The sequence below is a fragment of the Pleurodeles waltl genome, chromosome 5, assembly GCF_031143425.1.
Source record: "Pleurodeles waltl isolate 20211129_DDA chromosome 5, aPleWal1.hap1.20221129, whole genome shotgun sequence".
Classification (NCBI taxonomy): domain Eukaryota; kingdom Metazoa; phylum Chordata; class Amphibia; order Caudata; family Salamandridae; genus Pleurodeles; species Pleurodeles waltl.
The window spans coordinates 583,227,146-583,371,324 of NC_090444.1; positions in this window are offsets into that span (position 1 = coordinate 583,227,146).

Consider the following 144,179-nt stretch of genomic DNA (forward strand, 5'->3'; position numbering starts at 1 on the left):
GTTAGCAGTAGGATAAGATGTTAACAATGAGGGATACTGCCCACGCATTTCTATTTAAATACTGATCTGGTTTCAGTTACTATGCTTTACTTTGTTGTGCTTTAAGAATACACCATGAAGAAATAATAATTTTTCAATCAGACAGGCTACGCTGCGCTTAACCATATTTTACATGAATCCAATAGCAAGATAGAATGAGTTACACAAAGGGTGATTAATACAAAAATTTAGAAAAGTTTATTTCAACATCCTATAAGGGATGCACCTTGTAGTAGAACATATTAATGAAAAAATTATAGGTTATAGAAAAATGTAAAAAAACTACGTGTCCCACAATGCAACCGCACAGCTATCTGAAAAGGAACTATATAAATGTGGTGAAAGGAGATTTTTTTTACCTGTGATCAAGACCTGTTTAAGGTTGAAACGCGTTGGGTGGTGTAAGCACTGATTTTAAATGAAAATAAAAGGCTGGAATAAGTATCTTCCTGCGATGACTCACTTTGTTGAAAGAAATTAATAGGAGTTTGGGTCGCTAACTCCTTCATCGGCACCGGCAGGACGAGCGCGCGATTTTCAACACAGCCATTTGGTGATTTATATATATATATATATATATATATATGTATATATATATATATATATACTACTGACATTTGCCAGTAGGTAGCCTTAGTAAGGATCTAGGGCCAGATGTAGGAAGCCTTTTGCATGTCGCAAACTGAGAAAAACGCAGTTTGCGGCATGCAAAAGGCCGAACGCGATGCACAGCCTCAAATTGCGAGTCGGTACCGACTCGCAATTTGAGGATGCAACTCGCAAATAGGAAGGGGTGTTCCCCTCCTATTTGCGACCGCATCGCCATGCTGAGTTGCTTTGTGACCGCGAATGCGATCGCAAACCAACTCGCAGTTACCACCCACTTGAAGTGGGTGGTAACGCATTCGCAAACGGAAAGGGGTCCCCATGGGACCCCTTCCCCTTTGTGAATGTCGCCGAAAATATTTTTTCAGAGCAGGCAGTGGTCTGAAAAATTGAAACCAAATGGTTTCATTATTATTTTGAATTGCAACTCGTTTTCCTTTAAGGAAAACGGGCTGCAATTAAAAAAAATAAATAACTGCTTTATTAAAAAAAGCAGTGACAGACATGGAGGTCTGCTGTCTCCAGCAGGCCACCATCCCTGTGAGTGAAGGGACTCGCTATGGGGTTACAATTTGCGACCCAGCTCATTAATATTCATGAGGTGGGTCTTTGCGACCCCATAGCAAGTCGCAGAAGGTGTCTGAGACACCTTTCTGCATGCACTTTTGCGAGTTGCAATTTGCGAGTCGGTATGACTCGCAATTTGCAATTCGCAAAATTTTGTTTTGCTACATCTGGCCCCTAGTTTCCATAGGAAAAGCGTTTTTTGTTTTGCTAATAACTTTGGCACTGCTTTACAAATGTTCACAACATTTTTTAAAATGTAATTTTCCAATTAATTATCCTATAGGGTCTCTTGACACGCCAACAGGCTGAACGGCCTAATGGAATTACAGTAAATTTGTCAGGAAGCTAGATCTTGGTGCATAATTTGTACTTTTTGTGTTTGGTTTTGGTGTAAATCTGTTTCTGAGATATTAAAGGTAAAAAAATATATCTATCTAGGGACTATGAGGATCTACAGATCCAACTGTCCCTGTGCTTATATCTGATTGGCTGCCAACATTTCAAACAGGAAGTGATGGCAGCAATTATCAGACATGGCTTCAGCCGAGTCCTAAAAAAAGGCAAAAAAAGAAAAGGGGCCAGGGTAGGAATATCCTGAGCCCCTTGTCTTGGTCAAGGGGTTATGCGGTACCCCTACCGGGGCACAAAAGCAGTTTTGTGAATTTCACAGAATTTTGTTATTAAAAAAGAAGGATGGTCATCTGTGTTTGCTTTTAATTTTGCTCCTGGATGGGCCAGGTCCTGGTGCAATGTGCTCATTTAAAAAAAAATGGAGGTGGATGCATGGGGCCCCCGAGGGATTAATGAAGCCTAGGGACCACCACTTCCCAAGAGTTGTATTCCTCATTGTTGGGGGGCCCGGGGACCACCACCTTCCTGGGACTACAGTGCTATAATAATGTGGGGGGGACCTCATGGACCCCCTAGGCCCCAAGCACCACAACCTCCCTGGGGCTAAAACACATGGTGGGAGGTGTGCGCAGACCACCCTGGGCCCGACACCACCACTTCCCGGGCCACAATAAGGAAATAAAGCAGGGGTTCATGTGGTAACTGTGGCCCCAGGAACACCACCTCCCCGGGGGTGCTACGCAAACTAGATGGGAGGTGCACTGATCTCCCAGGATTCATTCTGGCACAATGCTAATTTCACAGAAATAAAACCTCAACAGGAAACATTTACATATATAAACAAAGCAAATGCTCAAGTTGAAGCTCAACTTCAAATTTCTTGCACATGGTAAAGGCAAAGCAAATATTTTTTCTCTGAAAAGCTACGTGTAAACCTTGACGGAGGTGTTTGCATTCACACCGGACACAGCAGAATGCAGTGTGTGGCACTGTGATTGGGAGGTTATGGGAGGCTGGCCACAAGGCCTTGCCGTGCATGGCTGTGGTTGGATTAAAACATAGTAATTAAAATTACTTTATATTAACAAACCATAAAAATCAATGGAAAAACATAGGTTACAGGGACGTTATAGTTAAGAAAGAGAATTAAAAACAAACATAGAAATTCACAGAAGAAACCAAAGGTTACATGGACGCCTGTGCTAGCAGTGAACTGGAAAAAACCCACAGCCCCATCCCTTCCACAATGGCACCCCTGTGTGTGGTGGGCACTAACAATGGAGAGAATGGCAGATGTCCTGACAGTCACACACACATATTTTGAATTCAAATGAGGCCCACTTGTACAGTTCCTCTCTAAAGGTCTCCCACTTACAAATTGGGCCACGTGCACAAGAGCACTCCACCTTTTCAGAATGAAGGCAGCCCCCCCACCCGCCCCTTCTTCTTCCCATCCAGTTACTAAAATCTCATCTCAGCTACACTTCTCATGGCCCCTCTTCATCAGCTCCTTACAGCACATACTCTTTCCCAGATTTGAATGTTTGAAAGTTTGTTAAATGGTGGGGAGGGAGAATGGTGGGGTTAAACCCGGCATTTCATTAAGCCTTGGGTTTTGTGAAATTGTACTGAGATAGCCAATGTTGTTACTCCGGTGGTATTATACCGTATCCAGTTGCAGCATCCATTTTCTGTATCAGCAATTCACTTCACAGGATCACAGTTACGGAATCTCCAAGATTTTTTTCATGCCTGTTAAAACTCAATAAAACCACATTGACCAAAAAAACTGATGTTACCATTTTTGCTCCCTGACACTGAAGGGAACTACTTTGTTTGTGGATGTACTCCTTGGGAAAGGGCAGCATGTCATAAGTACTAGTGAAATCTGCCAATGTCTACTCTAGGCTGATGCTTTGCCCCTTAATGCATGCTGGATTATGTTGAAGAAAAACATAAATAGCGCATCAACAAACTAATAGATGAAGTCTAGCTGAAAAGCCTTCAAATAAGTATGCTGTACACAAACTTTCAGTAAACTCAAAAGGTCTTGGCTAACACAGAACTAGAAAAGCCAGTTGGTCTGGAACTGGCTGCTAGCCTATTGACTCTGAGAAGGAAGGTGCCAAAGGGGTGACTACTGGGAACTCCAACTCCAATCGTCATTGATTAAATTTTATCCGGAAACATGGAGTTCCCGTCCCTCACTTGGCTCAAGAGATTGGACCTTTGAGGTAGATAGAAATTAATCAAGAACTGCAAATCAACAATTTATCAACATTTAAAATTATTTACATTACACGAAAGTCAATAATGAGAGTGGGATTACATTTTGAAATCCTTTTTAAGATGTTTTTTAATTGAGCTCTTTTATTAGCAAATCATCAAATTCTTAATATAATTACAAAACAAAGCATGAATCTCATCCCTGTTCTAAGCTAATTGAGAGTGAAAAGAAAAAATCACCAGAACCCATAAAAAGCTTTGGCCTCAAGAGGTGAAAGCATAACTACTGTAAAATAACTTTGCAGAAAGAAAGGTTGAAGAAACTCAGTTGTGTCTCAAATTGCGTAGATTCAAAACAGAATTAAAGTAGCTCCCATAGTGAATCTGAGATTCATCAGCAAACATCTTTACAGATTAATGATTATTACTTTTTAATGAGTAAAAATGCTTCCATGAAAGTAAGCAAGAGAGAAGGCAAAAATGAAAGAAAAAATACAAGAAAGGATTAAACAAATCAAGTAAGAAAGACAGGGTTACAAAGCTAGACTGAGCACACTGATTAACTTACATTCAGAGTTTATGGGAGCTAAAGGCAAGCAGGAAAAAAGAAAGAAGGAATAAAGAAGAAGAAAGGGAAAATAAAGAAGGAGGAAGAAGAAAGAAAGAAGGGAAATGAAGGATAGAAAGAAAAAGAAAAAAGAAAGAAGAAAAGAAAGGAAGATGAAAAAAGAAGGAAAAAAGGAAAAAAGAAGGAAAGAAAGAATATAAGAAAAAAGACAAGTGAAATAAACAAAGATGGAAGGAATGAAAGTGATTAAGAAAGAACGAAGAAAGGAAAGAAGGCAGCAGATGGAACCTGATAAAACTAGAATGTGTCCTGTAGTTGCATTCAAAGTGTCCTGCTGTTACATTAGGCTCTAAACTCAAAGACAGCAATGAAGCAAATATACATTAAAATCAAAAATATTGACACTGAAGGGAACCACCTTGAGAAAGAGCAAAATGTAGCCCCTCAAAGTGTGTTCAACCATTGGTTGAAGTAGGGTGAACCATTGCCCCAGGGCCCCATGCTGTATGCTGTAGTGGGTGAAAGCAAAAGCGTGAATGACACAACAATAGATTAAAGGATGAAGCAAGGCTGCTAGAAGCACATTTAATTAAGTAGATTACCCAGACTAATAGATGAAGTCAGGCTGAAAACACATATAAATAAATATGTTTTATACATAATTTTAGTAAAATCAAATGGTCTTGGCTAGCGTCAGACGTAAAAACCAGCACAGTTAATCAGACAAAAGAGTATAAAAAGACCAAACTGTTCTAAACACTTGAATGGCTTTCCAAACCATTTTGCTTGTGAAAGGTTTTCATACTGAATCACATAGACTACTTTAAAATGAGACTGACATGCATTTAACATCAAAGGCCTTATTGTGAGTGTTCCCCCAGAGTTACTGGCACAAGACGTACTGTTAGCTCCGGGTTGGGAATTACCAGCTTTTAACAAGTACAACTCTGATCTTCAGATCAGGGATCGAGGGAATCAGTAATTCAAGTATTAGTCCTGTGGTATTTTCGCATTTGTTTTTGGCATTTCACCTTCAGACTACATCTTGTATCTGCTTTCTATTAGGTAGAATCTCTAGGTGAAATACAAGAGGTTTGCAGAGTTACTGCAGATCTTGGCCCATATTTATACTTTTTCAGCGCCACATTCGCGGCCCTTTTTGATGCAAAAACGGTGCAAACTTACAAAATACAATTGTATTTTGCACGTTTGCGCCGCTTTTGCGTCACAAAATGCCGCAAATGAGGCGCTAAAAAAGTATAACTATGGGCCCTCATAATTCTGGTGAGGCTGCTAACCACTATTAACAGCACTATCAAAGTTAAAAGCCTTCTCAGAGTGAGGGTCTGAGAAGATATTTTAAGTTATGTTTTCCATTTAATTCTGTTTCCGAGGGTTTTCTTTTGTAGAGCATTTTTGTTGCTGTCTTAGAAATTCCAAAAAATTGTATATGCTTTGTGTGTTGTTTCTGTTTTGCTTCTGCTTTCTAGATCTCTTTTTTAAATTATGTTGTGAGACCATGTTAATCAGGTTTCAGCTATATGCTCTATCTTTAACATGATATAACATTTCCTTCCTGGGAAGCATAGCAGCCAGCAATAGTATAAGATGCCCAAAGAAACACTCATGAAATTTTGTCCACCTTTACAAACTGAATTTTAGAATGGAATGATGTGTATCTCACCGTCCTAAGAACATTTATTCCTTTGATGCACTGTCAAACTTTGATTTGTGCATCACATTTTGTGATGGATTAACATACCACTCAGACTAAAGAGAGAGCTGGAATGAAATGTAGCTTGTGATCACCAAAAACATTTGATGGAAAGTAGACGTCAAATGTATGGTTGCTGTACCTTTTGTCCCTAGTGTCTAACACACGTAAAAGGAAGACATATACCATGTTTCATGACCTCACCCACCAGTCCCAGATGTTTCAATGGCATCCGACTAAATTTCAGGTTTGTCAGAAAAGTTTTTCATCTGAAAGACAACAAAGTCACTTTTCATATTGGGACTTAGAAACCTTTTGACTTACCTACTTAGAGGCCCTTGTGAGGACAATGTACTTTGTATATCCAATCACACTCCATCACCTCAACTACATAATCCTTCTATGATAATGTACAGGGAAAATGAAGAAAATGTTTTTAACTCAAAAATATTTATTACATATATGAATGTTATTCAATTTATCGATTTATATAAATATAGAACCAAATAGAAAATGCTACACATTATGAACTTAATTTTGAAATACATCTTTGTTGGAATAGAAAGGTCCTCTGCATGGTAAGAGATGTGTACCCCTGCTTTGAGTGCATAACTGTACTGTTGTCTGTATCCCTAATGCACAGATTATGACATAGGCCTCTCTCACGGATTGCTGACTTGTTGGACCAGGACGGGTGCTCAAAGCACAACCCTCATAGGCTACTGCCTTCACCAGGCATTAACCAGCATGAGTGTGGTGGTGGTAGCAGACCGTGTAGTGATCAGTAATAGTGAACAGGACCTTTTTTCCCTACAGGCTCATTGACCTTTCTAAAAGTTCAGCTGCTATGTACTTAACCTCACCATTGGCCTACATCATGTATAAGTTGAGTGCTGCATTGCATAAGAATGGTGACTCTGCATTAGTTGCACATGTACCTGGGAAAAGTACAGTACAATGATGGAACAGTACATGGGCTGGGTGTATGTATACCTGAAAGGAATACAGTTTATGAGAGATGTAGTGCTGTGCAGTGTGTGCGCTGGGGTTGCATGTGCTGGTTGCATGTGCTGGGTGTTTCTGTGTAGTACAATACATGAAGGGTGAAGAGTTGTACAGTGCGCACACTGAAGGAAGAGGTGGGAAGACCTGAGAAGCTGGGCCAGAAAATCACTGAGATCCAGCTGGGGATGTCCTCCTAGCACGGGTTGGATGCCCGTCAGACCATGACTCACCTAATGGCCCCCATTCTGGTGATGGTCTATGCAGACCTTGATAGGCATTTGAGGACAGCAGAGCAACCACAAGGAGGGGGAGTACAGGGCATATTCCTGCCTGTCAGATTACCTAGTGAATGTGTTAGGTTATGACAGCTTCCCTTGACAATTAGGGATGAACCCTGTGTCAAACAAAAGATGAGTGATTGTGTAGACATGGCATGTGTTGTATACTGATGTGCCTTGCCTATTGGCCCAGGGACCTAGGATGCAACTGTGTACAACCCACAAACCACTTGCTCTCCAGGGATGACATATGGCTGTGTACAGTAATCAATCAAGCACTGTTTGTTGTTGTAGCGTGTGTAAATGCTTTGCAACAGACCACTACTCCTTAGTGTTACAGGCCAAAGGTATGGAAGTGATGGATCGCTGTCCTCAGCCATGTGTCTGGGTAAATTAGTACATTGGCTTCTGCCACCCAGAGGCTAGTTGTCTTCAGCGTATGATGGGTGCTGGTGCCTCACTGCAGTCTGTAATGTAAAGGTGGCCATCACACATGTGACAGAGCCTACATTGTACTTTGGTGCAGCTATGAATCAATACTTTCCCTTGGTAAGTGGGGAATGTCCATTGACATGATTTTTGTGCCATCACTATTGCCCACATTCCTTGTGCCTGTACGTCAGCATGTGTCCTTTTATCTTTTGGAAAACATTTGTAAGCTAGTGTTTCATGCGTGGTCTATCTGTGTTGATGGGATGATGTCTGTATTACTGCACATAAATGTGCATGGCAAACTTTGTGTGGAACAAGTCATTTACAATGTGGTACATTTCATGTTGTGCCACAGACAGGAGTGTGTCACCATTTTGTTATTGGCTGACACATCCCATCATGTGTTATAGCATGTCATTTGGCATGTACAATTGCAATAGCATCGAGGGACCTGACAGATAGGCCTAGAGTATTGAGCCACAATGTGCATTTCTATGCCCTTGTAGTGGCAACATGTGGCAAAATGCACCACAAATATGTAATGGGAAAGGTTTGTGACCTGACTGTCAGCACGCATCATGGAGTGACTTGCAGTTATGTTGAAATCATGTGTGTTTGACTACAATCATTCATCCACAGACAGACATCTGGGTTTGTATGACCATAATGGAGACAATGATGTAGCTTCCAGTTGGGTACATGCTGATGCCTTCAGCAAGTACTTGCAAATCGCTGGGCCTCTCCAACATCCAAAGGACTAATGGCATTTACTGATGCACTCAGAGTATTTAATTGTAAGGGGTGCCAGACATTAGTGGTGATTAACTTGAGACTTGCTAATTCATTGTGTTGTGGATTTTGGGGACATCTGTCCCTGATATATTGAACATGATGCCTACAGAGTCCCTTTCCATGCCACATGTGTGGCCTCACTAAGCAACATTAGTACTACCTCCATGACTCTACTGGGACAAATATCACTTGGTAAAGTGTGCATTCTTGATATATTTGCAGTGTGACATGAGTACTTCAATGTCATCTCTACATGCTATTGTACTTTTATTATCAACATGACATGATCTTGGAGAATCATTTCATATTGTTGGGTCATTATGTATGTAAATAATAGATGTGTGCATGACCTTGTATGGGATGTGTGGAAATGTAATTTGGCATTGGCCTATTATTGTATGACAACAGGTAACTGCTCCATGAGCCAAACAGGAGGGCTGCTCCATGGGCCAAAGTTTTGAGGGTGATAGGTCTCCTATTTGTTGAATGGTTAGTGAGGTTGCACAACTGCAGCTATGCAATTGTATTTGTCTGAGAGCCTGAATTTCCTGTGGGCAACTGTTGCCAGTTCAGATGGAATGCATGAATATTCACTTGTATGGGCCTCTTAGGTGGAGGTTTTTGGTGGGGCCTACTTGATATCATGTTTGCTAATCAGAGCTGTTGTTCAAGGGTGATCATGGACATGTAATGCCCCTATTTCTCTTTGTATTTGCAGCATCAGCACCAGTAAGTGAAGCAGACACGCTCAGCCCAGTGAGAAAGCATCTTGCCACAGGTCCTCAGGTCAAGACACCATGGACACAGAGGGACCCAGTGGTCCGCGGGGTGAGGGAAGTGCCACGGGGGAGACTGGAACATCCTCTTACTTTTTGGATTTGTCCTTCAGTTGACACTCCCTAGTGGTGGTGGATCCACCGGGGCATCCCCCTGTACCATCTTTGTCTGCCACCCCAATTCTATCACCACCCTCTCTGTTGCTCCCCACCTGGGTGGCCATGCCCACTCACCAAAGTGGGTGGGTGTTTCCTATGCACCAGGCTCCTCCAACCTAGCCCCTGTTACCCCTGGAGCCCTCATTGAGGAGACTTTTGACCTCCTGAAAAGTATCTTTGTAGGTCAATCAGCCATTGTGAATGCCATCCAGGGATTGGCAACCCAACTCCAGCAAACAAATGCATTCCAGGAAGGCATTAATGGTGCAATGTCCGGCTTCCAAACATCTTTTCAGGCTCTGGTCTCCACACTGATGGCAGCTAGTCAACCCCATCTTCCGTCACTTCTCCACCTCCCTCTTTTCAAACCGAATCCCCCTTTCCCCTACCTTTCCAAACACCCACCTCAACACACAAGAGCAGCACACACAGACACAAGCACCACAAAACAAACTGGCACACAAGCAAACAACAGACACCCACAGACACGACATCAGTCCCCACTTCCCCAGACATCCCCACCACCCCAGCATAACACACACAACATCAAGCATACCCACAGGCACCACCACAACAATCAGTGACATACCCACCAAACCCAGCATACCTACAGAACCACCCAAACAGACACCCAGACATCTACCACAAGCACCATACCTACAGACATCACCCACACAGACATGCAGACATTCACCACATCCAGCATACCAGCAGACACCACCCCAACAGACACATCAAGCATTCCATCCCCCAGCACCTCCACCTCCCAGCCCCCCCAAGACACACAAATGCACTGACTCAAGGCATAAAACAGACACCACTTGAACACATGCATACATCCCAGAAGCACGCACCACCGACATCCATACCAACACAGTAGACAACCACTCCCTCGAGCTCCAAATCCTCACCCCTTTCTGCTGCCCATCCTCGTGTCCCATGGAAACTTTTTTATGTTGGACCTTGACCTTTCCCCCGTTCCCTCCAACCCTGCCCTGAACCAAGAGCCCCCACCCACCTCCCAACCTCTCCCTTCCACCTCTAAGCCCTCCCCTGCACCCCTACAAGCACCCCCTTTCCCCCACAAGAAGTAGCCCATCCCTCCCAAGAAGCCTTCATCCCTTCCAAACCCAAGACCAAATCCCCCTCACACATCTGACCCCACCAAAGATGATCACTGAGATGCCTGCCTGCTCACTTTATGCCCCTTCCTGTGGATGTTCCCTGGCAGTTAGAAATCAAGTGATGGCACCATGATGTGCCTGTGTCAAAGCTTATGGACTGGTCAATGGCCTTGGACTATTGAAAGTTAGTTGATAATAAACCCAAATAGTTGTTTTTGGGGGGTATGCATTTGCCCTGCATTTCCTTTTCTACATTGGTGTTGTTTCTTAGTGACTTGTATTGTTTGCCTACAGTTGTGTAGGTCTATCTGTGTTGATGGGATGATGTCTGTATTCCTGCACATAAATGTGCATGGCAAACTTTGTGTGGAACAAGTAATTTACAATGTGGTACATTTCATGTTGTGCCACAGACAGGAGTGTGTCACCATTGTTTATTGGCTGACACATCCCATCATGTGTTATAGCATGTCATTTGGCATGTACAATTGCAATAGCATTGAGGGACCTGACAGGTAGGCCTAGAGTATTGAGCCACAATGTGCATTTCTATGCCCTTGTAGTGGCAACATGTGGCAAAATGCACCACAAATATGTAATGGGAAAGGATTGTGACCTGACTGTCAGCACGCATCATGGAGTGACTTGCAGTTATGTTGAAATCATGTGTGTTTGACTACAATCATTCATCCACAGACAGACATCTGGGTTTGTATGACCATAATGGAGACAATGATGTAGCTTCCAGTTGGGTACATGCTGATGCCTTCAGCAAGTACTTGCAAATTGCTGGGCCTCTCCAACATCCAAAGGACTAATGGCATTTACTGATGCACTCAGAGTATTTAATTGTAAGGGGTGCCAGACATTAGTGGTAATTAACTTGAGACTTGCTAATTCATTGTGTTGTGGATTTTGGGGACATCTGTCCCTGATATATTGCACATGATGCCTACAGAGTCCCTTTCCATGCCACATGTGTGGCCTCACTAAGCAACATTAGTACTACCTCCATGACTCTATTGGGAAAAATATCACTTGGTAAAGTGTGCATTCTTGATATATTTGCAGAGTGACATGAGTACTTCAATGTCATCTCTACATGCTATTGTACTTTTATTATCAACATGACATGATCTTGGAGAATCATTTCATATTGTTGGGTCATTATGTATGTAAATAATAGATGTGTGCATGACCTTGTATGGGATGTGTGGAAATGTAATTTGGCATTGGCCTATTATTGTATGACAACAGGTAACTGCTCCATGAGCCAAACAGGAGGCCTGCACCATGGGCCAAAGTTTTGAGGGTGATAGGTCTCCTATTTGTTGAATGGTTAGTGAGGTTGCACAACTGCAGCTATGCAATTGTATTTGTCTGAGAGCCTGAATTTCCTGTGGGCAACTGTTGACAGTTCAGATGGAATGCATGAATATGGTATTCACTTGTATGAGCCTCTTAGGTGGAGGTTTTTGGTGGGGCCTACTTGATATCATGTTTGCTAATCAGAGCTGTTGTTCAAGGGTGATCATGGACATGTAATGCCCCTATTTCTCTTTGTATTTGCAGCATCAGCACCAGCAAGTGAAGCAGACACGCTCAGCCCAGTGAGAAAGCATCTTGCCACAGGTCCTCAGGTCAAGACACCATGGACACAGAGGCCCGTATTTATACTCCGTTTGCGCCGAATTTGCGTCGTTTTTTTCGACGCAAATTCGGCGCAAAACTAACGCCATATTTATACTTTGGCGTTAGACGCGTCTAGCGCCAAAGTATGAAGAAAGAGCGTCATTGTTTTGCGTGAACGCCTTCCTTGCGTTAATGAGATCCAAGGAAGGCGTTCCCGTCTAAAAAAATGACGGCGACACAAATGCGTCGTATTTATACTCCCGGGCAAAAATCACGCCCGGGAGGTGGCGGGTCAAAAAAACCCGCATTTGCACCTGAATTTAACGCTTGGGTCAGGGTAGGCGTTAAGGGACCTGTGGGCTCAGAATGAGCCCACAGGTGCCCTCCCCTGCCCCCAGGGACCACCCCAGGAGGACACCCAAGGATGGAGGGACCCATCCCAGTGAAGTACAGGTAAGTTCAGGTAGCATAATTTTTTTTATTTTTTTATTTTTTTTGTGGCATAGGGGGGCCTTATTTGTGCCCCCCTACATGCCACTATGCCCAATGACCGTGCCCAGGGGACACAAGTCCCCTGGGCATGGCCATTGGGCAAGGGGGCATGACTCCTGTCTTTACTAAGACAGGAGTCATGAAATGGCGTCTGGGCGTCGAAAAAATGGCGCAAATCGGGTTAAGACGATTTTTTAGCGTCAACCTGACTTGCGCCATTTTAAGACGCCCTAACGTCATTTTTTCCCAACGCCGGCGCTGCCTGGTCTACGTGGTTTTTTTCCACGCACACCAGGCAGCGCCGGTCTGATTGCGCCGTCTAACGCCATTCCATAAATACGGCGCCCGCATGGCGCTTCAGAATGGCGTTAGACGGCGCAAAATTTTTTGACGCTAAACTGCGTTAGCGCAGTTTAGCGTCAAAAAGTATAAATATGGGCCAGAGGGACCCAGTGGTCCGCGGGTTGAGGGAAGTGCCACGGGGAGACTGGAACATCCTCTTAATTTTTGGATTCGTCCTTCAGTTGACACTCCCTAGTGGTGGTGGATCCACCGGGGCATCCCCCTGTACCATCTTTGTCTGCCACCCCTATTCTATCACCACCCTCCGTGTTGCTCCCCACCTGGGTGGCCATGCCCACTCACCAAAGTGGGTGGGTGTCTCCTATGCACCAGGCTCCTCCAACCTAGCCCCTGTTACCCCTGGAGCCCTCATTGAGGAGACTTTTGACCTCCTGAGAAGTATCTTTGTAGGTCAATCAGCCTATTGTGAATGCCATCCAGGGATTGGCAACCCAACTCCAGCAAACAAATGCATTCCATGAAGGCATTAATGTTGGAATGTCCGGCTTCCAAACATCTTTTCAGGCTCTGGTCTCCACACTGATGGCAGCTAGTCAACCCCATCTTCTGTCACTTCTCCACCTCCCTCTTTTCAAACCAAATCCCCACTTCCCCTACCTTTCCAAATACCCATTTCAACACACAAGAGCAGCACACACAGGCACAAGCACCACAAAACAAACTGGCACACAAGCAAACAACAGACACCCACAGACACAACATCAGTCCCCACTTCCCCAGACATCTCCACCACCCCCAGCATAACACACACAACATCAAGCATGCCCACAGGCACCACCACAACAATCAGCGACATACCCGCCAAACCCAGCATACCTGCAGAACCACCCAAACAGACACCCAGACATCTACCACAAGCACCATACCTACAGACACCACCCACACAGACATGCAGACATCAACCACATACAGCATACCAGCAGACACCACCCCAACAGACACATCAAGCATTCCATCCCCCAGCACCTCCACCTCCCAGCCCCCCCAAGACACACAAATGCACTGACTCACGCATAAAACAGACACCACTTGAACACATGCATACATCCCAGTAGCACGCACCACCGACATCCATACCAACACAGCAGACAACCACTCCCTCGAGCTCCAAATCCTCACCCCTTTCTGCTGCCCATCCTTGTGTCCCATGGAAACTTTTTTATGTTGGACCTTGACCTTTCCCCCATTCCCTCCAACCCTGCCCTGAACCCAAGAGCCCCCACTCACCTCCCAACCTCTCCTTTCCACCTCTAAGCCCTCCCCTGCACCCCTGCAAGCACCCCCTTTTCCCCCACAAGAAGTAGCCCATCCCTCCCAAGAAGCCTTCCACCGCTTCCAAACCCAAGACCAAATCCCCCTCACACATCTGACCCCACCAAAGATGATCACTGAGATGCCTGCCTGCTCACTTTATGCCCTTTCCTGTGGATGTTCCCTGGCAGTTAGAAATCAAGTGATGGCACCATGATGTGCCTGTGTCAAAGCTTATGGACTGGTCAATGGCCTTGGACTATTGAAAGTTAGTTGATAATAAACCCAAATAGTTGTTTTTGGGGGTATGCACTTGCCCTGCATTTCCTTTTCTACATTGGTGTTGTTTCTTAGTGACTTGTATTGTTTGCCTACAGTTGTGTAGGTTTCAATCTGTTTGCTGAACCATTTGCTGTTGTTTGCAGCGTCTGACTTTGTGGGCAGTGCTGGTGTCCCCCAATGCAAGGATATGTGTTGACTGTATGGATAAGTGGGTGTAACTGCAATGATGGTGTCATGGCATTGTATTCTGTTTGGTATGGTAAGTATTTAATCTTGTGTTGTCCAGTGTGAGCATGTATGGTGTTAGATTTGTCACCCTAATATGGATTATGGATTCATCTAATGTGTGGCAGCTTGAGTTTTGTTTGTGCAGACATGAATTGTGTTTAGTTGTTCTAGCTTTGTTTGCATCTCCCATGCAGTAGGAGTTGTATGTGCTTTGTTGACTTGCACTTCCACATTGTCCAAATAGGCATATCAGTTAGGTTTAGTATTATTTGTCCCAGAGACCTTCGTACATTGCCTTTTGTCCTTTCCAAAAAGGTGACATCATGTTAAAAAGTTCGGCCCTTGAGTAAGTGATTTGTTTTTGGACCAAGATGAGATTCACTTTGTAATATTCTTTGAGTTTTATGCCATATTACATACCTAGTATATTTTACCCCTTTTAAAAGATCCACATTTTCTGTGGGTCAAACAGATTTTTTACAAAGGTTAATTTCTAAGTGAAACTTTTATGTTACTGCTCGTTTTATATCTGGTGCTGTGAGTAAAGGGCTGTTAATTTGTGCTTTTATTGTTTATTATTCAAATGAAATAAAGATGTTTGATGATAATGATGATTTCAATAAAACAGTAGTCTTGGATGTTTTCTAGAGGGAGGCGATGAATTCCGCTCCACTGGCAGCAATCGTGAACTTTTGCCCACTCCGCTCTCTGTACAGGGCGCAGAATTCCAAAAAACTCCATGGAGCAGCGCAGAGTGGAGTCTTTCCTCTCTTGCAGCTCGACAACGTTAGGTTGGCCAGCACAAGGGGGAAAAATCACTCACTAGACCACCTCCTAGTAAGATTTTTCACTGTGGGCGGTTGTGACAAGTCACTACTGCTCACATTAAGAAACCTGCCTCTCACATTGAGGAAGCTTCCGCTTGAGTCGAAAATCTACTCAATTGGCAGAAAGAAGCCGCACCCTCTTTTGTTGAGCTTTGTGCCAGTCACACTGATTTTACGGCATGGGGCAAACTCCTGGGTCTAAAAATTAGTGTGGCACATCTTACCACACTCCGCTGCTCGCAGAACTCCATGGACTGTGGCAGAGTTTTTCTTTGCTGAGTTCCGTGTAGCAGAACTCTACAAACTCTGCTCAGGCCTAATGTTTTCACCTGTTCCGAGGAGCCCAAAATATCAATGCTGCTGTTTCCCCCAACCCACCACCAGATAAATTCCTCTTTAGCTTGTCGAAATTTTGTCAGGAAAAACCTATGTGTTTGGAAATTAATTTAAAGGTCAAATCAGACTTCCTGTGGGGTTTTTAATAATGTCCGTACCGTGGAAAGCGTTCCTTAAAATTTAAGAAAACAGTAATATTTTTGTTGCCACTTGTGATGATATTTGGGATAGATGGATTGTCCGCATATGAAAACTGAAGGTGGGAGGAGGGGTTTGTGTATTAATTCTTAAAATAGTTCCTATAAGTTGCTCACTTCAGGAATCCATACTCCTGACTTTCCTTCTTACTGAATTACAGGTTCAGGCAGGAGATAGCAAAGTAGTATAATTATATTGGGTTTCGAGTGTACTTTGGAACTAAATGATTTCCTCATGCTCCTTTTTTTGCAGACTTAGGTTTTGTAGTTGATTGCTACTCTCAACCGCCCACACAGTCTTATAAATCAAGTCTTGGTTTTGTTTTACTAACTAGTGCACAGGGCAAAACTAAAATTGTTTTCATAGCAGAAGAAAAGTATTTAGTAAACATGGAAATTTGTTTTTCTAATATTTAATAGGGAACATTAGCAATAAAAGCTAATTGCAGATGCAGGAATAGTGTATTTTCTCACAGGTGGCGCACAAACGTAGGCAAGGTTTATCAAACCTTTCTTTAATGGTAAGAAGGGGAGCCGAGCCATGCTACCACGATAAAGTAAGGATTCCAATAATCTCATGTTTTTAGAGGAGTATTGAGCAGCTAATGGAATTTTTAGAACTGAACACCTGTGCAGCTTCATGGAACATTAATTTGTTCAGCCTTGCATTTGAATATTGGATTGTGATAAGAAGCGCACACGTTGTATATAAGGAATATTCCTTGCTGCAAAGAGTTCAGACACATAGCAACCCCAGCAATCCAAATAAAGTATTTGGATACTCTTTCAAATCTTTGCTTTTTCTTCAAAAAGGTAAGGAAGTGTGCAGCACAGTACAGGAGTTCTTTTGAAGTCCGAGAAACGCCAGTGGGTGGCTATTTTAAGATGCGAGCTAAATGTTATAAAGAACATGCTGTGCAAAGGGATTTTGGTGTGGAAAAAAAGCAGTATTAAATTATTAACATGTTCAGCATACTGCACGTGCATTCAAAGGGTAGAATGAACCTAAAGATTGTTATAAAATATTAAAAGATGAACGTCCAAGCCTGATTCACGAAGTAATTTCAGTGAGTTGATGAATTGTACTCGAGACTTATGAGTGACTTCCTCACGAATTTACAGGAGTGAAACATGCATATGTAAAAAGTGAATTTCCAGGAGTGAAACATGATATATAGATATATATCAACTAATTGAACATTCTAGATGTAAACAGCCACGTTTTAAGTTGTTTTCTGAAACAGACTATGCTGATCTTTGAAGTGCTGATGCATTTTGTTCCAGAGTTTGCAGGTGGCTGATGCAAAGCTTCTGCCACCCCAAGATACTTTATTCATTTTCGGAATCTTTACTAATCTTAATGAAACTGAACAGAGGATTCGCCCAGGAGTTTACCAACCAAATTTAGTTTTGAGGTACTTGGTGCCTGAACATGAAGAGCTGTTTGAGCCATGTATAATTGCAGTTATCGAGTCAGAGAGCATTAGGACAATGATCTTCCTTAGAGATCTCAGTAAGAAGGAGCAAGAAGAAGTACGTTTCTTGATCCGTTCAGAAAAAGTCATATTTATGTCAAAAATTACACCGAGATTCCTGACGTTATGGTCCTCAGGTGTCTGAATTGAGTTTGAGACAATTTTGTTTCATCCAGCTAGCTACTGCATTCATACAGTTGTTAAAATACTTGGCGGTGCCATCAACATCCGTTAACATAGATACCACAATTTTGTGTATCATCTACATATGAAATTGTAGAAAATCAGAAGGAGCAGATCAATCTGGCCAGAGGAACAACAAAGGCATTAAAAAGGGTATGGTTAAAACTGTGTTACTTACGGTATCCAAGGCTGTGGATAGAAACAATAAAACCACTGAAACCTTTCCTTCATTGTCAGCAATTGATCTTATTTCTTCAGCAGCAGCTATCAAAGCAGACTCTGTACTATGATTCTTCCTGAACCCATATTGCATGCCGTCTAGTACTTCGTTTTCAACTAGGAAGTTTAATAGCTGGAAGGTTAAATATCTTCCAGGAATTTTAGCTGTCAATGGTAGGCGTGAAATCAGGTGATAACTTTTTGCCTGTTTGGGGTCCACAGAAAATTTCTTCAACAATGGATAGAGAGATTCCTTTTTCCGGCCTTAGGAAACTGACCCTTTTAAATTATGTCGTTTAGTAGATTGGTAAGAACGACTGCTACTCTGACAGCTATCTCCTGCAAGATCATGTGGGAGGTAGGGATCAGAGGGAGCACCAGACATAGTGATTTCAATAAATGTATTTGCATCCCTTTTTTCAAAATGGAAGATTCGTTGAAATGCCTCTTCCGGGTTCCCAGGTATTCAGTATTGGACGTGACCTAGATAGCATTGCAACTGACATCAAATCCACAATATTCTTCCTCTACCGTAATATGAAAAAAGTCGCCAATTTGCCACATAACATTTGACTAGGAATCATGCTTTTTGTGGTAGAAGGATTAGAGAGAGTCTTGTCAGTCTTAAATAGTTCCCTAGAGGAATTTTTGGTTTAGGTGATCTTCCCTGTAAAATATAATTTTTTCTGAAATGATTGCGTTTTATATTCAATGATATATTGTTTATACTTATTTGCTTCATCAAAGGTGTTATTTTTATCCACTTCTTCTCCTGCCTCCAACATTCCTGTTTTAATAATCTTAATTTGGGTGAGAACCAAGGAGCAGTTGGTTGAGTTCTATGATTTTTAAAACTTTTGAGGGGACTAACTTCAAGGCTGCCTCGTTGATCCAATTAAAATTACTAGCTGTATGCCAAACTGGATCATTTATTGAAGAGGTTTGCGATTCATCTAAAATAGCAGTGAATTTATCTATGTTAATTTTATTCCAGGCTCGACACTTAATAACGTGAGGTTATATCTCCTGCCATAAATGGAGAATTAAATCCTAGAGTGAATATGATAGTGTTTTGATCTGACCAGATAAGCGGAAGCACCACCTCTAACTGCAAATCTTGGTTTCTGGGAAAGATGCCATCTAACGTATGCCCTGCAGAATGCGTGGTGGTACTGGCCATTTGTTTGCAATCAAAGCAGCTTAAGTTCGCAATGAGCTGTTTGGACAAGTCTTCCAGGTGAAAAATAAAGTAAATAGTAAACTTTGAAAGCTGCATAGATGCTTCCAGGAAGTCACAAAGATGTTTCAGAAAGTTAGCTCGAGGACCTGGTGGTATTTATACAAGGAATCCATTGAAAGTATGACTATTTGAAATGCGGCATTAAAAAAAAAGCTTCACAATTTAAATCTATTAGTGTCTCAGATTTTATATCCAGCATGCTCAAGATAAACAACTATCAATCTTCCACTGAGTTTTTGATAAAAAGTTGGGGCCTGAGGCCATGTCTGCCCAGGTTTCAGTAAGAAAGGCTCTATCTGGCGTATGTGAGTCAAGGAATTCTAAGAAATCATATTTATGCTTAATTACAGATCAGGTATTAATCAGAACACAGTTAATTTTAGTACCTCCAAGGGGAAGAGAGAGTATTTAGCTTCATAACAGAAGAAATGATTTAAGAAGCGGTTTTGGTATGCATGACATTTGACAGCCTACACAGTGGTAATGATCTAATCTGATGCAAAAACCAAATGCATTACATAAGTTATTACTACCAGTGTGAAGAAACTACCTGTAGGAGAAATGGTCTCTAGTGTATGTATGGGTGGAAATAGAACCAGGGGTTTGGGTTTAGAGTCATGGCCCTATCCGGGTGCCTCAAAGGTGCAGACAGGCTTACATTTGGGGCACCGGTGCAACCTGCTGCACGCGTCTGGTACGCATCCATTCATCGGCCTGACTTTTAATGGAGGTTGGGCACATCGGCAGTGTCAGCACTGAGCCACTGACCTGCATTCCTCAACAGCCGCAGCAAAATGGCCAAAAGAGAGGAAAAAAACACAGTCTAAGAGAGCTCTAAGAGGCTCAGCACAGTACATAATAAGCATGCAAACAGTGCAGATGATGAAATGCAGCAACAATAAAAGTCCATTAAACATTTTAAAACATGCCCCCACATATTAGGAATGGTAAAACAGAATGCTAAAAAATTTTTTGTGGTAAAATCAGAAATAAAACAGTTGGTTTAAAAACTTACAAATCTGCTACAAGAAGTGTGTGTCTCTCTTTGGCAGACCGAAGCGTCTGCCCATCGCCCGACTTTTGGGGTTTGCAGGAAAGGTTTGATCAGGGGCGGCTCCTCCTTTAGGGCAGAGAAGGGTAGTTCCCTCCCCCCCAGCAGTGGCAGCTGCAAAACCGTTACAAGAAAGCAGTAATAAACAATGTTTATTATCGTTTTCTTGTAAAGGAGCGAGGCCACAAGGGTGACGAGTAGTGAAGGGGAGTGCATAGCACTCCCCTTTAGTGCACATGTATGTTTGGCTGGCCTACTCGGGCGGGCCAAACACACATGCACAGTAGGCTCTCTCCAGGCTGCAACACAGTTGCTGGGCTGGAGAAAGCATACACAGGCTCCCAGTCTGCCTGGGAGAGCACAGGCTGGGTGCTAGCAGCCAATCCTAACACTGCTCTGAGTAGCATCAGGATTGGCCGCAGGACAGGCTGAGAGCCTGTGCCTGCAGCAGAGAAGCAGATGGAGCAGTGCAGCGGCATGACAATTTTGTTCATATATACTGGCTTGCGCCTCAGTAATGGGTACCACACTATCTTTATTCAAGTATCATTTTCCCTGTAATAAAAGTGAAGCTTTATTGCCTTTTAATATTTTAACTGGTGGAATAAATCTGGATTCTCCTTTCAAAAATCCATTTGGTTTCCTAATCAAAAAACAATCATTTCCTTTTACATGGTTTTCATGCACATTTTTCCTTTCATTGTAATACTTTTTCTGCTTAGTTTGTTGAGCAAACACTTTCTCCCTTATTCGAGCATTACATAACTTTCTGATCTCGTTTTTTCTCATTGGAAATTGTTTCTAGCTATCCTGGAATAAGTTTAGATCTGGCCTCTCTACCTCGCAAACATTTGAAAGGAGAAACATCAGTAGTGGTATATGGAGTTGTTAGATAAGACCACACCTTATCTTGCAAAAATATGAGAACATTAATATTAGCCGAAATGGCAGTATGAATTCCCTCCTTGAGGATACGATTTGCTCTCTCTACTAATCCATTTGAAGATGGACTATAAAGTGCAACTTGCAAATGTTTTATATTTAAACTTGTCATAATATTATTCATTTCTCTAGATACAAAATGCATTCTATTATCTGTGACAATGTATCGCGGATCGCCTTCAATTAGAAATATTTTTTTACAGAATTGTATGGCAGATTTAGTATTAGGTGAATCTACAAAATCAAAATAAATCCATTTTAAAAAATAGTCAACTAAAACAATCAACTATTTTTGTTCCCTGGGCAAAAGTTGAAATGGACCAGTGAAATCCATCGCAACCTTAACCCAAGGAGCTTCAGGAAATTGTACAGGAAAAAGAGGTTTGTTGGTAGTTTTCCTATGTTTATCCGAAACAATGCATTGAGGACATTGCTCAATGGATTACTGGACACTTCTATAAGTATCTGGCCACCAAAATGCTGTTTCAATTTTTTGCAAGTTGCAGATATGCCCATGTGTCCATCAAATGCTAAAGTGATCAAACGTTTTCTTAATTCATAGGGAGGAATGATTTTGCTGTTGCGGACACAGATTTGGTTCTCACAGGATAACTCTGATGCAACTTGAACATAACATTTCAGTTTGCCCAGCAAGGATTTTGCTGGAGGCCACCCACGATTGATATAGTGAAATGCTTTTTTGAGTATCTCATCTTTTCCAGTGGCGCTCAACCTTTCCTCTTCAAAAATTACTCCTTTGCAATTAGAAATAACATCAATGAAAGCAACAACGCATTCATTACCTTCAACTAAGAATTCAACACTTTTAAACACAGGTAAGTGAGATAAACAGTCTGCTCGGAAATTTTTCCCTCCTTGAATGTACTTGATTTGAAAATAATACTCTTGTAGTTTGGATAATAATCTGACTAATCTTGCCGAAGCTGTACCCAAACCATTCCCACTAAGGGTTTATGGTCGGTAAAAAGTGAAAATTAAGTTCCCCAAATATAGGTTTGAATTTGTCAATTGCCCAGGCACAAGCTAACGTTTCTCGCTCAATCGTGCTATTCTTTGTTTCTGCGTCACTCAAAGTTCTGGAAGTGAAAACTATGGTGGTCTCAATACCTCCACTCTATTGACCAAAGACAGCTACCAACCCTTTTAAGCTAGCATCTACAGAGATGAACGATTTGTTCTGTGGTTGATATGGTTGTAGATTAGTAGCATTAATGACAAGCTCATTGACATCTTCAAAAGCTAGATTAGCTTGAGCAGACCATTCACATTTTACACTTTTTTTAAGTAAAGCTCTCATGGGCTGGACCAACATGGCATAACCAGGAACAAAACATGCATAGTATTCCCAGAGACCTAAAAATGATTTAAGTGATTCTTTGTCTGTTGGTGGAGGTGCCTTTTTTGATAGCTTCTACATTACAGCTTTTTGGTTTAATACCTTTGTCAGAAATGGTGTGACCAAGGGTTTCCACCTTCTGTGCCATGATCTTACACTTGTTCAATTTTAAAGTCATGCCACAATCCTGTAAGATCTTGAAAACTTTCTCAAGAATGATATAATGCTCATCTGTAGATTCTGTGAAAACCAAAATGTCATCCTGAAAAGCCTGGATCTGAAGCTCCAAGCTGCACAATGTATCCACAAGTTTCTGGAAAACACTTGCGCAGAGGCTAGACGAAAAGGCAATCTTAGATACCTATACACCCCATACAGTATCACAAAAGCAGTCAGATTCGTCGCATCTGATTTGAGATCAATTTGATGGTGAGCGGAAAGATGATCCAATGTAGAAAAGTACTTAGCATTTCCAACATTGGCCAACATCTCAAGAATGCATGGTAAAGGATAGCAATCTACTAGAATGTTTTAATTTAGTGACCTGAGGTCAACTCACAATCTAAAATCCCCTGAATGTTTTTTTGTGGGCACAATGGGAGAAAAACATTCAGACCAGCCTGTAGATGTAATGAAACCCTCAAGAACTAATTTGTCAGAAGGTCTTTCAATTCATGCCTAACACTCAATGGTACAGACCTAACTTTGTGTATAATCGGTATGGCGTCTTTTTTTAGTACAATGTATCCACAAGTTTCTGGAAAACACTTGCGCAGAGGCTAGACGAAAAGGCAATCTTAGATACCTATACACCCCATACAGTATCACAAAAGCAGTCAGATTCGTCGCATCTGATTTGAGATCAATTTGATGGTGAGCGGAAAGATGATCCAATGTAGAAAAGTACTTAGCATTTCCAACATTGGCCAACATCTCAAGAATGCATGGTAAAGGATAGCAATCTACTAGAATGTTTTAATTTAGTGACCTGAGGTCAACTCACAATCTAAAATCCCCTGAATGTTTTTTTGTGGGCACAATGGGAGAAAAACATTCAGACCAGCCTGTAGATGTAATGAAACCCTCAAGAACTAATTTGTCAGAAGGTCTTTCAATTCATGCCTAACACTCAATGGTACAGACCTAACTTTGTGTATAATCGGTATGGCGTCTTTTTTTAGTACAATGTATCCACAAGTTTCTGGAAAACACTTGCGCAGAGGCTAGACGAAAAGGCAATCTTAGATACCTATACACCCCATACAGTATCACAAAAGCAGTCAGATTCGGCGCATCTGATTTGAGATCAATTTGATGGTGAGCGGAAAGATGATCCAATGTAGAAAAGTACTTAGCATTTCCAACATTGGCCAACATCTCAAGAATGCATGGTAAAGGATGGCAATCTACTAGAATGTTTTAATTTAGTGACCTGAGGTCAACTCACAATCTAAAATCCCCTGAATGTTTTTTTGTGGGCACAATGGGAGAAAAACATTCAGACCAGCCTGTAGATGTAATGACACCCTCAAGAACTAATTTGTCAGAAGGTCTTTCAATTCATGCCTAACACTCAATGGTACAGACCTAACTTTGTGTATAATCGGTATGGTGTCTTTTTTTAGTTTGATAGCATGTTCAAAACCTTTTACAGTTCCAATGTAATCATTAAAAGGTTTTGGGTAATTGCTTATCAACCTTTGTATCTGGTTATCCCCATGAAAAACATTACATATATGAGATTCCCCCAAAGGAATGGGATCTGTATGACCGGGACGTTGATGAACGCCCAGAATAGGCAAATCCTTCCACCCTATAATATCACGATCTCATATATTTTTTTTAAATAACTCTACCTAAGCATTCAAGTGTTGAAGAGAAATACTCTAAAAGATCCACATCTTGCTCACCATATGCCTTAGGATTTATGTCAGCTGGTATGAGAACCATGTTGTCTGGCCACAAACTGTAAAAGGTGGTATCTGCTAAAATGGTGACTGGAACTGCAGAATCCGCCATAACAGTGATCACCCTACCATCAATAGTTGCCTGACCATAAGGACCTTTAATCTCCTTATGTTTTTGATAAATTGAACTGTGGGAACTTCAGTTGCAACAGTTAGTAATACATTTCACAGCACACTCTTGAACCTCATTCTTGTTAATATTCACATTACTGATCTGTACTCTATCCATATTAACACCTGTACTGATACATACCCCTTGAAAATGCCCAATCTTGCGACACCGTATACATCTTTTGCCAAGTGCAGGACATGAAGAAGAATTACCTTAATGATTCTCCAAACCACATCTAAAACACATAGTAATATTTTCTTCAATCTGGTATTCCCGGTAACCCTCCTGGTTACTTCAGTGTGCCCCATTTGGATTGCTCAAAACTTGTGTTGTTATAATTGATCTTACAATGGCTTTGGCAATGTCCATTGTCTCAGAAAGCGTGGGATTCCTACAAGTTAGAAGACGTTGTTGTACTTTCTTGGAATAACAACTGAATACGAATTGGTTCCGGATATATGTCTCCACGCAGTTCTCAAACTCACACTTAGATGCCAAAACTCTTAAAGTTGGGACACATTCTTCAACCGACTCATCAGAAGCCTGTTTGCATCTGAAATAATTGTATCTCTCCAATAAAACACTCAGTTCCTCCGAATACTGCTTGCTCAACCTGGCCTTGGCTTCTATGAAACATTCCAGGAAAGTCCTTCATCAATTGGCACAAGAACAGCTGGCAAATTATCAAAAACTCTCTGTCCAGCAGTTCCTAAGTGGTTAAATAACAATGCCACTTTCCTAGATGGAAAATAATCCATAGCATCTATGGCTGTCAAATAATTCTCAAAAATGCGTAGCCATTCTCTCCACTTGATATCAGGTTTGCCTGCCCCTTTGTGAAAAAAGGAGGTGGCTTTACTGCTCCTTTAATTGTGGCCATGATGTTTATAGAAAAACAAACCCAAACAAAATGTCTCACCTGTGACTGATGTGTTTGACGTTTGGGTTGCAAGGAAAACACCCTTGGCGTGAAGTCTGTGAAGTTCAAATAACCCTGAGGATACACTGTGCTGAAAAGCGATCTTACAATATGTCCGCTACGTGTTTCCCCTTCTCATACGTGTTCTCAAAGGCTACCACTGAACGCAGAGAAAACAATCGGCACCACGCAAGCACGGAGTTCCAGCCAGCGTAGGGTATAGAGAGAGAAGCGTCCCAGACAGAGCGTATTGTTTGGATAAGGAAATGGAATGAGGAAGTTCCTGTCCAACATAGCATGCCGAAAAGGAGCGTGACAATAGAAAGAGCGTGTTGCTCAGATACGGGGATGGAACAGAAAATTCAAAGATAATCCTTTTCAACGTTCCCATACATTTAAAAATTGAAAAGAAACATCGAAGATAGTCACAAAATCTCACCTTTGTAGAGTATATATGAAGAACATAAACTGAGAGTTGGTGAAATCCTCGCTTCACAATTGGCAAAATAAAAATATGACGTTGGGTTCCAACAAGATAAAATGACAAAATAACCCCACTCCTGGTACCAAAAAAGGTAACAAATGCAGGGGCTAAGAGAAATTCCTTTACTGAACAAACAAAACCAGGAAACCTTGCGATGAGCGTAGATATTTATTCCAGTTCTGGTAAATACAGGAACCCACGACCAAAGAAGCATCCGGTGGACAGGCAAACCGCTGGACACTGCCCCAGGATTCTACTTGTCCACTCTTAGACCTGACAGCCTTAGGGTGGTCACCCCTAACTTTATGCCTGCCTCCCTCCACTTTTTAGATGCTGTTTTTGCTGGTTTCAAGACTCTGTGCACTTTACCACTGCTAAACAGTGCTAAAGTGCATATGCTCTCTCCCTTTAAACATGGTAATATTGGATCATACCCAATTGGATTATTTAATGTACTTATAAGTCCCTAGTAAAGTGCACTATGCGTGCCCAGGGCCTGTAGATTAAATGCTACTAGTGGGCCTGCAGCACTGATTTTGACACCCACTTCTGTATCTCCTTAACCTTCTCTCAGGCCTGCCATTGCAAGGCCTGTGTGTGCAGTTTTACTGCCAATTCAACCTGGCATTTAAAAGTACTTGCCAAGCCTAAAACTCCCCTATTTCTACATATAGGTCACCCCTAAGGTATGCCCTAGGTAACCCATAGAGCAGGGTGCTGTGTAGGCAAAAGGCAGGGCATGTACCTGTGTAGTTTACATGTCCTGGCAGTGTAAAACTCCTAACTTCATTTTTACACTGCTGTGAGGCCTGCTCCCTTCATAGGATAACATTGGGGCTGCCCTCATATATTGTTTGAGTGGTAGCTGCTGATCTGAAAGGAGTAGGAAGGTCATATTTAGTATGGCCAGAATGGTGATACAAAATCCTGCTGACTGGTGAAGTTGGATTTAATATTAGTATTTTAGAAATGCCACTTTTAGAAAGTGAGCATTTCTCTGCACTTAAATCCTTCTGTGCCTTACAATCCACATCTGGCTGGGTTTAGTTGACAGCTCCGTTGTGCATTCACTCAGACACACCCCAAACACAGGATACTCAGCCTCACTTGCATACATCTGCATTTTGAATGGGTCTTCCTGGGGTGGGAGGGTGGAGGGCCTGACATTTGCATGTCAAAGGACAGTAGCCTGCCCTAACACAAAGGACTGCCACGCCCCCTACTGGGACCCTGCCAGACAGGATTGAACTGAAAGGGGACCATGTGCACTTCTAAGCCACTCTTTGAAGTCTCCCCCACTTCAAAGGTACATTTGGGTATTTAAACAGGGCCTCTGCCGCTCCCCACTCAGACACTTACTGGAGAAGAAACCTGAACCAGAACCTGCATCTCACCAAGAAGAACTGCCTGGTTGCCCAAAGGCCTCACCTGTCTGCTTTCTGTGAAGGACTGCTGCCTTGCTGTTGCCCTGCTGCCTTGCTGCTATCTGGCTGTGGTGAAGAAGTGCTCTGCAAGGGCTTGGATAGAGCTTGCCTCCTGTTCCCTGAAGTCTCAGGACCAAAAAGACTTCATTTCTACCAGAAGGACTCCTTGTGCAGTGAAATTCGTCACACAGCCTGCCAGAAACGATGCACAGCCTGCACCGCAGGGAGAATTTCACTACACGCCGAACCAGAACGACGCAGCCCGACTTCCAAAGAGGAATCAACGCAGCACCTGCTGTGTGGTAGAAAATTAAACGCAATACCCATGGAATTGACGCAGCTCCTGTGACTTCATCCTGCCAGCACAGGAAATCCACGCATCGTCCCTGGGGCATCTGAAAACCCAGCAACCCGAAGAGGATCCACGACCGAGCACCGGGAATTGACGCACAGCCGTCCCTGTGTAAAAACTAAACGAAGTGTCGCCATGTGCGGACCGAGAAATCGACGCACACTCCTTTGTTTCCCCGCATCTCCTCCTCTGCGGTTCTTTGCAGAGGTTTTTCACGCGAACCAGGTACTTTCTGCTTGAAAGTGACTTTGTTTGTTTTTAAAAGACTTAAGACACTTTGGCCCATATTTATACTTTTTGACGCAAAACTGCGCTAACGCAGTTTTGCGTCCAAAAAATTAGCGCCGGCTAACGCCATTCTGAAGCGCCATGCGGGCGCCGTATTTATTGAATGACGTTAGCCGGCGTTAGCCGCCGGCGCCGTCTGGTGTGCGTTAAAAAAAACGACGTACACCAAGCAGCGCCGGCGTAGGGGGATATGGAGCTTGGGCGTCAAGAAATGGGGCAAGTCAGGTTGAGGCAATTTTTTCGCCTCAACCCGATTTGCGCCATTTTTTTTCACTCCCAACCCCCATAGAAATGACTCCTGTCTTAGCAAAGACAGGAGTCATGCCCCCTTGCCCAATGGCCATGCCCAGGGGACTTCTGTCCCCTGGGCATGGTCATTGGGCATAGTGGCATGTAGGGGGGCACAAATCAGGCCCCCCTATGCCACAATTTTTTTTTTTTAAAAACACTTACCGGAACTTACCTTAATGTCCCTGGGATGGGTCCCTCCAGCCTTGGGTGTCCTCCTGGGGTGGGAAAGGGTGACAGGGGGTGTCCCTGGGGGCATGGGAGGGCACCTCTGGGCTCCTTCAGAGCCCACAGGTCCCTTAACGCCTGCCTTTTGCAGGCGCTAAAAAACGGCGCAAAAGCGGCCGTACGTCATTTTTTTGGACCCGCCCACTCCCAGGCGTGAATTTTGCCCAGGAGTATAAATCCGACGCACATGCCTCGGAGTTGATTTTTTAGACGGGAACGCCTACCTTGCATATAATTAACGCAAAGTAGATGTCCACGCTAAAAAATGACGCAAACTCCATGGACTTTGGCGCTAGACACGTCTAACGCCAAAGTATAAATATGGAGTTAGTTTTGCGTCGGAATTGCGTAAAAAAAAACGATGCAATTCCGGCGCAAACGGAGTATAAATATGCCCCTTTATATCACTTTTACAGTGATATCTCAACATATACTTATTGCATTTTAATCGTTTTGACCTGCATTTATCCAGATAAATATTATGTATTTTTCTAAACACTGTGTGGTATATTTTTGTGGTGCTATACTGTGTTGTTGTATGATTTATTGCACAAATACTTTACACATTGGCTTCTAAGTTAAGCCTGACTGCTCAGCGTCAACCTACCAGAGAGTGGGCACAGGATAATTTGGATTGTGTGTGACTTACCCTGACTAGAGTGAGGGTCCTTGCTTGGATAGGGGGTAACCTGACTGCCAAACAAAGACTCATTTCTAACATCCTCCAAATGTTACAAAGAACATGGTGACGCCATAAGCAGAGAGCAAAGACAACAAGAACAGACTAAACAGCTAGAGAATACTACAACCGCACTTTAGGGGAAATCCTAATTACTTCAAATTCAGGAAGCTTCTAAAGGTTGAAATAGTCTTGAGGTCATTAGCTTTGTTAGAGAGCAGACATTATTCATAAAAATGTGTCACTAAAACATGATGTGTAGTAACTTGTATTGAAAGGCCTAGCTGAAAAACATGTGCTAGAAAAATAAACGTGTGGCTTGCTTTGCAAAGTGATTGCCATGGTGTCAGCTACAATGAAGTTTGATGTAAAAAATAAATAAATGCTAATGAAAATAAACTTAGTTTAATCATAATTACATGTACTGACAAAAGGAGATTACTAATATGTATACAAAAACTAATAGTTTGAAATGATTTGGAAATGTTTTATTCTTTCTGTTTTGCATTAGTTAAAAGACTCATGTTTTAGAAATTTACCAGCAACACAATGTTTAATTGTGTGCTGACTTTATATATATTGTTTCTTAAACATCCTGTGTGACTTGCACAGTCAAACATTCTGTCTTATGCTCATGTTTCATTTCTTGTACTTTCCCTGAGTTAATAGTTGTAACATTTCATAATAGGCCTTAGTTTTTGTCAAGAAGCAACATGTCATGTTTCTATGTAGTGTTAAATGTAATTTGTGTATGGAAACTGCTAATGGGAGAGAAGAATGGAAAGGCAACATGAATCAACCCTGGTTAATGGATCAAAGAAACGTTGCATCTGAGGTGGAGACAAAGCCTGATTGGATGTGCACTAACCCACCTCATAGTCTTGTCCAATAGAAGCTTAGCTAGTTTCTTTTGGGACTTTAATATAGCAAAGCTATAGGTGATGTAAATTTGTTCTCCATTTTCTGAACTTCCTTTTAGTTCTGCATTTTTTGAAATTCTGTTCAGATTCTATTTAGTTTTTGTTTTTGATTCTAACAGTTCAGTTATACTAGGTCCAACTTTACTGAACTGTTTCCCCTTCATGTCCTGATGCTGATTAATGAAGACCTGATGTTCCTGTGCTGTACTGATGAAGACACTGCTAGCTGATGACCCATTTAGGAGAGGTATCACCAATGTGCATTTGTTTTCCTTTGGAGATTTTCTCTTTAAAAAATCCCACCGCTTATTTTGTTTAGCGCCATGGTTAGATGTTTTCCAAATTAATTTTTGCCTTATTTTTATTTTTGCATAAAGCTCACACATGCATTACGAATTAGAGTTATGGTTAGGAATGCCTGATCTAATATTTGATTTGGTATGTATATTCCTTGATTGTAATCAATTCAAGTGCACAAACTAAATGTGTGCTGTTGCTATTATTCACTTAATTCTGTTGTTCTTTTGGAGTGTTTGATCCCTTGAGTCAGACACATGGCATTAATACAGCAGCCTTCAGAACATTAGAACAGTACCTGCTGGCCTCTACTGGAGGGAGTTGCTGATCCCCAAGAAGTGCCTCCCACATCCTCGACGCTCGGTGAGGCATAAGTTGAACTACTCCGTGAAGAAAAGGAGAAATCCCGTAGCTTTGTGCTCTTCCTGACTGCAAACAGGAGTGAAGTTGGGAAGTCGGGCAGTCCCTCCAATGTCTTGCCACACTAGCTGACCCCGATCACGAAGCTCTGATGAACCTGTCTCTTAACTCTAAAGCTACAGCTGGTGGTGTTTGGTAAAACAAGAAAACAAGATCTGCACTTCATGCTACACCATTGATGCCCTCAGTGACCACCAATGCAAACTCCAGCAACAACTGTCCATAATGCCCAACAGGAGCTTTGTGCTTCAGTGACGGCCATCTGTGGTGCCCGACCTGCTCTTTGCGATATAATAACGCTCCTCCGTGACTCTTCCTACCCCTCTCTGCCTTTTCCACCGTGAACTCAACTCTTCACTCTGGACTTTAGAATGCAACTTTTCCAACTTGACTAATCTGGTCTCTGTATCAGGTCCATGCTCCATTGCAATCAGCCTGAACTTTTGACTTTCACCTGGTCTTGCATGACCAGATAACAGCGAGCAGCCCTTTGTGCTTCTAAGCACTTATACTTGCCTTAAAACTTTGAAATTGAATATCTCCGGTTTTCCTTATGGGATTTTTTGTCATTTTGGTTTCAAATAATTTATTAAATGTTACATTATTTTTGCTACATTGGTGTGGTATGTTTGTTGTTTTGGGTTTTCATGTTCTTACATGTTCAGTGCTTCATAAATACTTTATACATTCCTCCATTAAAAATCTGGGAGTTGTCTGACCTTTGAGGCTCAAGCTAAATCAGTAGTAGATACCTGTTTTGGGTTCTTGAGAAGCCTCATAACCATTCTGGGCCTTTTTGATTCTAGTACCCAACATACTATCATTCAGGCAGTAATTCTGTCCCAGTTAGACTATTGTAACTTCTTGTACCTAGGCACCAAGAAGTCAGTTGTCAGAAGACTCCAGCTTGCCTAAAATGAGGCAGCCAGGCTGCTTTTTCATCTCCCAAAGTTTTGATCTGTTTCTGGTCTTCTTCACAAACTACATTGGCCTCAAGTAGAAAAGCGCATCTATTTTAAGACCTTATCTATCATTCATAAGATCTTGTGATCCCAGGAAGCCCCATTTTCTCCTATCTCCTATCTTGCTACTGTCCTTTCCCTCTTCTTTGCCCAGCCGAACTCTATCTGGCTACTGTCGCATGAGTCAGGAGAGCCAGAGCTGGAGGCCCCTTCTTCCATGCCAAACCCCCTGCTCTTTGGAATTTGTTACCCTTTCCGATAGGAATACTGAGAAACATTTGCACCTCAGAAAATCCCTGAAGTCATGACTTTCTTACATCTAGCAGCTGTCTTTGTTCTGATAGGCCGACAGCTGCAGTTTATCTATCTTCAAGGTCTAGCGCTGGGAAGCGCTGTTGCTGGGGTAGTTATGAACTTTATACTTCTGTGCCAGAAGTGCAAGACAGTAGGATAGGTGGAAAAGAAGAGATTAGGGGCTAGGACTATTTGAAACCTGTCACCAAAACCAAACGGAAGAGCAAGGGCACAATGTGCTCTTTCAAAAAATTCAATAGCTCCGATCAGGGACATTCCATGTAAGTAATGTTCATCTAAAGTCATCTAAAGTCACTGGCTACAGAGAGATTTGACACTTTCTGTCTATACTTGTTTCTATAGCGTGTTTTTTGGAAATAATTCAGGTGAGGTCTGTCAGGCAGCAAGAGCTGTCTGTAGTTAGTCTTAACAAGTAAAACCTGTATGGCTGATTGAAAAGAATGTAGAAACTATAATTGCTAATGGATTCTTACTGGGACTCCCAACTCGTCCATTGTTAAATTATTATTTTGCATTTTTGTTATGTCCCCTGATGTCCTCCAATAGCAATACAAATTGCAGCCCTTGTATTTTATTTTGAAGATTCATTCATACATAAACATGAAAAATGGAACCTCGCTGGATTGACTAAGCATCGGGTATTATTAGAGGGTAAAATGCCATTCAAAATAGGACATGTATGTGTTGTATATTGGATGTAAATATAGCATTATTACTTTTGGAAGATGGAATACTTACAGATCTATGAGGTCATTTTTAATTTTAAGTCATAATTTATTTCAGGATTGCTTTTGATACTCATCGTTAAAGCATTTGATTGAACTAGTAGATTTAACTGGGGGTTGTCTGTTAAGTCAATTACAGATGCCGACTTTCTTTGCGTTTATGGGTTTGTAGGAAAATTGATTTATTCTATTTATTGGATAACAATATGTGTTATTATTCTTTGCCCACACAACAAGACACAATTCGAAACATTTTGACATGCCTTGTTCATTTTTTTATTACAGATGATTGTCATTGCAGTATGTCACATAAATAGTTAATGTGCACATCTGATATGTGGTATAGTGACTGTAAACATGCTTTAACAAAGTCATGCAGCGTTGCTGTTTGATATCAATTATTTTCATGAGAGAAATTAGCAACTTAATGAAGTAATACAAAAAGGTATGTACACAATTTAATATAATCTGTCATCTAATTAACATTAAAAATGGCTGCCTATTTTGTAAAGTATTTTTCTTGCAACAATAATATTTAACATTTACTTCACATTTGCGCGCAGGTTGATTTTGTGTGATAGGTTTCTGGTCATTTGATGTAGTGAATGTTCAAACCATAACCAATTAATTCTTATATTTGTTTTGTGACTCCTGTAACTTATGGAGACTTTTTTTATATTAAACATTTATTACATTAACACAGCATTAATGTACTGACACATAAATGCTATTTGTAGAGAGGAATTATGGTTGAACATGTATAGATTAACTATGGCTAATATAGGCCTGAATTTTAAAATGGCTAATGCTATTTGCCATTTTCTTTTGTGATGCATGAAAATTTTATTTGTAGGCATCATCTAATTGATAAACGCAACATTCATTTTCCCATGTGAAGCAATCTTTTATTTTCTTTGTGATTCTGGACTATAGTCTATGGATGTTATCCTGCTATAGATAGAGGAAGTATGAAGGAGCCAGAGAGAAGCCTATATTGTAAGAAACCTTGAAAACCTAATGACCATAACCGTCCCGATTTATGTATTGGTAGTATGTATATCCCATCACAACGTTGACAGATTATACATACCGCCAATATGAAGTTCCACCCACCTGATTTAATTGTGAGCAGACCTTCAATTTGGCCACCACTGAGACTACTCTGTCTCTGGTGTGGCCAAGCTTCTCAGACAGCCCTGAGGAGTCAGAGATGTCAGAGAAATGGCTCCATTTCCGTTCGCCCAATTTAGATGGACGGACATGTAGTCATTTTTACTGATACTTACCACCAGGAGAAAACCTGGCAGTAAAGAACAGCAAAATGGGTTTAGTGTTCCCACTTCCGCCAGGGAAGTAGACTCCAATGCAAGGGGAGCATTTTATTTTTTCTTTAAAAAAAAAAGAAATTCTGTTTTCAGAAAAATAAAAAAATATATTGTTTCTACAGTGCTGTGTCCTTCCAACGCAGCCCTGCAGCAAAGAGTAAAATGCATTGACGGGAACCGCTGTGACGGAAGTTCCTGCCAATGCCTTTTTAAATGACCACCTGCATGCGGGTCATTTATATATTAGGTGGGCAGCCTCTCCACCATGGGGATGGAGTAACTTACCCCACACCCTTGGAAGCATGACGGGTCGCGTGTCCAGATATAAATCTGGGGCATAGTTGTATTATTTTGCTTTAACCTGATTGGACAGGCTTATAAGAACTGTGTGCAGATTTGTTAAATGTTAGCGCTAGTATATTTTCAGCTCAGATGATGAGTATAGAGCAGGATAAATAAGTAGATCTTATAGTACTCTCTCAAAGAGAGAAAGGCTTCTCTTTGCTCCTCCCATTGAGATGACTAATTGATGGCCAGTCCTCTGATTTATTCGATTTTGACTTAATTTGAATTGCATATTATTTGATGTATTCATATTTTGATTAATAATGAATACTGATTTGATTTTTGATTTCTGTAAATCATTCTTTTTTATTAAAGTATGTCATGGTTTGAAACCAAAATAATCTCTGTCTTTCTTGTGGAGCCTAATGTACTTCACATGTATTGAATGTATTGATGTTTTGACCAGGCTCAGCTGCAAAGCACAAACATTACCATGAAAGGCACTAACAAATCATAAAACAACGGAGACAGATACATTTAAATGGAATTCTGTTGTTGTTAAAATATGAAGCATCATTTGGTGAGCAACCAAGATGTAAGAAAAGACCCACAATCTTTAGAAATAATGAGCACCATGGTGCAAGGGTGTCTATGTTGGTCCTATGCAGCACATAGGGCACTAGAGCAAGGAAAGAACAAGTATGTGGCAAAGAATGTTAAATATAGTGCATTCCAACCCTCCTTCTGTCAAGCAACACTATCAGGAATCCCCAAAGTGCCTCCTGCGTTATCTGTCAGCATCACCAGAGATTAGGGTTCTCTGTTCTTGATTAAACCTTCGTGTTTATAAGTAAACATAATGTGCTGTGTTACACAATTGGTTTTATCAATGCTTGTTTACCAATGATTATTTGCTAATGTGAGCAGGTGTAGACATGTGCTTCTAATTGGGTGTGGTGTAGACATGTGCTTCTAATTGGGTGTGGTGACTCAGCCACATGTGGAAACTCAACTGCTTTCCTGATTGGCTATACATAGAAGAGTGAACCATGCCTCCCTGCTTGGCTTTGTTTTGCTTCCTGATCTCAGCATCTGATTTGGCATTCCAGCCCCTGCTGTCATCCTTATATTCAGGACTTTTGAGGCAATTCTTTTCTTTGTTCCTGTACCAGCTGACACCAGGCATTCCTCCAGCACTCCGGAAAAGACTGCAGCTAAGTGACTAGTATTCTCCAGGGAGTTTGTTCTTTGAGTGCCGCGCTTTCCTAGAACAGCTGGTGTATTTCAGACCTCGTATTTTGGCAGAGTGCTTATCTTGAAGAGACAAATGCATTTCTGACCAACATTGTACATTATTATTGTAGTTACTTGCCTAAATGTGCTTCTGGAAATCTGCTTAAGCTCAAGTACTACAAAAAGTGACACTGCAATTTTAAAAGAGCAGTTACGTGACTTTTCTTTCTCTAATAGCATAACTCTTGGATTTAAATTGTGTCATTCATGCCTGTGCTTCAGGTTTGAGGAATTTGCTTTTGAAGGGTTTTTCACACACACAGTGAAACCAAACTAAACTGTGCCACCCTAACTGTTTAAACTCACAGTGGTCATTCGTATTTCTTGGATTGTTTTTGTTCCTTTTAGTTTAACCCTATGCATGCAGGAAAGTTAATTCATGCCCTTGATTGTCTTTCTTGTACATGATAAGTGCAATCACAGTTCTAATTGTAGTGTGCAACAGTGAATCTCTGTGAAGCCAGCCCTACTGTCACAGTACTTATTGTTATGGTACTCAGTTTGGGTTTTTGGTAATGCAGTGTTAGTAACTGTGCCAACAGTTATTATTATCCAAGAAAAGTGCTGGAGCATTCCTGTGTTCTTCTACCACTCCTGTGCCCATATCAGAAAGAGAGATTCAGTTTCAAGGAAGTTGAGTGCACTAACTCTACTATAACTCTGTCAACAACGACCTGCCCCCCGAAGATACAGGGTGCGTGGCTGGACCGGCAAGACGTGGCAGTGTTTTGTCTCTTTCTCTTCCACTCCCCCTTTCCTTTTGGGACACCTGCTGGGGTTTCTGTGTCCACTAGGAAGTGCCAAGAGGTGTTACAGGAGGTCGGGGGCATACCATTTCCCCTGAAGACATCCTGCTTTTTAGGTGAGTGGCCCGTCTCGACAAACACAGCTTAGCAAGGTATCTTGCTGTTCTGCATTGCATGACACCTAGATAAATCTGCAACTCAGTGTGCCAAAGTAGCTTTAAAGGGTTTGCACATCGCAAATCCTACCCCTAAAAACACAGTTTCCACATGTGTGTCTAAGAAATGTGATATTTAGTTACAAAAAGTAATTCATAACAACTTTGTCAAGATTTTGACCATATAACCAAGAGTAAAACATAAGCCACTCAACAATAAAAATAAACAAAACATGAAAGGATGTTAAAATATGCACATATTTTAGCTATAACTTCTGACGTTCATTCTTGTGGGCCTTAAGATCTTAGCAGCGGCAAACAACAGTTGAAGTTCCAAAGAAAATTTCGAATTTTACCTTAAACACAGTGCGTAGTAATATGAGAGAACCGTGAAATCAACATTAATGGACTCCAAAACCTCTGAATTAAAAACTGAAACTCTGGTGATCCTTGCTAAAAAGCAAAGCTTCTCTTATTTCTAGTCGGCAAAAAAAAACAAGTTAAAAAGATATATTGAGGATTCATGTGGAGGCCTGCCTCTATCAGAGCAACTCTTAAATCATACAAAAACTTGAGGTTGTAGTCCTGCCCTTCTGTTGCCACACTGTGTTTCCTGGCAGTCCCGGTATCTTATAGTGTGAAATTAGCTCACTGAACTTATGTCTGTTACAGCTGCTGCAGGCCAATACATCTTTATTCTTCATGTTTGTTGCATTTGTTTAAATTGCAGGGTTTATGCCTGTTTACTCCCGCCCTTCATGGCACCAGCATGTTTATTTAAGAGTTTGAGAGAAGCTGAGGAGCTGTGCTGCCCTGATGACTTTCACCTGGCTTCAGCTTTTGTGGGTTTCCTTAGGGCGTGTTGGAGGAAATGAGCACTGGTCAGACTTCTGATGCTAGGTGGCCTGCTCCTTCACAGAGCAACCAGCACCCAACCAGGGCCCCCCATGGGTCAGGCAGGGTCTTTGCCAGTACCCTAAATACCCCAACTTCCAGGAGAGAGAGGTTACACCAACATCTTAGGTGGTTCCCTGGGATGGCCCAACTGCATTTGGGTTCACTGGAAATATTTAGAAAACGGCTGAATGTGATTATGATTTTTTTGACCTGGCAGCTGCACAGATATGAGGTTCTTGACACAGAGGACACATATAGCAAGTCTATATTTCTAGCATTACAAAGGTGGGGATGATTAAATACTGGCCTCTTGGTCATGCTCAGTATTTATGCACCTAATAAATCACAGATTAAACTGGAGAATCTAACACCATGTTAACTTGTGGTAGTTAATATTTCAGAAATCATGACAGAGAATTTAAAGTGTATAGTTAAAAAAATCTTGAATAGATCCAGCTTCTGGCTTCAAAGCATGGCTGTTGAGAGAACCACAGCTAAACTGTGAGATTAGTTGAAGGGCTGGATCGTAACAGATTGATAACCTGAAAACATCATATTGTTATCAGTTATCTTGAATAGTCAGAATTCACAAAACCATCCATGACCCAGCTGTGCCAGTATCCTTGACATTTCTTGACGTGTCAAATCATAAAAGCTTGATTTTACACAGTAATGTGTAACTTTCCTTTTTTTGGCATGCAGAAACTACAAGTTAATAGTAAGTTTACGACTACGGAGACTGCAGTCAGGGTGGAAAATTCCCTAAAAAGATAGGACAGGTCAAATACCAAAAAATAGTAAACTGTGTAAAGTGTAAGTTTACTTCTATGAATCAAGCTTATGAGTTTTAGAGCATAATTCGCCTTTCAGAAGAACTCTTTGGGTACTGATACTAAGGCTAGGGTTGAGGTACAGCGAATGAAAGTGAAAGATTGGAGGCATATTCATCTATCAGAGAGCTGGTCAAATGGTTGTGTTTTAAATTTGTACTTGTGGCTGCCACAACTGGCTTGGAGCAGTTGTAAATACAAGGCTTTGGTACAAACATTGGGAGAACCATCCAAAGCAAAAACCTGTATGGAAGAGCCAGAACATGATATCTTTGATGGTGTGTGCTATACGCCTGTTTTGAATTCCTGGGTGATGACCTAAGTTCTAAACTTTAGAGTGAGGTCCCTAAGTTGAAAGACCAGTTTTAAGGTGTGACCTCTCAAACAGTAGGCATGGGGATACACATACATTTTAAGATCCACACCCTGTAAGCATAGGAAGAAGGCAGACATGTTGGAATTGGGTGATGTCAGAATTTTCATTCATGACACTTTGCAAGAACTATTCATCCCATTGGAATAGCCACTGTACTTGGCATTCAGGGGTAGGGCAATGTAGTGTATGAGCTAAGCTTGTTCTCTACAGAGAAGGACCCAGGGTAATATGTTGAACAGTCTTCTGTGTGAAGATTGCAGTCTTTTTCAGAGTGATGCTGAAGTTGGGTGTGGTGGGGAATTGTGGATAAAGTGGCCCAAGATCATGCCCTTGGAATGCATTGATCATACCTGCAACGTAGAGTTATCCTATGTTGCATGTATTTGTGGAGCATGCTATCCCACATGAGGGTATCCTGACACTATTCAGGTGGTAGAGTCTAGTCTACCTACAGCGGGGGAGTTACTCAAAGAGCCAAGTCTTTAGACTTTCACTGAACTTGAGAATAAGGAGGATGCTCTGATGTCAGGAGGTAGGTAATTCCATGCTTTTGGAGAAATGTCAGAGAAAGACTGGTCTCTAGCTTTGTTTATGTGCATGTGTGGGATGTGTTTGAGTAGCAGTCTGGGAGAGGAAAGATGTCTGTGTGGTTGGTAAAAAGAGATGTCACTGTTCAGGTAAGTGGGGCCAAGGTTCTGTAGTGACTTGAATGTATGTGTAAGGAGATTGAAATTAGCATATTTGTATCAAGGGAGTCAGTGGAGCTTCTTAGGTGTGTTCTGATGTGGGTTCTGTGTGGAAGGGTAAGTATCAGTCTTGCAGCTGTGTTCTCAATGGTTTGCAGCCTTCTGGTTAGTTTTTTTAGAATCCAGTGTAGAAGGAGTCTAGTTTGATGATGACATGGGTGTGGGTAGCAGTCTTCTTGGTGTGGTTAAGGAGCCACCTGAAGATCTTCCTTAACATCTTCATGGTGTCGAAATATAATGCTGTGATGGCGTTGACTTGGATATTCATGCCCATTTTGCTTTCTCTGAGGATCCTGAGGTTTCTGCTGTGGATGCTGAGTGAGGATATGGATCCCAGTTCTGCTGGCCACCAAATCGAGTTCTGAGGTGAGATGCTGTTGCAGAAGATTACTGGCTCAACTAAGAATGAAATTGCCATTGCTGTTCTTTCTAAATAAGCATTACTATTCAATCACACTCATGCCTCAGATAACAATGTCCAATATCAGTTTTGACACTTCACATGCTGTGGCATTGAGCCTTTCCATTTTGATAACCTTGTCTCCAAAACCCTCTCCTGTATATGAGAGGAAAGGTGGGGCATGAATCAAAATGGCATAATAAACTCAAATTTTCCAATGTACTGACAGGTTGAAATTATGGTCCACACATCTAAGTGCCTATGTAGGAATAGGATCCACATTGGATAGGTTTAATGCTTAGAATATAGGGGCATGTTTACAAGCCCCATAGCGCCACCGGAGCATCACTTTTTGTGGCATTCTGGTGGCGCTTGCATTATATATTTACAAGGCAGCACTAAGCCACTTTTTGTGGCTTAACGCTGCCTTGTAAATATGACCCCAATGCAATTTTCTGTGGCAGAGGGGCGTGCAATGGGTGTTGCTGTGGGTGTTCCATCACAACACCCATTGATTTTGATGCTGCCCCAGATTTACAAGAATCTGTAAATCTGTGGCAGTGCCAAAAACTAACACCACCCCAGGGGTGGCGTTAGCATGGCCAATGAGGAGAAATGCTTTAATTTCTCCTTGTTTTTGCTTTTTCTATGTGTGCTACATTCTACAATTGTCGCCCCAAGTGCCCCGGGTATGCCCAGATGTTGGTCCATGGCTCACTGTGCCACTGGATTCAGGCTAGCCTGGCTGATGAAGGGTGATACCCCAAAACTGGTACCAGGATGTTAGTTTCTGGTCCAGACAAGTCCTAGCCTGGCAGTTCAGGCTGGACTGATCCCATGGGGAGCATGGTCAGGACTGATTTGCATATGGCTGGGTCCAAACTGGGGTGGCATGCTGGGCAAAGAAATTATGGATTTAGGCCCATATCTCTGACTGGGGATTTCACATTGTTCATCATTCCATCCATCATCTGTTCTTTTTGCATTTGTCGCCCTAAGTGGGCCTGGTATGCCCAGATATGGGTCCCAGACTCGCTGTGCCACTGGATTCATGCTAACCTGAATGATGAGGGGTGATACCCCAAAACCGTTCGCAGGATGCTTCTTTCCAGTCCAAGGAGAACCTGACCTGCAGGCTCTGGCTAGACTGTTCCTATGGGGAGCAGGGTCAAGTCTGACTTGCATATGGTTGGGTCCAAACTGGGGTGGCATGTTGGGCAAAACATAATGGATTTAGGCCCAGATCTCTGACTGGGAGTAAATGTTTGACATTGTCCAGCATTCCGTCCATCGTCTGTTTTCTTTTTTTTTTTCATTTGTTTCCCTAAGTGTGCTGGGTATGCCCAGGTGTGGGTCCTGAGCTCACTGTGTCACTGGATTCAAATTAGCCCGGCTGATGAGGGGTGATACCTCAAAACCAGTCGCAGGATGTTTGATTTCAGTCCAGGCAGGACCTGGCCTGGCAGTATGGGCTGTACTGTTCCCACGGTGAGCAGGGTCAACACTGATTTGCATATGGCTGGGTCCATCTGTGGTGGCATGATGGGCAAACAAACAATGGATTTAGGCCCAGATCACTGACTGGGGGTAAATGCTTGACATTGTTCGGCATTCCAGTTATCATCTGTTCTTTTTGCATTTTTCTCTTTGGTTCACTTGTTTAATAATGAGTAATTGAAATTGATTCCTGAGATTAGCAAAGAAGCAGCAAGGGAACTGTAAAACCTAAGATGACCCAAAATTATTACTAATATATATCAGAGGTTAGGTTGGGAAGAAAAGGCCCTGAAAAGGCATGGTTTTGGGCTAAAGTTTGTACCAAAGTAAAAAGAGTCATTTGCAGGGTTTTCAGGAAATGGTGAATAGCTTGAATAGGGCCCCTATGTCTATAATAGGTTCTAATGTAGCGAAACCAGTGTGGATTGATTCTATAACCAAGCAGTTTATTTATTCAAAAGAGATAAAGGTGGAAGTATCCAAATTGGAGATGCATTGGGTGAATCAGACAGCCAAGACAGCCTGTGTGGACGCCTTTGCGTCCCAGAAGCCTTATTTACTGAAGATCAGATTAGGAGTCTAATGATTAAATCAGGAAAGCAGAGGCACCGGGCCCAAATGGAATACCAAATGCCCTGTATAAAACAAACCCGTGATTTTGAGCAGAAAAACTGTTGTTAGATTTTAATAGTGCTCTTGAACTTTAAACTATTCTGAATTTGTGGAAGGGCTCGATAATTACGCCCATTTTTAAGGGAGGAAATATTCACTGTCCGAAAACTTTTGTTTGGTCACTCTAACCAATACTGAGGCAAAGCACTTTGCAGGACTTCTTTTAACTGATCTTCTAACCTCGGCAACAGAAAACCATATTATTCCTGCAAATCAGTCAGGTTTTGTTTAAGGGGCTGGGATGGCAGCCAATATTTTATCTTTGTCAATTATTATTGATAAGCACAGACTGATAAATCTACCTCTCTATTTGTCTTTGGTGGATTTTAAGTCAGTGTGTGACTATGTACAGCATACCCATCTTTGGAAAAAGTTAGGGGCATATTTATACTCTCTTTGCGCTGAATGTGCGTCAAAATGTTTGACGCACAATCGGCGCAAACACTGCCCCATATTTATACTTTGACGTCCGACCCCGCGGGCGTCAAAGTTCCACCATGTGCGTCATTTTTTAGAAGGGGGAACCAGCCTTGCGTTAATTATATGCAAGGTAGGCGTTCCCTTCCAAAAAATGACTTTAAGGCCTGTGCGCCTTATTTATACTGTGACGTCATTTTGACGCACAGGAGGGGGCAGGCCTTAAAAAACGGCGCCCAGCCTGATGGGCGCCGTTTTTTAACGCCTGGGTCAGGGAAGGCGTTAAGGGACCTGGGGGCTCAGAAGGAGCCCAGAGGTGCCCTCCCATGCCCCCAGGGACACCCCCTGCCACCCTTGCCCACCCCAGGAGGACACCCAAGGATGGAGGGACCCATCCCAGGGAAGGAAAGGTAAGTTCAGGTAAGTATTTTTTTCGTAATTTTTTTGTGGCATAGGGGGGCCTGATTTGTGCCCCCCTACATGCCACTATGACCAATGACCATGCCCAGGGGACATAAGTCCCCTGGGCATGGCCATTGGGCAAGGTGGCATGACTCCTGTCTTTGCTAAGACAGGAGTCATTTCAATGGGGGTTGGGCGTAAAAAAAAATGGCGCAAATCGGGTTGAGGCCAAAATTTTACCTCAGACCTGACTTGCCCCATTTTTTGACGCCCAAGCTCCATTTTCCCCTACGCCGGCGCTGCCTGGTGTGAGTCATTTTTTTTGACGCACACCAGTCAGCTGCGCCGGCTAACGTCATTCAATAAATAAGGCGCCCGCATGGCGCTTTGGAATGGCGTTAGCCGGCGTTAAAAATTTTGACGCACAACTGCGTTGCCGCAGTTGTGCGTCAAAAAGTATAAATATGGGCCTTAGACTCTTGGGGCATTCCTGCTCGCTTTTTAAGAACAATACAGATGTAAATACAGGTATCTGGATGAGGGTGATGATTGGAGATTGTAATTTCTTATACAGGAAAGGAAACACTAATCAAGGCCTAAAACAAGGTTGGTTGCTTGCGCCATTTTTGTTTAGCCTCTTTTCATCAGATTTGTCTCCAGCCTTGGATGAAGTAAACCAAATCCTCTGAAGTTGGGAGGTATGTTCATCTCAAACCTCCTATATGCAGATGACGTGATTCTTTTAAGTTGAACAAAAATAGGTCTGCAACGGCTTACTGACAGACTGTTTGAGTATACAGAGGTTTTTTAAATGATAATAAACGAGAAAAAAACAAAAGTCATGGAAATAAGTAAAATGGTACAGAGAACATATAAATGGTACCTGCAAGGGCAAGAGCTAAAACGGGTTACATTCTATAGGTATCTGGGATTCCTATTTGATGGAAAGGACTCTTTTTGGGACCAAAATCAAGACATAAAGAGAAAAGGAAATTCACTAATGCTTGCTTTCAACACATTGCAGAGATCACTGGATGATCCTAGCTACCGGCCTGTGTTACAAGTGATTGCAGCCAAATTAGTGCATGGTATAAGTTATGGAAGTGAAGCACTACAAGGAAGAGATGTGAAGATTTTGAATGGGATCATTGCGAAAATGCTCAGGTCTCTCTTCCATCTCCCACGTAACACCTCCCAAGCACAGATAAGGCTTCAGTTTGGGTAGCTGAATCAAAATATTGCAAGAAAAGGAAGTAATATTAAAGGTTTGAAGAATTTGCAGTTAAGCACTGGAAACCGGCTTTGTCAAGCACTTTGGGAAGAAGTTAGGATGAATACATCCGCACCATTCAAGCAGCATCTGGATCAGGCATTGGACCATTTGGGTGTTCGACCACTCTGGGAAAGCAGCATTCCTTATGATGCTTTCAAAAAAGCTATGGCCCTCAAAATGAAGATTTTTTTAAAATAACAGATAAGGGGTCCTTTTCAGCTAGGTCCCACCCATGGATGGTTATGAATGAGTGTAAAATCCTTAAATCTCAGCCCTACCTGGACACTGGGTAGACAAGAAAGGAAAATGATTTATTTATTAGACATCATTTTGGTCTCATACCAGGTGTGGCCCATGAGATACCCTGGCAACGAGACTCAAACAAGATTTTGTGTAGGATGTGTAGGATGGGTAGTCTCGGGAAAGAAACTATAACCCATATGATCTGTCTCTGTATAGGTCGGCTAAATGAGAGAAAGGCCATTCTTAAGGTAGCTTTCAATTCGAGAGGTATTCGTTTCTGTAGACAAGCAGGGATCGCTAGTTTTAAAACAAAAAACACAATTTTAAACTCTAAGGTCACAAAATGTTTTCAGTTGGTTTTGAAAAAGCTGCATATGTTAAGTGCTTTAAACTCAGTATGGCCCGCTGATACAAGAAAAGAGTAAGAAAACCCTTAGGTGCATATTTTTAATGTAGTAAAATAGGTTGTGGGTAAGTAACTTGAGTATTATATTTTGAAAGCATTTTATTATAGAGATTGAGTAATTAGTATTTAAGCATGTTGGCCCTTTCCTAGTCGTGTAACATAGCTTGTGCAAAATGCAGTATGTTTACATGTATTAAGAGCAAAAAGGCACACGTATTTAAATACTTTAATCTAGGCACAGTGGCAATTTTTTAGCCATTGTGTTGTAGGTTGTGCAAATATGTTTGAATTTGATTGTATACCATGGCCCAAATTTAAGAAGCTCTAGCGACACGTTAGCATCATTTTTTTGATGCTAACGTGATGTTAGGCTTCAAAAAGCACTTTGCCATGTGTGCAAAGTGGCACAATGCATGCATGCATTGAGCCACTTTGAAACCCTATGCGCCACATTATGCCTGTGCCATTCATAATGTATGCAAGGGGGTGTTCCGCTATTAGGGGGGCCAAAAACATTTTGGCTGTAGTCCTGCAAAGTACATTAATAGTGTCAGAAATGTTGGCGCTATTGCCCCTACCCTGCACAATGGTACTCCGTACCTTAAATATGGTACACACATGGAGGCTGTAGGGGGGCGCTAAGGAATGCTAGAAAAGTGGTGCTGCATTAAATGCAGCTCCACTTTTCTTAAATATGCCCCTATGTGTTTTAATATAAATTTTAATATCAATGTAATGGTTTAAATTATCTATGCACCTCTAGGAGGTGTGGCCTAGCCGGTGAACAAGATGGCCGCACAGCATTGAAGCTCTGGTGGAGCTCGCCCTAAATCCTGCCATAATGGGGCCAATTTACATCCTACTTCATCGGGGCAGTGATCCAACACCAGAGTGGTCACTGGCGTGCCATGGGATGACTGCTGCAGTGAGGCAGGATGTGCTGCCAAGGACCGCTGTGAGGTAGCGGGTGGCCTGACCTCACCTTGGAGGCCCTGTGGGTGACAAGGGCTGTGGGTGAGCCTGAGGTGCTGGGGCCATGGGGACCTTATGTCACCTATTGGCCTGTCCAGGCTACAAGCTGTCGCCCCGCTCCAGAAGCTTTCACAGCCTGCCCGACACCTGCATCGGGATTCAGCACTCATGGCGTAGTTTCTGTTCCACTGCAAGGCCTAGTTGCCACTAAATCCTATTTGGCTGAACCCAGAGCTCTTCTGAGCTGAGGAGACTAACAGCTGATCCCAGCACTGGGGTTACCCAGCGGACTATCCTCCCCAGCCTTATCTTCCACCTTGAGATACATCAGCAACATCCATGGAGGACGAACGCATGCACCCTTTGACTGTTCCTTCTTCCCTGCCGGCGACCCAACCACTGGGACCTGGGGCTGCAGCACCTGAAGGGCACCTCTTAGGGATCAGGAACTCACTCCAGCAGGGGCCAGCAGTGCTCAGGCAGATTCTGTTGCATACTCAGGAAACAGTTTAGCTGAGGAGATGCAAGGAGGCCTCTGGAGCTTGCTATGTCCCTGTAGCTCAGAACAGAGTCAGCTAACCCTTGGAGTCAGTTCAGCCTGAGATGAAGATTGCAAGCCCAATCTTCCTCCTGAGGAAGTAAGCTTTCTCATTCAGACACTGAAATAGATTTGACAAATATAATTATTTTGCTGACTTTTTTTATTTGTACTCTTTAATCAATATAGACTCAGGTTTTATGTTCACACTCTTTCTTTAGAATTAATTTCTTCATAATAATATCCAACTCTGGTGTGATCTATTTCCCACTGACAGGATTGGAACAGATAAAGTTTCCTCACTTTTTAGAAAAAACTTCTTATAATGACTAATAACTTTCTAAAAGTATTATTTTGAGGATAATGACTTAAAAACCGACTTTATCATTTAGGGGGCAATCTTTGGACACCAAACTCAATATTCCTATCTGCTCTCAATTGAAAGTTATCAATAATAAGATAAACCAATGTTTATCCTATGAGAGAGTTGCTTACTACCAAGACATGTAAAAGTTAAAAGTACATGTTCAACTTTTTACATACACTGCACCCTGCCCTATGAGCTGTTTAGGGCCTACCATAGGGATGACTCGTAGGTACTAAAATGGAAGGTTTAGGAAATGGCCAAAGGTTTATTTTGTTAGGTCCAATGACAGTTTAAAACTGCACATGCAGGTTGCAATGGCACACCTGGAACATTTTTTAAATGCTACTTAAGTGAGTGGCACAATAAGTGCTGCATGTCCACTAGTAGCATTTAATTTATAGGCGGGTGCATGTAGTACCACTTTACTAGAGACTGACAAGTAAATTTAATGTGCCAATGAGGTGTAACCAATTTTACCATGTCTTAATGATTGAGGGACACACTTTAGAACTGGTTAGCGAGGAGTTTCAAAGATGGTTCACACTTACACACCTGTTTGAACAATAAGGTTTATGTTGAGTATACTAGCAGAGTCTGATATTTTTGGTGTGCAAGACAAGGTATGCTGGCAAACTCAGCAAGCAAAAGGTAAGTACTTCCCCGGGTAGAGTTCATGTTAGAGTCGCTGAGATGATTCTGCATAGCCTGTCTCATTGCCATATGGCACATTTCATCTCTAACCTTTTACCTTTTTGAAACATTATTATGTGATCTTAAACCTTTAGCAGGAAATAGTTGCATGATACCACTTTCACTTATTTTCTTTATTTGCAGGACTGCATTCCTAGAACAATAATAATAAACAAGACACAGCTATCAATTAGGTATTAGTGTCATTTTAATTACTATGGCATAATTTGAGTTTTTCGGTAAACCTGCATCACTCTAGTGAAGGTTGAATTACCAAATGTATTGCCATGATGCCACATATTGTAACCCATTCTCCCATTCAGGGAAAATCAGACCCCTGGGACTGTGAGATGAATTGAAACAACAGGAAAGCATGAACATCTAGCTGCAGCAGCTCAAGTGGATTTTCTACTCGAGTGGACAGAAAATCAAATCAAGTTAAAGTGAATTTTCAAATTGAATTGAGTATTTTTTTAGAGTGACAGACACTTTGTATAACAGGAAAGAAGTGCGATAGAGACTGGGATGCTCCTGTACGTATAGTAGAAACTTTCTTTTCCTGTCATGAGGACTCCATCCTTTGCTGTGCTGAGCCCTTGACACTTTTGATTTGGGTTTTGGAGACAAAGCATCACTCTCTGTCTTTATCTGCAACCCCTACTGTTTCTACACCATAGGAATCCTAACTGTTATGGATAAATTTATTAAGTTCAATGCACCACTTCGGAAAAGAGTTTGTTGCTTGAGTAAGGGCATACACCAGTAGTTTTTGGATCCTTATGATTTGTTTAATTTTGTATCTTTTTTTGATGGATGGCCTGGACTTTGTACTGGAGTAAAGGGGCCCATGTGGGATTAACTTTTTTTTAAGGACAATTAGAAATGTTTGCACTTTTGTGATGGGGGTAGGGTTAAATAAAAAAATACATTTTCTCTATCTTTTGTTTAGGTTTACTTTCTTCTTAATGTTATACTATTTTTCTTACCATTTTATTGTGATGTTGCTTTACTGTTTGGGGCCCAGTCTGCCCTGCACTAGGTCTTGGGTGCATTTTTGATGTATGTAATTATGTTTCACTTTCTTACTTTTGCTGTACTATAGGCTTTTGAAAAACATGTAGTGGCTTATTTTTAAGCCCTGTGTGCCTCCGGTGGGCCACTTTTTGTGAATCACCAGTGGCGCATAGGGCAGGCACATATCTACAAGGCCACACAAAGCTACTTTGGGTGGCTTTTCATGTCCTTCTAGATATGGTGTAAGGCAATGCATCACAGGTCGCTGCGTTGCCTTTCACTGCATCAAGGAGGCAGTCCATGTTTTGTATGCATTCACAGGTTTATACAAATATGTAAACCTGAAAATGTGTCAAAATCTCATGCCTCCCCAGTGGAGGTGTAACAAGGAGAAATATTTTTATTTCTTCTTGTTTTTCCTCTTTCTATGTGTGCTGCATTCTGTAGCACACATCGAAAGAGAAAAAAGCCTCCAAGATTCTTTTTGTGCAGGAAGGTGTCCCTTCCTGCACAGAAACCATCCTGTCTGTGAATCAGGCATCCTTGCACCATGGTGCAAGGATGCCTACATCGGGGCTAGGCAGCCCATTGTGGTCAGTGTAGGGGAAGAGGACAGAAATGTACTGTATCTTGTAGATACAGTGCATTCTTATCCTTCCGCTGTGGCTCACTTGCTGTGCTACTTTGCGCCATGGTCTTGTAAATATGCCCATAGGGTGCTGTGGATGGTTGTGGATTAAATGGACAAAGTAGGCTATTTTGTTTTTTGTCTGCATGCGCCTGTTGCTCATGATATATCTTTGTAATCCTTTCCCTGCAATGATTCAATATGTTTTTTTCTGAGTGGATAGGATGCACCAGGCAGTACAGGGCAATTGTCTTCTTTTTTCCTCCATGACCTTTCTTTGCTGACCATGCAGTGTTTGCCATTTTGTGTAGCAAGTGTGTATATTTGCCATAGGCTGGCATGTGTACTTTGTTCTCCATGCCCTTTCTTTGCTGCCCATGTGGTGGTGGGCATTTTGTGTAGCTAATGTTTGTGTGTGTGTATCTGTGTGGTCATAGTTGCCATTTTATCTTTGCTCTCTTTGCCACCTTCTTTGCTAGTCATGTGGCAACCACCATTTTGTGCAGCAATGTTGGTGTGTGTGCCATATTGTCTTTGTCTTCCATGCCTTCTTCTTCAGTGGCTTACTGGTGAATTACGTAGCTTCCACCATTTTGTTCAGCCAATGTGTGCTTCAGTCCCTTTATTCCACTTGTAAAAGCTAGTTCCTATGACCATGGATAGCTGGGACCTATGACATTTTTGTTAATTTTTTTCTGGTATATTTATGTGTGCTTGAAGATGATTGTAGTACAATGTTTTGTGTGTTTTTAATCATTTTTTCATTTGTTTTTGTGCCTGTCTCTCATAGAGTCCCCTTGGGCCCTGGGGCATGGTGGGAAATCAGCAATCATTTACTATATTTTTCAATTATTTTTGCCATGCCCCCTGTCTCCCTTTGGCTTTGTATACCATCAGTAATTATTTGATGTAGTTTTGCCTGCCTCTCATAGAGTTCTCATGGTCCCTGGTTGCCCACCAGCAATTATTCAATGTATTTTTTTTCTGCGTCCTCCTGCCTTCCATGGTGGCCCCATGGGGTGTGGTGGGTCATCAGCAATGTCTTAATGAAATTTTCCCTGCATCTTGTGCCTTCTATAGGGCTCCCATTCCCACTATGGCTCTTGAGGGACACAAACTAACATTTTCTGTGTAATGTTGTGAAAAAATAGTTTATGTATTTTTTAGTACACTACTGTTAAGTATTTGGGATGATAATGAAGATGATGACTTCCCTTGTGTTACACTGGCTAGATTCTTGATATTGACCAATTTCACTGATGTTTTTGTTTCTTTGCCTGCAGGTGCTGCAGACAACATCACATACGGTACTGAAGTTACTAAAGGAATCAGCTGACAGTGACAATAGAGTCTTCATCTGCCAAGTGTTTCTACTCCTAGTTCTAAGTGCTAATTGCTAGTACTAAGAAGATGGCCCTAAACAAGGGCTTTCCTGACAAGAAAGTGTCCAGTGTAGAGAAGAAGAAGCATGTTGCCAGTGGCAATCCTGGCATCAAGACCTCAACCGTGTGACATACCTGCTACAGCCTCTTCGGGGCATAAACAGACTGAGATTCCAGCATCAACAGCACCACGACCACCAAAACCTAAGGTCATGCCTCTCAACACTGCAGTGACTGCAGTTATGGAGAGCAGTGACTCTGAATTGGAATTATCCTATCCACGAGCTGCATCATTGCAGGAAAGTGAACAGGAACTGCAGCTAGCAAAAGACCTTCTTGACATAGGAGCAGAACAGAAGGTTGAGGTTTTTGCTGAGCAAGATATTGTTGAGAAGACTGCTCTTCCCCCATCAGGTTCACAGTCTCCAGCAAGGAGAATAAAGAGTTCTCCCCTATCTGGACATGGATTGAACCCTGGCCAAGAGACAAGGAAAAAGGAAGATTCCTCAAAGCCTTGCAAGTGAAGGTAGTGGTGATGATGACGATGTCAGTGATTATCAGTGTGGAGAGTGGCACAGAGACTGTAGGTACAGTAGGAACAGCTGAGTAAGTGGTGAGGCCTTTCAAGGCCCATCTTTTCTATCCCACAATCAGGTGTTTGTCCTGTACACAGGTTTCACAGACCACTGGATATTTCTACAGTTGCATGTCAGGTGATTCATATGTAATTGCTAAGCACATCCCACCATCACCTGGATGGCCAGTGGTGAATGGACTTCCATTGCATGTCAAGCAGACCTATTTAGACCTTTGGGTTCCTTGCACTCATACTGCACTTTATTCCTCGAGCCTCACAGAGGAGCAGACAGAAGATACTTAAACAGCCGCTATGACCATACGCTGGTTACTCCACCACTTACTTTTACATGGGGCACAAAGGTATCCATGTAAGGAGGTTCTATATAATTGCACCATTGGTGTTGAGCACTTGGGGCTTTATTTTCAGGTGTCCCTTATTTGTTTCTTACTGATGAGAACCCATATTAGTTAGAGGGTCGAAACGTAAACGGCTGAGTTTTAACAAACCTAATATTGTGACCCTTTGAATCTATTTATCAACTTGGGTAGTTTTGGACATATTTCAGAAACCTTCCCTTTTGGTCACTGAAATGTATAAATGTGTATTTCTTCTATAATGTACAGGTTCTACGTCTTTTGCAATATTCACATTTATATATGAACTTCATGTAAATTTATTTGTCTGGAAATTGATTATAGTATTTGACTTCATTTTTGTAATTTGTAATTGAGGCTGCCTCCCCGGTCTATCTTCCTACTACTGTGAATATAATGCGATTGTGCCTGTTTATCATTCGATACTCACTTATTATCTGATATGAACCACTGTTTTTCAAACTAATGTGAAAGCTAGGTGAGCACAATGGTAACGGAAGCCAAATGTCCTTTTTGGAAAAGCAACACACAGTCATTTGGGAAGAACACCTTAAAAGCATAGCTGCAGGTGGTGAGCGAGAGTCAGCAGATGAAGTGATAGAGGAAGGCAGCCAGCGGGAGGAGAAAGAAGAGGATGGCATCAGCAGCATCAGACAATGCAAGTCTCCAAGCCTCTTTCATAGTATATAATTGTTAATATTGGAGTAATCAATGTCGATGCACACAGCAATACATTCATATACACAAACAAAGTCTCATCAGCATTATTAGATTCCCCAATCGTGAACTCTCCATCAACCCTGGCATGTAGGCAAGAAGTCAGGCAGGCTCTGAAACCTAGGCCTGAGGTTACTGACTGACAGGTCACAGATGGGGTAACACCTAGCTGGCAGAAAAATTAACAAACAAGAAAACCTAGATCAGATCTCACAGATAAGTGCAAAGACACCACAATGGTCCCCAGAGATTGGCCCCAATTAAACACACATGGCAGGAGGGGTGCGTGCATTCCCAAAACACCATAAAGTTAGCTTCCACATGTAGATGGGAACACTTAGCCAATCGAACACAGCACACACAGCACACACAGCACACACAGCACCCACGCGTCCCTCAGGCCAGACATCAGGACACGTACTCACTGGCCCACATTGTGTCCATGCATGTCTGAGGCCAACCTGCATTCATTATCTGGAACTGCATTTATGACTACATGGCAACTGTGTGCATATTTACCAAGAATGGAATGTTTTTATTGCTTTATGGTATTTAGAGAAATGTATAAAAACCTACTGCAAACAAATGTACATCGAGAGACAGTCCTCAGACCTCAGTTCTGTAACAACTTTCCCAGACATAGGTGGTCATTCTGACCTCGGCGGTAAAAGGCGCCTACCGCCGGTCAGAAATCCTCCATAATCCCGCCGCGGTCGCGGAAACCCGCCACGGTCATTCTGACCCGCAGAAGGCAAACCTCCGAAAATCCGACCGCCACAACAGACCGCCAGACCAGCGGTCGGCGGAAAGGTGGAGGTGACCAAACCTCCACCGCCACGCCAACAGAAATACGCCCATGCCATTACGACCCACGAATCCACGCGGCGGTCATTCAAACGCGGTATTCCATTGGCGGGACACACCGGCGCGGTCAGAATACACACAAACGAACAAAACTCACCCACATTGGACGATTTGAATCCCACACACCTGATACACATACACACACCACTCCCACACACACAATACAATATAAAACACCCACCCACATCACCCACAAACCCCTACGCTTAAAAATTCGTAAAGAAGACAAGAGCGAGACACCAGCATCCAAAACATAACAGCCACAGCCACTCAACACCATCACCCACACACTATCCACACACAAAACAACACACACCACCACACTCAACTCACTTAAATACACATACTCCACCCCACACATCATACACACCACCCCATGGCACCCCAAAGACAACCCCGCTTCACAGACGAAGAACTCAGGGTTATGGTGGAGGAAATCGTTCGTGTAGAGCCCCAGCTGTTCGGCACACAGATACAATACACCAGCATTGCCCGGAGGACGGAGCTATGGCAGAGGATTGTCGACAGGGTGAACGCAGTGGGACAGCACCCCAGAAATCGGGAAGACATCAGGAAGCGATGGAACGACCTACGGGGGAAGGTGCGTTCCATGGTATCCAGGCACAACATCGCCGTGCAGAAGACTGGCGGAGGACCCCCACCTCAACCCCCACAATTCACATCATGGGAGGAGGAAGTCTTGAACATCCTGCATCCTGACGGCCTCGCAGGAGTCGGCGGAGGAATGGATACTGGTAAGTTGAAGCTTCAATACTGCTTCCCCCCCACCTGCATGCCAAATCAGACCCCAACCCTCACCCCCATCCTCGAACCCCACCCTCACCCCCACCCCCATCCTCACCCCCACTCTCACCCCCACCACCATCCTCACCCCCACCACCATCCTCACCCCCACCCCCAGCACACCTATTCCCCGCCAATGTCTCACCATCACAACCCACACATCCCAAAACCTAGGCCTGCATGCGTCCACTAAGCATGGACACCCATCACCAAAGCATGCCCAATGCATATACACATCCCCCCCACAAGCCACCCTCACCAAAGCCCCCACACACGAATGCCAGCACTTGGGGACACGGGAACCCACAGATACACCCATATGCCACACATTGAAACTATAACCATACCTCTATACCCCTGCAGGACTCGACCGTCAACACACCGCGGCGGAGGGGCCAGAATTATCCACACCCCCCACCCAAGAGGCCGTCAGCGATGACAGCAGCTCTGTCGATCTGGACACCGATGACCAGCCCGAACCATCGGGGACCTCTGGACAGTCGGTTCCCCTCACACAGGCACAGGCCACTATAGACCCTAACCCCTCTGGGAACACCAGCACAGCTCCCACCCAGCGGGCCCATGCCTCTGTCTCCAGGGCGCGTCAATCTGCGGTGTGTCTACCACTACAGGGCACCCAGGATAACCCACCACCCCAACAACAACAGGGACCTGGGGGCAGTGGTAGTGGGCACACCGGCCAGGGGGCAGAGGCCCAGGGAAACAGGGCAACTCGGCGGGCAGCTGTGCGACAGGGGGGGGAGGAGAGGCCCAGGGAACCCACTCTCCACGAGGTCCTCACCACCATCATGGGAGCATACAACCGCTCCCAGGAGACGATGGCGACGGTACTGGCCCGGTTCCAGGAGATCCAGGTGCTGCAGAAGGAACACTATCGGGGGTACAGGGAGGACATCAGAGCCATCAACACCACCCTGGTTACCATGGTAGGGCTGCTGCAGGACCTCGTAAACAGCAGGGCGGACACTGAACAACACCCAAGGGCCCCTGCCACTAGCCTGGACCAAGAACAGCCATCCACCTCCGCCGGCGCTAGTGGACAGGAGGCCCCCGCACAGCAGCAGCCCACCAGACCCCCACCTCCTGCAGGAGAAGAACCACCCCGCAAGAGGGCCCTGAGATCTCGCAAGACAGAGTAGGATGTCAAGACCCCCGCCAGCAATGGATACCACCTGATGTCATCCCACTGTCCCACATTGTCACCCTGTCCATCCTCGAACTGCCCATGCTCCATCTCTCCACAGGCCTCTGGACAATGCACCTGTGTGACTGTTACTCTGGACTCTGCCATGGACATTCCTTCACCATAGCCCCCACCCACTTGAAACCACCCATCCCATTTTGAGCACTTCAATAAACACCTATTTTGCACCAAAATATCAGGAGTCTGGCTGTGATTTCAATAGATTGTAATTGACATGACAGTGCAAATATGTCCTTGTACATGGTGAAGTCAACAAACAGCTGCCACAAAGCTGTAGTCCATGGGGAAACGAAGCACAGGACTCGTAGTGGGGACCCCAGATCTGAAATAGGGAGGGAAAAGCCAAAACTCAGTCATCATACACTGGGGCAAATAGACAGGCAGCAGAGATGCTGCAGAGTAGTTAACATTTACTAAATTATCTTTGAAATGTTACCTGTGTCCTATTGGAAGTACTGTTCAATGATTCTGTCCCTGTTGTCTGTTTCAGCCCCGTCGTCTTCCTCCTCGTCACTCTCCTCAGGTTCCACCGCTGCCACAACACCACCGTCTCGACCATCCTCCTGCAGGAAAGGCACCTGGCGGCGCAAAGCCAGGTTGTGAAGCATGCAGCAGGCCACGATGATGTGACACACCTTCTTAGGTGAGTACATTAGGGATCCACCGGTCATATGCAGGCAGCGAAACCTGGCCTTTAGGAGGCCAAAGGTGCGTTCGATCACCCTCCTAGTACGCCCATGGGCCTCATTGTACCGTTCCTCTGCCCTGGTCCGGGGATTCCTTACTGGGGTCAGTAGCCACGCCAGGTTGGGGTACCCAGAGTCCCCCACTAGCCATACACGGTGTCTCTGTAGCTGTTCCATCACGTAAGGGATGCTGCTATTCCTGAGGATGTAGGCGTCATGCACTGACCCTGGGAATTTGGCATTTACATGCGAGATGTACTGGTCAGCCAAACACACCACCTGGATGTTCATTGAATGGTAACTTTTTCTGTTCCTGTACACCTGCTCCCTGTCTCTTGGGGGAACCAAAGCCACATGGGTCCCATCAATGGCACCAATTACGTTGGGAATATGTCCAAGGGCGTAGAAATCACCCTTCACTGTAGCCAATTCGCCCACCTCAGGGAAAATGATGTAGTTCCTCACGGATTTCATCAGGGCAGACAACACTCTGGATAACACCTTTGAAAACATGGGCTGAGACATCCCGGAAGCAATTCCCACGGTTGTCTGAAATGACCCACTTGCCAAGAAATGTAGTACTGACATGACCTGCACCAGAGGGGGAATCCCTGTGGGTTGGCGGATGGGGGACATCAGGTCGGGCTCCAGCTGGGCACACAGTTCATGGATAGTGGCACGGTTAAGACGGTAGGTCAGGATAATGTGGCGTTCTTCCATTGTCGACAGGTCCACCAGCGGTCGGTACACGGGAGGATTCATCCGTCTCCTCGCCCAACCCAGCGGACGGTGCCTAGGAAGGACAACATGGAGCACACAGTCAGGCAACCCACAGGTACGTACTCACAGCTAGCACAGTATACGATTCTCTATGCAGTGAATGGCGTCTCTGAGTGGCTATGCAAGGCCTAGGCCTGTGTGACGCAGTTGAAATTGAGCCATGTGGGCCCTGGAAATGGCGGCTGCCTGACCTGTGAAGTGTGACAATGGGATGTGAGGTCAATGCGCTGGCGTGGCACACCGCGGCGGGCGGCGGGCGAAGACCGCGGCGCGAAGCCGCATTGGTGAACATTGAAGCCTATGGGTTTCAGGAGCCAATGGCGAAGGGCGCCGGCGGTGGCGGGACGCACCGCCGCGGTACGCACCGCCGCGGACGTGACCGCCATTTTCTATCTACTTATCCACTTGCGACTTGAACTTTCACAGGAGAGGACCTATACTGCAAGTGTTGCTGTGACCTCGGTCTGGAAGGGACAATGGCTGCTGCGACTGGGGAAAGGGCCCCTGCCTTCACTGGAGAGGAGTTGGAGAAACTTGTGGATGGGGTCCTCCCCCAGTATGCGCTACTCTACGGTCCTCCAGACCAACAAGTGAGTTTAATTCAATCTGGATTTGGGGCCACTGGCTGGCTTGGGGGCCTGGCGGGGATGGGGGGCATGTTGGGGCTGGCGGGGGGCCTGGCGGGGGGCCTGGCGGGGATGGGGGGCATGTTGGGCCTGGCGGGGGGCCTGGCGGGGATGGGGGGCATGTTGGGCATGGCGGGGGGCCTGGCGGGGATGGGGGGCATGTTGGGCATGGCGGGGGGCCTGGCGGGGGGCCTGGCGGGGATGGGGGGCATGTTGGGCATGGCGGGGGGCCTGGCGGGGATGGGGGGCATGTTGGGCATGGCGGGGGGCCTGGCGGGGGGCCTGGCGGGGATGGGGGGCATGTTGGGCATGGCGGGGGGCCTGGCGGGGATGGGGGGCATGTTGGGCATGGCGGGGGGCCTGGCGGGGGGCCTGGCGGGGATGGGGGGCATGTTGGGCATGGCGGGGGGCCTGGCGGGGGGCCTGGCGGGGGGCCTGGCGGGGATAGGGGGCATGTTGGGCATGGCGGGGGGCCTGGCGGGGGGCCTGGCGGGGATGGGGGGCATGTTGGGCATGGCGGGGGGCCTGGCGGGGGGCCTGGCGGGGATGGGGGGCATGTTGGGCATGGCGGGGGGCATGGCGGGGGGCCTGGCGGGGATGGGGGGCATGTTGGGCATGGCGGGGGGCCTGGCGGGGGGCCTGGCGGGGATGGGGGGCATGTTGGGCATGGCGGGGGGCCTGGCGGGGATGGGGGGCGTTGGGCCACTGGAAAGGAAAATGCTGAGAAACTTGAACGTGGTATTTCTCCCTCCCTGTACGTGTCACATAGGTCCGCGCCCATGAGAAGATCGGGATTTGGCGTGCCATCGCCAAGGAAGTCCGGGCCCTGGGGGTCCACCATCGACGGGGCACCCACTGCCGCAAGAGGTGGGAGGACATCCGCCGCGGGACCAAGAAGACCGCCGAGTCTCTGCTGGGGATGGCCTCCCAACGTAGGCGGGGTGCCTGCCGTCAACTGAGCCCCCTGATGTTCCGGATCCTGGCGGTGGCCTACCCTGAATTGGATGGGCGCGTGAGGGCAGCACAGCAGACACAAGGGGGTGAGTACAAGCATTATCTACTCTGTTGTCGCGCAGTGGAGGTGTCTGGGTGGGGGAGGAGGGCTGTGGGTCCCCCTAGGCCAGGGCGATATCTGTAGGCTGGGCACCCCCGTAAGCCCCTGTGTCCCCAGCCACCACCCTCAGTAGTTTGTCAGTACAGCCATCCCTGGGCCGTGTCATCCATGGGTGCAGTTGTCAACTCTAGGCGTGTAGGCCATGTTCCACGGAATGCGTAGCGTACCCCAAGTGCGCAACTTAGTGCAGGGGGCATCTGTGTCTGTCATGTCCGCTAACTGTACCGGAGATCCATGTACTCAATATCCCTTTATTTCTCTCTCCCCCCCCCTTTTTGTTTGTCTTTCTGTGCTTGTGTGCATCAGCATCATCAGGCGGAGGAGAAGTGGCATCGGGGCAGGAGGGAGCTGCATCTCACATGGCCCAGGAGGGCCATGCCACAGAGTCAGACTGGACCAGTGAGACGGAGGGCGAGGGGAGCTCCACGACGGGGACGACTGGAGCCTGCAGCGACACGGACACGTCCTCGGAAGGGGGCTCCCTTGCGGGGGTGGCACCATCCGTGCCCCCCGCCATTACAGGTACAGCCGCCACCCAGCGCACCATCTCCGCCCTCCCAGCAGCCCCTCCGCGTTCGCCCCGTGCCCGCTCTGCCAGGAAGCCGGGCATCTCCTTCGCCCCAGGCACCTCAGGCCCTGCCCCTGTTACCCCCGCTGCCCTCAGTGAGGAGGTCATTGACCTCCTCCGAACGCTCATTGTTGGGCAGACTACCCTTTTGAATGCCATCCAGGGGGTGGAGAGGGAGGTTCATCGCAGCAATGCGTACCTGGAGGGCATTCATTCGGGTCAGGCTGCCCATCAGCGATCGTTCCAGGCTCTGGCCTCAGCACTGACGGCAGCCATTGTCCCTGTCTCCTGCCTGCCTCTACTAACTCCCTCCTCCCAGTCTCCTGTTCCTCTGCCTGTCCCACCCACACCATCAGACCAGCCTGCACACACCTCAACACCCAAGAGAAGCTCATCCAAACATAAGCACCACAGATCACGCAGACATTCACACACGCAACATTCCGATGCAGACATGCCAACAGTCACTACCACCTCTGTGACCCCCACCTCCTCGTCTCCCTCCTCCCTCCCTGTGACGTCTACACTCACACCTCCATTCACCTCACCATCAGCCAGTGTTTCCATCACCAGCACACCCTCCACTCCAGTCCGCACACGTGCAGTCACCACCCCCACTGCCATTTACACGTCCCCTGTGTCCTCTCCCACTGTGTCTGTCACCCCCTCTTCCACACCACACAAACGCAGCCACCCACCCACCCAACAGCCATCCACCTCACGACAGCCTATCCCTCCTGCACCTGCACCCAAAGACAGCAAACGTGACTCACCTACAACCACATCCTCTCCCTCCACTCCCATTCCCACTGTACCTACCACTCTCCATTGTCCCAAGAAGCTCTTCCTCGCCACTACTAACTTCTTTCCTGACCCTGAGCCCCCCCCTCCTTCTCGTCGGGGTAAGAAGAGCACCTCAGCCACCACCAGCCCTGCAGCCCCCTTGACAAGGGTGCAGGGGTATTGGAGCCCGCCAGCCCGCATGTCTGGATCTTCGCCCAGCAGCAAGGGGACAGCCATTCCACCCCCTGGGAAGAGGAGCAGAAGGCGGAAGGGGCGCCGCAGGAGCCCGCCTTCTACATCCCCCCCGGACACCACCCAGAGACAGTCACCAGCCACAGCTCCAAAGGGAGGAAAGGGCCACAGGCCGACGACTAAGGAGGGCAAGGGCAGCAAGTTGGAGAGGTCAGGCAGCAGGCCTGCTGCCCAGGAGGAGCCCACAACCCCCATAGCCGCTGCCCCGGGAGGAACTGGCACAGCTGCCCCGGGAGAGCCCACCAGCCCCATAGCCGCTGCCCAGGGAGGACCCAGCCCAGCTGGCCAGGAGGGCCCCACCACCCACAGCCCAGGTGGGCAGTGAAGGAGCACCATCCCCGCTGCCCAGGAGGGCACCACCAGGCATTTAGCAGTTGGCCATAGACCGTCCGCCGTCTCAAGAACCGCTGAACTGGGCCCTTCAAGGCAAGAACCGCTGAACTGGGCCCTTCAAGGCAAGAACCGCTAAACTGGGCCCTTCAAGGCAAGAACCGCTGAACTGGGCCCCTCCGTCTCAAGAACCGCTGAACTGGGCCCCGCCGTCTCAAGAACCGCTGAACTGGGCCCTTCAAGGCAAGAACCGCTGAACTGGGCCCTTCAAGGCAAGAACCGCTGAACTGGGCCCCGCCGTCTCAAGAACCGCTGAACTGGGCCCTTCAAGGCAAGAACCGCTGAACTGGGCCCTTCAAGGCAAGAACCGCTGAACTGGGCCCCGCCGTCTCAAGAACCGCTGAACTGGGCCCCGCCGTCTCAAGAACCGCTGAACTGGGCCCTTCAAGGCAAGAACCGCTGAACTGGGCCCTTCAAGGCAAGAACCGCTGAACTGGGCCCCGCCGTCTCAAGAACCGCTGAACTGGGCCCCGCCGTCTCAAGAACCGCTGAACTGGGCCCCGCCGTCTCAAGAACCGCTGAACTGGGCCCTTCAAGGCAAGAACCGCTGAACTGGGCCCTTCAAGGCAAGAACTGCTGAACTGGGCCCCGCCGTCTCAAGAACCGCTGAACTGGGCCCCGCCGTCTCAAGAACCGCTGAACTGGGCCCTTCAAGGCAAGAACCGCTGAACTGGGCCCTTCAAGGCAAGAACCGCTGAACTGGGCCCCGCCGTCTCAAGAACCGCTGAACTGGGCCCTTCAAGGCAAGAACCGCTGAACTGGGCCCTTCAAGGCAAGAACCGCTGAACTGGGCCCCGCCGTCTCAAGAACCGCTGAACTGGGCCCCGCCGTCTCAAGAACCGCTGAACTGGGCCCTTCAAGGCAAGAACCGCTGAACTCGGCCCTTCAAGGCAAGAACCGCTGAACTGGGCCCCGCCGTCTCAAGAACCGCTGAACTGGGCCCCGCCGTCTCAAGAACCGCTGAACTGGGCCCCGCCGTCTCAAGAACCGCTGAACTGGGCCCTTCAAGGCAAGAACCGCTGAACTGGGCCCTTCAAGGCAAGAACCGCTGAACTGGGCCCCGCCGTCTCAAGAACCGCTGAACTGGGCCCCGCCGTCTCAAGAACCGCTGAACTGGGCCCTTCAAGGCAAGAACCCCTGAACTGCGCCCTTCAAGGCAAGAACCGCTGAACTGGGCCCTTCAAGGCAAGAACCGCTGAACTGGGCCCCGCCGTCTCAAGAACCGCTGAACTGGGCCCTTCAGGGCAAGAACCGCTGGCCCTTTGGCAGACGTGGCAGGGCAGGATCTATCTCGGGCAGGGCTGCAGGATGTCCTCTGGCCAACTTGCCTCCTCCAGTGGCAGTGGGGTCTGTTATGGACTGTATGGACTGTGGCTTTGCTCTCCCCAGGATGGCCCAGTGGGCAGGCCACCCACTGTATGGACTGTTTGGACTGTGGCTTTGCTCTCCCCAGGATGGCCCAGTGGGCAGGCCACCCACTGTATGGACTGTATGGACTGTGGCTTTGCTCTCCCCAGGATGGCCCAGTGGGCAGGCCACCCACTGTATGGACTGTATGGACTGTGGCTTTGCTCTCCCCAGGATGGCCCAGTGGGCAGGCCACCCACTGTATGGACTGTATGGACTGTGGCTTTGCTCTCCCCAGGATGGCCCAGTGGGCAGGCCACCCACTGTATGGACTGTATGGACTGTGGCTTTGCTCTCCCCAGGATGGCCCAGTGGGCAGGCCACCCACTGTATGGACTGTTTGGACTGTGGCTTTGCTCTCCCCAGGATGGCCCAGTGGGCAGGCCACCCACTGTATGGACTGTATGGACTGTGGCTTTGCTCTCCCCAGGATGGCCCAGTGGGCAGGCCACCCACTGTATGGACTGTATGGACTGTGGCTTTGCTCTCCCCAGGATGGCCCAGTGGGCAGGCCACCCACTGTATGGACTGTATGGACTGTGGCTTTGCTCTCCCCAGGATGGCCCAGTGGGCAGGCCACCCACTGTATGGACTGTATGGACTGTGGCTTTGCTCTCCCCAGGATGGCCCAGTGGGCAGGCCACCCATGGAGTCCCCTCGTGAATCTGGCGTTGTGTACTTAAGTGGCTGAGGTGCCCCCCCTTCCCTTCCCCCTGAGGTGCCTGTCCTATTTTCTTTCTGATGCCCCTGCAGTGTTCTCTCTGTGGAGTTCTTGTCGTGGGACTGGGCCTTGCCCCTTTGCACAGGACCCCTGTGATCCACGGACAGTGGTTGGACTACATTTAGTAGCTGTATATATTTTGTACATAGTTTATTTATTTTTTGGGATTAATGGCGTACATATTTCAATATATCTGCCCGTTTATGATCTCTTCTTTTGGTCTTTGCATTATTTCGGAGGGGGGTGGTTTGTGGGTTGTGACAGTGATCTGTGGGAATGCATTGATGTGTGTGTTGTAGTGGGTGTGGGTGGGTGGGTGTGTGCCAGTAATCTTTTCCCTCCCCTGTGTCGTAGGTGCAGTACTCACCGATGTCTTCCGCGCCGCCGGGCGTGCTCCTGGTATATGAGGAGGAATAGGAGTGCGGGGATGACCTGTAACTCTGGCTCCATACTGCCGGAATCTCGCGTGGAGTGCGTAGAGGTGAGCGTTTTCCCGTTCGTAGTCTGTTTCCGCCGTGTTCTTATCGGCGGTGCTCCCGCCCCGGAAAAGGTGGCAGATTGGTGGGTCGTAATAGGGTGGGCGGTACTTTGTCTGCCGCCGGGCTGTTGGCGGGAACCGCCGCGCTGTTTGTTTGTACCGCTGTGGCGGTCGGAGTGTTAAGATGGCGGGCTGTGTCGGCGGTTCCCGCCAGGGTCAGAATTGCATATTTTAGACCGCCGGCCTGTTGGCGGCTTGGCCGCCGCTTTATCACCGACCGCCAGGGTCAGAATGAGGGCCATAATGTTCAATGAAACACACTGTTCCTGTTTTGTCAGACGCCTCTTGTCTTTTGTTTTATAGGGTAAATCCACATTTGAGCAATATAATCTTCACCTGCAGGAACCTCTGCATGGCACAAGGCACAGCGGGATACAGCAAGTCCCACCCCAAAGCTCCCAGGCAGCCTACCTGCTAATGTTGCCTGTAGGTCACATGTTGTAGTAGTACCACAAAAAAATATGCCTGCTAATAAGGCTATGTTTACCAAAGATGTGCCACACCACCAGAACGGGAAGCTGGCTAAAATGTTAGAGCTCCTCCATTTTTCTTTTCTGTCGGGGTGGGCTTCCTTGAGTTTGTGGAGGCTTTCTGTCCAAATTGGAAGATTCCCAGCCGGAGCTATTCTGCCAAAGTAGCCCTGCCAGGGCTGCATCAAGAAGTCCTGTAATTGGCTAGCAATGCTATGAAGCAGAGTGCTCTATACTATCCACCTCACAATAGATATGTGGACCAGTTGTCAAGCAACAGATTACATGTGCATCACTGCACACTGGGTCTTTTTCCAGAGAATTAGGCAACGGCTGGCTACTTGCCTCACTGTGGATGATTCTTGTCAGGGTATTTGGCAGCATGCAACAGATGGTATGTTTGCCATTGAGAAATCACATACATTTGAATTACTGTGAAAATGTCAAAGCACTGTGTTTGGTGCATTGTGTCAATCTAATTGTGCAAAACTTTCTTAAAAACGAAGAGGTGGTCAGCAACATACTGATCATCTGTCAAAGAATATGCGCTCTTTTTAGTCATTCACACAAAGCCCGGAAGCAGTTGAGGATCCTTCAGTGTGCTAATGAACTACCTGTAAGAGCCATCATACAAGAGGTACCAAATGTTGGAAATAAATAATCTATATGCTGGAACACCTCCTTTAGCAATGTAAAAGTATCAATGATGAAAGGAGAGGGAATGCAACTGCTAAAACCATGACAACGGAGTTGTGAAATGGGGGCTACCGGAGCCCTTCATACAAGTGCTTCTTCCTTTCAAGATTATGACATGGAAAGTTAGCAAAGAAGATAGTACTATAAGCCAAGCAATCCCGTTGTTGCATTTGCTACAGGACCAGTTGAAAAAGGTGGAACTCATTTTCACCAGTGTCAGTGAAGAAGCAGCTTCTTTGGTGGATAGCGTAAGCCTTCGCTTGAACACTAATCAAAGGATGAAAGAGATTGTGTACTCCAAAGACTACATCTGTACCACAATACTGGATCCATGATACAAAAATTTGCTGGTTACCTTAATTCCTTTAAATGAAATAGGTGCCATAGTTTACAAAGTTTGGATCATCAGTGAAGCAACTGACCTACAAGGAAAACAACAACAAATTAATGGCTGGGGACGAAGTTCTGAAGGGCAATCTTCAGACTCCATACAGAGAAGTTCTGTTGGTTATAGTACCATCCTCAGCTAAAACAAATCAAACAGCAAAAAGTTCACAACCAACTTCTGCAATGGGTTGATTCCATTCAACAGGATTTAAGTCAAGTGCAAAGGCACAGAAAGTGTCAGAATCAGTGCAATTCAGAAGATGGTCAAAGACTGTCTGGATTACCCAACAGAGGTGAATCTGGACCAAAGCTCATTGATCTATTGACATGGCAAGAGAGCACAGCGTTCAGAGCTCAGTTTGTTTGTAATAAAGTATTTCGAATGTCTGGTAGCCACTATTTATTCAGAGTATGTTTTTAGTATAGCTGGTACCGTTAGCACAGTCAGAAGGACCTGTCTCTCACCTCAAAATGTAGAGAGATTGGTGATGATTAAAATGAACATAGGAGAAACAACAAAGGAGGGGCAAAAAAATGGGATATTCGGAGAGTAACTCCTGGTCCCGTGTGTAAGGTTCCCAATAGACAGTAAATCAAAAAAGATTACACACGGTTCCACCTAGTACTGTGGGTTTCTTTCAAGTAAATAGTTCGGTCAGTAGCTGAGAACCGAAACTTTTCGAAGCAAGAGCCCTCACTCACCATCCGGTGACATGCTTCATCATAGGGCCAGCAATGATGAATTTTAACAGCTGGCTCTCCGCTTCTTCGGGATGACATCCCGGTGAGATATAGGAGCTTCTTAGTGAATTATTTACTATTATATTTAATATGCTGTATAACTAGATCAGTGAAGTACCAATCTTCTCAATGAAAGTTTTTCTTATGTTCCCTCTTTTGTATATATATAGATCAGAGTTGATTTTTTTAGCCTGGACTCCCCCGATGTGGCCCTACCATGAATTTTTGGAGGGTAAGCAATGTGGATGTTTATCTGCCTAATTGGCCTCCGCACATTTCCTTTCTCTAGAAACTTTCATATACCACTTGGCACCTGAGTGATTTTGCACTTCGATTTGGGGTTGCACAACGTAATTTACTGTGAATATGTCTCCTATATGAACTATGTTGTGCTAATCGTGGTTTCTTTCTTTCTATATTCCCTTAGGTTTTTGACTTTCATATTTGTGGACATTTTCACGATTTAAAGGATTAGGTATGTTATTAGGTCCTGATGAATCGCATAAGGTAATTCTTCTGTAACAAGCGAGAAACATGTTGACCAACTACATAGAGTGACACAGGGGACCCTGTGTGCTCTGTCTCTTGTATACTATTTTCCTCTAAGAGACATTACAACTACTATTATACCTACCTATATCTCTATGGGGTTCGTGGACATTATCCCACTAACTCCCCGGGTTTTGGTTTTTAATCTTGCCAGAGGCATAAGCACGAGAATTAAAATTATTAGTTGTTACCTCTAGGCATTTTTAATTTTTCTATATACCAATCCTTCACTTCATTGTTTTCGACCGGCTTTCTCGATTCTCAAAAGATCTCTGGCAAAGAGCCCCCCTGCGGGGCCCGTCAGGCATTGCAGCGCCGGCCTGACGAGGAGCTGGCCCTATGATAAAGCATGTCACCGGATGGTGAGTGAGGGCTCTTGCTTCGAAAAGTTTCGGTTCTCAGCTACTGACCGAACTATTTACTTGAAAGAAACCCACAGTACTAGGTGGAACCGTGTGTAATCTTTTTTGATTTACTAAAATGAACATACACTTCATTCCAGAGGATAGTGCTTCTGAATGAACAGAAGATGACCAGGACAATTAAACTGCCATCTTACGTTTTGTCAGTGGTTATCCTCTGGATGACCCCCCTGAGTTTGAGGACAAACTGTACTATCCAGACTAATACATCAGAAGTTAAATAGGAGGACTGCTTAAAAACTATGGGGGTCATTACGATCTTGGCAGCCGGTGGAACACTGGCGGTAACACCGCCAACAGGCTGGCGGTGCTCCGCCAGTGTATTATGACCGTGGCACATTAGCCACAGGCATAGCGCCGGTCCCTCCACTAAACCGCCAGGCTTCCGCCAGGTGGTCATAATCCCCAGGGAAGTGCTACAAGCAAGGCTGGCCTGGCTTATAGTGGATACCTGATGGTACTTACACCTTGTGCCAGGTCCAGTTATCCCTTATTAGTAGATTAGTAGCGTTCTAGCCTCTTAGGCTGATAGAGGTAGCTATAGCAGAGCAGCTTAGGCTGAACTAGGAGACATGCAAAGCTCCTACTATACCACTTATATCATATAGCACTGCATCATAGGAATCACAATACTCATAGTTATTAAAAAATAAAGGTACTTTATTTTAGTAACAATATGCCAAAAGTATTTCAGAGGATATACTCCTTTAGGAGGTAAGTAAAATACACAAAATATACACACAAACCAAAAATCAGGTAAGTAAAAACACTTAGAAAAGTAGTGCAAACACTAGAACACAATAGACTGCAATAGGAGACAATAGGCCTAGGGGCAACACAAACCATATACTCCAAAAGTGCAATGTGAACCACGAATGGACCGCAGGCCTAGTGTAGTGTGTAGAGGGTCACTAGGAGTGTAAGAAAACACAAAGGGTGTCCAAGATACCCCACCCCAAGACCCTGAAAAGTAGGAGTAAAGTTACCCTACTACCCCAGAAAGACAGTAAAGTCGAGATAGGGGATTCTGCAATGGCAACAACTGACTGCAAAGCACTGAAGACAGATTCCTGGACCTGAGGACCTGCAAAGGAAGGGGACGAAGTCCAAGTGTTACGCAAGTGTCCGGGGGGGCCAGGAGCCCACTAAACCCCAGATGAAGGTGCAAAAGGGCTGCCTCTGGGTGGAAGAAGCCGAAGATTCTTCAACAATGGAAGGTGCCAGGAACTTCTCCTTTGGTCAGAAGATGTCCCACAGCGTGCTGGAGGATGCAGAGTTGTTGTCACACAGGAAGACTGTAAACAAGCCTTGCTAGCTGCAAGAGTCGCAGTTGAAGGTTATGGGTGCTGCTAGGGCCCAGGAAGGGCCAGGAGGTCGCATCTTGGAGCAGGAGACAGAGGTGGCACTCAGCAACGCAGGCAGGCAGCACCCGCAGAAGTACTTGAACAGGCGTTCAAGATATCTGAGCACAGTGGTCATCTCAACACAACAAAAGAAGGTCCCACAAAGCCGGAGGTGAACTCAGTGAGTTGGAAAAATGCAGGGCGGAGTGCTGGGGACCTGGGCTGTGTTGTGCACAAAGGAAGTCTTGCAAAAGTGCACAGAAGCCCTAGCAGCTGCAGATCATGCAGTACACAGGATTACTGTCTGGCGTGGGGAGGCAAGTACTTACCTCCACAAAATCTGGACAGAAGGACCACTGGTCTATCGGGGTCACTTAGATCCAGCTCCTGTGTTCCAGGGACCACGCTTATCAAGATGAGAGGGGACCCAGAGGACCAGTGATGCAAAAGTTTGGTGCCTGCGTTAGCAGGGGGAAGATTCCGTCGACCCACGGGAGATTTCTTCTTGGCTTCCAGTGCAGGGTGAAGGCAGACAGCCCTCAGAGCATGCACCACCAGGAAACAGTTTAGAAAGCCATCAGGTTTAGGCTCTACAATGTTGCTGGTAGTCTTCTTGCTACTTTATTGTGGTTTGGCAGGCGTCCTGGAGCAGTCAGCGGTCGATCCTTGGCAGAAGTCAAAGAGAGGAGTGCAGAGGAACTCTGGTGAGCTCTTGCATTCATTATCTGACGAGAAACCCACAGAGACTCTAAATAGCCCTCAGAGGAGGATTGACTACCTAACCAGGTAAGATCCTATCAGAAGGGGTCTCTGGCATCACCTGCTGGCACTGGGCACTCAGAGGTCTCCATTGTGCCCTCACACCTCTGCATTCAAGATGGCAGAGGTCTGGGACACACTGGAGGAACTCTGGGCACCACCCCTGGCCTATATATACATAGATATACAAACAGCATGGGGCTTACTTACATAGAGAGCATTTGGAAATACTTAACTGAAATAGAGTGGTCCCGTGTGCATTGCGCAGATAGTCTATAAAAGTGGACAAAGCAGTTATTGTTCCGGGCTGGCTGGGGAGTGAGATCAGAGAAAGAGTAATTTAATTTTCAGTTCAACTGTTGACTTTTAAACTACAAAATGGTGACAATCTGCTCAAATAGAAAGCCTCTATTTCCTAAAAAAAGAAATTGAAGAATAAGATGTCTTCAATGAGATTGAAAACTGAGACTGCCTTATTTGTGTATCTCTTTCTTGGAGAAGGCAGAGACATGGGTGGTCATTCCGACCTTGGCGGTCTTTTCAATAGACCGCCGAGGGACCGCCGTATGGAAGACCGCCAGTGCTGGCGGTCTTCCGCACGGGCCATTATGACCGTTGGCAGCGCTCTGCCCGTTTCCGGGCGAAGAGCCGCCAACAGCCATACTGGCGGCAGGTGGGGAAGTGGCGGTAGCTCCACCTCCACCGCCACGCCAACAGAACACCGCCCAGCGAATCACGTCCTGTGATTCGCTGTGGCGGTGTTCTGTAGGCGTGGCGGTGTCGGCAGAGCTGCCCCCATGGGTCCCGTTCCCTCCCGGAGGATCACCGGAACAGGTAAGGTGATCGTCCGTTAGGGAAGGGGGGTGGGGGGATGTTGTGAGTTGTGTGCGCGCATGGGGGTGTGCGTGTGTGTATGTTGAGGGGGAGTGTGAGTGCGTGCATGAATGCGGGGGGTGTGTGTATGTGCATGAGTGCGTGCATGAATGCAGGGGGGTGTGTGTATGTGCATGAGTGCATGCATGAATGTGTGCGTGTATGTGTGTATGTGTGTGTATATGTTGGGGATCGGGGTGGGGAGGGGAGTCCTGCAACCTTTTGGGGGTGGCAGGGGTGATGGGGGGGTAGGGGAGGGAGTCAGGGTGGGGGTTGGGGGTGGGGGAGACCCCTATCAGTGCCAGGGAAGGGATTCCCTGGCACTGATAGTGCTTACCGCCATGGATTTCATGGCGGTCCCAAACCGCATGAAATCCATGGCGGTAAGCCGGGGTCAGGCGGGTTGGAATACCGCCGGCGGTATGTGACGACCGTCAGGCTGGTGACCCAGGTCTCCAGCCCGGCGGTCGTTACCGCCTTGGCGGTCGGAACGGTGAAGCGGCGGCTGGCCATGGCAGTAACCGCCATGGTCAGAATTCATGAAAAAAGACCACCAGCCTGTTGGCGGTATTACCGCCGCTTCACCGCCGACCGCCACGGTCGGAATGACCGCCATAGTGACACTACACACTTGGAACATGTATCTACTTGCACTAATGAGCATTATCAAATAAAAGATTTGTCATGCTGTTGTGGATGGGAGTGTCTGGTAAGCTACATTTGATAATGTATTGTTTGCTGGATCATTCTGCATCATTGCTTGCCTTTCACACAGTTGGGTATATACTTGTGCAGAGAACAGCCTCTGTCATCACTGTGTTGGCAGCACTTTCTCTTTAACTGTGTGTGTGAGGCTAATCTTTCTAATGCAAAGACAGATACTCACGATAAACAAAAATCTTTGCTTTAATCAAACAAAAATGAAATAAATAAAAGTCTCATCATCTCCTCCCACAACATGCCTGCCCCCTCACACAAACCCAACATACTCTAAATGTGCTTGTTCCTAACTGTCCTTCCCATCCTCTTCTCTCACAACAAACCCACCCCCTCACCTAAACCCAATATACCCCAACTGTTCTTCCCACAGTTCCTCTCCACAACAAGTCCCACCCCTCAGAAAAAATAGGCCTCACTACCATTCATCTGGTGCATGAGTTGCTGCTGGTCCCAAATTTGGTTCAGCCAGGCCCTTGCACGTTTCTTCTAATAGAATGGTAGGGAGGATGATGCAAATATAGGAGCATGGATAAGTTATAAAAGGATCGCTAAGTGAGCCTGGAAGAAAAGGAGAAATACCTTAACAAATGCAGTAGTTGTCACTGAGAAAGGAAAGTGACTTACCAATGGGTCAGAAAAGCTCAGAAAAACATGAACAATGATGGGGTAGAAGGTAATGGAAAGGACATATGGTGGTATGTATCCTGACATTCTATGCTATTATGAGTCATGACATCATTGAACCTTGTATGACATGGTATCCTGTTGGGGTCCATGATAATCATCTCTAGTCTGTACTATTGACTGTTCGCTCATGCTAGCGTGCCTGGTCCTTAGTAAGTAAACCTACAAGGGGATGCGTATAGGTTGATGAACGTTTTGAATTGCATGGAGTATCCTAGTCATGCAGTGACTACTGAAATGGTAGCTAACATCAATAATCAAGGAACATTCTATGAAAACAAACCTAGACCATAAATATCCAGAATAACCACTACTCAGGAAAGAGTTAACAATTTTTATTCCCTATTGATTACAATTCTAGTTAATTCAATCTTTATTGATCAATCTTTATTAATTCATTAAGAAGCAGACATTATTCTTAAACATATGCAACAATGCGAAACCATAAGCTAAGAATACCAGCATTAACAATGTTATACAGCAATTGAATTTGTGAGTCATTTGTCACTGTCAGCGTCACCTCTAACAGCCTACCTAACCAAGATTAGCATCAGCATGTGGGTCTTCATGCAAAAACAATTTAGAAAACATTAATTTTGGAAAACATCTACCTAAGAGAGTGTCTCTATAAACAGCGCAGTTGGTACCTAGAAGAAAAGGCCCAAAAGTCATCAGTCACGTTTTCATAGCTACCTACCTGATGGATCAGCAACAAGTCAGTCTTCGTCGTCAGGTCATCAATCAGTCAGCTACAATCAGGCTCACAAAGTACGGACCCAATATCAGCACCTCGGACAGCGTCTCCTGACGTCATCAATTGTCTCCTCGCAGTTCTGAGTTCTTGCCCCTTGTCATGACTTTTTATTAGGGTCTCCCAGTCCATCCCCCTAGTTGCTAATTGGTTAGTCGGTTGACAGATATGACTCTAACCTATAGTTTTTGGTTACCAAATCTCTCAATTTGTGTATAACTTGAGTCCCATAAAACAGATTGGTTCTTCATGCGATGAGGACATCATGAGGCTCTTCAGGTATCGAAATTGTTGCATATGTCTCTTCAGTCAGTGCCTTTATTGTTCAAGTCCTGGGAAAGTATACTTAGCATACACTACACATCATTGTATCAAATTGCCTTCATCATCAACTGTCCGTTGGTACATTGCAGAAAGTTCTAGCTAAGCGGCTTGAAATCTGAGCGGTTCAAGGTCTCCGTCCCCGGTTACCAGTCCTTTGCAAGGCGTTCAAATTCTCCATGTTCAGAGCGAGCAGGGCCCAGTGAAACTAGGCCTCTGGTTCAGCTAACTTAAGAATATGAATTAATAGAAAACATAGGTTATACATTTCATTATGACATATTAGTACATTTTTCTCATTTATTTTCATTATTTTGCATCCTTTATGTTATTTTAGTACGCATGGTGATCATACCCCATGGGCACATTTCTTTACAAACACATTATTTTCTACTATTAATTTCTCTACGCATTTTTCATTAGTAAATACACATATAAGTAATTAATAATTTCTTAATTAACAATATAGCTCCAATACTCACTAAAGCCTTCTGTCAACCTACATAGTGTGTGAATATTATATTTAGGCCTGTGTTCCTGTGTACATTACCAACAATCTTCTGTCAACACAAGACATGTAAAAGTGAAACGAGAGAAAGCTTACTAAAAAGGCATGGAAAAAAGTGACTAACAGGAGGAAGTTTGCAGCTGAAACTGGGGGAATATAAACGAAAACACAGGTGGCAGGTTTGCGCAATTAAAGCAGACTCGAAAACAGAAAGGCGGAAGTTAGATATAATACTGAAGGCCCTATCAGACACTAGTTTAAAGGCAAACAATATTCAACATAGTTTACCAGCAGCTCTAGCAGGAATGGTAGTAGTGGAGCCTGCTTTGGCCCTATGGGGCAAGTTGGTGCTGGAGATGGTGGACTGTCCGGAGATGAGGAAAAATAGCAGCAGGTACTCCTAAATAAAGGGGGCATTTCAGAGGCCTGCTATAGGATTTTATTTGTGGACATAAAAAAAAGCTTTCCAAGTGTGCTGTATGGCTCTGTCATGTTGACAGAGCCGAACAGCAAAAGTGCAATGCATTAACAGGAACCGTCATTACAGCAGTTCCTGCCAATGCTAGAAATGGCTGCTGCTCCCCTAGTCAGGGATTCACCCTTTCACTGCCAAACCTGACCACTGCACTTAGACATTATAAGTCACCCCTCTGGTAGGCCCTTCAGCTCAAGGGCAGGGTGCATGTCTCTAAGTGTGAGGGTACCCTTGCATGAGAAGGGTACCACTACAGACCCTGGGCCAATTCCTGGACTTTGTAAGTACAGGAAGGCCATCTTATGGAATGTAGTGGACACTAGTCAACACAAGTGGTCCAACTACATAATGGTCACTCGAAACCTAGGCATGTTTGGTATCAAACATGGTGAAATCATGCAACTACACTGATTCCAGTATTAGTTGCATGAGACCATGAGTCTCGGGGTTCCCCAGGGGATCCCCCAGTTCTGCGTGTGCAGACTAATGGGGTCCGGCTGCCAGCCTGTGCTGCTGCTGACCGCAGACACGATTTTGCCCTCCTGCTGATGAGCCAGGTTCAGGCCGGAGGAGGAGCAGAAAAAATAATTTCCTGGAAGGGAAAGGTGTGACCATCTTTCCCTGAGTATTGGGTGTCTAAGTTTTGGAGCGGGTTGGCCTCTGAGTGCCACCAGACTGCTTTGAAAGGCACATTTGTTGTCCTCCTTGCATAATCCGCTTTGCACCAGTTCAGGACCCCCCCCCCCCCAGTTCCTGCTCTGGCACACAACTACACAAAGGACAGGGGAGTGAACACCCCCCTGTCCAGCCGCTCTCCTAGGGCGGTCCCCAGAGCTCTGCCAGGTAGCCACTTCATTCTGCCATCTTGGAAATAAGAGTTTCAGAGGCCCCTGGGAGCATATGGTTGGTTAGGCCAGATAGGGGATGTCCCTGACCCCCTCTGATAGCTGGGTTACTGTAGAGAGCGGCCAACCCCCTTTTAGAGTTTTTTAAGGGCTCCCTCATGGGTGGGTACTCAGTTTCTTCAAGCAAGACTCTACAAGGAGCTCTCTGCAAGACATCTGCTGCCCCTGGCCTCTGGAACTGCTGCTAGTCTTCTTCTGGAACCGAACAAGTGTGCTTATGGTGGGAAGGATGAGACTACAACATTGTTTCTGTGGATCCTGCAAGAATTCTGCAAAATCCAAAGCTGTACATCTTCCAGGGTCACAAGGACTCTGTTTGTACCAGGGAGCAGGAGGGAATCTCCTTTGGAGTGAAGGAGTCACTCCCCTGCAACCGGAGGCACCTTAAGGCATGGTCGACAGGTTGGTGGGGACTGCTGTCTCTGGACATTCAAAGATCCTTCACAAGTGGTGAGTCTATGGCCTCCTGTGGGTCTTGCTTGTCTTTTATCCAAGTTAGGATACTCTAGGCCCCTGCTCCTGCCACTGATCTGACACCCCTGTGCACTGCAATTGTTGCAGTTGCCAAGGCTTGTTGACTTTTCCTGCAGGGGATATTCTGCTTCCAAGAACTCCTGGCCCCCAGCACTCTGCAAACCAAAAGATCAGCTCCTGACCTGCAGGTCCTGTGGTGTGGGACTTCTGTTTTGCTGGACTGGTAAGGCCTCCTTGTGACTCCCTGTATCCAGGACCTGGGTCACTCGTGGGGGCACTATCAACTTCTGTTGGCCTTCTTGTGTGCTGAGAACCAGCTCTGACTCACCCACCTAGGTAGAGTCTCCTGGGCCTTTCTGGTCCCCACAACTTTGCAAACTTCTTTTCTGCTCCTATTTGCAGTTGCCAGTGCTTGTTGGTGACCTGACTGGTCACTGACCCTCCTGCAATCCAGCAACCATTGAGGGACAGGTCGTGGGTGACTCCTGGGATCTTCATTGACTCGTGGACCCCACAACTTGACTTCTTTTTCCACTGACTTGCAGGAACTTCATCTTCAGGAGGGAGGGCATTGTCATCTGCACCACCTGGGCACCTCCTTGGGTGCTGGACTCTGTCCCCTACCTTTGCTGGTCCTCCTTATCCGGAATCTGTCATTGAGTTCTACTGGATGGGTTGTGACAGCAGCTGGACAATGAAGCATCTGCGATCTTCAGGGAGAGTCCCTTCTCCCCTCTGCATCCGGGACTCCTGTCTTCTGTGTATTGTGGGGTAAGAGCACTCTCCATCCATCCTCTTGCCTGCTGGTTTTCTCAGGGTCCACTGAGAAGGGTCCTGAATTCCACAAACTCCAGCCACTACTCTCTGTGTTAGCCTATGGGATATTGTGTGGGTAAACGACTTACTCCTGGTTGCTGGGGTCACCTACTGTACTTACTTCTGGTGTTCCTAACTATCCCCAGTCAACCACCACACTTACCTTGGCTGGAGTCCCACTTTCCACTCTTAAGTATATGGTTTGGCCCTCCACTAGGGCCCCCCTGTATATATCTATGCTAATTGTGCTGGGTATTTATGTGTATAATTTTATGTAATATCTTCAAAGGGAGATATACCAATGTTCGTTTAGCACTAGTGCTGTAATAAAGTCTCCTTTATTATTGTGTGGTTCTTTCCTGTGACTAAGTTATTGGCTTTCTACTGTGGTATTGTAAGTGCTTTACATTTCTCCTAGATAAGCTTTAGCTGCTGGCCTCAGCTACTCCTAGAGAGCTTCTGCTATCTAGACACCTATTCACTGTCACCAAGGGTTCCCTGGACTCAGTATAGGGTGCCACACCTGAGGTGTACACCATAAACTAAGCCAGTCTCCTACATCTTTGTTTCCTCATTCTCCAAGGTACTGTGCCTGGGGTCTGTGCGATTCCGTGACCTACTTGCACTCCCTCGCAAGTGGCGGCAGACTATTGAGAACAGCTCCGTGAAGACGTTTGTCATCGCCCCAGTTGCAGTTATGGTGTTTCTAAGTGCTTCTAAGTGCTTTACTGAGATTTAATATTTGAAAATTCATATCTTTGCTTGTGTGTGTTGGATTTTTATTGTTTTGGTCTTGTTTCATTCAGATAAATAATGGCTATTTTTCTAAACTGGTGTGGAGTACTTTTGTCGGTTTTCACTGTGCTACTCTGTGTGTGCGTACAACTACTTTACACATTGTATCTGAGATAAGCCTGACTGCTGATGTCAAGCTATCAAGGAGGTGAGCAGGGTTTATCTTAGCCATGTGGCTCCCTTTCCCTGATTAGAGTGAGGGTCCCTATTTGGACAACCACTGCCAACAAGAGACCCCATTTCCAACACTGCTGATCAGCGGTGAGGATTAGACTTGTATTTGTACTTTATACAGTGATTGGTGTACACTACTCCCATATCACAGACTATTGTAACACAACATACTGGTATGACTTTTCTTTTTTTGCAACTTTGAGTTTGATTCAGAATCATGTTTCAGTCTTGTGAGCCATCAATTGGAGCTGTAGAGTTGGTGTTTTGATCAGGCGAGGTTGAAAACCTATTTGGTACCTCAGCTCAATATGTTCTGCAAGGAGCTCAAATGTCCTATTCAAGGCCTTACCTAAAAGGAAAAGCTGCGAAAGGTGCTGAGAGCCTGGTTGGCAGCAAAGAAGTCTGATGAGGACATGGGGAGGAGAATGCTATTTTGGAGGGAGAGGAGCAAACCCTGCAGGATGATTTGATGGAGAATAAGGATCTGCCTGGGAGGGGGACACATTTTAAGGCAAGCAATAGTGTTTCATACCCCAGAGGAGCTGGTGGACAGACGGAAGGCTCCAAATGAAGCTGGAGAAGTTTAAGCTGAATCATGAGATGGAGCTTCAGTTGGAACTAACTAGGTTCAAACAAGGGGCATAGAAAGAGAAAAACACCATGGAGAAAGAGAAAATCAACATAGTGAAAGGGACAATTGCCATAGAGGAGAAGAAAATGCTTTTAGCTCAATAGCTGAACTTGAAGGTGCTGAATCTAAAAATCAGATCCCGCACAGATGGTGGCAACAGTACTACAGTGAGGTCTGAGGGGAAGGTGCATGTACCCAAGGATGTGGTAAAATATTTTGTTGTAGGGGATGACATACAGCAGTGGTTCAGGGGTTATGAGGTTGCACTGAGGATGCACACGGCCTCTGAGAGAGACTGGGGTCAGGCCTATGAAAGTATCTTCCAGTGGAAGGAGGGATACCTTGTTGGACTTAGAAGAAGGAGATCAGATGAGGTACCCTGCCATGAAGGATGTAGTGACCAGGAGGTATGGTCTCACCCCAGAGAGTTACAGGGTAAAGTTTTTAGAGGGTACCAAACTTGGGTCTCAAACTTGGGCAGTGTATAGCACTGGATGGTTGGGTGAAGAGTAGTGAGGTAACAGACTAGTAGGGCTGTACAATCTGATTGTATGGAAGCACTTGGCTAGCCATTGTTTTCTAAATCTATACCAGCATGTGATTGACAGCCAACTGACCTACCCCAGGAAGCTAACCAAAGAGGTGGACAGCAGGTTCAGCACCAGGGTCCACAAGCAGTTGTATGTGGAAGACTCAGCCAAGGGTGGGCAGGGTCCCCAATAGAAGGGGGGGCAAAGACAACAGTAAGGAGTTCTGAAAAGCAGCCCAAACCACTTCCCAGGGTAAGGATTCCAAATCCGTTGTTGAAAAGAAAAGTTGGCTCCCTTCAGGAGAGCCTGCAGGAAATGGAGCCCTGAAGGGTTTTGCCTGTGGCCAGGAAAGGCATTTAAGGGGGAGTCTAAAGTGTCCCAAGTGGGCACAGCTCCCCACCGGTGGGCAGAAACTATGAGTAGTGAGTGTAGCACTAGGTGAGGAGTTGGCCTCAGTTAGTGGTGGGGAGCCAGCTGAGTTAACCTTAGTCTCCCTGGGTGAGGGTGAGGTCGTCCAGAGAACCCTCTTGCCTGACAACACCAAGAAGTACAGGCAGTGGATGACCATCAATGGGAGGTGGGTGGAGGCTCTGAGAGACACAGGACCCAGTATGACAACTGTCTGCTGTCATCTGGTGGCTGAAGATCAGGTAACCCCTAATGTTGTCCACCAGGTTGTAGCAGTAGACAACAGTTACAGTAAATGTCTGTTAGTTCAGGTTCTCTTTGAACGGGGGTGTCTTAGGTTCCTTGAGGTTAGCTGTGACTCCATCAATGCCTGTTGACTGTCTGCTAGGGATTGACCTGGAGCATACCGCCTAGAAGGAGATGGAGTTCAGGTCGCACTTGGAGATGTTAGGCTGGCCAAAGTGGATGTGCATCACCACACGGTCCATGGCTGCTAGAGAGGGTAATCAGAAGGACCTTGAGCCTGAAACAGCAGCCCAGGTGCCTGCCAGTAGGAGAAGCATGGGTGCAGGACACCCACTCCAGAGATTCCCAAGGTCCTGGAGAAGGCTGAACCCAGAGGGGGTGCCCCAGAACCTACAGGGGAAGAAGTGGCCAAACTGGGTGACTTACCGAAGCTCACCCATAGGCAGCTGGAAGGAGGCCCCATGAGGGAAAAGTCCTGCACAGCACAGAAAATGTGTCCCACTTTTGAGGGACTTCGGAAGCAGGCCAAAGCTGAGGAAGCTGGTGATGCCTCTGGATCACACCTGATTCACTGGGAGAATGAGCTCCTGTGTGCCAGCCAAAGGATGCTGAGCCTGGGGCATCCCAAGTACTGGTGGTACTCCAGTGCTTCAGAGCCTTCCCACTGGGTCTGGCTCATGATGTGCCACTGGTAGGTCATTCGGAGCTAGACCTTTGACAGGCTTGTCACTCACTTTTATTTGCCCAAAATGAGGAAAAACTCAGATGCGTTCTGTAGGACCTGTCAGACATGCCAGCTGAGTGGCAAATCTGGGAAGAGGTGCAAGGGTCCTCTTCAACTGTTTCCTTAAAGAGCACCCCTTTTGAGTGGGTGGGCATTGACATTGTGGGGCCTCTGGATCCTAAGACAACCATGGGCAACAGGTTTATCCTGTTCTTGGTGGACCACGCCACCTGGTACCTAGGATCTATCCCTCTGAGGACAGTGTCTGTGCTCGCCATGGCACTTATAGGGACCTTTACCCATGTGGGTTCCCCAAAGGAGGTGATATTTGACACAGGTACCAATTTCATGTTGTTGTTGGCTTCAGCCCTTTAAAACTTCATATGGGCATCCTGTGAGAGGGCCTCTCAGTTTGGTAAAGTAGGGTTGGGAGAAGCCACCCCAGGATGTATTCATTTACATTCTGGCCTTCAGGAACTAGACAGTCCCCTTCCTAAAACTTGCCTAGGAGAATCTGGAAGCTAGCTCAGAGGACATGAAACAATGGTATGACCAGAAATGTCACTCCGGTTGAGTTTCAGCAGTGGTTTCTTCTCGAGGGTGGGGGAGCATTGCTCACTGTGAGCTGCGCAGGCAAAAATAAAATGGCAATGAAAAAATCTCATTGGCATATATTTTTACTGGTGCAGCGTGCACCAGCACAGAAACAGGCTGGGTACAGCCTTTGCTGGCAGCAGAGGACTGAAGCAGTCACTTGGCTTGACGCTCCAAAGTGCGCATGTCACTTTGTCTGTCTGTTTTGCAACAGCCAAAGTGACATGCGCAGTTTGAAGCTCTCCACTCAGCTATGACAACCTTTGATAACTAAAAACCCCAGTTCTAACATTAGAAGGATAGGACTTTTGTTTGTACAAATCCATTGTTTTCTACAACTCTACACTAAGACCATTTAGATTTTTTTCAATTCTCCCTGATTGACTTTTTTGATTCTGCTAAATTATGTCTCACCGTGGAGAAGTAGCATATGCACTTGCAGGAATTGAGTTTGAGTTGGCCGGTTAGAAGTCTACTCTGTGTCTCAGCTGAAATATTTATGTAAAGAATTTCAAGCTACTACAAAAGGCTTTACCAGGGAGGTGGAGCTGCAGAAAGCCTTAAGAGCCAGACAGAGGCCCATGTTGCAGGGGATGACATACCAGAGGAGGAGCAGGAAATTCATGAAGTGGAGGATGACCTGAATCTAGAGTCTGGAACTACCTGTAGAGATGGCCAACAGCTTGCCAGGAACAGTAGTGGTTCCCACACCAGTGAAGAGTGTCTCCTCCAAGAACCGGTCCCCATTAGAGATGGCAGATATGACGGAGGTAAGGAAAATCAAGCTGGAACTTGTTAAATTGGAGCAGGCTTGAGAAGTGTGGAGGCTGGCCATGGAGGAGAATAAACCTAACCATGAGTTCAACCTCAGAGAGCTGGAAATAAGATCCCTACAAGTGGAGTCCAGCAGCAGCAATGGTTGCAGCATAACTGCAGTGTCAACTGGTGAGTCCAGAGTTTGTATACCCTAAGATTAACTGCCCAGTTATGTGGTGTGGGATGACATAGACAAAGAGGGCCATATTTACAAGAATTGACGCATCGTTTAGTTGTGGCAGCGATGCGTCAAAATAACTTGTGCTTCAGTGTGGCAGAATTCTATGTCATGGATACGTCGTACTTACAACACAATGCACCATAGTGCAAGGATCTTGGCTGCATCAACAAAATTATGCACCTGTGTGCACCATGTTGTACAGAAATCTGATGCTTATGCTGCAAAAGTGAAGCAGGGCTGCTTGCTGCATGTAAATTAACGCTAATCGGCACTGCAACACTTTTGAGTGCGGAATGCATCAAAAAAGTACTAAAAATGACACATCTGGGAAGAAAAGGCACCCTTCACAAAAGACAGCCATGGAGCAGATAGCAGAAGTAAGGACAACAACACCAGCACCAGCCAGGATGTCTGGACATATTCCCAGGGAAAGAGGAAGTGCAATTTCAGTGAGGTGGAGAATTACATCTTGATCTCTGAAGTGACAGAGCTCCAACATCAGCTCTTTGTCACCTCTAAATTCCCACTAGGGAGGAAAGAGACCATTTTGCAGTCTATACTGGAGAATATCAACAGCATGGAACAAGCGGAGAGGACTGTCACCAACTGCAAAAAAAGCTGGCATAGCTACAAGCGCCGGGAAAAGGAGAAACTTGCCAACAACCTGAAGGAAGCAATGCAGACTGGGGGAGAGAGTCCAGCACCGCAGGAAAGAGCTACATCCATTGGATGGGTGGGTCGCGATGTCATCCCAGATGAGTTGGTGGCTGGAGTACCAGGACAGGACAGTACAGCACAACAGGAACCACCAGAACCACAGTGTACTTGTCAACAAGGGGCAATGTAGGCAAAAAGGTCATGTTGAGCAGTGTGGCTAGCTATGTCCCAGCTCTCCATTGCACTGGGTGCAGGGCAAAGGGCAGGAATCTGTCTCCTGTCCCATTAAATGGCACAGAAATGTTAGTCATACTGCCCAGTTACATGCTGCACAGCTCAGTCCTGCTCTGTCATGTTTCTCCATTCCATGTGCAAAATGCAGCACCAGTCCAGATCCACCTTGCATACTGGACCGTGAAGTGGAAGCATGGGTCGCCGAAACTACAAGTTCCACAATTCAAAGTAAAAAACACAGATGTGAACAACACATCATGCATGGGCACTTGAACCCTGTTCAGCCTGTTGGTGACAATGCAGGCCACCTTGCACCATGAGGTCACTGTATCTTACTTAGGCCCATGCACACAAATCTGGAATATAAAGCAATGCAATGGAATGGGCTTGTCAGAGAAGAGACAGCTCACCTGAGAGGGGGTCAGATGTGTAGCATGTGAAGTATCAACACATAGGAAAATGCCAGGAGCCACATGTATATTAACTGGCATGACACTACATAGTATGCAGCTGCCCGACGTCCAGGGTGAGACCGCATAGGTGAAAGCTGCCATGGTAGAGACCTCCAGAACTCATGCCTTCGACTGAATTCAACTGGTCCGGGGTGAATGCAAGTGATACACACCAGAGGACCATGTGTGTTGAAACCAAAGATGGTGTGTGGCTCTGGTGGTTCTCTGGTTGTGCAGTGCAATGTATTCCCTAGCTGAGTAAGTTGATTTGCACTTGGACAGAAGCAGTAGCAGGGAGAACAGTTCCACAGTAGAGCAGGCAAGGCAAGAGGCAGGCAAGAGACAGGAGATGTGCCAGCGGGGTCAGAGTCATCTGCTTTGACATGCAAGTGAGCAGGTGTGCCGCCACTGCATTGTAGGACGCTGTTCAAGTCTGGCTCTTGGTGTTTGAAGTCACAGTAGAGTGCAGGCAAGGTCAAGTTTTGAGACACGCCTAGCCCCAGGCACTACACAGGCCACACTATGCTGGGTGCCATACAGACTACGCTACATCAGTGAGTGAACTGCTGGAGGAGGTAATGGGCATATGCAGGAAGCTTTGGTAAGAACGTTCCCTAGCCTTCTAGGAACTTTTTTTTTAGGAGTGCTTTCAATCAGGCCCTCCAGCTCACCTGCCTGACTGTGCCCGTATCAATCATCTGACTCTATCTGGCTCCCCAAATCAAATCAAATCATTAACATTTATAAAGCGCGCTACTCACCCGTGCGGGTCTCAAGGCGCTAGGGGGAAGGGGTTACTGCTGCTCGAAGAGCCAGGTCTTGAGGAGTCTCCGGAATACGGAGTGGTCCTGGGTGGTCCTGAGGATGGTGGGGAGGGTGTTCCAAGTCTTGGCCGCCAGGTAGGAGAAGGACCTCCCCCCCGCTGTGGAGCGGCGGATGCGAGGGACGGCGGCGAGAGCGAGGCTGGTGGAGCGGAGAAGACGGGTGGTGGCGTAGAAGCTGAGGCGGCGGTTGAGGTGTTCTGGTCCCTTGTTGTGGAGGGCTTTGTGTGCGTGGGTGAGGAGTCGGAAGGTGATCCTTTTGCTGACGGGAAGCCAATGCAGGTGTCTCAGGTGGGCTGAGCTGTGGCTGTTGCGGGGTATGTCGAGGATGAGGCGGGCGGAGGTGTTTTGAATTCGTTGCAGACGTTTCTGGAGTTTTGCGGTGGTCCCAGCGTAAAGGGTGTTGCCGTAGTCCAGGCGGCTAGTGATGAGGGCGTGGGTCACGGTCTTTCTGGTGTCGGCGGGGATCCAGCGGAAGATCTTCCGGAGCATGCGGAGGGTGAGGAAGCAGGAGGAGGACACGGCGTTGACTTGTTTGGTCATGGTGAGAAGTGGGTCCAAGATGAAGCCGAGGTTGCGTGCGTGGTCTGAGGGGGTCGGTGCGGTGCCAAGGGCCGTGGGCCACCAGGAGTCGTCCCAGGCGGTCGGGGTGTTACCGAGGATGAGGACTTCCGTTTTGTCTGAGTTCAGTTTCAGACGGCTGAGTCTCATCCAATCTGCAACGTCCTTCATACCATCTTGCAGGTTGGTCTTTGCGCTGGTGGGGTCCTTGGTGAGGGAGAGTATAAGTTGAGTGTCGTCGGCGTAGGAGGTGATGATGATGCTGTGCTTGCGTACGATGTCGGCGAGGGGGCTCATGTAGACATTGAAGAGTGTCGGGCTGAGCGAGGAGCCTTGTGGGACGCCGTAGATGATCTCAGTGGGGTCTGAGCGAAAAGGTGGGAGGTAGACTCTTTGAGAGCGGTTGGAGAGGAAGGAGGCGATCCAGTCCAGGGCCTGACCTTGGATCCCGGTGGAGCGTAGGCGGGTTATTAGGGTGCGGTGACAGACGGTGTCGAAGGCAGCCGAGAAGTCGAGGAGGATGAGGGCGACTGTTTCACTGTTGTCCATCAGGGTTCTGATGTCGTCTGTGACTGAGATGAGGGCGGTTTCAGTGCTGTGGTTGGCTCGGAATCCGGATTGAGAGGGGTCGAGAAGATTGTTGTCTTCAAGGAAGTTGGTAAGCTGCTTGTTGACGGTCTTCTCTATGACTTTGGCAGGGATGGGGAGGAGCGAGATGGGGCGGAAGTTCTTCAGGTCGCTTGGGTCAGCCGTAGGTTTCTTCAGTAGGGCGTTGACTTCAGCGTGTTTCCAGCTTTCGGGGAAGGTAGCAGACGAAAACGAGGAGTTGATGATGGTCTGGAGGTGCGGGGCGATGATGTTGTCGGCTTTATTGAAGATGAAGTGTGGGCATGGGTCCGAGGGGGCACCGGAGTGGATTGAGTTCATGGTGGTTTTGGTTTCTTCTGTGTTGATGTGGGTCCAGGCGTTGAGGGTGATGGCTGGGGGTGTGGGTTCAGTGTTGGTCGGCTGGGTCTGGTGTCCGAAGCTGTTGTGTAGGTCGGTAATCTTACGATGGAAGAAGGTGGCGAGGGAGTTGCACAGGTCTTGTGAGGGCGTGATGGCGTTGGCGTTGGGGTTGGAGAACTCTTTTACGATGCTGAAGAGTTCTCTGCTGTTGTGGCTGTTTTTGTCCAGTCTGTCTGTGAAGAAATTCCTTTTGGCTGCGCGGATCAGGTGGTGGTGTTCGCGGGTAGCGGTCTTGATGGTGGTCATGTTGTCTGCGGTGTGGTCCTTACGCCAGGCTTTCTCGAGGGCGCAATAGGTTTTCTTTGATTCTTTAAGGGTGTCAGAGAACCAGAGAGGTTTTTTGGTGTTGGCCTGTCTTGGAAGGTGTCTGAGGGGAGGGAGGTTGTCTGCGCAGTTGGTGATCCAGTTCGTGAGGCTGAGGGCTGCGTCGTTGGGGTCGCCGTTGAAGGTAGGTTGGTTGTCAATGAGCGTGGAGAAAAGCTGTTCTTCGGGGATTTTGTTCCACTGTCGACGAGGGATGGGTTGAGTGCGGAGGTGGCGGGTCTCGCGTCGGAAGGTGAAGTGGACATAACCGTCCTTGTATTTACCCACAAAGCAAGCAGAGTACGGCAACCAGCTTTAGCTCTATCTTTAGCTGGAACTGGCCATCAGGCTCAGCGGATTAGATGGCAAATAAGAAGTGCACTTATAAGGATATCCTGACCAATTGTTTAATTGGCCTGTCTAACTGTCTATTCATCATCATCTCCTGGGTTGTTATTCTCCCATACAGGTGCTACCTGTGTGCTGGCTGCTAGTAGTGAACTGCTGCTGCATGTTCATTGCTGGACAGCCAGCTTAGTTCTTCTTCTGTGCTGCAGACCCCGCTTGGTCATGTGAGATTCAGGAGAACTGCAGGTGGATTTGTAGGTATGCTTGTGACCCTTTCTGGTTGTGTGTGACCTTAGACCCGATTTAGGAGAGGCGTGGCAGTACCCATAATCGACAAAAGGTGTGGGGTAACTAGGGGGTGCTGTTGCATTAGTGGCATACAATGGTAGGAAGCTCTCTTTACCCTGCAGAAGCGGCCCATCTAGGCATGGGTGTGGCGTATGGGCTGCAGTGTACACTCCCCCTCCCCTGGTATCTTCTACATCTGACTGCATCCCTTTTGAGTGCCTCTGGGGAAATCATGATGGAGAAGAAAGTTCGATCTAGGAGAATTTCTTGTCTAGACTTTGTAAAAAAAAAACAGAATCTAATCTGTTAAGGAATAGAGTGCATCACCTCAAAATCATCAACTGAAGTATTATTTCTGCACCTTCCAAAAAGCTTCAGAAGAAATTCTGGTAAGTAGGTTAGGGGTGCAGCCAGGGTTAAATATGAGTCCAAAGATGGAGGATGCATCCCAGTTTGTGTCCTCAAATGGACTAGGGGGGGTTAAACACTTCCAATCATCAACAAAATCTAGTGACACATCTTAATAAAGGAGAAATTATCACATAGAGGTCCAGCCCCTTGATCAGTAATGATTAGGCAGTATAGCGAGTGACGCAAGGCTCTCAGTCGTCTATTGTGTTAGATTGTATGCTACCGGATATATCACCTTTGAAATCTAGTTCCGAGGCAGTAATCAGGAACATGGAATTGACATTGCTAGTAAAGTCTATAAAACAGAAAACGTCAAAGACTGGTATTCTAGCACCCGTAGTCAGACAGTGCTGTGAGGTCGGACATCTACTGACTGCTGACCTGTCATTAAATCCACCAGTTAACATTTCAGCAGACTACATGATTAGTTGAATCTTTGCAAAGCTTGAAGCGTATTCTGTCATCAATCATGTCTTTAATGGAAAAATATACAGATAGTTCTGATCATATTCTAGAAATCTTGACGGTGATGCTCAAAGAGCTGCTGATTACATTTTCTGAGGTTACGAACATGAATATCTTGAATCTTCCTGAAACTAGAATGGTAAGGACTGGTATGCAAGTGGGTCATTTGAAGTTTAAGTCTCAGGGGAAGGTAAAAAGACATGATTTGTAAATTTATTGAACTGATCTAGAAGACCTCTTCAAAGAAGGTTATCAATTCATCTCAGGGCCTGGTAATAAGGGGGAGTGAACCCCCTGTTCAAGCTTCTGATCTGGGAAAAAGCATGGAAGTGTATCCAATCTTCAAAACCCAGAAAAAAAGGGAAATATACAGCCCCTGTTGCACAGGAAGATGAACAGGAAGATGCTCAGAAGCCTGGTTGGAAAAAGATAGGAAAGAAAGAAGAAAGGCAAAAAGGAAGTTGAGAAGGATAAATAAAAGAGGATTACGAAGAGTTAAATTTCCAGACAGAAGTACAATTGGAAACTCAGACAAGTGTCCTCTATACAAACAATAGGGTGCAAGGGACTGGTGCAGGAGATTAAATATGTAGAAATGTCAGAGTAATGACAGATGTTTAATCACAGGCAAAGAGCCTGATGGTCTAAAAGCTAGTATGGATACATTTCTGTCGAGGAACACTGCCACTGAAATCAAGGGGATAAATGGGACCGATTGAGCATTATCTTTTCTAAATCTGAATAAAAAACCATGGCCCTCATTATGACACTGGCGGTAAATCCCACCTACCGCCATGCTGACTGCCGCCAACATACCGCCACCGCCGCAGATATCCGCCAACCACATTATGACACACACATACCAATACATCACTATACAGCCACACACACAATTCCGCCAGCCCAAAGGTCAGTGATAAACTGGCGGCATCCAAAACCACACCGTTACAACAACAGAACAACACCTACAACATAATGACCCACAAATCACCACGGCGGGCATTCAATGGCAGTAAATCATTGGCGGTACGTACCGCTTTACTCAAAATACACACACAGCTACAAAACAACACTACATTGGTTAATTCAAACTACACACACCTGACACACATACACACACCACACCCACACTACTATAAAACACACAACCACATTATCCACAACACTTTACTACTACAAACAATTGCCACCAGAGAGAGACAGCAAGAGCAAACACACAACCAGAGTCACATTCCACCATCAACTATACACTACCCACCACCTCACAACATACACCCCAATACATCACCCTTCACACCCTCACCCATACACCACTCACAGCACACTCATGGCACCACAATGCCACCCCAGGTTCTCTGAGGAGGAGCTAAGGGACATGGTGGAGGAAATCATTTGGGTAGAGCCACAGCTATTTGGATCACAGGTGCAGCAAATATCCATTGCTAGGAAGATGGAGCTATGGCAGAAGGTGCGTTCCATAGCAGCTAGACACCAAGTCGCTGTACAGAGGACTGGCGGTGGACCCACACCTCCTCCACCACAACTAACAACATGGGAGGAGCAACTCTTGGCAATCATGCATCCTGAGGGCCTGGCAGGAGTAGAAGGAGGAGGTAAGTCAATTCCCTATTACTATCACCCCCTACCTGCATGCCATCACATACCCCCACCCTCACCCCCACACCCATCACTCCACCACCTCCCACACACCCCACCATCACAACCCACTCATCCCAATACCAAGCCCTGCATGCAACACCAATGCATGGGCACCCCTCATAGACCTGCATGGACACCTATCACCACAGCATGCACACTAGAGAGAATCACCTAGCCCACCAAATAACAACTCACACAAGGCAAAGCTGCCAGGGCAATAACAACCATAGAGGGCAACTCACCCATGCACAATATGTCACACGCAGAAACAATAACACTGCGTTTACACTCCCACACAGGTAACCCACCCAATGTCACCGGTGAAGAGGTGCCAGCAACATCCAGTCCCCCCACAGAAGAGGCCCACAGTGATGACAGCAGTTTTAGTTGCCTGGATCTGGATGAGCAACCTGGCCCATCAGGGACCTCCGGACAGTCGGTTACCCAGGCACACTCTCACACTACCACAGAGCCTCCCCTCCCAGGAAACACCACCACAGCACCCACCCAGCGGGCCCATATCTCTGTCCTCAGGACATGTCAATCAGCAGTGTGTCCACCACTACAGGGACCCCAGCCCACCCCACAAACACAGGACAATCAGGGACCTTGGGTCAGTGGCAGTGGGCACACGGTTCAGGGGACAGAGGGACAGGACAACAGGGAAGCTAGGAGGACTACTGTGCGACAGGTGGAGGACAGGCCCAGGGAACCTACCCTCCAGGAGGCACTCACCACGATCCTAGGAGCATACCAACATTCCCAGGATACGCTGGGCCAGATCCTGGACAAGTTGCAGGAGAACATGCAGCTGCAAGAGGGACAGTGCCTGGGGATCAGGGAGGACATGAGGGCCATCAACACCACCCTGGTCTCCATTGCAGGGATGCTCGTAGATTTGGCCAACAGTATGAGGGAGGCAGTGGCGCACCACCGGGCCCCTGACACTAGCCAAACCACTGAACAGCCCTCCACCTCCGCTGCCGCTAATGGACAGGAGGCCCGCCACAGGACCAACAGGACACCAGCACCCCTCCCCCTGCAGAAGGAGAACCACCCCGCAAATGTTCCCTGTGATTCAAACAGAAGCCAGAGACTATTGCCAAGACCCCCGCCAGGAAATACGACTCTCCTGATTGTCACCCTTGTGTCCCACTCTGTCACCCTGTCCACCTTGAACTGCCATTGCTCCCCTTCCTATGTCCCCTCGGACAATGCACCTGTGATACAAATATACTGGACTCTAACCTGGTCTTTCCTCCATCATCACCCCAGCCCATTGCACTACCCCCTCTTCTTCAGAGCACTGCAATAAACACACTTTGAGAAAATACAATTATTGTGTATGTCAAATGTTTTCAAAACATATTCGTTTAACCAGGTTCAAACATTGCAATTCAACTGTACAGTAATGTTTACATAGGAAAAACCTGTAGTTGGCTACACACCAGGAGCAATAGTGGGGCACCAACATCTGCAAAAAGAGATGCCAAAGGGTACAGTGAGTGGGCATAGAAGTAGGAGTACACAGCCTGCCAGTCACATTGTCACACATCAAACTGTCAATTATATATATGTGTATTAACACTGTCTTACCTGTGTCTCATTGGAAGTATTGACGAAAATTTGCACTTCTGTTGTCCTCATCATCTGCCTCCTCATCTTCACTGTCCACAGGATCCATTGCTGCCACATGCCATCTCCAGCCTCCTCCTCCTGCAGAAAAGGCACATGACGTCGGAAGGCAAGGTTGTGCAACATACAGCATGCCACAATGATCTGGCAGACCTTCTTGGGTGAGCAGCACAGGGATCCACCTGTTAGGTGGAGGCAACAAAACCTGGCCTTCAGGAGGCCGAAGGTCCTTTCTATAATCCTTCGTGTTCGCCCATGTGCATCATTGTTCCTCATTGTAATGTTCCTCTGCTCTTGTCCTGGCATTCCTCACAAGGGTCAGTAGCCATGAGAGGCTGGGATAACCTGAGTCACCTGCAAATATCAAGGGACAACTGTTAGCCACACACTCACCCTTAGGGGCCACACCATACACCAACATCCACTGGGTGAGAACCAGGGCTCACCTATTAGCCACACCCTGTGCTTCTGGAGTTGGGCCATCACATTTGGGATGCTGCTATTCCTCAGGATAAAGACATCATGCACAGACCCAGGATACTTTACATTGACATGGGAGATGTACTGGTCTGCCAGGCACACAATCTGGACATTTATGGAGTGAAAACTCTTTCGATTTCTGAACACCTGTTCATTTCGCCGGGGGGGGGGAGGTGGACAAATGCAATATGTGTTACATCTATTGCCCCAATGATGTTGGGGATATGTCCCATTGCATAGAAATAAGCTTTCACTGTGGGCAAATCCTCCACGATGTAGCTGCACATGTGTTTAATCAGGGCAGACAAGACTCTTGTCAGCACTATTGAGAACATTGGCTGTGACATTCCTGCTGTTACTTGGAAAGAACCAGTTGCCAGGAAGTGGAGCACTGATAGCACTTGCACAAGAAGGGGGATTCCGGTGGGGTGACGGATAGCAGATATTAGGTCAGGCTCCAATTGGGCACACAGCTCTGTGATTGTGGCCCTGTCAATTCTATAGTTGAGGATAATGTGCCTGTCCTCCAGTGTTGCCAAGTCCACCAGGGGTCTGTACACGGGGGGGGGTGTCTCCATCTCCTATTCATCCGCAGCAGTTGCAATCTATGGGAAAAAAGAGTGAGCAGCTGGTCATTATCTGTTCATTCCAACCACTATAGTTCAATGCATATTGTGATTGTAACATTATTTTGGTGGGATATGTCCAAATAGTGAATTTGTGTACTGGGACGCAGTTAGGATCCATGACTTGCACCCCCCCCCCCCCCCCCTGAAATGGCATCTGCCTGTCCTGTATGGAGGGACAGGTGGAAATGAGGTAATTCCACTGACGTTGTGCGCCGTTGCGGGAGGCTGTCATTGGGCCCTATGGGGTACAATGGCCAATGGTGATGTACTTCGGCGGTGACGGTGCGCACTGCCACGGACGTGACCACCATTTTCTATCTGTTCACTCACTTTCTACCTGACCTTCAACAGGAGAAGACCTACACTGCAAGTGCTGCTGTGACCTGTGTCTGGAACCAACCATGGCTCGTGTTACTGGGGAAAGGGCCCCTGCCTTCACCTCTGCGGAGTTGGAGCGACTGGTGGATGGGGTCCTACCCCAGTACCGACTGCTGTATGGGCCTCCAGGCCAACATGTGAGTACACCGTGAGTACGATGCATGGGGCGTGAATGCATGGAGTGCTGTGTGTGAAGGCCTCATGTAGGAGGTGGTTGGTGGATGGGCCCTGGGCAGCGTGCAGCATGTATGCTGGGCCATGGGGATGGGAAGGGGCATGGTGGGCCATAAGTGTAACAGGCGGGACAGTCGGACTAATACCTTTCCCTGTGTCTATTTTCCTGCAGGACAGGGCCCATCAAATGAAGAGTATATGGCATGCCATCGCCAAGGACGTGCGGACCCAGGGGGTCTATGGCAGGTGGAGCACCCACTGTCAGAAACGGTGGGAGGACCTGAGATGCTGGGCATGAAAGATGGTGGAGGCCCAGCTGGGGATGGCCTCCCAATGAGGAAGGGGTGCCCGTCGAACCCTGACCCTCCTGATGGCCCACACACTGGCAGTGGCTTATCTGGAGCTAGATGGGCGCTTGGGGGCATCACAGCAGCCACAAGGTGGTAAGTACAGTGACCTAATTACAACTTATGCCTGGTGGGTTGGTATCAGGGTGAGGGGTGTGGGCCCTGTGGGTGCCCCTAGGCCTAGCCTGGCTTTGCAGAGTAGGTCCCATGTTGGGCAGGGTTCTGATGTGAACGTCCCCCAACCAAGCTAGTAGGCATCCAATACTGGGCAGGGGTCTGTGGGTCTCAGGCATGCTGCAATTTGCATTAGGTGTCCCTATCCATGGGCTGGTGACTAGAATTGTGACTGGTAGTGCATTGCCTAATGTGTAGGGCTGTTCCCTGTGTGTGAGTGTGTTGTGTACGCCAACGGTGGTGTTTTTGCCGCCATTGACCAAGTGTATCCTTTCTCTCTCCCCACCCTTTTTGTTTTGTCACCCTGTCCTTATGTGCATTAGCATCATCTGGCGGAGGAGCAGAGGCAACGGTGATGGAGGGAGCTGCATCCCACAGTACCCAGGAGGCCGAATCCACCGAAGGTGAGGGCACCAGTGGGATGGAGGGTGAGGGGAGCATCACGGGGGAGACTGGAGGGTGACAGTTCGGATACGGATACCTCCTCCGATGGAAGCTCCCTCGTGGTGGTGGATACCTCTGTTCCCCCCCCAGCTACAGGTATCACTGCCACCCCTGTACCAGCATCGCCCTCCCAGCAGCCCCTCAGCAAGTTTCCCGTGCCCGCTCACCCAGGAGGGTGGGCATCTCCTTTGCCCCAGGCACCTCAGGCCCTGCCCCAGTTAGCACTGCTGCCCTGAGTGAGGATGCTATTGACCTCCTGCAATCCATCTCTGTTGGGCAGTCAACCATTATGGATTACATCCAGGGGCTGGCAGCCCAAATGCAACAGTCCAATGCATTTCTGGAGAGCATTCACACTGGCTTGGTGGCCCAACAGAGATCAATCCAGGCTCTGGCCTCCTCTCTGATGGCAGACATTGTCCCTGTTTCCACCCTCCCCCTCTAACTTCCTCTTCCTAATCCCATTCCCCTTAACCCCAACCTATCCCAAGCACACAGTTATATGAGCAGGCACCCTGGACCACACACAAGAGTGGACAAGGCAAACACAAGCACCACACTTCATCCCACAGGCGCTCGCACAAACACCATCCAGAAGCAGACATACCAACATCCACTGCCTCTACTATGGCCCCCTCCTCCTCCTTGTCTGCCTCCCTCCCAGTTGCGTCTCCACTCACACCTGCCTGCACTACATCCTCATCTACTACCACCATCACCAGAACACCTATCAGTACACACCCCTCACTGGCAGTCACCACCCCCACATCCATGCACACATCCCCTGTTTCACAAACGCAAGCACTCAGACAACCAACCTCCTTCCACCTCACAACAGCATCCAGCCCATGAACCTGCACCTAAGCACAGCAGACTGATACCTCCTACCACCACGCCCTCTTCCTCCACTCCAAAACCATCTCCCTCTTCCAGCCCCAATGTCCCTAAGAAGCTTTTCCTCACCACCACTGACGTCTTCCCTAGCCCTCCCCATCCCTCACGTCAGGCCAGGGTGGTCAAAACCCAGGCAAGCATTTCAGCCACCCAGTCCACGGGCACAGTAGTGTCCCCAGCAACTCCAGGTGGGAAAGGATCCCGGCCACCAGCCAGCCAGATGGAAAGGGTGCCTGCCCCAAGTGCTTCAAGGAAGGGCAAAGAACCAGCTGCAGGAAGGAAGGGCAAGGAGCCAGTCCCAGCTGCAGGAAGGAAGGACAAGGGGCCTGCAACAGCTGGCAGTAGAGACAACGGGCCTGGTTCTGGGATTCAGTCGGAGCCCCCACCACCAACCATGTCCGAGGCTGCAGGGGATGGTCTGGAGCCTCCTCCTGTCGCGTTGGCTCTCATTATCCTAAATGAGACTACTGGATTTCTCGGTGTCAGAGTCATTCCTGGTGTGGGGGACTAAGTCTGACCCACTAAGAAGGACCCCTGTCACCTTCAATACGGTTTTGCTCCGGCTAACTAGCAGTGCCTCATCTCTCCCAAGGGGAAGGGATGATTTGGCAGCCGAGCGCATGATATCTTAGAACTTCTCAGGGAAGTCGTGGTCACTCAGGTCCCAACCAGCTCTCTCATTTACAGTATGATCTCATATACAAATGACAGAAACAGTTTAAGTTTTATAGATTGATTTAATAAAACGACTGCATTCTAGATAATAAGGCGTGAGCCGCAATAACCAGAACCATACAACACAGTAGGATTAAAATAGTAACCAAGAGAGTGAAACATAGGAATAACGCTATCATAGTGTTAACAAACTACGTTCTCTCTAATTTTGTTCTATTTTGAGCACAGCATGTTAAGCTTTAAGCTTGCCTTTCAGATTCCCTGGGAAGACATCAACACTCATACCTGAGCACAGGCCTGTGATCTGGATCAGCATGTGCAACAGGGCAGTCAGTGTATAGTTGTGGTTCCCTGGTCGGAATCTCCCTCTTGCCTCTCTTAGGACAAGGAAGTGTTTTTATAACTAACATGTCGATGTGGTAACAAAACGTCCCTACGCAAGAATGTGTATCATCTACAACCCAAAGACTAAACTCCTACCACGTCTATCGGCAATGTACCAGACTGCATCCTTGACTGAAGCACAGAGTGAGCGAGAATGTGTTATTGAAAACTCCGATGCTAAAGTAAGCTAAACAGTGTGATATAAAGAATAAAACAAGACCGTAGAACTGGTTATTAGAAAATAACAGTACAAAGCTGAATAAAATGCATCTAGAGCAAAGTGCACAGAGGCCCGATGCTGCGAGCAAAGAAATAAAATGCATCTAGCTGAAAAACTTCCGCCCCATCTCTCTTCTACCTTTCCCAGCCAAGGTAATAGAAAAGACCGTCAACAAACAGCTGACCACCTTCCTGGAAGACAACAACCTGCTCGACCCTTCACAAACCGGATTCCGAACCAACCACAGCACGGAAACCGCCCTCATCTCAGTCACAGACGACATCAGAACCCTGATGGACAACGGTGAAACAGTCGCCCTCATTCTCCTCGACCTCTCGGCTGCCTTTGACACCGTCTGTCACCGCACCCTAATCACCCGCCTACGCTCCACCGGGATCCAAGGCCAGGCCCTGGACTGGATCGCCTCCTTCCTCGCTAACCGCTCCCAAAGAGTTTACCTCCCTCCGTTTCGCTCAGAACCCACCAAGATCATCTGCGGCGTACCTCAAGGCTCATCGCTCAGCCCGACACTCTTCAATGTCTACATGAGCCCCCTCGCCAACATCGTACGCAAGCACGACATCATCATCACCTCCTACGCCGACGACACCCAACTTGTACTCTCCCTCACCAAGGACCCCGCCAGCGCCAAGACCAACCTACAAGAGGGTATGAAGGACGTCGCAGATTGGATGAGGCTCAGCCGCCTAAAGCTGAACTCTGAAAAAACGGAAGTCCTCATCCTCGGCAACACCCCGTCCGCCTGGGACGACTCCTGGTGGCCCACGGCCCTCGGCACCGCACCGACCCCCGCAGACCACGCCCGCAACCTCGGCTTCATCTTGGACCCTCTTCTCACCATGACCAAGCAAGTCAACGCCGTGTCCTCTGCCTGCTTCCTCACTCTCCGCATGCTCCGCAAGATCTTCCGCTGGATCCCCGCCGACACCAGAAAAACCGTGACCCACGCCCTTGTCACGAGTCGCCTGGACTACGGCAATACCCTCTACGCCGGGACCACCGCCAAACTCCAAAACCGCCTGCAACGCATCCAAAACGCCTCGGCCCGCCTCATCCTCGACGTACCCCGCAACAGCCACATCTCCGCACACCTGAGACACCTGCATTGGCTCCCAGTCAGCAAAAGGATCACCTTCCGTCTTCTCACCCACGCACACAAAGCCCTCCACAACAAGGGACTGGAATACCTCAACAGACGCCTCAGCTTCTACGTCCCCACCCGCCCCCTCCGCTCCGCTGGCCTCGCACTTGCTGCCGTCCCTCGCACCCGCCGCTCCACGGCGGGTGGGAGATCTTTCTCCTTCCTGGCGGCCAAGACCTGGAACTCCCTCCCCACCAGCCTCAGGACCACCCAGGACCACTCCGCTTTCCGGAGACTCCTAAAGACTTGGCTGTTCGAGCAGCGATAACCCCCCCTTTCCCCCCTAGTGCCTTGAGACCCGCACGGGTGAGTAGCGCGCTTTATAAATGTTAATGATTTGATTTGATTTGATTTAGGGCAAAGCGCACAAAGGCCTAACGCCTGAAGCAAGCGCGCAAAGGCTACATAAAAATGGCTACACTACACCCTCCCCTTGTCAGTAGAAAGTGGTTCTAATCAAAGCATAATAAAAAAAATGCCCTAGAAAACCTAAAAAACAGATTTCGAAAAGTACAGAGGACATCAAAGCCCAAAATTCTAATTTAAAGCATGTGACTTGAGAGCCAAATTTCATATAACAATGTCAATTTTGAAGGAATCCAATTCAAACGGAAGTCACGGAAAGCAGGATATTCTCCACTTAAGGCAGATGACAAGACCGGAAAATCCACGCCAAACACCATCATGGAGCAGGTGTGTTCCAAAGCCCCAGAACCATCCAAGGCGGCATCCCGTGCAGGGCCTATGAACGAGTTAGTATCATCTTCCTCCAGGAAGGGAATCTCGTAAACTGCCTCACGAAGCAAACGCAGCTGCCGTGCGCATGTCTGGGAATGAGCCCTGACTGGGAACATCAACAGATCAGCATCTACCACTGGGGGGCGCTGCAGTGAGAGACAGAGAGCCAGTGCATGTTCAAATGAGCACCAAAGGCACCGAAACACGGGTTGCACACAATCCTAAACTGGTCTGAATGACAGGGACCAGTCACACTCCAAATGTCCCAGGAGCGTTGCTCCAAAATTCTGCATCATGCGTTCACGACACAGCTGTACCGATAGGAGCGCCCACATTCGCTCTTGTTGCAGCGGGACAGCCATTGCGGAAGAACAACAGCAACAGCAAAACACCAGCCAATAAAGCCAAAGTTATCGGAAAACCTCCAAAAATGCTTCCGAAAATAGAATGAATAGCCGAAGGTATAAAACCGAATATGGAAGAGAAGGTATGAGCAAAACCAACACCTACGGCTTTGAAAAAATGTGCTAGCCCAGCAGTGCTGGACGCATTAAATATACGTCCCACGAGTTCACCAAGTGGCTCGGAAAGTTAGTATTTAATAGGGACTGTATTTCTTCTGATGACCTTGCCACCTGAAGTGCGTAGGTCTCGCTTGCAGATGTGAGGGCCACATGCTTTTGAAACAGTAGAGCCTTTAGTCGATTCAACTTGTCGAAATTCACCTTGGAAGTAGCAATGTGAGGCCAGATATCAGCCACCTCCCTTAATTTAGTGGGGGGAAATTACACATTTCAGCAGCAAGTAACGACCTTGGTGGCCAAAACTACGTAAACTATTCCGGCACTCATGCCACAACAGTCTTCACTGTTAAGGAGGACGTAGCTGCCGTTTGAAAGCACCTGGAACGTGTTTTTAATCACGGGGACTGGAACTCCCTTTAGATAGCAAGCCAAATTTGCAACCGAGGCATTACACGCCCCATGCAAGGACAGCTGCTTACAAACCATCGAATGGCTGACAGAAGTTTCGCATTCACTACCGCTAAGAAAAACCTCTCTCATGCCATTAAGACATTAAGAAGCTCCCACACCTCATGTATAGTCTCCTAACCTTTCATATCTGCCCACCGGAACATGGTTCAAACAAGAAGTGAACTGTAATGTGGAAATGGGCTGATTAATAACCCCATGTATTAACCATTCAGCTGAGGGAATCTCGGCCACGGTAAAAGGCAACTTCTCCAATTTTTCAATATTCAACATAACATATGTCCCTTCCTTTGTCGCCATCAGCTGTTGTTGACGTGTCAAATTAAAGGGAAAAAATATCTCCCTGGCCCTGATGTGCTGCCATGGAACGCGACCCTCCTTCAGCGTCTGAAGTGTCCGACCCAACTGCAGAATGGTACGCGTTTGACTCTGTCCATGATATAAGGAAGACATATCTGATCTAATAATGTCTATAGCAGAGAAAACAATGTTGTCAATCGTATATATACGGTCAGACAGGGTGTGTATTCCATTATCCACTACAGATAATGCTTGTTTCAAATTTTCCTGATCTATCTGCCTTAACCGGGCCGCAGCCTCCTGTTGGGAAAGTTTCCATATCTCATTGTATACTTCGTACAAAAAACGTTTCCTCCGTGGAACTCTCGGTCCTGACAAAAAGTCTTGCAAGTCAGTATAATTAGACAGAAGCGTGAGATGTGTCTTAACTGCATCTAGCGTGGATGACCTTAACCATTGTTGACATAGTTTCCCCACGCTATATGTAGTAATGATATCTGCATGTTCAGGTGATATATAGCGAGGGTCTGCCCTACTGGTCCTGAAACCCCCCGAGGAGGTGACAAAATGCAGATGACACCCATTTGTGTCTATGGGCCACAATAACCACCCGCCTGGACGTGTCAATGAAGTGTTAAACGTACCATTCTGGACCCACTCTGTAAGCACAGTAAAGGTGGCATTTATATATAGCTGCCAATCTTTCATTTTGGAAGGGACAGGTATGCCAGGCATATTCATTTCTCTAATGGTTGCTAAGCCCAAACAGCTAGTCTGTTGACCAGTGTCATTTAAGAATATCATTTGGACAGGAATGAGACATGCTCTAAACAATGTTTCCCTACCCTGCGTCTGCCAATGTTTTGTTCCACAAACACTTTTCAAATCAACATTTTTTGACCAATATTCATACCCCTCAATAGATAGATGGGAAACAAACGAATTTGAATACAGGAATTTCGTATTAGTCAACAGTATTTGCTTATTTGCATGCAGAGTTAATTTAAAATAATATGACTTAGCACTTGTTTGATGATGCCCAGAAAAATATGCACATTTGTCAGAATATATTTTAGAACTCCCTTGCGGAGGAGTCGGGCAATGCTCCCATTGCGTATAGTCAAATATTGTTTTAGGACTACTGGCTTTATGAATAAAGTGGTGCCCATAATAATTGTAACAAAACATGTCACCATAATTATCTCTAAACTGGTAAGCATCTTCATTGTCATAGACAGTATAATATTGCAACTCTGTCAACATAGAATCAACTGTCCTCAAGTCCCAATCATCAGATACAATGCCTGGTATTACTATTTCATTCATAGATAACTTTAGAACATACGGTATTTGAATTGTCTCAGTGGGACCATATATATCAAACATTACTCTATCCCACATAATCCCATCCGGAACTGGCACAGCGGAAATGTTCACAAAGGACAAGTCTCTTCGAACCTTATGTGATGAAAAATGTGGCTTCAACACCTCCTCCACCTGTTCAACCTCTGATCTCTCAGGAAGAAAATGACCATGTACGACTTGAAAAAAGGTAACGACGAACCCTATCCACAGAAAAAAAGCCATTAGAGTCATAAAAAGCCACAGATAGTTCCAAGGAAAAACAAAATACGTATTTTTAAGCCAATACATCAGCTTAAGTGGACCTGGGACAGGTGTTGAAGAGGACAAAGAGTCTGATATACCATCGTCGTTGTTATGAAAGCATCTGGAGGCAGTTCTCGCAAAAGGTGCCACCATAAACAAAGGGGTAGCAGGTGTTTCTCGCCGTGGTACACTGTAGATAACACCCTCAGTAACATCAGTAGTTACAGCGACTTGATCAAAGGATTCCAAATTATTTGTTGTGAGTGGAACAATCGTAAGATCATCTTCCACCCTCCCCATGCCCGGAGAGGAAGCAGCATTGGTGCAAACCACCTGCAGCGGAACATCTTCACCAGTAGTGAGAGGGATTCGGGAACTACTGGGCGTTCCTCTTGGTCTGCTGTGCAGAATCAGCCACATGTTGTAACTTGACATTGTCGATGGAGACAAAGCGATTTCCTTTGGCACCTTGCAACAGCGGCAAAATCACAGTTCGTGTTCCGTGGATTCCCAGTACAGGGACTGGTGATCGATACGAAGGGCCAAATTCTTTTTTCACTACCACCTTTTCACGCACAAGATCCCCAATTCTGGGAATCCAACCAGTAGGCGTTACTGGCTCATCCTTAATTACTGTGGAGGCAGAACTGGCAGAAGAGTTATCCTCACGGAACTGCTGTAATTCCTGCAAAACAGTGACACGATCATTTATGTCAAAAGGCGTTTCCGCTGCCTCCACACCAGGACCATCTAGATCCGGAACAAACATTTGTGTTCCAAACAGGCACTCATATGAAGTACGACCACCCAGGGACCTTCTAGGCAAGTTATTGAGTGCTCTCTGTACTCCATACAAGTGGGTTAGCCAACCACGACCCGTACCTATAACTCTAGCCGTTAAGGATTGCTTTAAATCGCGATCTAAACGCTCCACAACAGAATTTCCCTCGGGATGAAATGGAGACGAGAACTGGAGCTGGACCCCAAACGAAGCCATGGCATCCCTGAATGACTTAGAGGCAAAAGCAGGGCCCTGGTCCGAATGGAAAGCCGCAACTGCATATGTACCGACAAAGATGCGTAAATCTTTAATAACAGTTCGAGCAGTAGCTGAGCGCTGTGGCCACACCCACACAAATCTGGAGCACAAATCTACAGCTACCAAAATATATTTGTATGCACTATCTGCTGTCAGTGGACCACAATGGTCCAAGTACACACACTGTAATGGTTTATTTGAAATCAGAAGGGGCGTCTGCTGCGGGCGTTTAGCCGTTGAAACTTTAATTTGTTGACAGATGTCACAACAAAGGACATACTGCTTTGTCTCTTTATAGAGACCAGGCCACCAGTAACGGGCCTGCAACAGCGAAATCATGGCAGCTACGCCAGCATGTGCAGATGCCACCCCCTCATGCGCTGCAGTAATTAATTGAGGTCTCACTATTTTATTGGGCATTTCGCGTACACCCACGCCTGGAATTTTAACCTCAGCGTTCAGCATACCACCCATTGAGTAATGATATTTAGATGGAAATCCCTTAGGATAAGGCGTGCCATCAGCCGTAGCTTTTATGACCACCAAAATCTCTGTGTCTGGTTTGGAACTCGAACAAGTAACTGTGGCCACAGTGGCAAACTGCCACTGCCGATTTTGCGGCTTCATCAGCCAAAGTATTTCCAGCAACGTGTATTCCAATGCGCTGGTGTCCAAGAGTATGTACAACATGGACTTTGGGGAGCATCTCCTTTAGATCCGCTACCTTCCCCCACAGCAATCTGTGTTTTATGGTGTTACCCTTTGAATCTCTGAACCCATTTAACTTCCAGTAATGCAAATATTCATTAAAAGACTGGACACAGTAATAGGAATCACAAACAAGAAGTGTAAACTGTGCCTTATCCGTATGTTCCAAGGCCAATAATAGAGCTTTCAGCTCAGCCAACTGTGCTGTACAGTCCCCCAATGTCTGTGTATAAGTATGTTGGGGGCAGAACTTCTCCCCCTCCATATGGCCGCTCACTACCGCACATGCAGCAGAATATTGGTGTTTTGTTCCCACCGCAGGTTGTGCAGAGCCATCGGTGTACATGGCTACTTGATATTGATCAATAGGCAACGTGTCAGCGGGAACAGGGTATTCTATTTCATATTGGAGAAATTCCTGTGTCTGTAGTTTTGGGTAAAAAGCTTAATCTACATCGGTGGCTGTTAGAGACGTAGCCCATTGTATCCAACGCGGATGTAATGCTTTCGCATTAGGAACACTCGCCTTCGTAACAGCCTCTAGGGCCGGAATGGGGGAAACGACTATGATACATTTGCCCTGGGCAAGAGGTTGTTCTTTAATAACAGCCATCTGTACAGCAGTGAGAATCTTCTCTGTTTGTGCAAAACGTTGTTCTGCAGCTAAATACAAGTGAGACTTGTATCCTATCAGGACTGTTTCACCTTCATTAAAGGTAACATACATAAACCCAACAGCCCCAGCTACAACCCTGATGACCAGATGTGTCTTATTGTCCCGTGTATGTAACTGCTTTGCAGCTAGGAGATCATGTTGCAAGTCTCGAAGAGTATGTGTATGCTCAATCGTCCAAAATCTACTTGAAAAATCTGGGCGAATCAACTCGTATAATGGCTTTATACGTGTAGCATAATCAGGAATGTAAGTTCTGCCAAAATTTAGAAATCCCAACAACGACTGAAGTTTCTTAATCGTATTAGGAGGTTGCAATTGTGCACATTTTTCTAAGAAGTGTGGCGCTAGGCTCTTACCTTCATTCGACAGCTCATATCCCAAGATAATGACACTTAGGAAGGCAATTTTGGATTTTTTGAAGTTGAATTTGTAGTCAATATCTGCAAATCCCACAACAATGCGGGCCACCCACCTTAAATGTTGTAGCAACTCGTCATCTGTGAGATATATATCATCAACATATGACAATGCTTCAGGGTCCAGCTCGTGCAATATCTCAGTCACACGAGCCGAAAACAGTCCTGGGCTTTTCTTATACCCCTGAGGCAAACTACAAAAAAAATTCTGAGAGCCTAACGCACTAAAACTCGTAAAATCCCTGCTTTCGGGCGCTATATTCTGGCAGAAGAAACCATTCGAGATATCTAAAGTGGTTTTGTATTTTTTACGCACTATATTATTCATGAGTGCTGTGCTATGTGAATTATGTATAGCATATGTACGTGCATGTCCGTTCAAATGTCTGTAGTCCACCACTATTCTATAAGAATGGTCCGGTTTAGCCACAGGAAATAAGGGATTATTCATCGGCGAGACACAGGGTTCAATTACTCCCTGGTACTCCAATTGTGTAAGTATGTTCCTCACCGATGCCCTCGCTTCATATTTAATACGATATTGCGGTTGTGGCTGAGGTTCGCCCTTAATCGGAATTACATGATAAGGAGAATCCCTATCCCACCCTACATGATTTCTATATAAGGCGGGTGCTTGTGCCAGAGCCCATTCAATGCTATAGGACTCTGCGAGTTCTCCCGGAACAAGTGTTGAGAACAAAGGTGTAATAACCTCCTCCCCAACTGGACAGTCGCAAACAAAATCAGGGAGCCAATCCTGTTCGGCCAGCAGAATGCCATATATCTTGACAACACGGTCCCAAAAGATGGCGTTAATAGCACGCTCAATGTCCTCTTCTAATTGTAAAGTCACCGTATATACTCTATCGGGATCAGAGACATGCATATCTGCCGTTTCGACTTGTATGAAGTCATCAGTTGCTTTCCCCTCCAGATGCTCCAGAAGATTCCGGCGAACTATTGTGACCTCTGCACCGCTGTCTTACAGTGCTAGTGCCCATGTCTTGTTCTTCAAGAGAACTCTTTTCCTGTGTGGCATGTCTAATTGAGACTGCCGCCACTTTTTTCTTTTAAACTGTTGTTTTTGTTGGATCGGTTTCTCTTCCTTCTTTACAGAAACCTCCGAAGAGCGTTGTGATTCCTGTCTGGGTTTCACGTACTCCGTTCTGCGCTCTGACCGCCCACCTCTCTCATTTCTTTTGTCCGAGGAGTCCTGAAAGGAACGAGATTGGCGTGTATCAATATATTGATATCTATCAGGCGTCTTCAAATTATCCCTTTTTCTAAGATTATATTTTGTCTGAGGGGTCTCCGTCCTCGGAGATTCTCCCCTTTCTTTTTTAGGTGTTTGTTGTTTTTTCTCCCAACACTTTTTATTACCCTCAGGTTGTTGGTTTTTAGTAGTATCCTTACTACCCTTCCCTTGCAACTGTGGTTTCTGTGGTCTAGCCCCAAGGCTATCACGACCGTTACTGGAATATGTTTCCGCTATTATTCTCGGCAGCTCCTGCTCTTGGTCCAGTTGCGGGACGTCACAAAGACGCATACGCACTGCTAGTGCCACTGCCTCTCCTTGAGATTACTCAATATAGTAGAAGAAACCGCGGCAAAGTTGCCCATCAGTTGCATCCCCAAATCTAAGGCTGGGGCTGCCCCATATTCATCCTGAATTTGTTTGAGCAGTTCCGGTAAGTTGCCTAATGTCGGTGTACCGTGTGCTGTAGTGTAAAGTGCGGCAAACATCGTGCCCCATGTATTACAATGGTCCACTGCGGGAACCATACCAAATGGTAAACGCATCGTCAATATTCTATGTTTACCCTGAGGGCCCGTATGGGGAAATACTGCCTCCAACGTATGAATTTGTTGTGCCAGCCAAAACGGAGTCTCCTCTCGTTTAGCCGGTACTTTGCCCATAACAGAGTGTACAGTCGCCGGATTAATACCCGGTACTACTGCATGTTGTTGCGCTGGGGCAGCGCGCATTGGGTTTGTGTTTAGTGTCTGCATCACAAATTGTACTAATCGTCTATATGTAGCCGTTAAGTCTGTGTATAAATGACGAATTTCAGCCACCGCCATGTTAGCCACCGCAGGATGTGGTGTATATGTAGCCAATAAAGGCCATGTGGACCATCGTTACTTAGTGGACCTAACCGAACAGGTGCTATGGTGTGGGGTAGGGCTCCATCAAGCCAATTATTATGTTCTTGATAACATAGAGGTATTTCTAAGTATGCATATGCCCTGTACTGATTAGGGGTGTTCGCAAACGTGTAGTTGTGAAATGTGTTTGAATTCCCATCAACTGCTGGAAATGTGACCCAAGAATAAAAAAGTTCTGTTCTATAGGCTGCATGGGCGTCCACCACAAACGTGACTGGACCCCCCTGGTTTGTTAGACCATGTGCTAGCAAATGCCCCGTGAGCGGTTGTCGCATATTAACTGCTATTTGTATTACTTGGGGATTCGCCATTATTAAAACAGCGATAGTTCAGAGAAGGCACACCAATATCGGGGTTTTCCTTTCAGAGTTCAAGCTTGAACAACCAACCGCTATATTGCGGAGGCGGAAGTCCTCAGAGCCACGGACGTCTCCGTTAACGGAACCGAGAAGTCAATGTATATATGAGACCGAGAGAGTCAGCCAGACCCGAAAATTAGAGCCAGACCAATCGTTGGCGGCGCCATGTCGTGTTGGATCTCATTATCGTAAATGAGAATACTGGATTTCTTGGTGTCAGAGTCGTTCCTGGTGTGGGGGACTAAAGGGGTCATTACAACATCGGCGGTAAAAGCCGCTTACCGCATGCAGAAGACCGCCAATACACCGCCGTGGCTGCGGAATTCCGCCACAGCTATTATGACCCACATCTCGGAAACTGTTGAAATTCAGACACCCACACAACTCCGCCACACCAAAGGTCAGTGATAAACTGGCGAAAACAAAACCTCCACCGTCACGCCAACAGAGACACGCCCATGCTATCACGACCCACGAATCCACGCGGCGGTCTTTCAACCGCGGTATTCCATTGGCGGTACACACCGCTGCGCTCAAAATACACACACATCTCCAAAACACCGCCACATTGGACAATTCAAAATACACACACCTGATACACATACAAACACCACTCCCACACACCCAACACAATATAAAACACACACCCACATCACCCACAAACCCCTATGACCAAAAATTATAGACGAAGGCAACAGACAGAGAGCACAGCAATAGACAACCCCACCACACAGAGGCACACAACACTATCACCCATACAACATCCACGCACAAAACACCCCACACCACCACACATCACCACACTCATCAACACATACACCACCCCACACATCACCTACACCACCCCATGTCACGCCAAAGACACCCGAGGTTTTCCGAGGAGGAGCTCAGGGTCATGGTGGAGGAAATCGTATGGGTGGGCCACAGCTATTTGGATCACAGGTGCAGCACACCTCCATAGCCAGGAAGATGGAGCTATGGTGAAGAATCGTCAACAGGGTCAACGCTGTGGGACAGCATCAAAGAAATCGGGAGGACATCAGGAAGAAGTGGAACGACATACCGGGGAAGGTACGTTCAGTGGTCTCCAGGCACAACATCGCGATCCAGCCGACTGGCGGCGGACCCCCTCCTCCTCCCCCACAACTAACAACATGGGAGGAGCAGGTCTTGACCATCATGCATCCAGAGGGCCTCGGAGGAGTCGGTTGAGGAATGGACACTGGTAAGTCAAATCTTAACTATCATATCCCCCACCCTACCTGCATGCTATCACACACCCCCACCCTCACCCCCTCCCCTATCACTCCAACTCCTCACTAATGTACTAATATCACAAACCACACATCCCAACACCAAGCCCTGCATGACACAACTAAGCATGGACACCCATCACTAAAGCATGCTCACTGCACATACCAATAACACCCCCCCAACCATCATCAAACAAGCCCCCACACAGGAATGCTTGCACTGGGGTACACGTACACCCACCCATTGCACACCATGACACACACACATTCAATAATCATGCTTTTATACCCCTGCAGGACCACTACGTAACGTCACCAGACAGGAGGGTCCAGACATCTCCACCCCACCCACAGAAGAGGCTCACAGTGATGACAGCAGCTCTGGCCAACTGGATGCAGATGACCAGCCCGGACCATCGTGGGCCTCGGGACTGTCGGTTCCCCTCGCACAGGCACAGCCCACCATAGACCTTCCACCCTCTGGTAACACCAACACAGCACCCACACAGCGGGCCCATACCTCCGTCCCCAGGACACGTCAATCAGCTGTGTGTCCACCACTACAGGGAACCCAGGATAACCCACCACCCCAACAACAACAGGGACCTGGGGGCAGTGGTAGTGGGCACACGGTCCAGGGGACGGAGGCACAGGAACACAGGGGAACTGGGAGGGCTGCTGTGTGACAGGGGGCGGACAGCCCAAGGGAACCCACTCTCCACGAGGCCCTCTCCTCCATCATGGGAGCATACCACCACTCCCAGGAGACAATGGCTACGGTCCTGGCCAAGTTTCAGGAGACCCAGCGCATGCAGGACGAACAGTATTTGGGCTTCAGGGAGGAGCTCAGACCCATCAGCTCTGTCCCGGGGCACCATCGTAGGGGTGCTGAAGGACATACAAAAGACCATGAGGTACACCGTGGCGCTCCAAGGGGCCCCTGACACTAGCCTGGACAATGAACTGCCCACCACCTCCGCCGGCGCTAGTGGACAGGACGCCCCGCCACAGGACCACCACACCAGCACCCCACCCCCTGCAGACGGAGAACCACCCCGTAACCGGTCCCTGAGATCCAGGAACAGGACAGAGCAAGATGGCAAGACCCCCACCAGGAAATGAGACCACCCTGATTGTTATCCCACTGTCCCACTTTGTCACACTGTCCATACTTAAACTGCCCCAGCTCCACTTCCTATGCCCATATGGGCAGTGCACCTGTGAGACTAATAGACTGGACTCTGCCATGGACATTCCTCCACCATCACCCATCACCATTTTGCCACCCCCTCCAATAATTAGCACTTCAATAAACACCCTTGAACCACAAAACAATCTGAAGTCAGTCTGTGATTTTGAAAATGTGTATTAGCTATGACAGTGACAGAATTTGTTTTCAACTGTAATGCCAACATACCTATGTCACACATCACAAGTCCATGAAGGATGCAAGCAGATGACACACGTTGGTAACCACACCTGTGAAACCGTAATGGAAATGTACAACTCAGTTACCAAATACTTCTCCAAATTGACAGACAGGATAGAGGCAGAAGTGTGAAAGTGAATGTAATAGTAAAAAAAAATTCTCACCTGTGTGTCACTGGAAATATTGCTGTATGACTAACTCCCTGTTGTCTATGTCTTCTTTCTCAGCTTCCTCCTCATCACTGTCCACAGACTCCACAGCAGCCACAACACCGTCATCTGGACCATCCTCCTGCAGAAAAGGCACCTGGCGTCGCAATGCAAGATTGTGATGTATCGAGCAGGCGATGATGATCTGGCACACCTTCCTTGGTGAGTAGAATAGGGAACCACCTGTCATATGGAGGCACCTGAACCTGGCCTGCAGGAGGCCGAAGGTGCGTTCGATCACCCTCCTAGTCCGCCCATGGGCCTCATTGTAGCGTTCCTCTGCCCTGGTCCTGGGATTCGTCACTGGGGTCAATAGCCATGACAGGTTGGGGTAACCAGAGTCCCCTAATAGCCACACACAGTGCCTCTGGAGTTGACCCATCACATACAGGATGCTGTTATTCCGCAGGATGTAGACGTCATGCACTGAGCCAGGGAACATAGCATTTAACTGCGAGATGTACTGGTCTGCCAAACATACCATCTGTACATTCATGGAATGATAACTCTTCCGGTTACTGTACACCTGTTCACTCCTGCAGGGGGGGACCAGAGCTACATGGGTGCCATCAATAGCACCTATGATGTTGGGGATATGTCCCAGGGCATAGAAGTCACCTTTAAATGTAGCCCAATTCTCCACCTGAGGGAAAACGATGTAGCTCCTCACGTGTTTCAGCAGGGCAGACAACACTCTGGACAACACATTGGAAAACATAGGCTGGGACATCCCTGATGCCATGGCCACTGTTGTTTGAAATGATCCACTTGCAAGGAAATGGAGCACTGATAGCACCTGCACTTCAGGATTGGTGAGATCAGATCTGGCTCCAACTGGGTACTCAGTTCCTGGATTGTGGCACAGTCAAACCTGTAGGTGATGATCAAATGTCGCTCCTCCATTATTAACAGGTCCACCAGTGGTCGGTACACCGGAGGATTCCGCCATCTCCTCAAATGTCCCAGCTGACGGTGCCTAAGAAGGACAACAGCGACCACAGAGTCAACAAATTCTCAGGTATGTACCCACAGCTACACAGAACACAACACCAAATACAAAACTCTTCCTGTATGTGTGTTGAGTGTATGCCTAGGTATGTGTGACGCAGTAGTAAATGAAGCCATGTGGGCCCCTGAAATGGCGGCTGCCTGACCTCTAAACTGGGACAATGGGATGTGAGGTAACTGCGCTGGCGTTGTACACCGTCGAGGTAGGCGGTCGTAGACCGCGGCGCAGTGCTGCATTGGTTAACATTGGACCCTATGGGTCCCAGGAGCCAATGATGAATTGCACCGGCGGTGATGATACGCACCGCCGCGGACGTCACCGCCGTGGACGTGACCGCCATTTTCTATCTGTTCAATCACTCGATACCTGATCTTCGACAGGAGAGGACCTACACTGCAAGTGCTGCTGTGACCTCGGTCTGGAAGAGACAATGGCTGCTGCGTCTGGGGAAAGGGCCCCTGCCTTCACTGCTCAGGAGTTGGAGAAGCTCATGGACGGGGTCCTCCCCCAGTACACACTACTCTACGGTCCTCCAGACCAACAGGTAAGTACACAGGGAACACGTTGTATGGGCTATGCTGGGTGGAGAGGGCTGGATGTCAGTAGGAAGGGGGCAGGGTTCTGAGACCATGAAGGACTGTGAATGCATGTGCCACATGGCAAGGCTAGGGATGGGGGCCACTCACTTCAACGGTGCAGTTGGTAACGACTTCTCTTCTTCCCCTGTACATGTCATGTAGGTCAGCGCCCACCAGAAGAAGGACATTTGGCGTGCCATCGCCAAGGACGTCCGGACCCTGGGGGTCCACCAGAGACGGGGCACCCACTGCCGTAAAAAATGGGAGGACATTCGCCACTGGAGCAAGAAGATGGCGGAGGCTCAGCTGGGGATGGCCTCCCAAAGTGGGAAGGGTGCCCGTTGCACCATGACCTCCCTGATGTTACGGATCCAGGCGGTGGCCTACCCTGAGTAGGATGGGCGCTTGAGGGCATCACAGCAGACACAAGGGGGTGAGTACACTCTCATTCTGCTGACTCAGCGCGCAGTGGAGGGGTCTGGGTGGGGGAGGAGGGCTGTGGGTTTCCCTAGGCCAGGGCGAGTTCCGTAGGCTAGGCCCCTTCGTAAGGCATGGCCCCGTGGCTCCCCACCCCACCTCTGTAGAGTGCCAAGTACAGGTATACATGCCCCTGTGTCATTTATGTGGACAGATGACACTTATAGCCATGTAGGTCATATCCCAGAAATTGCAACTGTAGAGGCCAAGAGCACAGCGTAGTGCAGGGGGCTGCTGTGTCTGTATTGTCCACCAACGGTAGTGGTAAGCCATGCACTCAACCTGTCTTTCTTCTGTCACCCCCCCCCCTTTTTGTGCTCTCCCTGTTCTTTTGTGCATCAGCATCATCAGGCGGAGGTACAGTGGCACCGGAGCATGAGGGAGCTGCATCCCACATGGCCATGGAGGGCCACACCACAGACTCTGAATACACCACTGGGACTGAGGGCGAGGGGAGCTTCACGTCGGTCACCGGATCAGCAAACAGTGACACAGACTCGTCCGCCGAAGGGAGCTCCCTTGTGGTGGCGGCACCACTGTGCCCCCCACTTCTACAGGTACAGCCGCCACCCCCCCTTCCAGCACCGCCCTCCCAGCAGCCCCTCAGCCTTTGCTCCGTGCCCGCTCACCCAGGAGGGTAGACATCACCTTCGTCCCAGGCACCTCAGCCCCTGCCCCTGTCACCCCTGCTGCCCTCAGTGAGGAGCCCATTGACCTCCTCAGGTCACTCACTGTCGGGCAGTCTACCATTGTGAATGCCATCCAGGGTGTAGAAAGGGAGTTGCAACACACTAATGCATTCCTGGAGGGCATTCATTCTGGTCAGGCTTGTCATCATCGAACCCTGCAATCTCTGGCCTGAGCACTGATGGCAGTCATTGCCCCTGTTTCTAGCCTCCCCCCTCCAACTTCCTCCACCCAGACCCAATCCCCTGTACCCCAGCCTATCCCAACCACACCATCAGACAAGCATGCACACACCTCAACACACAAAAGTAGCTCAGGCAAACATAGGCACCACACATCCCACAGGTACTCACACAAGCATCACCCACATACAGACACAGCAACATCCACTGCCTCCACTGTGTCCCCCTCGTCGTCGTCTCCCTTCTCCCTCCCAGTGTCGTCTACACTCTCACCTGCATGCACTACATCTACAGGCACTAGGACTCGCACAAGAACACCCAGCACCACACCCCGCTCACCTGCATTCACCACCCCCACTACCATTTACACGTCCCCTGTGTCCACTCCCAGTGTGTCTGTGACGCCCCCTCCCAAAGTACACAAACGCGGGCACCCACACACCCAACATCCATCCACCTCACGACAGCCTCCAGTACCTGCACCTGCACCCAAATCACCTAAAGTTACACCTCCTACAACCACCTCCTCTTCCTCCACTCCCAGACCCCCTCCAGCTACCCATCCCAGTGTTCGTCAGAAACTCTTCCTGAGCAACGTTGATCTCTTTCCCACCACCCCCACCCCTCCAATTCATAGGTCCCGTGGTAGCACCTCAGCCAAAAAAAGTCTGGTACCAGTGGTGCGTTTTAAAGGTCTGTGGAGTGCACCGGCCACCAGGGCAGCCAGTGTGACACGGATCCAAAGCACTGCCAGTCCACCCCCTGTAAAGCACCTTAAGTTGGAAAGTGCCCGATGGGAGAGGGTGAAGACTCCTGCCGGCAAAACAGCTCACAAGGGTCCCGGGGGGAGTGCCGAGTCAGCTGTGACTCCTCCCAAGGTGGTGAAGGGGCAGAAGAGGTCTCCAAGGTCTGGTAAGAGCAGCACGGCGGAGAAGGCCACCATCCTCCCCGCCGGCCGGGACGCCACCGCCAGCACTATCGTCACTGGTCCGGAGACCATCGCCAGAGTCAGTGCCCTGGAGGGCAACAGTATTATCACTGGTCCGGAGATCACCGCCAGAGTCAGTGCCCTGGAGGGCAGCAGTATCGTCACTGGTCCGGAGACTACCGCCAGAGTCAGTGCCCTGGAGGGCAGCAGTATCGTCACTGGTCCAGAGACCACCGCCAGCGTCAGTGCCCTGGTGGGCCCCGGCAGCCACAGCCCCGCTGGGCACTGAGGGACCGTCATGCCACACACCGCTGCACAGGTCAGAGACAGCAAAGTCAAGCACCGCTGAACAGGGCAAAGACCGCCATGGTGAAGACCGCTGAACAGGGCAAAGCACCGCTGAACAGGGCAAAGCCCGCCATGGCAATACACCGCTGAACAGGTCAGAGACAGCAAAGACAAGCACCGCTGAACAGGGCAAAGACCGCATATGGTGAAGACCGCTGAACAGGGCAAAGCACCGCTGAAAAGGGCAAAGACCGCCATGGCAATGCACCGCTGAACAGGTCAGAGACAGCAAAGTCAAGCACCTCTGAACAGGGCAAAGACCGCCATGGTGAAGACCGTTGAACAGGGCAAAGACCGCCAAATCAAGCATCATTAGCCCATGTGCAGCTGGGACAGTGACGGAACTGGACCGTCACGGGGAGCGTGATGCACTCTGGGCACCAGTCCCCCTCCAGAACCAGTGGAGACCTGCATCCACTCCGTCTGTCCTGCACAGAATGAAGCACTCTGGGCACAAGTCCCCCTCCAGAACCAGTGGAGACTGTTATCCACTTGAGAGACTGTGGCTTTGCACTCCCCAGGATGGTACAGTGGGCAACCCACCCACTGTAGAGACTTGAGAGACTGTGGCTTTGCATTCCCCAGGATGGTACAGTGGGCAACCCACCCACTGTAGAGACTTGAGAGACTGTGGCTTTGCACTCCCCAGGATACATCAATGGGCATGGAGCCTCATCGTGGATCTGGCGTGGTGCAGTCATCCGGCTGAGGTGCCCCCCCTTCCCTTCCCCCTGAGGTGCCTATTGTATTTCTATCTGATGCCCCTGCAGTGTTCTCTCCGTTTGTGGACAGGTATCTAGTGTGGGCCTCGCCCATGCATTGTGGTCCCAGTGGTCCACGGACATTGATATGTGCATACCTGCAGTACTAATCGTGATTTATGATTTTTAGAATGTTTATATATATCTGTATATATTTGGTTACTGTATTTTGATACATTACAAAGTTTGAACTGATTTCCTTTTGTCTTTGCATTCATCCGGGGGGGTTGTGGGTTGTTACTGTGCTGTTTGGAAATGCATTGGTGTGTGTGTTGTAGTGGGTGAGGGTCGGGGTGGGGGTGTTGCGTGTGTGTGTCTGTGACTTTTGCCTCCCCCCTCCCCTATGTCATAGGTGCAGTACTCACTGTTGTCTTCGGCGCCTACGTTGCTGGTGTTCGTAGAGGAGCAGGAAGACAAGAGCAGGGAGTATTTGTAGTTCCGGCTCCATGGTGGCCTCCTTCCTCGTGGAGTGTGTAGAGGTGAGCGTTTTCCCTCTGAAATGGGTGTTTCTGCCGTGTTTTTATCCACGGTGAATCCGCCCTGGAAAAGGTGGCAGATTGGCGGGTTGTGATACTGTGGGTGGTACATTGTCTTCCGCCTGTCTGTTGGCGGTGACCGCCGCGCTGCTTGTCTGTACCGCCGTGTCGGTCGGAGTGTTAAAGTGGCTGTCTATGTTGGCGGTCTCCGCCACGGTCATAATTCCCTTTTTTTGTCCGCCGGCCTCTTTGCGGTATTACCGCAGCTTTAACACCATCCGCCAGGGTTGTAATGACCCCCTAAGTCTGACTAACTAAGAAGGACCCCTGTCACCTTCAATCCGGTTTTGCTCCGGCTAACTAGCAGTGCCTCATCTCTCCCAAGGGGAACGGATGATTTGGAAGCCGAGCGCATGACATCTTAGAACTTCTCAGGGAAGTTGTGGTCACTCAGGTCCCAACCAGCTCTCTCATTTACAGTATGATCTCATATACAAATGACAGAAACAGTTTACGTTTTATAGATTGATTTAATAAAACGACTGCATTCTAGATAATAAGGCGTGAGCCGCAATAACCAGAACCATACAACACAGTAGGATTAAAATAGTAACCAAGAGAGCGAAACATAGGAATAATGCTATCATAGTGTTAACAAACTACGTTCTCTCACATTTTGTTCTATTTTGAGCACAGCATGTTAAGCTTTAAGCTTGCCTTTCAGATTCCCTGGGAAGACATCAACCCTCATACCTGAGCAAAGGCCTGTGATCTGGATCAGCATCTGCAACAGGGCAGTCAGTGTATAGTTGTGGTTCCCTGGTCGGAATCTCCCTCTTGCCTCTCTTAGGACAAGGACGTGTTTTTATAACTAACATGTCGATGTGGTAACAAAACATCCCTATGCAAGAATGTGTATCGTCTACAACCCAAAGACTAAACTCCTACCACGTCTATCGGCAATGTACCAGACTGTATCCTTGACTGAAGCACAGAGTGAGCGAGAATGTGTTATTGAAAACTCCGATGCTAAAGTAGGCTAAACAGTGTGATATAAAAATAAAACAAGACCGTAGAACTGGTTATTCGAAAATAACAGTACGAAGCTGAATAAAATGCATCTAGAGCAAAGTGCACAGAGGCCCGATGCTGCGAGAAAAGAAATAAAATGCATCTAGGGCAAAGCGCACAAAGGCCTAACGCCTGAAGCAAGCGCGCAAAGGCTACATAAAAATGGCTACACTACACCCCCACCACTGACAGCTCCACAAGCAGCATCGCCACCAGCACCGCCACCTGCCACAGTGGGCAGCCATCCGAGGCTGCAGGGGATGGGCTGGAGCCTCCCCCCACCACTTCCAGCTCCACCAGCAGCACCACCACTGCCACCACTGAGCAGCCATCACCGTCGGCAGACAGTGTGTAGTCCTGCATCCATGGGCTGTTGTGCCTGCAAATCCTGTGGGTCTGACACCCAACTGAGAGACTGTGAACCTTGCACTCCCCAAGATCTGCGTCACAGGGCACAATGCCCCCTTCAGAACCAGTGGAGAAGACACCCACTCCCCCATCCTCCCCAGGATGAAGCTCACTGGGCATGATGCCCCCTCCAGAACCAGTGGAGAAGACATCCACTCACCCCATCCTCCCCAGGATGAAGTTCACTGGGCAGGATGCCCCCTTCAGAGCATGTGGGCAAATCACCCACTTGAGAGACTGTGGCCTTGCACTCCCCAGGACAGAGTACAGGGCATGTTGCCCCCTCCAGAGGATGTGGGCAAGTCATCCACTTGAGAGACTGTGGCCTTGCACTCCCCAGGACAGAGCACAGGGCATGTTGTCCCCTCCAGGAACCAGTGGCATTGTACCATCTTCCGGCTGAGGTGCTCCCCCATTCCCTGTCCCGCTGAGGTGCCTGGCTATTTTCAACCTGATGCCCCTGCAGTGTTCTCTCCGTGTTGTTGCAGGAGTGAGTTGGGGCCTTGGACTTTGTGAAGTGGCCCTGTGGCCCACGAACAGTGAGGACTGGGCAGTGTCCCTTGATTTGTGACTTTGTCTATACTTTTTTATTTGGATGCACGTATTACTACTATAGTTATCTTATTACACTCTTTTTACTCTATTGTAGTTGTCCTTGCATTATTCCTGAGGGGTACGGGTGAATATGTTATGTTTCTGCATCTGCTTGTGTGTAAGGTGTTGGGGGGTGTTGCGTGTTACGTGTGTCACTCTCTTTTTCCTCCCCCCCTCCCCTGTGTGCTAGGCGGCAGTACTCACCGTGGTCATCTTCGCCAGCGTTGGTGTTCATAGTGGAGCAGCACATAGAAGAGCATGGGGAACACATGCAACTCGGGCTCCATGGTGTCGTGGTTCTTCCCTGAATCTCCAGAGGTGAGTTGTTTCCCTTCTGTGCAGTGTTTCCGCCAGGCTTTTGATGTCATTGTTCCACCCCGGAAAAGGTGGCGGATTAGTGTGTCATAATACAGTGGGCGGAACATTGTCTTCCACCTGGCTGTAGACGGTTACCGCCGTGGTGCCTGTTGATTCCACCCTGGCAGTCGGTGTGTTTCAGTGGCTGTCTGTCTGAGCGGTTTCCACCGTGGTCATAATTACCAGCGGCCTGTTGGCTGTATTACCACCACTTTATCACGGACCGCCAAGGTTGTAATGAGGGCCCATTTGTCCTGATGTATGCACCACTAAATGGGCCCAGAAATAAGGACTCTTGTTTGATTAACCAGGGGGGCTCATCAGGTTGCCAAAAGAGTAAAAAGGTGACTACGATTCTGAAGACTCTTGATTTTATTGTGCTATTTGATGATGATGTTTATGTTTTAAATTGCTCTTATTTGCTGCATTTTTGGCTGAAATAGACCAGTTACAGATGATAATGAGTAGCGATATAAATCTGGTAAAATTGCTAAATGTCTGTGGTGAGAAACAAATCAAGGGTTACCTTCTATTCACCTATAATTTTCAGTCTAATAATGAATAAATATGATTTATTCATTTCAAAAGGGGTTGATATACTGCCATACTTTCTGAGATCTCGGAGGCCGAAGGGAAATAACTATAGTGATAGGAATGGGTTTACTCTCTTAGATAATGGCATAATCTCTCCTGAGGAGCTGGAGCACAATGTAAAGTTGACTATAGTTTCCTGTAAAGCAGGGGTTAGAAGGGTATCCCTTGTAAAGCAGAATCTAGCCCCTGAGCCTTGTGATGATGATTTGTTGCAGTAGCAGTGGTTGGAAGGAGCCCTAAATGATAAAGGTTCTAGGTCAACATAGTGCAGTCAATCTATTTAACAATCAAATTAATATTGTGTCTTGGAACTTCATGGCTGCTCCAAACGTGTTGAGAAAATCTTTAATCTTGGCTCAGTAAACCCAGATACAATGTGTATACAAGAGGCATGGGTAACCGATCCTCTTAAGGTGAAAGATTACTTTGTTATTAGCAGCCCAACTTAGAAGTCTAGAAAAGAGCATGCTAGGGATGCCATTGCCACATCTGCAGAGCACTAATTGCTCATGGTCCTGTAAAGTGTTTTACCATCCTTCAAATCTACTTGATTGAATACTTTTCCACAATATCAAAGGAAGGGATTATTTTATCCCCCATTTAATTTTTACGATCATGTAGATACGGCCTTGTAAAGATAATAACTCACTCTTAAAAGATAGTTTCTTTTTTTTTTAATCGGTTGCCGAGCAGGTACAGGCCAGTAAAATAATTGCAATTGGTGACCTTCATGCAACCATCCTCAATCACTTGATAAGACTTTATTCTGATGATGAACAAGAGGAAGCCTTGAATATTCCCAGGGTGTTGTTCCCATTGGGGTCCAGAGTAAGCAAAAGAGAGTCACAACTGCTGGAGGCATGCAGGGAGTTAAGTGCCATCATCATAAATGGTAGAATAGATATTGACATCCTGGAACATCCAACTCATAGAACGGCCATTGGCTCTTCGATATTTGACTATATCATAAACTCTTATTTGCCCTTCTCCCTTATAAAGGTTGTTGAAGTATTTGATAATATTTTGAGTGATCATAGTATCCTATCTTTTTCCATCAAGGGTAAACCTAAGGCTATTCCTCATTGGCAGAATGGAGAGGAGGAGCAGGTGAAATTTAAGTTTGCTAATGTTCAGGTATCCTGGAACTCAGCAGATAAACTATCTTTAACTAGCGATCTGAGAAGAGCAGTAGAGGCAATTCCCACACGGGGCTGAATTTTATTCAGCAGGTTCTTTTACAAAATATTTGCACAAACATAATAAAATTATAAATTGTCTTTGAAGGAGGAGAACTAGATGACTATTAATACAAAGATGGAAAAAAGCTGATAGGAAATGGATAGAAATCACAGAAGCCATCAAACAAAAAAATTGCAGGTTCTTCTGGAATATCATTGGGGAATGTGGTGGTAACACATGTAAGCCCAAATCAAATAACGCTTCTAATGATGATTGGAGCAAATATATCTCTTCACTGTATACTTTGAATTGCTCAGGGAACTTTTTATTAGATCATAGTTGCAGCAGGCTGGCCTGGTGTGTGGTGGGTACCTATGGTACTAACACCTTATACCAAGTCCAGTTATCCCTTATTAGTATTAGTATAGCGTAGGCAGTTTCTAGAAGCCACGCTCTCTAGAGGTAGCTGTGGATGAGCAGCCAAGGCTTATCAAGGAGACATGCAAAGCTCATGCAACACCACTGTAGTCACACAGTACTCACACGCATGAAAGAAAATACTCAGTGTTGAAAAAAATAAAGGTACTTTATTTTGGTGACACAAATACCAAAAATACCATAGAGACTATACTCCCTTAGGAGAAAAGTAATGCATAGATTATATACACTAGTATGCAGAAATAGGCATAAAAGCAGTAGGAAAACAGTACAATTAGTGAAAATCACAATATTTCGAAATGGGCCTAGGGGAGCACAAACCATATACTAAGAAAATGGAATGCGAAAGTCATCCCCCACCTAGGCAAGTGTAGTGTGTAGACGGAAGATGAGTGTACTAGAAAAGTCCAAAGGTAAGTACCACAACGCACCCCAGCGACCAGGAAAGCAGGAGTAAATCACAGTAACTTTCCCAGAACACACACGGAAACGAGAAGAAGAATTATGGAAAACCCAGAAGAAATTGCAAGACACCAACAATGGTTTCCTGGACAAGAAGACCTGTGGAAGAATGGGACCAAGTCCAAGAAGCACAGAAGAGTCCAGGAAGAGCAGGAGCCCCTGCTAACCCGGATGAAGGTGCAAAAGGAGAACCTCCGGTGGAGAAGAAAGGTCAGTACTGCACCCAAGAAGATGAAGTTGGGTTCCTGGAGGGTGCAAGTGATGTCATCGGAGTCCACCAACAAGCCTTGGCACACACAAAGCTTGCAGTTAACTGAAAATGGCACTGCCAGGGACCAGGAAGGACCAGGTGGACTCTACCCAGGAGAGGGAGTCAGAGGGGGCCCTCAGTGATATGGAGAGCCCACAGAAAACCAGACAACACACACAGGAGTCCCACAAGATGCGGACAAGAAAGTTGCAGAAGAGGCCCATGCAGTACTACGACAAAGACTCCCACTCCACTGGAGAACCACTCAGGAAGCTGTGCATCGCAGGAGAAAGTGCTGGGGGCTGGAGCTACAAGATGCACAAAAGACTTGGAGGAAGGATGCCCACAAGCCTTGGAAGCTGCAAAAACACAGGGCACGGGGTACTGTCTTGCGTGGGGAGGCAAGGTCTTAACTCCACCAAAGTGGGACAGCGGGAAGAGAGGACCGTCAGGACCACTTCAGTCTACCACTCGTGATGCAGGATCCATGCAGCTTAGCAGGAGAGAGGATCCATGCAGCCATTCGTCGTCACAGTTAGTGCCTGCAGAAGCAGGGGAGTGACTCCTTCACCCCAAGGAAGATTCCTTCTGATGCAGGCTGAAGACGGGCTGTCTTCAGAGGATGCACGGCTGGAAAACTGGTGCAGTTGCTGGCAGGAGCCAGAGATACAATGTTGCAGAAGGTGTCTTGCTTCTTTGTAGCAGCTTGTAGGTTCCTGGAGGGTCCAGATGAAATTTCTTCAGTGAGAAGTCGAAGTGTGGGATGCAGAGGATTCCTGCAGGAGACTTGGATCCGATTCTGAGGAACCACACAAAGAAGAGACCCTAAATAGCCCTGAAAGGGGGATTGGTCACCTAACAAGGTAAGCACCTATCAGGGGAGGGCCTGATATCACATGCTGGCATTGGCCACTCATATGCTCTCAGAGCTCCCTGTCAACCTTGAATCCAAAATGGCAAAATTGAGGGACCCTCTGGAGGAGCTCTGAGCACCACCTGTGGGGTAGTGATGGAGAGGGGAGTCGTCACTCCCCTTCCCTCTGTCCAGTTTTGCACCAGAGAAGGGAATGGGGGTCCCTGAACCGTTGAAGACTGGTTTATGCAAGGAGGGCACCAAATGTGCCCTTGAAAGCATTTCCAGTAGCTTGGGGAGTCTACCCCTTCCCAGCCTGTAACACCTATTTCCAAAGGGAGAGAGTGTAACACCCCTCTCCCAAAGGAAATCCTTTGTTCTGCTTTCCTGGGCTCAAGCTTCTCAAGCAACAGGAGGGCAGAAACCTGTCTGTGAGGTGGCAGCAGCTGGGACTGCCTGGAAAACCTTAGAAGGCTGAATTGGCAATACTGGGGGTCCTCTAAGGAGCCCCCAGAGTGCATGGAATCAAACAACCAATGCTTGCAAAAGTCTTGGGGTATGATTCCAACATGTTGGATACCAAACATGCCTATGTAAAATGGCGTCCCCGCACTCACGAAGTCTGGGAAAATGGCCCTGGAGTTCATGGGGGTACCTCTGCTGGTGCAGGGGTGCCCTTACATACAGTTACTTAGCACTCTGCCATCAGGGCTGGAGGGCCTGCTATAGGGGTGACTTATAAGTGACCTGGTGCAGTGAAAATGGCAGTGAAAGGGTGCTTGCACCTTTTCACGCAGGCTGCCATGGCCGTGCTGCAGAAGCCTTTGCATGTGCTCCCTATGGGTGGCAAAATATATGTTTCAGCCCATAGGGATTCCCTGGACCCCCAGTGCCATGGGTGCCTAGGTACCATATACTAGGGACTTATAAGGGGGCACCAGTATGTCAATTGTGTATGAAATACAGACTTTTGGGAGAGAGAGCATAATCACTCGGGTCCTGGTTAGCAGGATCCCAGTGAACACAGTCAAACACACTTACATCAGGCAAACAGTGGGGGTAACCATGCCATGAAAGAGTGTACTTTCCTACAATAGTTTGTAGAACTCCACTCTTAGAAATAGGGATGAGGCTATTCTTCCTTATCCAGCCAAGTTACAAATTAAGAAAATGATTCTGAGCGCAAGATGTACAGGGGCAAACGGGCATCATTAGTTGCCTCTTACTGTCATTAGGTTAGAGGCTGACTTATAGGTTACCTATTTGACTGTTTTGTTTAAATTGTAAATTCTGCTACATATCTGGAGATATACCTAATTCCTGGAGGGACAGCATCATATTCCCAGTACAGAAAAAGGCTCCAATTTTATACCCATGAATTATACACAAATAAAGCTGCCAGACGGAACTGGGGAAATGTTTGCAAAGTCCATATTAAATCGTCTACAGGACTAGGTGAAGGAAATGCAGATCTTGCCCCTGGAACAGGCTGGCTCCCGACCAAACTGCTCCACCCTAAATATTATAACCACAACACCTTACTGTGGAGAAGTATGTCCAGAAACGTGGTATGCCAGTATGTGCAGCATTTATTGATTTCTCTACCACCATTGACTGCGTGGACAGGTATACCCTATGGAGGAAACTTAAGGATCTGGGTATCCCAAAGGGACTATTAAAATTGATAACAACCCTGCATACGGCCACATGGTGTCAAGTAATGTTGGGGGGTAACGGTGGCCTTCCACCAAAGATTGAAACAAAAATGGCTTAAAACAAGGCTGTTTACTAACGTGTTTTCTTTTTTCATCGTATGTGGCTAATATGCCACAGCTGATGTACCTCGTGGGAGGAGATTCCCCAATGGTCAGATCCTAGTCAACAGGAGCTAAAGGTTTGCAGAAGCACCTTCATGGTCTAGCAACTTTTGCCGATAGGCAATACTAGACATTTAAAGTGGATAAAAGTAAAGTAATTAAATTTCATAGGAAGGGATGCCACCGGAGGAGGAACTACAGATGTCTTCCAGGTACAAAATCTTATCTGTATCTAGGAAAAGGTATCTCTGATGATATGAACAAGAAAGGACATATTATCCACTTGACAAATAGAGCTTTAGCTCATGCAAATGCACTTAAGGCATTTTGTGGCGCTTCAGACCAAAGGGACTTTATTCATTTGCTGACTGTTTACAAGATGAAAATTCCACCTAAGCTAATAGGGCAACTACATACTAAGCACTGGCACTTTATGCACAAAGTAGAAGAGAAAATATTGTGATGAATTGGTAATTTAAACACAATGACACAAATAGAGGCATTACATTTCGAAATGGGACTGCTATCTTGTGAAGGTCAGCACCTTTGTGAGAGGGTTGGCATCTTTAGTATGTTGGGGCTATCATCTTATGCATTCAAAAGAGAACTCCTTGAGGAAACCTATAAGTATCGAATGTTTCAATTCCATAGGGGAGACTACACTTTGATGTTGAACCATATTCAAGCACTCAAGCACTTTAGCCTGAAATTGGTAGACATGAAAGATATGAGCTAAAGCAGCCTTAGAGGCTATCTAAAATCCTCCATGAAATTTAAATCTGTGGAACAAGATAGGCATCACTGCGGGAGGCAAACAATTCGGGAGAAAGTAACAAGGATTGGAAGTGTTTCGGCCCCTCAGCCCTATTTAAGGAGGAATTTGGCACATGAGGTCCACAGCTCCATGCTTATGTTTAGATGTAGTTGCCTCCCTTTAACCCGTTCTGTGCCCAGGACGTAATGGTTACGTCCTGAGGCACAGTGCTGCTGTGCCCAGGACATAACCAAACCATTACGTCCTGGTCACATAGCCCAGAGGGAGCGCTAGCGCTCCCTCTGTGGGGTTCCCCCGCACACCCCCAAGTCAGGGATGGAAGGGGAAGCCCTTCCCCTTCCATCCCGACCCCCCCCAACCCCCCCTGTGACTTCAGCGCGCGTGCACACGCTGATTAGTCACAGGGTCTCCCCCATCGCGCTGGAAGCTCTGCTTCCAGCGCGATTGAAAGAGAAATGCTCAGCATTTCTCTTTCAATCCCGTGGGGGAGGCCCGGAGAGGCTTCAAAGGAAAGGAAATGTATTTGCTTCCCTTTGAAGTCTCTCCCAGGGTTTCAAAAGCCGGATTGCTTGCAATCCGGCTTTTGAAACCCCACTAGACACCAGGGATTTTTTTTATTTTTTTTAAATGGACATAAGGGAGCGACCCCTTGGGCAAGGGTCGCTCCCAGGGGGTCATTTTTTTGGGAAGGCCTTTTCTGCCCCTGGGGGGGCAGAAACCTCTAGGCACCAGGGATATATATTTTTTTCTTCTTTTTGTTATGTTTCGTTTTTTTTTTAGGTGGGGAGCGACCCCTTAGGCAAGGGTCGCTCCCCTAGGGAGCAAATTATATTTAGGCCATTTCTGCCCCCCTTGGGGGCAGATTGGCCTATTTTGATGAGGCCAATCTGCCCCCAAGGGGGGCAGAAACCACTAGGCACCAGGGATTTTTTGATTTTTTGTTTTACAGATGGGGAGCGACCCCTTGGACAAGGGTCGCTCCCCAGGAGAAGCAAATTGTATTTAGGCCATTTCTGCCCGCTTTGGGGGCAGATCGGCCGATTTTAGGTCAATCTGCCCCCAAGGGGGGCAGAAACCACTAGACACCAGGGATCTTTTTTTTGCGCCGTCACGCAAGGGGAGCAACCTTGTAGGTAAGGGTCGCTCCCCGGGGGTGTGGGGGGGCAAATAAATTTTAGGTCATTTCTGCCCCCCCCGGGGCAGATCGGCCTATTGTTATTAGGCCGATCTGCCCCCAGGGGGGGCCGGAACCTCTAGGCGCCAGGGCAAAATTTTTTTTTGTGTTTTTTTTTTTTTTTTGTTTTTTTAGAGATGGGGAGCGACCCATTAGGCAAGGGTCGCTCCCCTGGGGGGCAAATTGTATTTAGACCATTTCTGCCCCCCTTGGGGGCAGATTGCCAGATTTTAGGTCAATCTGCCCCCAAAGGGGGCAGAAACCACTAGGCACCAGGGATCTTTTTTTTGCGCCGTCACGCAAGGGGAGCAACCTTGTAGGCAAGGGTCGCTCCCCAGGGGGGTGGGGGGGCATTCTGGGTAACAGAACCTGATCAGAGCCCCACAAGTCACCCCATCTTGGATTCCCCTAGGTCTCTAGTTTTCAAAAATGCACAGGTTTGGTAGGTTTCCCTAGGTGCCGGCTGAGCTAGAGGCCAAAATCTACAGGTAGGCACTTTGCAAAAAACACCTCTGTTTTCTTTCAAAAAATGTGATGTGTCCACTTTGTGTTTTGGGGCATTTCCTGTCACGGGCGCTAGGCCTACCCACACAAGTGAGGTATCATTTTTATCGAGAGACTTGGGGGAACGCTGGGTGGAAGGAAATTTGTGGCTCCTCTCAGATTCCAGAACTTTCTGTCACCGAAATGTGAGGAAAATGTGTTTTTTTAGCCAAATTTTTAGGTTTGCAAAGGATTCTGGGTAACAGAACCTGATCAGAGCCCCACAAGTCACCCCATCTTGGATTCCCCTAGGTCTCTAGTTTTAAAAAATGCACAGGTTTGGTAGGTTTCCCTAGGTGTCGGCTGAGCTAGAGGCCAAAATCTACAGGTAGGCACTTTGCAAAAAACACCTCTGTTTTCTTTCAAATAATGTGATGTGTCCACTTTGTGTTTTGGGGCATTTCCTGTCACGGGCGCTAGGCCTACCCACACAAGTGAGGTATCATTTTTATCGAGAGACTTGGGGGAACGCTGGGTGGAAGAAATCTGTGGCTCCTCTCAGATTCCAGAACTTTCTGTCACCGAAATGTGAGGAAAATGTGTTTTTTTAGCCAAATTTTGAGGTTTGCAAAGGATTCTGGGTAACAGAACCTGATCAGAGCCCCACAAGTCACCCCATCTTGGATTCCCCTAGGTCTCTAGTTTTAAAAAATGCACAGGTTTGGTAGGTTTCCCTAGGTGCCGGCTGAGCTAGAGGCCAAAATCTACAGGTAGGCACTTTGCAAAAAACACCTCTGTTTTCTTTCAAAAAATGTGATGTGTCCACTTTGTGTTTTGGGGCATTTCCTGTCACGGGCGCTAGGCCTACCCACACAAGTGAGGTATCATTGTTATCAAGAGACTTGGGGGAATGCTGGGTGGAAGGAAATTTGTGGCTCCTCTCAGATTCCAGAACTTTCTGTCACCGAAATGTGAGGAAAATGTGTTTTTTTAGCCAAATTTTTAGGTTTGCAAAGGATTCTGGGTAACAGAACCTGATCAGAGCCCCACAAGTCACCCCATCTTGGATTCCCTTAGGTCTCTAGTTTTCAAAAATGCCACGGTTTGGTAGGTTTCCCTAGGTGCCGGCTGAGCTAGAGGCCAAAATCTACAGGTAGGCACTTTGCAAAAAACACCTCTGTTTTCTTTCAAAAAATGTGATGTGTCCACTTTGTGTTTTGGGGCATTTCCTGTCACGGGCGCTAGGCCTACCCACACAAGTGAGGTATCATTGTTATCAAGAGACTTGGGGGAATGCTGGGTGGAAGGAAATTTGTGGCTCCTCTCAGATTCCAGAACTTTCTGTCACCGAAATGTGAGGAAAACTTGTTTTTTTAGCAAAATTTTGAGGTTTGCAAAGGATTCTGGGTAACAGAACCTGGTCAGAGCCCCACAAGTCTCCCCATCTCGGATTCCCCTATGTCTCTAGTTTTCAAAAATGCACAGGTTTGGTAGGTTTCCCTCGGTGCCGGCTGAGCTAGAGGCCAAAATCTACAGGTAGGCACTTTGCAAAAAACACCTCTGTTTTCTTTAAAAAAATGTGATGTGTCCACTTTGTGTTTTGGGGCATTTCCTGTCATGGGCGCTAGGCCTACCCACACAAGTGAGGTATCATTTTTATCGAGAGACTTGGGGGAACGCTGGGTGGAAGGAAATTTGTGGCTCCTCTCAGATTCCAGAACTTTCTGTCACCGAAATGTGAGGAAAATGTGTTTTTTTAGCCAAATTTTGAGGTTTGCAAAGGATTCTGGGTAACAGAACCTGATCAGAGCCCCACAAGTCACCCCATCTTGGATTCCCCTAGGTCTCTAGTTTTAAAAAATGCAAAGTTTTGGTAGGTTTCCCTAGGTGCCGGCTGAGCTAGAGGCCAAAATCTACAGGTAGGCACTTTGCAAAAAACACCTCTGTTTTCTTTAAAAAAATGTGATGTGTCCACTTTGTGTTTTGGGGCATTTCCTGTCACGGGCGCTAGGCCTACCCACACAAGTGAGGTATCATTGTTATCAAGAGACTTGGGGGAATGCTGGGTGGAAGGAAATTTGTGGCTCCTCTCAGATTCCAGAACTTTCTGTCACCGAAATGTGAGGAAAATGTGTTTTTTTAGCCAAATTTTTAGGTTTGCAAAGGATTCTGGGTAACAGAACCTGATCAGAGCCCCACAAGTCACCCCATCTTGGATTCCCTTAGGTCTCTAGTTTTCAAAAATGCCACGGTTTGGTAGGTTTCCCTAGGTGCCGGCTGAGCTAGAGGCCAAAATCTACAGGTAGGCACTTTGCAAAAAACACCTCTGTTTTCTTTCAAAAAATGTGATGTGTCCACTTTGTGTTTTGGGGCATTTCCTGTCACGGGCGCTAGGCCTACCCACACAAGTGAGGTATCATTGTTATCAAGAGACTTGGGGGAATGCTGGGTGGAAGGAAATTTGTGGCTCCTCTCAGATTCCAGAACTTTCTGTCACCTAAATGTGAGGAAAACTTGTTTTTTTAGCAAAATTTTGAGGTTTGCAAAGGATTCTGGGTAACAGAACCTGGTCAGAGCCCCACAAGTCACCCCATCTCGGATTCCCCTATGTCTCTAGTTTTCAAAAATGCACAGGTTTGGTAGGTTTCCCTCGGTGCCGGCTGAGCTAGAGGCCAAAATCTACAGGTAGGCACTTTGCAAAAAACACCTCTGTTTTCTTTAAAAAAATGTGATGTGTCCACTTTGTGTTTTGGGGCATTTCCTGTCACGGGCGCTAGGCCTACCCACACAAGTGAGGTATCATTTTTATCGAGAGACTTGGGGGAACGCTGGGTGGAAGGAAATGTGTGTCTCCTCTCAGATTCCAGAACTTTCTGTCACCGAAATGTGAGGAAAATGTGTTTTTTTAGCCAAATTTTGAGGTTTGCAAAGGATTCTGGGTAACAGAACCTGATCAGAGCCCCACAAGTCACCCCATCTTGGATTCCCCTAGGTCTCTAGTTTTCAAAAATGCACAGGTTTGGTAGGTTTCCCTAGGTGCCGGCTGAGCTACAGGCCAAAATCTACAGGTAGGCACTTTGCAAAAAACACCTCTGTTTTCTTTCAAAAAATGTGATGTGTCCACTTTGTGTTTTGGGGCATTTCCTGTCACGGGCGCTAGGCCTACCCACACAAGTGAGGTATCATTTTTATCGAGAGACTTGGGGGAACGCTGGGTGGAAGGAAATGTGTGGCTCCTCTCAGATTCCAGAACTTTCTGTCACCGAAATGTGAGGACAACGTGTTTTTTTAGCCAAATTTTGAGGTTTGCAAAGGATTCTGGGTAACAGAACCTGATCAGAGCCCCACAAGTCACCCCATCTTGGATTCCCCTAGGTATCTAGTTTTCAAAAATGCACAGGTTTGGTAGGTTTCCCTAGGTGCCGGCTGAGCTAGAGGCCAAAATCTACAGGTAGGCACTTTGCAAAAAACACATCTGTTTTCTTTCAAAAAATGTGATGTGTCCACTTTGTGTTTTGGGGCATTTCCTGTCACGGGCGCTAGGCCTACCCACACAAGTGAGGTATCATTTTTATCGAGAGACTTGGGGGAACGCTGGGTGGAAGGAAATTTGTGGCTCCTCTCAGATTCCGGAACTTTCTGTCACTGAAATGTGAGGAAAATGTGTTTTTTTAGCCAAATTTTGAGGTTTGCAAAGGATTCTGGGTAACAGAACCTGATCAGAGCCCCACAAGTCACCCCATCTTGGATTCCCCTAGGTCTCTAGTTTTAAAAAATGCACAGGTTTGGTAGGTTTCCCTAGGTGCCGGCTGAGCTAGAGGCCAAAATCTACAGGTAGGCACTTTGCAAAAAACACCTCTGTTTTCTTTCAAAAAATGTGATGTGTCCACGTTGTGTTTTGGGGCATTTCCTGTCACGGGCGCTAGGCCTACCCACACAAGTGAGGTATCATTTCTATCGGGAGACTTGGGGGAACATAGATTAGCAAAACAAGTGTTATTGCCCCTTGTCTTTCTCTACATTTTTTCCTTCCAAATATAAGAGAGTGTGTAAAAAAGACATCTATTTGAGAAATGCCCTGTAATTCACATGCTAGTATGGTCACCCCGGAATTCAGAGATGTGCAAATAACCACTGCTCCTCAACACCTTATCTTGTGCCCTTTTTGGAAATAGAAAAGGTTTTCTTGATAGCTATTTTTCACTCTTTATATTTCAGCAAATGAATTGCTGTATACCCGGTATAGAATGAAAACGCACTGCAGGGTGCAGCTCTTTTATTGGCTCTGGGTGCCTAGTGTTCTTGATGCACCTACAAGCCCTATATATACGCAACCAGAGGAGTCCAGCAGACGTAACGGTATATTGCTTTCGAAAATCTGACATTGCAGGAAAAAGTTACAGAGTAAAACGTAGAGAAAAATTGATGTTTTTTTCACCTCAATTTCAATATTTTTTTTTTTCAGTTGTTATTTTCTGTAGGAAACCCTTGTAGGATCTACACAAATGACCCCTTGCTGAATTCAGAATTTTGTCTACGTTTCAGAAATGTTGCGGTTTCCGGGATCCAGCATTGGTTTCATGGCCATTTCTTTCACTGACTGGAAGGAGGCTGAAAGCACAAAAAATCATAAAAAGGGGGTATGTCCCAGTAAAATGCTACAATTGTGTTGAAAAATTGGGTTTTCTGATTCAAGTCTGCCTGTTCCTGAAAGCTGGGAAGCTGGTGATTTTAGCACCGCAAACCTTTTGTTGATGCCATTTTCAGGGAAAAAACCACAAGCCTTCTTCTGCAGCCCCTTTTTCTTATTTTTTTTAAAAAAACGAAATTTTCACTGTTATTTGGATAATTTCTTGGCCTCCTTCTGGGGAACCCACAAAGTCTGGGTACCTCTAGAATCCCTAGGATGTTGGAAAAAAAGGACGCAAATTTGGCATGGGTAGCTTATGTGAACAAAAAGTTATGAGGGCCTAAGCGCAAACTGCCCCAAATAGCTAAAAAAAGGCTCGTCACAGGAGGGGGAAAAGGCCTGGCAGCGAAGGGGTTAAGCTGTGTTGTAGATACATGGTGGCGAAAACGTTAGGCTGATAGCAAGTGCAACCTGTGCAAGGGCTCAGTACAGATGACTGACCATGTATTATTTGTTTGCCCTATTTTGAAACCTGCTAGATGTTACTTTTTAAAACCTCTGTTTCTGAATCATGGTATTAAATCAGCCAGAGCTGCCGCTCAGTCCCCATAAAAACAACCCAGTCAATGAAATGATGTGCTATAGAAGTTTTGCATTTTTGAAGAGTTTTTTTAAGCATGAATTAACTTTTGTCCTGTGTAGCCTAAATGGCACACCTTACTATATGTGAATGTAATCTTATGGTATTATGTTATATTTGATGATATTTTACTGTTGATCTCTTAGTAGATCTAAAACTTTAAATAAACTTTTGAAATCTTGGGTAGATTGAACTGTCACTGTGTTTTGAATGGGCAGACATTGCATAGCAAGAAGGCCAGAATAGATATGTGTTCTGCAAGGTAACCTGACCAATACACATGCACTGCTGTGTCTGACTGTGTCATACTTGTGTTGCAGCTGGGAAGGAATGCCAAAGAAGAGGCCATTGGTGTACAGCATCCTACATATGATGGAAGTGGTTCTGGGCGAAGATGTAGCACATGGTAGAAGGGAGTCTGAAAGGAAATTGTCTCAATTGGAGGATGTGAAACAGGGAACTGAAAAGGTACAAGAAAATCTAGTCTGCCACCACAAAGGGCAGGAGTCAGCGATGGAAGGAGGCAGAAGTGGATATGCCCAGATATGTTTGGGGTAGGTAGAGGTCACTAATTTCAGCACTACTACAATGTGAGGTACAGCTCGACCCATAGCCCTCAATGACAGCCACCCATGTCAGTCCATTGGATGTGGTCACACATATTGCTGGTGCTGTAGGCACGAGAGTCATGTTTATTCTGAGTTCCATCACTGTGTGGCATTAAGTAGAGTCACTGGCACATAACAAGCAGTCAAAAGATCTGTGATACTATGCAGATACCCAACTCTGGCAATTATGTGGTGAGTGTCAATGCTGGCAACCTACCTGCTGTACCTGGGCTAATCCCCAGAGTTGGCACACAGCGCCCACTGTCCACAAATATGAAGCCAAATGTGTATGTAATACAATCACATGAGTATATACAAATAGTAAATACATGGTACGTATATGCCATGATGCATTCCTGCAGTGCAGCAAGGTTGGTAGCTGTGCAGAAATTTGCAGGACATGTGTTAAAAAATCAATCCTTGGCCACATGAACGCATAATGTGTTTGCAAGATAGCACAACAAGGTAGAGTGCCATACTGTGCAGTGTGAAAGCTAGCTGGCTGGATTATAACCATAATTCATTGACCAGACCCACAACTCCTGCAAAGGAGCTGTGGGATGAATACTAGATGCAGGGAATGGGGGACTAGGTGCAATGTTCACAGTAGTGGTGGCTATACATCACAACACAATCAGTATAGGCATCATGAAAAAGATTGCAAATCACCCTGCCAGATGTGGACTTTACCTCTTATCATATGTGCAGGAATGGTAGGCCCAGCGAGCTGTGTAACTGTGTTGCAATTTGTCTCATGAGCCAGCATTGTCACACAGTGGTTATACGAACAATGCAGAGATACTGCCATCTGAAAGGCAACTACAGTGCAACTCTGACATCCTACACATCAGTGTTGTAGTGAATGCCAAATAGTAAAAAGTCAGATTTTTTATCAGATTACTCATGTCAACATCTAACATAGTTCACTATTAACATACCTCATTACAGAGGATGTACCTACACCTACTGGCCAGCTGCCTTACTAGGATTACGATCTTGCTAAGGATGACAGCCCACCAACCCTTGATCAAGATACCACCTGGCAAATCCTGGCCTCCTTTGATACACCACCTTTGGTTGTGGGAACAGCTGACAGTGTTGTGGGGTCTCCAGAGGGTCCACCCATCACCCAACAAACACCACCTGCCAGCCCACCCCCAGCCCTGGACTCCAAGGACCCCCAAGTTGAATTGAAATGTTGTGTGGAAGGAGTCCAGCAGGAGATGGTAGATGTGGTGTGGGCGGGGATGGACACAGTGTTGGACAGCCTTGAGGCAGTCTATAGATGCCTCAGTCCCAAAAAGGACACCTTGGTGGCTATAGGAAGCACCTGCTCTCCAATTTGTGGCCTTGAATAGTCCCTGGCTAACATTGCTGGTGTCATGTGGCAGAGGTACAAACAATTGACCTGCCAAAGTGACAACAGCAAGGTTGCCAACCAGCAGGGGGTGATCCGCCAACTCCTGGAGTCCATGGAGCATGTCACATACATAGCAACAATGGGTGCCTAACACTGCAACATTGATGCTGTGCTGGCAGACAATAAGGCCCTTCTTAGTGGAGTGCTTCCTCAATTGTTGGCACAGAGAAATGCTGCTGCGCACAGGGGATCCACATCTCCAGCACCAACAACACCCCCCTCATTAGAAGCATCACAAACATCGGAGGAGGAAGATGTGGACTTGACCTCTTTCCACAGAAGAACTGATGGGTAGCATTTCTCTGTGACAAATGGCCAGATTCTCCTTTGCCCAGTGCTGATGACCATGCCAGTGTACTTCCCAAATGGTACTGTCCTCAATTTGCTGTCCCACCTAATGATCTCACCCATTTGTGGATTGTGGATGTGGCCTATCTTACAGATTGGCAATTAGCTCCTCTTCCTCCTCACTGAAACACTCCTCTCCTCCACATGACTCATGCAATGTATACCCAATGGACTCTGTCCGGACATCTTATGGCTTAAAAAAACTGTTGGGGTTGTTGCAGATAGAACTGCTACTGTGATTATAAACATTTTTGCACATGTAAATAAATGCAATGAGATAAAACTGCGTGTTGTGTTTCTGGACTAAGTAGACTATGCTGGATGTTGTGATCTAAAAATACCAACTATCAACAAAAAGGACATGTGTGTCATAAAGCCACAGACAAAGCTATGCAGGCCGAGGGTAATATATTTGGCGACCTCTATGTCTATCACGACTAGCAAGTAGTTACTCAAGGTCACAAGAATGAAGTACAAAAAGTAGCATTCAGTCAGTGGTAATGGTGAATGATGTCACTACACTGGTGAGGAGCACATCCATGGATACTAGCCAGCAAATAAGACTACTGTGACAAGCAATTGATGCAATGGTGTGGGTGTAAGAGTCTGGCACCGGTGTGTGAGACAAAACCACACATATTACTAACAATAGTTTGACATGAGGATTCATCTAATACATGTAGCACCACTTACACACACACACTGCAAGAGTATGGGAATACCTGTTTTGCCCTGTGTGTCCTTTACAGCAGGAGTACCACTTATATCATCATCCAGTCATGTGTGAGGATCGCTTACATCAATCCATTGTAAACCTCACTGAACTGGGCCCATAGGTATTCCACTTAGCCACACATGGAAACAAACACTGCATTGAAAACCCACAGCATGCGTCTAATAGCACCCAACAATATGTGTCTACTCCTACACAGTTAGTCACAAAGCAGTTGTTAAAGTAGCAAACACATTTTATTAATATCTAAAGCAGCATTTAAAATCTAAAACTAACTTCTCTAACGTGTCTTACCTATCCAAACCTAAATATTCCTAACCTAACCTAGCTAACCTACACTAACTTATCTTAAAAGTAGCTTAACATACCTACACCTAATTTATGTAATCCTACGGATATACCACACTAGATATGTTACACATCAGCCCCTACCCCCTTAAAACACATATTTACACATCAACAACATAAAGTACTCCTATACACAAGTTAACTATACATTTAAATCTAAACAAATATATGTTTTTTGTATTTTTTCAAAATGTTATTTTTTTAAAATATATAATAAACATCACCCACCCTTAACAAACTACCCACCCACATTCCCACCTGAGAAGATGAAAACTACAAATCCAAAAACAACACTAACCTATCCCGAACTATCCCAATGCTAATGTCTAACCTAACCTACAGTACAAAGAGTATAAAAGACAGGAAAGAAATATGGGTAAGGCAGTATTAAAATGTCTTGAATTTGGGAAGCCATCCTGTCCACCGCTTGCTGCAAGCTGTTAATGCTGCACATTATGATGTTCAATTGCTGCTCAATACCAAGTACACGGCATTTCAATCATCTAGGTCAACCATGGTTTTCAGTTTAAAGGCAGATGGCTGCCCTGGGGTGGTGCTTGTGGCTGGGTAGAATGCACTGTTGGAGCGGGAAAGGTGCTTGGTTCTGATCCATCGCCCCCACCAAGGGGAACATTATCAGCATGGCTGGATTCGGTCATCTCTAGTCATCGGTGAGCCTGTAGTTTGGCATACCAAGTACTAATGGACCTTTCCTCCACATATCAGTGACCCATCTTCTGGTAGTCTCGGGCAACATGTCTGAGGTGACGGTAGCAGTCCAGCCTGATGCCCTGGGCCCTGGCCTGCTCTGGGGTCATGCTATCTGTTGAAGAGGATGGAAATATTTATCAGACTAAGCTGCGCTGTACCCATTAGATTCCATGTTAGTCTTTGGTCAACAAAAACATCACACGTGCCATTTTCTGATCCAAATTGACACTTGGGACACTAAAAATGACAACGACTCTTTAGACAGCTAGGGGTATATTTACTAAACTTTACTGCATTTTTGCGCAAAACAATTGATGAAAATTGACACAATGGCCCTCATTACGACCTCAGTGGTCTTTTTTAGAGACCGCTGAGGTACCGCCGTGCTGAAGACCGCCAGTGCAGGTGGTTTTCCGCGCACCATATTATGACTGCTGGCAGCCCTCCGTCCTTTTTCGGATGGAGAGCCGCCAGCAGCCATACTGGCGGTTGGCGAGGAAGTGGAGGCTGCTCCATCTCCACCTCCCGTCATAAGAACACTGCCCACCGAATCAGGTTCCATGATTTGGCGTGGCGGTGTTCTAATGACGGGGTGCTGGCAGCGGAGCAGCCCCCATGGATCCCTTCCCCTCCCGGAGGATCAACTGACAAGGTAAGTTGATCATCCGTTAGGGGAGGGGGTGGGGCGGTGTTGTGTGCGTGCATGGGGGTGTGCGTGTGAGTATGTAGAGGAGGTGTGTGAGTGCATGTATGCATGCAGGGGGTGTGTTGTGTGTATGGGAAGTGTGTGCGGGTCAGTCTGTGTGCACGTCTGTTTGTATGTGTGCTGGTATGTGTTGTAGTGTATGTGTGCGTGTAGGGGTGTGTGTATATGCATGTTGGGGTGGGGAGGGGGTGTGTGTATGTGCATGTTGAAGGCGGGGGTGGGGAGGGGTGTCCTGACACCTTTGGGGGGGTGCCAGGGGGATGTGGGTTGTGGGGGGGGGACGGGGTAGGGGATCTCCCTGGCACTGATAGTGCCTACCGCCATGGATTTCGTGGCAGTTCAAACCCACCCGAAATCCATGGCGGTATGCAGGGTCCTGATACCGCCAGCGGTCTGATGACGCCTGTCGGGCTGGAGACCGAAGTCTCCAGCCCAGCAGTCGTCACCGCCCTGGTGGTCGGAGTGGAGAAGAGGCGGATGACCATGGCAGTAACCGCCATGGTCATAATTCCATTTTTTTTTCCGCCGGCCTGTTGGAGGTATTACCGCCACTTCTCCCCCGCCCGCCAGGGTCGTAATGAGGCCCAATATCTTTTTTTATCTCTTTACTTTTCAGTGCAAAACTTGTTTGGTGCTAGAAAGTAGCCTACAAGTAATGCTAAGTATCATGAAGCACTGCTTTTCATTACTTGCCACCAAGGGGCGCTGCATGGGTGGTACATGGGCGTTTTCATGCAATCACCCATACCTTTAGCCACAAAATCGAGGGTGCGCTACATGGGTGGTACATAAGCGTTTTCATGCAATCACCCATACCTGTAGATGCAAAATCCTATCTACAAACAATAGCAGACATGGTTTTTCACCAAAGGTTAATGCCATTTGAAAGCAGGTTTCAAAAGGGGAAATATTTTAATTTCCTATTTCTTTTCTGACTTTGCACGCATGCTGCACTGTGCAGCACACAAACAAAGTAGGAAAAGTTTTAAAGTGAGCCTAATCATAGTATTTTGTACTGAAAGGGAATCCTTCCATTACAAAACCTATGCTAGACTCATGCACATACCCTTGCACTATGATGCAAAGGTGTGTGCATGGCACACAACAGCTAAAATCTGCACCAGCGCTAGGGAGAGGGGAGGAGAGAGACGTATTTCTATACATATGATGCTCTTCTGCTCTCTCCTTCTCACGCAGCAAAGCACATAATTTATGGCTGCTGCACTGTGCAGAAATTTTGTAAATCGGACCCTAAACTTCTCCAAATGTAATGATGCAAAGGTGCTCATGTTTTAAGATTGCAGGTATATAAAATGGCAGTGTACGCCCAAACATCCCTGTATGCATAACGTTACTGAGACTGCTTTCTAAGTGTGATGTTGTGTACACAAGGAATGGGACACATTCTCACACAAGCTACTCTCTGGGGTGATTCAATCAGCATACAATACTGTAGAGACATAGATGGCGGGTGGCTAGGTATCCTCTTCCCATTCTGGCCTGTTGAACACATCTGTAATCTTGACATGTAAATATGTAGGACCGTATGACAGGCTCCAAGAACTGAAATACAAACAAAAACATGCGGCCCTATATATACCCTAGTGTCTGGCCCTACAAGCCATTTGGGATTTCCCCCTTAATGCACATAATCTCAACCCATCGCCATGTGTGAGAAAGTAGCCTCTTTCTAGCCTTGTCACCCCCACTTTTGGCCTGTTTCTGAGTGTATGTCAGGGTGTTTTCACTGTCTCACTGGTATCCTGCTAGCCAGGGCCCAGTGCTCATAGTGAAAACCCTATGTTTTCAGTATGTTTGTTATGTGTCACTGGGACCCTGCTAGTCAGGACCCCAGTGCTCATAAGTTTGTGACCTATAGGTATGTGTTCCCTGTGTGATGCCTAACTGTCTCACTGAGGCTCTGCTAACCAGAACCTCAGTGGTTATGCTCTCTCTTTACAAATTGTCACTAACAGGCTAGTGACCAATTTTACCAATTTACATTGGCATACTGGAACACCCTTATAATTCCCTAGTATATGGTACTGAGGTACCCAGGGTATTGGGGTTCCAGGAGATCCCTATGGGCTGCAGCATTTCTTTTGCCACCCATAGGGAGCTCTGACAATTCTTACACAGGCCTGCCACTGCAGCCTGAGTGAAATAACGTCCACGTTATTTCACAGCCATTTACCACTGCACTTAAGTAACTTATAAGTCACCTATATGTCTAACCTTTACCTGGTAAAGGTTAGGTGCAAAGTTACTTAGTGTGTGGGAACCCTGGCAGTAGCCAAGGTGCCCCCACATTGTTCAGGGCAAATTTCCTGGAATTGTGAGTGCGGGGACACCATTACACACGTGCACTACACATAGGTCAATACCTATGTGTAGCTTCACAATGGTAACTCCGAATATGGCCATGTAACATGTCTATGATCATGGAATTGCCCCCTCTATGCCATCCTGGCATTGTTGGCACAATCCCATGATCCCACAGGTCTGTAGCTCAGACCTGGGTACTGCCAAACTACCTTTCCCGGGGTTTCACTGCAGCTGCTGCTGCCAACCCCTCAGACAGGTTTCTGCCCTCCTGGGGTCCAGCCAGGCTTGGCCCAGGATGGCAGAACAAAGGACTTCCTCAGAGAGAGGGTGTTACACCCTCTCCCTTTGGAAAAAGGTGTCAGGGCTGGGGAGGAGTAGCCTCCCCCAGCCTCTGGAAATGCTTTCATGGGCACAGATGGTGCCCATTTCTGCATAAGCCAGTCTACACCGGTTCAGGGACCCCTCAGCCCTGCTCTGGCGTGAAACTGGACAAAGGAAAGGGGAGTGACCACTCCCCTGACCTGCACCTCCCCTGGGAGGTGCCCAGAGCTCCTCCAGTGTGCTCCAGACCTCTGCCATCTTGGAAACAGAGGTGCTGCTGGCACACTGGACTGCTCTGAGAGGCCAGGGCCAGAAGGTGATGTCAGAGACTCCTTCTGATAGGCTCTTTCAGGTGTTGCTAGCCTATCTTCTCTCCTAAGTAGCCAAACCCTCTTTTCTGGCTATTTAGGGTCTCTGCTTTAGGGATTTCCTTAGATAACGAATGCAAGAGCTCATCCGAGTTCCTCTGCATCTCTCTCTTCACCTTCTGCCAAGGAATCGACTGCTGACCGCGCTGAAAGCCTGCAAAACTGCAACAAAGTAGCGAAGACGACTACTGCAACTCTGTAACGCTGATCCTGCCGCCTTCTCAACTGTTTTCCTGGTGGTGCATGCTGTGGGGGTAGTCTGCCTCCTCTCTGCATTAGAAGCTCCGAAGAAATCTCCAGTGGGTCGACGGAATCGTCCCCCTGCAACCGCAGGCACCAAAGAACTGCAACACCGGTACCCTGGGTCTCCTCTCAGCACAACGAGCGAGGTCCCTTGAATCCAGCAACTCTGTCCAAGTGACTCCCACAGTCCAGTGACTCTTCAGTCCAAGTTTGGTGGAGGTAAGTCCTTGCCTCCCCACGCCAGACTGCATTGCTGGGAACCGCGACTTTTGCAGCTATTCCGGCCTCCGTGCACTTCCGGCGGAATTCCTTTGTGCACAGTCCAGCCTGGGTCCATGGCACTCTAACCTGCATTGCACGACCTCCTAAGTTGTCCTCCGGCGGCGTGGGACTCCTTTGTGCAACTTCGGGTGAGCACTGTTTCACTCCACTTCGTAGTGTCTGTTCTGGCACTTTTGCGGGTGCTGCCTGCTTCTGAGAGAGCTCCTTGTCTTGCTCGACGCCCCCTCTGTCCCCAGACGCAATTGGCGATATCCTGGTCCCTCCTGGGCCACAGCAGCATCCAAAAACCATAACCACACGACTTGCAGCTAGCAAGGCTTGTTTGCAGTCTTTCTTCAGGAATACACTTCTGCACAACTCTCCACGGCGTGACGGATCTGTCCTCCAAAGGGGAAGTTCCTAGCCCTTGTCGTTCCTGCAGAACCTTCAGCTTCTACTGTCCAGTAGCAGCTTCTTTGCATCCACAGCTGGCATTTCCTGGGCATCTGCCCATCTCCGACTTGTTTGTGACTTTTGGACTTGGTCCCCTTGTTCCACAGGTACCCTCAACTGGAAATCCATCGTTGTTGCATTGCTGGTTTGTGTCTTTCCTGCAGAATTCCCCTATCACGACTTCTATGTTCTTTGGGGAACTTTAGTGCACTTTGCACTCACTTTTCAGGGTCTTGGGGTGGGCTATTTTTCTAACCCTAACTGTTTTCTTACAGTCCCAGCGACCCTCTACAAGGTCACATTGGTTTGGGGTCCATTCGTGGTTCGCATTCCACTTTTGGAGTATATGGTTTGTGTTGCCCCTATCCCTATGTGTCCCCATTGCATCCTATTGCAACTATACATTGTTTGCACTGTTTTCTAATACTATACTGCATATTTTTGGTGGGGTGTACATATATCTTGTGTATATTTGCTATCCTCATACTGAGGGTATTCACTGAGATACTTTTGGCATATTGTCATAAAAATAAAGTACCTTTATTTTTAGTATATCTGTGTATTGTGTTTTCTTATGATATTGTGCATATGACACTAGTGGTACTGTAGGAGCTTCACTCGTCTCCTAGTTCAGCCTAAGCTGCTCTGCTAAGCTACCATTATCTATCAGCCTAAGCTGCTAGACACCCTATACACTAATAAGGGATAACTGGGCCTGGTGCAAGGTGTAAGTACCCCTTGGTACTCACTACAAGCCAGTCCAGCCTCCTACACCATGTGATGATTGTGTGCATTAATGCTGTAGTTGTCATATGTATGAGTATCCTTTTCTGTAGCTTGCATGTCTTGGCATACAGTTCATCAAGCATGACATTTTTCCAGGTAGCCTGTGATGGGTAATGCCAGCAGTAGCTGGACTGTGTAATGGCCAGTATGATGACTATAGAGTGCAGACATTCTTTACTTTCTTTATTTACTTTGTTTTGTAGTGAATCCTAGTTTGTTTTAATGGGATAACAGGAGTTAGCTTAGCCTTTGGCTTGCAGACTCATGCCCCCGTCACCTAGTGACTTTTAACCTACTTAGCTTGCTCTGTCTTAGCCCATTTAATTATTTAATTCTTCTAAGATGGCTGCCTTGTTTATAGCTAGGCCACTTGTCATGATTTGCATTATCAGTGCCACCGCGTTAAGGCGTCAAGATCAAGTGACAACGACAAACAAACAGTAAGTGTTCACACTTAGGGACTTTCCCTCTCCATGCTTTCGAGGGAATTGTTTATATTAATTGCCGCCCCAAGCATGCCTGTTATCTATTGTTTGGGAACACACCTACGTCAGGGGTCCAAGTAGATCTGTATAAATACATCACACTTTAGACAGATAATCAGAGGGATCCCGACCAGAGGGCATCGCCACCATCACTGATATCGATGTTGCACGTCGTCTTGACGCTGACCCAGTCTTCGTGTCCCTACGGAGTCTGAGATAGAGACCTCATTCCAAGGTAACGAGGGTTGGGGGATCCTCTCATTGACATGGCATTAGCAGATTAGGTTTAACATACCCAGCTCTCATTTAGGTAGGAGGTTAGGCCTATCATGATAGTGTATTAGGACATATTACACACCTTATGTCTTTTCATGTTATTGCAAGATGGTGGGGGTCTTTTTAATAATGACTCTTATCTTTACAATTCTGTTTCTTGGACTGTTCATTATCCTAATCATTGCAGCTCATGCAACTTATCGCAGATTGAAGTTGTGTTAAATAAAAACCATTGAAACTTTACTGCATCTTCGTTAGTGCCTGTGTTTGGATGAGACATGATATATCTGTGACAAAGGGGTAATCTCCGTTTAACCACAACACTCCCTGAGATGTCATACTTTTGAGTCCATGCGTAAAGGCTGCCACAAATCACCTTTTACTGTTTGGGTTTTTGGTGAGGTGCTGCTTTTGAGCCGGAAGGGTTGGGACGACAGCTGTGACTTGTTGTAGGATAGACATAGTCGCCTACAAACATAAGTACTGTCATCCTTAAACCAGCAGTCTTGCCTAGAGCAAGAGTCCAACTATGACAGTTTCAGCCAATGGCTCTAAAGTAATACAAATAATATATGATTATTAAAAAGAATAACATAGTACATTAACTAAGAAAGAAATGTGCAAATTGTATACAAATACATTTCTCAAACATTTCCACTCTTGGTCTAAAAGCACAGACAGAACGACAAACAACTGACTGTAGGAAAAAACCTTATACGATCCCCCATGCCTAAGAGATCAGATTATGCATGCCATACTGAAATAAATATATTTGGAAGGCTTCAACCGAATGCTATTTGTTTTCATTTTTTTAGAGCATAAACTCATGAATGACACATTACCTAGTTTCAAACTTCTTGTAGTTAATAAATGAACATAAATTAAGCCCATAAAAATGTAAATGAAATGATTTCTAAAATATGAAGGAGTATGCAAGCCCTACCTTACCACACGAGACAACCTAATTTTGTAAAATGCAAGTGCTTTAACTACAATGAAATTTAAAAAACAGTTCTAAAATCAATAATACCATGATAAACAATAAGGGTAAGATTGACACTAGGCAGAAAGCAAAGTCTTTATAGGGTAAACACTTTTTATTTCCGAATTAGTTATATACTCTCCAAATATTTGGCAACGAAGAAGACAATAACCAGAGACATATCCACTCTACATAGTCCTATATCTACCGTATACTGGCTTACACTTAAGAGGTGGCACAAAGGGATGATCCAATGCCTACATTCCTTATAGTACTTTTGACTGAAAAGACGGCGATGAGCGTTGGTTTCTTTGGCACTCTTACACGCAGGACAGATTTTGCTAACTCCTTGATTGCCATTACATTTAACAGTGAGAGTATCAAGCGGTAAAGTGTCTAATCTGAACCTTATATACAGGGATTTAGTGAATGGGAGCTCAATGTAATTCATATAGTTTTCAAAATACTAGGTAGGCTTGAACCCTATAACACAGTCAGTTAATTGATCCAGGCCTTCCTGTCTGGGAAATGTAGTCTCCCCTAGCTTCCAATAGATGTCCTTCGATTTCTAGTTTTGAGAGGATGGAATGGTTTCAGGGGACTGCCAGTACTCAGGTTACTAGATTATAAAGACTGGTTTACATATTTCAACCAAGGTAGCCGTGCTTCTCTTTAAGATTTATTTAAAACATCCCTTAAATCCTCCCTGTACTCTGCCAGCTCAGGCGTGGACCAAATCCGTAGCCAGTATGAAACTGGTTTCAGGTGCGCTAGGGTGGCAACGGACCGAAAACCAAGATCAAATTAAAATATCAATGGTGTACTTTGGGGCGGTTTGAGGGCCGTTCTTAAAAATGTATTTTCAGCCACCTCTAAAGCTTTTAAGTTAATGTGTCCACAAAGTTCTGCTCTGTATACTGTTGCAGCAACCACTTCAGCCCACTAAACCACAAGAAGGGGAGACATTGGGTGAGACATGGTCTTGTTAGCAAAGTTTAGAAAGGCTGCAGCCCTATGCTTCAGTATAAGGGTACTTTCGATGACCTGCGCTCCCAATGAATTTGCACTAGAAAGGCGAATGCCAAGATAATCAGCATCTATCACCTTCTTCAACCCATCCCTTTCCAACATTAATGAACCACTTAACCCTTTTTTGAGGATGGATGGCCATAAATGTAGTCTTGCTCTTGTTAATTGCCAGTCCATGGTCCCGACAAAATCTATTAAAGTTACTCAGTAGAACTTCAAGGACCTTAGGGGTTTTTGACACTAATAAAGTATTGTCCAGGAGCCAAGATGGCGACCGGGAGAGACGCTTGAATCGGCGCTCCTCACGGGTTCGCCCAAGAAGAACTTGCGGGGCGCTCCGGGGGCGCCGCTCCCGCACCTCTTGTGGCGGGACATGTCCTGTGGGTCGTTCTCGCCCCAATGCCGGCTCCGTGATCGTCGGCCGGAGTGCCGCGGCCGCCATTTTGCTGCCCGCGCCGGGCTGGACGAGGCCCTGGAGCCGGGCAGAGAGGTGGGTGCGCGGAGCTGATGCGGCCCACCTCGTGAGGGCGTGAAGCCCAACATTGGATGAGTCCCGCGCTGGGTGCCCCCCCCGCTAAATATTCGTTCGCCGTAGGCTTCCTCCCCTCCCCCCCCCTATATCGGGTGAGGGGGGCCTCGTGAGACAGCAGCAGGGGGCATCGGCGCACGGGGGCCCCGGACTGATGTGGAGGAGTGAAGGAGCGGGGTGTCGTGCCTCCCCCTGCAGGGGGCCCTGTAGGAAAGCAACAGCAGGCTTGGGGGTAACCTACTACAAGTGCGGGCTGGGAAATGGCCCCTGAATACTCCGGATGTTATATGAGGCGATGAAAGTACTGAGCGAGCCCGTGAGTCATCAAAACTGTGGGCCCCACTCCTCTTCTGCGTGCCGAAGAGGGACTGGAGCTGGGTACTGATTGCTGACCTCGTGTGGTGCTGGCTGGCCTGATTGCCCGTGAACTCACTTAAAAATCCACCAGTAGGCCTGAGACCGCAAAAATTGCAGCCTGTACCGGCGTGGCCCTGAGGAGAAGAGCGCGCCTTATTCGCTATCGCGGCCTAGAGTACGAAAGCGATTGCCAGAGTTCAGGAGGCACCAGGTCGCGATAGACAAGTCAAAATGGCCGGGAGGTCTAAATCAGCAAAGAATCAGGATCGGAACGCGCAGGGTCAGGCACCTGGAGACCAGCAGCATACGCCCTCCCTGCAGTCGCTGGAGTCCACACTCATGACTCACTCCTCACAATTTGAGAAAGTGTTACAAGCAATCATGGACACCAAAACATCGTTGGAAACCAGGATAGATACGGTATCGCAAGACTTAAACATCCTCAGGGTAGATCACGGCAAACTATCTGATAAAGTGAAGTCAACGGAGGAGGCAATAAGTGCGCTGACCCCAAAGGTCGAGGAGAATCAAAAACAAATTCTCCGCCTGAATGCAGAAGTTAAGTCACTGCAGAGAAGAACAGAGGAGGCGGAGGGCAGATCCCGCCGCAACAATGTTCGGTTTCTTGGCTTTCCTTAAAAAACGCTGGATCAAAGCTCGGAGCTTCTGCTGGAACAATGGTTAATCAGGGAGGTTTTGAATGGCTCTCCATCCAAATTTTTCTCGGTGGAGAGAGCATATAGAATACCAGGACGCCCTCCAGCACCGGGCCAACCTCCGAGACCACTGATAGCCAGATTTCTGAATTTCAGGGATCGGGATACCATACTCCAACGGTTCCGCAGCAAAGGCCCATACAGCTATGAGGACTCGAGAGTGCATGCTTATCCAGACTTCACCCAGGAAGTACAAAGGCAACGTAACTCCTTTAACCAAGTCAAACAACGCCTCCGGGAGTATGACATAAAATATGCACTAATGTTCCCCGCCAAATTACGTGTAATTTTAGAGGAACGCACTCACCTGTTCACCTCACCAGAAGATGCCTGGACGTGGATGCATGCTAAAGGTGTAGCCCAGCCACGCGGGGAGGCTGGGGGGGATGCAAACTGGACAACGACGAAACAAAGGAAACGTTCCAAGAAACATACCAGGGGCCAGCCCACGGAGGAGCAGGCGGCGGAAGAGAGAGCAAGAGCCCTCAAAGAAACCCCCCTGTTAACTCAGAATTCTTTCGAGTTGCTCAGGACCCACCCGGTGGAGGGGTCGGATTCGGACTCGTTCAGCTCGGACTCTACACTAACGGAGGGTGTGAGGGGCCCGGAGATCACCCCCAGATCCGCAGACATACTTTAAATGTTCACCACCGAACTATCCCCCCGAGTGGGGACCAACCTCCAAGTCTGGAGCACAGAATCTAAAATCGCGACTTTCTCCTGAAATAGGTGGTAACATCACCTGAACTTATGTATCCTTGCTTGTTTGTTCCTGGTGATAACGCCTCTATCCGTACTAGGCGCCAGTGGTGGCTTGGTACGGGGGAGGCCTGCGGGGCCGTGCCCTTGGAGTGCCCTAAGACAACTGCGGACTGCCTCCGCAAAAGGATGCGAGCCCCTAAAATGAGCCGCATCCGGATAGTATTATTGCCCCCCCGCAGATATCCATGCGGATATATCTTTACCCACACCCACTATGGGTGTGTTGCTTGTTGCAAATTCACAGTTGGGGTTGGGATCCAGTTGGAGTGGGGAAGTGGGTAATCGTTAGTTTGTGCACTACCGGCCTGACCATAATATTAGCTATTCGCCCTGTGGTGTGGGACCCGGGTGGGGGGTGTGGTGGGGGGTCGGGGGCTGGGGGAGGCCTCCCGGGGGTAGGGGGGCAGGACATTCGTTTACCCTCAAGTGAATGATGGCCCAACCCACTGCTCATAGAGCGTACAAATATGTCATAATCACCTGGAATGTCAGGGGATTGGGGACCCCGAGTAAGAGGTCAAGGGTGCACACAAGACTTAAACGCCATTGCACGCATATTGCAATCTTACAAGAGACTCATCTGCGTGACCCAGACTTGCAGGATCTACGCGCTAAATGGGGAGGTCAGATAGTGGGTACATCCTATTCATCATTTGCGAGGGGGGTTCTCATATGGATAGCAGGGAATGTCCCCTTTACTCAAACTTCATGCAAGATAGATAAAGAGGGCAGGTATGTGGTGGTGGAGGGCAAACTGGACGGCAAACAACTGGCAATCATAGGGGTATACGCTCCTAACAGCGCACTATCTGAGTTCCTGAGTTCACTTACCCCAACGCTATTAACGCATCCCGAATCACCTGCTATATGGGGAGGAGACTTTAACTGCACGCCAGACCCAGCATTAGACAGGTCAAATCCCCCCACACATTCAACAGCAATCAGACTCCTCGGCCGTCCACTATTGTCATGGGCCAGTAATATGGGCCTTCACGACATATGGCGTATGAAACATCCACAAATTAGGGAGTATTCTTTTTACTCAGCTCCTCATAAGGTACACACAAGGATTGATTTGTTCTGGGGCACTCAGGAGATCTGCACGGGGGTCAGCGGTACAGACTACCTAGCCAAGACATTATCAGATCACTCACCGCTCAGTATCACTTTGGATTGGGGCAGGAGGCGCCATGCTATCCCAACGTGGAGGCTACAAGTGGAAGCATTACACGACCCTGCATTCATAGATGCACTGAGGACAGCGCTAAAACAGTATTGGGAATCTAACACCGGCACCACAAATTTAAGGGCAACAGAATGGGATGCACACAAAGTGGTAATCCGTGGGCATTGTATCTCCACTACATGGGGGGTTAGGCGTACACTTCATGCAGAGGTTAGCAAACTGGAGGAAAAGCTAAGGGCATTAGAAAACGCAGTTGCTTGCAATGTAACGCCATACTCGGCTCTGAGGGAA